This window comes from Nelumbo lutea, chromosome 1 (assembly GCF_056320005.1).
Source record: "Nelumbo lutea isolate HS-2025 chromosome 1, American lotus-T2T, whole genome shotgun sequence".
NCBI classification, from domain to species: domain Eukaryota; kingdom Viridiplantae; phylum Streptophyta; class Magnoliopsida; order Proteales; family Nelumbonaceae; genus Nelumbo; species Nelumbo lutea.
This window is the reverse complement of record NC_142684.1, coordinates 219,738,172-219,882,350: the sequence shown is the minus strand read 5'-3', so window position 1 is coordinate 219,882,350 and position 144,179 is coordinate 219,738,172. Positions and strand designations below refer to the sequence as shown.

Here is a 144,179-nt window from a genome sequence, read left to right as displayed (position 1 = left end):
CGTATTCCAGCTTCACCTTGCTTGGGCCATACAAAATTATTCCTGCACATCTTCCTTGTTGGTTGGACAAGCCGTCAACATGGAGAATCCAGGGCTCCTCATCCCAGGTTGGACCTGCTCTAACCGGCACTGGCGCAGCACTGGTTGATGCTTCCATCGCCTATTCGAGCTTGATCAGCTCGGGAGTTGCGGTACTTAGTGTACATTCTGCAACAAAGTCGGCCAAGGCTTGGGCTTTGATAGCCATCCGAGGTTCGTACCAGACGTCGTACTCACTTAGTTCGATAGCCCACTTCGGCAGTCTGCCAAACACCTCGGGCTTGAGCAAGATCTGTCTCAGAGGCTTGTTGGTGAGGACAACGATGGTGTGGGCATGGAAGTACGGATGAAGCTTGCTCATTGCTATGACTAGCATGTACACTAGTTTCTCGATCTCCGGGTACCTCATTTCAGCATCCTGCAAAACTTTGCTAACATAGTAGATGGGTCATTGGACCCGATCTACCTCTTTGATCAGTATCGAGCTGACCACCTCATCACTCGCAGAGAGGTACAGTTTTAAAATATCCCCTTCCTTAGGTCAGGTCAAAACTGGGGTACTATCTAAGTATCTTTTTAGCTTGTCGAAGGCGAGCTGACACTATGCAGTCCACTCGAAGTCTTTACTCTTTTTTATGGCTTTAAAAAAGGGTAGGCAGCAATCTGCCAACTTGAACATAAAACGGCTCAAGGCGGCTATCCGACCATTCAGCCTCTAAACCTCTTTTAATTTGTGGGGTGGTCTCATATCTAAGATGGCCTTTATTTTTTTCGGGTTGGCTTTGATGCCACATCGGTTGACTATGTAGCCCAAAAACTTAACCGAGGTGGCCCCGAAGACACACTTGTTGGGATTTAATTTCATATTATATTTTCGCAAAATTTGGAAAATACTTTGCAAATCATTTAACAAAAATTTTGAATATTGGGTCTTTACGACCATGTCATCAACATACTACTCGACTTTATTGCCGATTAACGGCTCAAACATTTTGTTTACAAGTCTTTGAAAGGTCGCCCCAGCATTTTTTAATCCGAAGGGCATGACCCTGTAGCAATACAACTTGAGCCCAGTTATAAAGGCCATCTTTTCTTCATCAGCGGGGTCCATCCTGATCTGGTTGTAACCAGAGTAGGCATCCAGGAAGCTCAGCAACTCATGCCCTGAGGTTGCGTCCACTAGGTGGTCGATCTTGGGCAGTAGGAAGCAGTCTTTTGGGCAGGTTCTACTCAGGTCGGTATAATCGATGCACATGCTCCACTTGTCATTAGCCTTTTTTATCAGAACAGGGTTAGCTACCCAGCTCGTGTAATGGACTTCCATGATGAAGTCTATCGCTAAGAGCTTCCCGACCTCTTCATCAACTATCCTCCAGTGTTCCGGGGCAAGGTGGTGCTTTTTCTGTCTAACTGGCCTGACTAAGGAATCGATATTTAGCTTATGAGTTAAAATCTTAGAGTCTATTCCGGGCATTTCTACCGCGGACCAAGCAAATACATCTAAATTTCTTAATAAAAAGCTTACCAGCTAAGATCGAAGTGGCTCCTCGATCGAAACGCTGATCTGGAGAGTCTTAGCTGGGTCATCAGTTGAGACTGGGATGTGGACCGTCTCTACTGTCGGTGTAGCTCACTCGTCAGCCTACTTTGTTGGTCGCTCGAGCTCGATGTCATCCGCTAGTTTGGTTTTCCCCTTGAGGGCGGCTACGTAGCATTTGTGAGATTCGAGCTAGTCACCTCGCACAACCCCCACTCCATAATCCGTTGGGAACTTCATTGTCAGATAGTAGGTGGATACTACCGCACGTAGGGTGTGCGTAATGGGTCGACCTACTATGGCATTGTAATGAGAGGGAGTTGCAACTACCAGAAACGTGTGCTCGAACCTTACGATATTCAACCACGTGCTGACCTCTACAGGTACTGAGACTCGCCTGAGAGGTCTGACCTCCTCGCCACTGAAGCCTACCAGGGGAGTATTTGTCAGCTTTAGGTCACTCTTCTAGAGTTGCAGCTTGTTGAAGGTGTCCTTGAATAACATGTCTACCGAGCAACCCGAGTCCACTAGGATGCGCTTGACTTCGAAGTCGTTAAGCCTCAGCTTTATCACTAGGGCATCACCGTGAGGATACTGGATCCCGCGTGCATTGTCCTCCGTGAAGTAGATGGGTCTTCAAGTCGGGGTCGCTGAAGCGAGTTCTCCTCTTCGTTCCCTAATTTGGGAACTGAGGTTTGCCTGGCTGCTGAAGTACACCCTGCGATGATGGACCCACTAGTAATCATATTGATTACCCCGCGGATTGGTCTCTCCTTGAGCAACTGCCATGGCGGCTGCTCGTTTTGCCTATTGCTGGACTCAAGAGCATTCCTTCTATGGTCCCCCTGCCGATCTGCCTAGTTTCTTTCTTCTCGCTATACAAAGTTTTTCAGGTACCCCCAGTGGATGAGCTCCTCTATCTCGTCACGGAGGTTTCTGCAGTTCTCTGTATTGTGCCCATGGTCTCTCTAGAAGTGATAGTAGACGTTCTTGTTTCTTGTTGCAGGATCTCCCCTCAACCTAGGAGGTCACTTGACAAAGAAGGAGTCCTTGATGGCCATTAGGATTTCTCCTCGCTTAACGTTGAGAGGTGTGTAGTTCGTCCTTTCAACAGGTGGGGTCCTGGAGCGTCGACCTGACTTGCGAGATCGCAAAGGAGATCAGCTCCCCGACTTGTTTCCCCCCTGCTCAGGGACTTGCTCTTTCTTCTTTTGTGCCCGTCATTACCTGTGTTGTTACTGTCTCTTTTTCTTTTTTCCGTCGGGTTGTCAGTCTTCTGGTTCATCTCTTCTTCGGTTCCGATGAACTGGTCAGCTAGCTTGAGGAATTTTGTGTCTTTAGGTTTATTGGCCACAACATGCCATTTGAACTCTCTATGAGTTATGCCTTTCTTGGCTGCTATGAGTCTTACTGCCAAGTCTAAGTCAGGGATTTGCAGACATGCATCATTGAAGCGTTTGATGTAGCTTCTAATTGACTCCCCTTCTCTCTGAACTACGTTGAGGAGACTCTCTTGTGACCTCAAGCACTTTTTTGCTGGTGATGAAGTGCGAGGTAAATAACTTTCTGAACTGTGCCCAGTAGACCTGTTCATGGGCCGGGTGGCATGACGGGCCGGCCTGGCCCGGCCCAACCCCCGGACAGGCTTGAACATGCAAATGGGCCCGTGGGCTTAACCTTGGGCCAAAAAGCCCGACCCGCAATAAATTCGAGCAGGGCTTGGGATTTGCCGAAATAGCCCAGCCCGAGCCCAGCTCGACCTGACTTATAATTAAAGCTAAAAACCCTACCCTTCTTTATTTTACCTCTTTGGGTCTTTCACTCTTTTTTCCAACCGAACCTTTCTTCTCCACATCCTCCACAATTCTCAGTCCTCACACTCTCAAGCAGCCACACAACCGGCGAAGCAGCGAACGTTCACCGATGCAACAACTTCGACGGTGAGTCCTCTCCTTCTCTCTCTCTCTCTCTTTCTTTCTCTCTCTCGTTCCTCTTCTCAAATCTCAGACACCGCGATGGTGAGGCGGTGAATATAGGCACTGGCGGCAGCAAGTTCTCTCTCTCTCTCTCTCTCTCTCTCTCTCTCTTGCTCATACGCGAACTGATCACTATTAAAATCGCAAGTCGTAGCTCACAGTCACCATGAACTCAGCTCCAGCAAACACAATCACCGGCGATGAATCTCGGGCTTCGGGCTTCGGGATTTTTATCATGGCCTGGGTCAGGCCCAAGTTGTAGGCCCATTGGTCGAGCCGAGCTCGGGCTCGGGCCTAACAAATTTCCATCAATGAAGAGTAAAAGCCCGACCTGAGCCTGGCCCGACCCGGCCCATGAATAAGTCTAGCGCCCAGCTCTTGATCAATCCCGGTGCGAGGTTCCGGTACCACGTCCGAACTACCCCCTTGAAAGTGGTGGAGAAAGCCATGTACATGCAAGACTCATCAACCCTAGCTAGGTGCATCTACGACTGGAAGGAGTCCACATAATCATTAGGATCAAAAGATCCGTCATATTTGTCCGAGGGAGGCATTTTGAAATCTTTGGGCATCGGGGCCGCCAAGAGCTCGGGAGACAGGGAGACGACCCGGAAAGTAGGGGAGGAGCAGCCTTTGTAGCTACCGAGCTCACCTCCTCCTTACCTTTAGCCTGTTCTTGTTGGTTTTGTCTCGCAAGCTGGTTGTTATGGGCTGAAGTTCGACGTTCCTTGCGACGCCTCCGTTGCTGCTTTTTTATCGGCTCGGCATTGGTGCTGCTAACCTCGATGTGCTCTGGAACTGTTCTGCCGTGAGGTAACTCCTGGTTCCTCGGGGGATTCTAGGGCTGGCTATCATGGACAGAGAGGTCTTGCTTTGAGTTCACACCCAGAACCCCGAACCGGTTACCTACAAACGACCCATCTTGCTGCGAATGCCGAGGAATATTAGCCCTATTAGGCTAGGTGTCCCCGGACCTGTTTCCGAGGTTCCCTTGTGAAGCAGGTGGAGTGATCTGACCGTCTCTCCTCACGCGAGGTGAGACTTGACTTCTAGGAGGAACTGGACCTTGGGAAGTCTCTTCGCTTCAATGGGGAGATCAAATGATGTCCTGGTTCACGCGAGGTCGGTTCTGGTTCTGTTGGACCCCTAGGTGCCGAGGTGGAACCGACTGCTAGCTATGCGGCAGTGGGGGGAACTACTATTGGTACTGTTGGTAGAATACATACTGCTGGTACTACTAAAATTACTAGACCTGCTACATTTGGACCTGAAGGGCCCGCACACACTACACCAGGTCATCGAACTAGGACTGTCCATCTCTGGGGGGAACCACAAACGGCTCAGAAAAGACTACGCCTACCACTAGGGGAAGTGGGGCGTTCACCTGTGTGGTGTTTTGTGGCATGGTCAGTGTTAGGACTCTAGCCGTAGTAAGCGGGATGGTGAACTGGCCAATGCACACTGAAGGAAGTTGAGGTTGCCCCCCAGAGATGTTCATCTCACTACTCTGTCTGGCATGACTAGAAGATGCCATTGATTCAGAGTGATGATTGTGAGAGACTTTTTGATCGAATTCCCATAGACGACGCCAATTGATGTTGCGCGATCTGACTACTCCTTGCTGGAGGATGAATTGGCTTACACTTGGGTGGCGAGCTAGGTGAATCTGCAAGAAAGGATCAGAGAACCCAGGTGGCTAGCCCAATGAGGTCGCTCCGATGCTTAAGTCAGTAAACTGATGCGAGCTGAAAAGCTTAGAGAGCTTAGAGAGCTAGAGAGCTAGAGAGTAGAAAATTCACGCATACCTTGCACCATCAGGGTTGGTGCCTTTATATACTGATGTAGTCGTGGAGACCACGAAAGAGCTCCGGGATATCCGGGGTGTGGAGATAGAGTTTGTTCCGCTTTCGAATGAGCAATATACAAGTAAGGCTTATCGTTCCACTTCCGACTCTGATAAAGTCGGGATAAGTCCTCATCGTGATCTCGGAAAAGTCGGGATCTATTATCTCATCGTGATCTCGAGAGATTTGGGATTTGTTGGAGAGACCTCTAGAGTTGGTTACGCGGGAATCAGTTACATGGCGATTCGAGTTGTTGGTCCCGAGCTAATACTTCGGTCTTTTAGTTCCGAATTGGATTGAATACCGAGGTGAGCTTTGTGCCGAGGTGGCCCTACATCGAGGTGAGCCTTATGTCGAGGCGGCCCTTATGCCGAGGTGACTGAATACCCGAGCTCAATTGTTGCGAATTAAACTTGCCAGGCTGAGTTGTCATCTCTTGGTCAAGTCGTGTCCACGTGTCCCCTTTTTGCTAAGTCGGGGCCAAATCACCCTTCATCAGTATCTAATTTTTTTATTTATTTTTTGTTGTATCAATGTTTTGAATTCGGCAAGGCTTGTATATTTTGCTAATGACATTTCTTGGGCTGATGAAGTAACAATTTTTTGTTGTTTGAATTTCTTAATTGCTTCTTCATTTTGATCAAACTTACAATTACAATAATAATTTTATTTTTATTTTTATTTTTTTGTAGAAATATATTCTAAATTTTGTATAAATGTAAATATGCACTTAGATATATATGAACATTGACAGGTAAAAGTTTTAGACCGTATGAATTTTTGTCTTCAAATTCTTCATTTCATGGAGCAAGGATTGCCCTCCTAATTATATTTATTTTATTTTATTATATTTTTATATTTTTGTATTATTGTTTTTGTTATTTTCCTATAGAACCCCCATTTGTTTATTTTATTTTATTTTTCTTATTTTTGATTTTTAAATTTTTTTTATCTTTTATATTTCCTTATGTTTTTATTGATTTTATTTTTTCTTGATGATTTTTAATTAATTATTTTTACTTCATATTTTTATTATTCTCTCCCTTTTCTATGTATTTCCCTTGCTCATAAATCTAACTATATATATATATATATTAAAATGGGAAAGGTTGGGGAATTTGGGCGACTTGGTCCTTTTTTTATGTGCCGGAAATGGTATCCGCACATAAATTTGATTCAACCGTGCCAATTTTGCTCAAATGAAGGCCCATATAGTTACATGTGCTTTTTTGTCGTCTTGTGAATACTGCGGGTATTTTAAGGGACAGGTGTCAAAAAAGTTCCTAAGTGCTCATTTAGGGTGCTTACAATGTTATGCATACCTGATCCCAACTGTTGAGATAAGTGGAAAGGGGAGAGGAGACTTTGAGGTGGCTTCTTGAGAGAGCAAAGAAGGCTAAAGAAAAGAGGGGTGGAGAGCTCTCGGTTGGGATAAAGGAGAAGGGAGAAACCATCTAACATGACTTTAATTACTTTAGTATATATATAGATTAGTAGGGTCCCATGCGATGCATGTAAAATTTTGATGTCCAATACGATGATAAAAGATATTAAGGTGAGGTTTAGCATCAATGATGATTTCTTGAAAATCAATGCCATGTTGGAGCCATATTAGTGTTAGAGGAATCAACGTTGAAATTTTTGTTTGGTCAGCCGATTTCGGTGCTTTTTAAGAAATTGGCCAAATCGATCTTGAAATCATCCTTTTTTTTAGGGATCAACTTTTTGGTGATTTCTTGATCTCTAGCTGATTCCAATTTTTTGAGTATGACATGCATCAAACATCGCATTGAATAATAACTTTAATACAAAAATAGTTGGTCCTTATCAGTACCAAACAAACTCAAAGCCCATTTTCAAAAAATCAACTTTACATGGCAAAAATGATACCAAACAACAATCTTTGGTAATTTTTAAACAATCGTCGATTCCTAGATAATCGGCAATGAAGAATCATCATTGATATCAAACATCACCTAAAAGAAATGTAATCATTGTTTCAAGAAGAAAAGAAATTATTAAAAGTTCACTAAATCGATAAATTCATGCTTACATTTCATTAAATTATCAGAAATTATGGTCAACTTAGTGAAATTATAGATTTATGGTTTAATTTACTTTGAATTAAGTTTATTGTTAATTAATAAAATTTTAGTTCATGGTCAATTAAAATGTATTGTTGAAAAGCTTAATGTTAATTACCAATGAATTAAAATTTTGATAAATTTTGAAGTTCTTGGAGCAAGTGGGACTAAGCCCTATATAGGGTATTAATCTACAGATATTTTTTACTTGAACAATGCTATATCTTTAATCGATCTTAAATGGAAATGTCAACACATTTTAAACATAGTATGTTTTTGTACAAATAGTCTTTATACCAAAGTCTTGGGGTCAAAAACGACCTTTCAGAATCTTTATGGTTGAAATTGACCTTTTCACAAAGTTCAAAAATTGTTGGTGCTAAAAATGTGACAACCCCTGAGCTTTGCAAAAAAAATAATAAAAAAAAAAAAACCCTAAAGAATAAAAATGGTCATTATCGACCTAGACTTTTTAGAAGGCCATTAAACAGATGACGTTTGAACCAAAGTTTTTAAAATAGACTCGGAACTGATTAGGGGTCTGGTTCTCAGGTTGAATTGTCTAACGGTAACCGAATGGTTGGCCTGTTTTGATAAAAAAAATTAAAAAATAAAAATAAAAAACAGTCAAAACCGTTTAAACGGTTAACCGCCTGAATCGAATTAAATGACCCTAAAATATAATTAAGTTTTAATTTACTTAATTAATAAAGTTAATTAATTAAATAAAATAAATTACACTGATTAAAACCGCTAAGTAAATTAAGCAATTAAATTAATTAAGAAAACAAAATTAATTAATTAAATAAATAAAGTTAATCAATCTAAACAATTAAATTAAGCCAATTAAGCAATAATTTGAAAACTGACCCAAAATGAAACCACTTTGGCCACTAGTTTCTAGGTCAACAGTTCTATCGTCTGGCCGGAATGGATCAGCCCATGATATTTAAAAAATAAAAAATATATAATTAAAATAAAAATTACTCAAAAACTATTTATTGGATTGAGCAATTTTGTAGTTCAACTGTCCAGGACAACACTTTGGTAACCAAAATGTTTTTTTTTTTTATTTTAATTCCAAGCCTGGTATAAAATAGAACTAGACAATTGGCCAATTCTTAGGTAAAACAAATTGACCACCCAAAATTTTTAGCTTGATCAACAAGCTACTGACCTAAATGATTGAAGCGCTAGACCATTTGATCCTATAAATGGTTTTGGGTCATTATTTATTTTAATTATACTTAATTTTTATTTTTCAAAATGTCATGGATTGATCAATTTGGACCAAAGAATCAAACCGTTGAACTAAAAACCAGTGACCAAAGTGGTTATGTTTTGGGTTGGTTTTTGAAACTTTAATTGCCTTAATTTAATTATTTAGATCGATTAGTTTTGTTTTATTAAATTTAATTAATTAACTTCATCTCCTTAATTAATTTAATTTACTTAATTATTTTAATTAGTGCAATTTATTTAATTAAGTAAATTAAATACTTTTTTGGTAAAAAAATTTAAATAATTTAATATCGTTTAATTAAACCCTAAAATAATTTTACTTAATTTATTAAAGTGGATCGTATTTAAACTTTAGATCGAAAGTAGCATTTTTCAAACTTTAGCGGTGCTGTGTAATGGATCTGCTAACGCCGTATGCTTTTGCCTATATATAACTGACCATTTTACAAAATGTAAGGTCAAAAAATTGCCATTTTTATTTTTTAAGGTCGAAATTGATCATTTGGTAAAATTCAGGAGTTGTGAGAAGCAAAAGCTTTCGGTGGGTTCACCGTATATACCTGATCCCGACTGGGGGGCATGGGGAGGATGGCATGGCCACATCCACATGGGTGAAATTACGTTTCCTGCGACTACTCTCAACTTTCTGTTTTCCCTCTTCTTATCTATCAAAGCAGTGACAGCTTATAGGGAAACTACGAAGAAGATATGAATAGAAATTTGAAAAATCAAAAAAAAAAAAAAAAAGGATCGTGTGAGGGGATATGGAGAACAAATTAAGAGAAACGAAGCAATCAATGAATAAATAGAATTAAAGATCAGGATGATCTGTTGTACAACTTCCAAGTTAGGAGGTTTAGAAAGAAGCATAGACGAATAATAAAAGGGGATGCCGCTGATCAGCCACACAACGCGAGCAAGATCATAAATTGGAGTATTACAAATTTACAATACATTGCAACGAAAAGGTTAGTAAGGAATGATGGTTTCGAAACCGTTCAACCCATCCAACTCCAGAGCGAACCGCGGCTGTTTGTGCTGCTTCCGCTGCTCGCCAGCTTTACCGTGCATAGGGGGTAAGGAATTTGCCTCTTTATTCTTCTTCTCTGTCTCCTTAATCGACACTGACCTTAAATCTCCATTTAGTTTCATCTCAGCCATGAACGGAGCCGAAGAAAAACCAACAGTCTGGCCCAAGAATTCTGCACACAGGGCTTCAAAGGAACTGAAAATCGACATCATGGTTGAATCTACTAGGTCACTTGAAGGTGAACACCCCCACCCCGGTGGTTCGTGCGATACAGGAATAAAAGAAAGAGAAACCAGTAGATCTGGTGGGAAAGGTCCCTGAGATTGCTCTCCATTGAAGAGTGGTTAGATTTATAGGCGGAGGGCTGGTTGAGTTAATTAAACAAAAAAAAAAAAAAAAAAAAAACAGAATAGGGGAAGTTGGGAGGAAAATTCCTGATCAGTGTGGGGCTTTGGTCGGAAGTAGGAACTAGGTGAGCTCGATTCAACGCAACTTCCGAGTCATACACAACGATAGACCATTTGGCTTGTTGTCTTTTGACTATATGTTAATTATGTGGATAGACATGACTACCACTGTTGGGCTGGGGTTGCTTCTAGTTCTTGGTTCGTTCCTAGCTAGATCTCTATCAGAAATGAAGGCCCCAGTTTCCCACCCACCAGCTTCCACCAGTCAGTTCAGTTGAACATTATAAATTAAAATGTCAAGGGATGACCAAATTTCATGAGTTGTTTTTGTTGACCGAGGAAAGCCAATGCTAATTCGTACGTCGTCTCTTCTGTGGCCGATTACTATAGCTAATTTGTTATTCTTCGGTTCGGAGGAAAATAAACAAAAATTAAAAGTGATGGATATGACTTAAGTTGGAGTGTGCGACGCTCGATCAGTGTATTCTAAAACATGCTTTTGTCACACTCCTACCATGCATGCAAGTAATAGGATCCTTGGCTATATATCAACTCGTTTTGGAACATTAAATTGAAGAACAACTGCTCATGTGTTTGATATATTACATGATCCTTGGCTATCAACTCCAGTTCCATATGTACACAACACCAACTCTCTTCCATCACCTCAGTAATCAGGCCGACATATCTTATAGGGAGGATCCATATGCTTTTCACCCTAGAAAATGTTGGGTTTCCCTCTTATGTGGAGGATGGCCCAAGAAGTTCATGTGGTATTTTTGAGTCTATGGATGAGGATATTCTTGCTCAAATGAAAATAGGAAAAGGAAATAACCTTTTAGTGGTGTTAGTTGCTAAAAAGAATGGGAGAAGAAGAGAAAAAAAAAGGAAGAGAATCCCATGGAAAAACGGAGAGAGAAAAGGAGCAGATTATTGAAATTCCAGTCTATGCAATTTTTCATCTTGTGCTCCAATCGAAGGTCGTTTGTGGTCCAATTGAGTTGAAACTTTGCAGACTTAAGGTTCTTCAATCTGAACGGTGGAGATCTGATTTGGCTCACTGGTTTGTGAGATCTGAGTCCGCGAACAGTACCTCCATTTTGGGTGAGATTTATCCATTATCTTGAGATATTTGTTAGTTTCCAAAAAACATATTTTCTTTATGATTTGCTGATTGTATGACTCTAGTTTTATCTAGACCCTTGTACAACCACTTTCTTGATAGTGAAAATTTTTGGGTGACCGTGGTTTTTTCTTTTCCACACCGGAAAGGTTTTTCCACGTAAAGTTGGTTGTGTTCATGTGTGCTTGTTCTTTGGTTTAAGCTCTACTAAATTGTTTTCTAACAGATTCACACAAAGAGGGAGAAAAACATTTTTTCACTGTTTTTGAAACTTGGTTATAATTTGCTTGATTTTGTTCTTCTCCCTACAGAAACAAATGAGACAATCGTAAGGATAGCTACCGCTCCCTACATCTTAAAAAATAGATCATTTGATGTGGATTCCTACTCATGTTACTAGAGGAAACATCTTTGGGCACTCTTCCTTTAGCGCTACGTACTTCAAAACGGTTCAAGTCCTTGGAACACATTCTCTTAATACTGTCCAGTGATCCAACCTGTATGGTTTGGCTCCAATTTGAACCTTAAACATGGAGGGGTTTCGGAATCGAAGTATCAGTATGGTGGGACTTCTTGTGTGGCTCATCAGTGTTGTGGGTGACATGGACATACATAAATGAGCATGTTTTTGAACAAATGGTTTTTAACCCTTGATGAGTGTGGATTTGGCCCTCTAGTCACATCATGACACATGACATCTTAGAACAATTGGATGACACGTGGACACCACCTAAGCGATGATTTGGAGTCCCAGATCGTGGTTCGTCTTCGCTCCAACCTAGCGACTTCGACCACAACTTAGGTCAATTAGGAGAAGCTTGTCTAGGGCTGACCTGTAGCACGTCGTCACTGGCCGATGTGACATCGACACGAGAAGCAACCTCCTTCGAGGGCTTGTTGACTTGACTGAGGTCTAAGAGGCAACTTGCGACTTGTGCTCGAGCTAGGAAGTTGGCCCACGTACCGAGTGTTCTGAAGGATGGTCAATGTGCGTAGTGGTTACTTCCGGGGATCTTGGATCGGTTAGGCGACCTCTCAGAAATCTCGAATGCAGTGCGTGAAGCCCACGCCAAACAAATCCTATATAAAGGCACCAACTTAAATAACACAAAAAGGTATGCGCGATTATTTGCTCATTAGCACTCTGGCACTTAAGTATTTAGCTTGCATCCGTAATATAGTATTGACTTAAGCATTGGAGCGACCTCGTTGGGTTAACCACCCCGGGCTCTCTGATCCTTTATTTTACAGCTTAGTCCAACTCACCACGCGACTAAGGTCTAGGTCATCTTCCAATTAGGAGTATCCAGATTGCGCACTACCAACCCTATTGCTATAATTAATCTTGCAAGATGTGCTAGTGACTTTTTCATGTCTACATCAACTACAAGAAGTGAAGCCATCAACTTACCACAAACTTTGTGGTCAAAACTCGATGACTAAGGCTGCATTTTACATTGTATGTGTTTGAAAAGAGGGTATAATTACTATCGATATAAAATTATACTTCGGTTCAATATTGCGTACGTTTGGATGGAATATAATTTTACATTAATAATAGATGTAAAACTTCATCACCTCTAAAGTTTTATATTGACAATCGATATAAAAAATACATCGATTTTATTGATATAAAACTTTACACTATAAACAGTGTGACGTTTTACACTAATTCCAACTTTTAATATGACAAACTAAAAGTAAACATTGATGATGGAGCAGTAGGAATTACTTTACTAAAGCTGATGTCAATACCTTATTAGAGGCCATCATGAAAATCACGTTTACTCTAGAGCAGTTCCACTCCATATTGGATCGCCAATTCTGGTGGAAGCGTAGGCTTTTCTCCACTATGGATTTGCAGTTCAATCAAATGCTTTCAAAGGCGACGTGAAACAAATAGTCAACCTCCTGTTGGTGGACTCTCTCACCACTATAAAAACCGTAATTGCAAGCTACAGTGGTCTTCTTTAACATGTGTCCTGTTTCTCATGAGTTTGTCATATTAAGTGGAATGCTAACAGAGCTGTACATAAAATTGGCAAGGATTTCCATCAATTTACTACTTTGATTTCCATTGTATGCTCTGAAATTCAAAATTGAAATGAATGAAATCCTTTATTTGTCTAAAAAATTGTAGTAATTAATAGTAATAAATTTAGGTGATGTCCGTAGCTGTATTGGTTGCTTGACGTGACTCGTAAGGTAATAGCGATGAATTGCTAGTCAAGTGAAAAGTCTGGATCTCTTGTCAATAAAATCCATTCCAACGAAATGTGCAGAGTCGGATCATAGAATATGTTTTGTGGGTAAGAGATCTCAACTGTCAAGCAAGAGGGACTTGTTCACATTTATTACCCATCAATTAAATCCCAGGTGGAGACCTTTGACCTATCTGACTGTTCGTATTTGAGCACACTACACATCAATTTTACAAGCATTTGGAGATGTACTCCATCTGCAGCATTCATGCCAAATATATATTAATTATTTTAATTTCTGGGAAATTAGAAAAATCGAGCCTCAGCCTGTGCAAGAGACCACCACATTCAGTGACTTTTAGGTGATTCCAATTTTTTGTTTGGCAGGGGTGAGAAGGTGTTCCAATGCTTTAATGAAAAATAACCTCTCAAAAATCAATACCATACAATCTCAAAAGTGATTTCCCAAAAAAAATCTATTGACTTGGAGGAAATGAAAGCAAATAACATAAAAATTTGATTTTTTGGAAAATTACTGATTTCAGTATTCACTAATTTTCAAAAAATCAGGTGTGAATCATCATGATGCAGAACATCATCTAAAAAAGCTTAAGGGGATTTCTACCTGTTGCTTAGACCTCTCTAAAGTTTGATAATTACAATCACTTTTTTTCAACTTTCTAACTTTCAAATAAGTTTTCCTTATTAGATTTTTCGAAAAAATACGGATAAATCCAATGCAAATTTTTTATTTCTACTGTATAGAGTTATAGACATTCAAAAACCCTCATTCTATACATCAATACGGGCCCATGAATTGGCATCAATTCTGAACCTGTACCTTTGCCAACTGTACTTTTTGGCCCAAAAATGCTGACATGGGCTGAACCATCATTCTCCCTCGATTTTTTAAATATATATATAAAATGTCCAAAATATCCATACGCTTTTAGCGCCAGGCCGCCAGCCGGGCTGTTCAGGCCGAGAATTTTTAGGGCCCAGGCATGGCTCGCATCATGTATGGTATCGGCTTGGAAGGAAACCGAAAACCGGCAGCCCCCCGGGCAGAACCGCAGAAACGATCAACCCTTGCTTCGGAACTCAAAATAAAGTTAAATTTCATTAAATATCCAGAGTATAAAGGACGGACGAATGTTTCCATCACGACAGATCGGATACAGAAAAAAATAATCGCAGAGCAGCGGCGATAATCGTAATCCGGCACCGTTGGTGGCGTCGGATTTCGGTGTCATTATCGTCCGTTTTTCTGCTATTCTTACGATTAGGTAACCAGGAGGGTTGAGATGAAGATATACTTCTCTCTCGTCACGTCGGTTCTCGCCGCATCTGCCGTGGCTTTCACCTCCCCCGTGGATCCCAACATCGCTCTCCGTCCTTCTTCGAAGCAGGTATCGTTTTAAATCTTTGATGATTGGCATCATAGTTTTTCTTGTTTCTGGGACCTGAAATGCGTTTTACTTTAATTTCTTTTTTTTTTCCATATACTCTGATGTTTTGGTCCCCAAACGACTACGATCTAGGTCATTTCAATAATTTCCTCCCCATTAGATGGATTCACAGAGATTGCTCTACGGGTCGAGTGTTTTCGTCGTTACGATTTTTGAATTCGATTTCTAATTCCGGATCTAGCGTTTTCCGTCTATGTTTCTCTTAAGAATATGTTTGATTGAATTTTTAGCCTTTTTTATTTCATTTATCTTTTGTCGTTCTCATAATTTTTTTTCTCAAATATGTTATTTGATTTCTTGTGTATGAGCTGCTTAGCGTGAAACTGTGAAATGTGCATCGTCGTCCTTTTTTTATCCACATGTTTTTCCCTAATTTCATTTTGTTTTTTCTGGTGTTTAGGGTTCTTTCTCCTCGTCCGTTAAAGACAGGGTTCCTTGCGCCCGCATAACTTCGGATATGGATAGACTAACGCCAAGATTCGACGGTTTGAGATTCATAGAAACCTTGGTGACGGCACACAGATAAATAAAGATGTCTCGCCTGTTTTCTTTCTTCTTTCATCGTTTCCTATAGCATTCGTTGTAAAAGTTGCGTGAGAGAAGATTCTTTTCTTGAAAGTTTAGTCCTGTACTACAGGATTTGAAGCCTGTCATCTTTGTTAAAGTAAAAGTGGCGCACTTTCTACATTATAAATAATAATAATAACAATATTATTATTATTATTATTATTATTATTATTATTATTATTATTATTTCTCGTTGATCTATAATGCAGAAAATTCTCAATGTGTTTTGAAGGTGTAGTGAAGGTTTAAAATTTCGAAAAGGGGATATTTATATACGTGTTATCTTTTTTTTTTTATGCATATTGGATCGGTATCGAGGCCTATCAGGTGTGTATCATATCAGTAGCTATCGATAAAAAAGATATAGCTAAAAACTGAAAAAAGAAAAAAAAAATCAAGCTTAATTTTTTTTTAAATAAGCCATCGTTCTTAGAGTGCCACATTTGTAAAAATTTTCAAGAAATAAGTGTGAATTATTAATCTTTTTTAAAAATTTGTAAAGATTAGTGCGAACCATTAGTGCCCGGTGTAGGGTTTGATTTTTGTCATATTTTTTCAAAATATGATAAAAATAGGTAAGTTTTTGACTTTTTTATAATATCTTGTATTTTTTTTTTGAATGTTTAAATTTATGTTGATCTACATTTCTTATATTTAAAATCATTTTTTTTGTGTTATTAATAAATTGATGGAAATTTTATGAAGATATTTGGGGAAAATATATATTAATAAAAATTTAAAAAATGTAATTTTTCTTGGCCTATAAAGACTAAATATGTTTTAGATCTATGAATTTATCTATCATATCCATACAGCAATTGAAGTTTCTTCTTTAGTATTTTTTTAATTTTTTATATTTTTAGAATTTAAAAAATAAATAATATATATATATATATTAAAATTGGTCTATCCATGTCATCATACCTCTTGCTTCAAATCCCTTCTTAATTTTTTGGTTTTTTTTTTGAATTTTTTATTTTTTAATTCCACATAACTACCTATTAAACCAATAAAGAAATCATGTCTGCTTAATTATTTCTAGCAATCGTAAAGAAAGAAGGATTTGCTTTTCTAATGTTTAGCCAAGTGGTGTTAGTGTGTTCGGAAGCGTGTCGTTAACCAATTTGGGACACTAATTTATTATTTATAATTTTTTTCGATTCTTAAACAAATACAAGTGTAGTAAACCGGTGAGAATGGGTCATATCTACAGAGAAGTAAGAGAAAAACCATTATTTACTTATATCTGGGAAAGATAATACAATTAGGAATTGCAGAAAATAATAAAATAAAACTTATTAATGTTGAAATTAAATATTCGGAATTAAACAAGACAATAACTAAAATTCAGAAATTAATAAAGTATTGAAATTAACAAAAGAAATAAATAAAAGTGATACAGAATTTGGATCCAATGGCGGTAGTTGCAGATCGGCCAGACAGCTTGCAGAAACCCCTCTTGACGAGAATCGAGTGTCTATCCTTTCTACAATCCAAGAACCCCTCGAGACATCTTAGCCTTGAACCGAACAAATTCAGATCTGCAAAACAGTGAGGCGAACAAGAATTAAATCTAAAAGATTACATAAATAAAAGTAATAGAAAATAAAATAAAGAAAAAAAAAATGGTTGATTAGATCTAGTGGCGGTAGTTGTAAAATGGTTGAACAGCTTGTAGGAACCCCTCCTGACAAGATCTAGGCATTCTATCCTTTTACAATCCTTGAACTCTTCAAGAAACCTTAGCCTTATTAACTAGGTGAATTGACCAATACCTTCTATAGGGCCCTTGGGATCCTTTTTATAGAGAATGGTGGACACAAATGAAAATAGGGAGAAAGATTGGGGGGGGGGGGGGGGCACCAGCTGGGATTTAGCAAAGTTAGGGATGCCTTTGGGTTTCTAAAGGATGGCTAAGATAGTTTTGGGGTGATCCTCTGGTTGAAAATGAAAAGAAAAGGCACCCAATGTTTTGTATGACTAAGATTTGAGCGCCTAGAAATGGAGGGTGTAGATTTGAATATTTAGGATTGAATGATTAAGATTAAAAGAATAGGTGGTGCCCTAGATTGAATGGTTGGGATATAAAATGGAAGGAGTGGCTGAGATTTGGAGATAAGGGGCAGAATGGGTGATGATTAGCTTAATAGGTGGCGTCCTAGGGTTTAAAAGCTATAAAGGAGAGCCCTAAAATGAGTGGTTGAGATTAAAAGAGGTGGAGGGTGGAGATTAAACACCTCGGGAGGCTAGGGTTTGCTAAGAGTGAAAAGATTATGTTAAAAAGACTCCATAGAGTTTGCTAAAGAGAGGGGAGCATGGTAATACAGTAGCATAGGCGCCAACTGGGTTTAGCAAGTAGGAGGCGCCCTCCTGTTCTCAATTCTTTATAAAAACACCCCCTCTCTGAGCTGGTCTTCACACCAGCTTCCCAAAAACTGTAATTCAACCTAAAAAACTTCATTGTTTTCTACATAATTTGCACAAAAACCCTCAGAAATCACATAATTGATTTTAATTGAGAAAATGATACACTTTGACTATTTTAAGGCCGAAAATACCCCTGAATTAATGCCCTTAAAGCATCAAAATGAAGGGTTATAAGGCACCACTTTCCCCCACTTCCTCCTAAATTATCTCCAATTTCTATTTATCTCCTAAATTATCTCTAACTCTTATTTATCTCCTAAATTATCTCTAACTCCTATTTATCTCTTAAATTATCTCCAATTTAGTAGAGATGTTCTCTCCTAAACTATCTCTAATTCTTATTTATCCTTCCCCCACTTTTTATCTATATCTATCAAAAGAATTTTTCAATTAAAAAAATTTAGAACTACTTAAATGTTATAACGAAATTATATATTAAATTTAAAATATTTATTCAAAACACAAAAAATTAATATATTTAATAATATTCATATTATTAATAATTCAATATTTTCACAAAATTCATCGTAAAATTATATACTAACAATATAAATTATAATTTACAAATTATTCAATTTAAATATTATTCAAATAATAAAAATTTAAGGATAAATCTCTTAAATTAATATTATTCACGAAATTTATACCCTTACTATTTCTGACATTTGCGTTAAATACTAACAGAAAAAACAAAATTTCAAATTTATCCTCCACTATTCCTCAAATTTGATCCCCTATTTCAACGTCCGCCACTACTCCTTCAATGAAATAATTGTGGGGATCCTTTTGGATCGAGTTGCAATGAATAATCCCCAAATGTCAGAGTGTCTGGGTCAGGGTCTTGGATTCGAGACGACGTCGTTGCTGGGAGTTGCAGCGGCGGTGACCAAGAAAACGAAAAGACGAAGAAGAGGGCTTGATTGCAAAGAATACGATGAGTAACCGGGTTCGCTTCATTGGTTCCCCATAGGGGTTCGCTTCAACACAGGCACTTGATTGCAAAGAAGACGAAGAAGAGGGTTCGCTTTAGGACAAGGGACAATGGTTCGATTGCATAGAAGACGAAGAAGAGGGGAGAGAGCCATGTTCGATTTGTTCGATTGTATAGAAGACGAATGTTGCAGGGAGGTGAGGTGGGGGAGGGAGGGTTCGCCGGCGACAACTGCTGTGTTGTAGCACCTCATCATCGGCGACAACTGTAAGCACCTCACCGACTGAACCAAAGATGCAGCGGCGAGGTGAGGTGGGTAGGAAGGGTTTGGCAACGACAACTGCTGTGTTGTAGTACCTCATCACCGACGACAATTGTAAGCACCTCGTCGACTGAACCAGAGATGCAGCGGCAAGGTGAGGTGGGGAGTTTGCAATCGAGCAGGGACAAAGGGGACAAAGGGGAGAGAGAGAGAGAGAGAGAGAGAGAGAGAGAGAGAGAGAGAGAGAGAGAGAGAGAGAGAACGAAGGGGAGGAAGAGAGGAAGAGAGAAAGAGAGGGAGGGAGCCTTTCGTCGGTGGCTGTTGTCGCTTGCGACAGCCGTGCCAAGAGGGAGAGAGAACGAAGGGCTCGTCGCAGGCACAATCGTCGTTCTCTCTCCCTCTCGGCACAGCCGTCGCAGGCGACACCAACCACCAGCGAGGCTCAGCCTGTGCCACCCACTCCTTGAGTTCTTTTTCCTCCATGAAAATAACTGATTTAGTTCGCCAGCCACCGGCGAGGTTCAACGTGCTTTGAACAAGTAATGCACGTTAGCATTTTCGGTCTCACCGATTGTCATCAATCAGATCTTTGCCGTAAACAGGAACCAACACAAATATCTTTGGAAGGGTGATTGCAAGCTTCCTATGGTAGCGGTGGAAGCACAGTTCGATGTAGGTGGCAGTGCTCTGTTTACAAGCTAATTAAAGAAGATAGAGGGATAAGTGGAGAGAGAGAAGATGATCCGAGGTGAAGGATGGTCGAAGCAAGTTGTAACAATGAGGGGGAGGACAAGGGTCCTTGAGCAAAAATCTAAGGAGAAAAAAAGACAGGCACGGAAGTCCGAAGATTCTGGTTTCTGGAAGGCGTTGAAAATCCAGACTGGCGTTCAGATCTGCTACGGTGAATGGATGAGTATTGATCAATGTTGTGTGATCACCAAACTTTTGCCGTTCGAAAGTTAATAGTGGCCATCGTCGCTTACACAATGATACTAAATCACCGACACACAGTTGCACCTTCCAACCGCCGCGGCGGTGAACAACAAGTGTATTTTAGGAATTTTAAAATAATTATCACTCACATGTATCACATGTGAAGGGAGTGTGACAGTAAATTAATGGCAAGGGATATTTTATACAATTGTTATAAAATTTAAGGATACTGTACGATAATATCTAAACAGTAAAGGTATAGTTTATCAATTTTATGAATAGTATGGGTAGTTTAAGAGATTTATTCAAAATTTAATATTAAAATATCACATTATTTAAATATTTAAATAACTAAAAATCTTAAATAAAAAACATTAAAAATAGCTAAATAATATAACAAAATATTTAATATTATGTAATAACGTTAAAATAAATAAAATTCAAATAATGAATTTTTTAATATTTTATATATTATTTAAATATTTAAATATTTAAAAGTATAAAATTAATTATAATAGAATTCATAATATTCATATTAATAATAATTTAATATTTTACAAAACTAATTATGTAATAATAGTACAATTATAATTTTATGGATTATTAAATTCAATAAATAATTAATATTTTAAGAATTTAAATAATGATATTATTTCAATAACTAAATAATATTGTAAAAAACTAATTTCACTTATATCAATTAATAACTATAGAAAATAACTAGCAATAAAATTATATTTATTAGTAATAATTTTACAACAATAGTGTATATTCATTATATATTTATATATATTATAGTTAATATTTAGTTTACTTTCAGTAATTATTGGAGATTAAATAACTATTGTTTTAATTTTGAAATTTAATTTATCATATTTATTGTATTTTTGTTATAAATTTATTTTTATTAATTATATATTTTTTTATAATTTATAGATTAATACCTATTAGAGACTAAACTATTATTTGAGATTACACTATTTATTGACTAATTCAGTATATTTTTAGTATTTATTATATTTTTGTAATTATTGTATTTTTATTTTATATCTACTATATAAAATAGTAGATTTGCTATAAATTTTCAACAATTATTGGATATTAAACTATTGTTATTTATTAGAGATTATACTATAAATTTAGTTAAAATTAGGAGTATTCAATGATTGGTTTAGTTCAGTTGCTGCCTGTTTCGCCAACCAAATCGATGTGGTCAAGTTTGTAGTTTGTCACTCGAAACCGATTGATCATTAGTGAAAATCCACTAACTCAGGTTGTATCGATTTGGGTCTATTTTCGGTTTAGTCTGTTTGTTGAAAATATTTAAACTTAAAAATAAACTTTAAACTTTATAAATTACAATGATATTATTAAAAAATAAATTACAAGAATTAAATCTAAGCGTATCTATGCATAAACCACAATTACTGTCAACCTTGTATATTTGTACTATGCACTCTTTCATGGAACCCAGGCCTAGTTTGCTTGGAATGCAATTTCATTTGCACTGTTGCACAAATATGAGAATTCAAATTCGGCTATATGCATTCTTCTAATTAAAAAATTATTTTATTGGTTAATGAAAAATTAGGGATATCTGAACTTATGAAGAAAAATTTAGTCTGAGGGCTGAGTTTTTCTGCAACTTGGAGTATTATGTTGCCAATCATGGTCCCTTTTAAAAAAAAAAATCGCCATTCATGGTTTGTCCACCAATTAGAGGATACTCTAGAGTACTTAGGATTGACGACGTGTTCGCTAGTCCATTTCCACGGTAGCCATTTTGCTTTCCATGTTATTGATACTGATCAAATTGTTGCGTGTAGGTTTCTTGATGAAGGTATAAGCTAATAGAATCCTTACACCCATTTGTGAATTGTGACTTAAAAAGTTAAAATTGTTGTTTTTGGATTTCATGGATCCCAATAGCTCATCAAGCTGACAATTTGGTTCTTATTTGTTGAATGTGACATTCGTTTATTCATTATATATCAAGCTAGTGTACTGAATCCTATTAACTAATTCCTCTATAATAAAAATACTAGTGGGGATAGGATAATGATCTCCTGATGTTTTAATGCTTTATATTCAAAATAAATACTTAGAATTGGTTTTGTCAAGAGCTAGAAAATAAATGCTTTATATTCAAATAAGACAAGAAATAAAAAATCAGAATCACATTGTGTTGGTGTTTGTCCCATATAATAATTGAACGAAGAAATGCTATATTCCCTTCCATTACAATCACCTTTGTAATTTTGTATAATTGAAGTCTTCCACCCTTAATTTTGCAAAAAATAATGGCTTGTAGAATTGAACCCATTTTTGTTACCATGCCACCTGCAGCCATCACAAAATTAGCTGAATTAGTAAAAGCACAAATTCCAAGGAAAGCAAAACTCTCTATTAGTATAAACTTAGGACCTAGTTATTAAACTTATTATCTCTTCGAACAAAAGTTTAGCAAGTAAATTCTCCTATTATTTTATCCCCACATACTCAAATCCAGTGTAGTTTTCTTTTTTATCACTATTAATTTTCCGACAAAGAAAATAACCCCTAGCGAATTCAGTTTTTCAGGGAATGATTTCTTGAACATGCTAACTCCTTTTTAAGTTTTTAAGACGGAAATTATGGTGGACCAATAATTTAGAAATATGCATTCCAGAGAACAAAGCAAAGCAAAATAGGATGCCAAAAAAACTACAATTGTTTTGGCTTTTTAACATGTAACCAACAAGATAGCATGAAAAAAGTAAAAAAAAAAAAAAAAGAAAAGAAAAATAATGTCTTCCCACCGAAGTAGATTATTCAATAGTTTTCAGATATCATTAACTTATAAGAAATTCAAGATAATGGAAACCCAATTTTGTGCAGAAAGAATTGAACTACAACTTTTGATTATTTACCCAAAACAAAGAATTTGAAGATGGAAAACTCAAATTCTGAAAAGACATCAGCTCCTTCTAGAGCCTAATAAGAGAAATCACATACATGAGAGACATCAGCTCCTTCTGAAGTCTGAAAAGGAAAGGGGAGAAAAGAGGAAGAAGACAGGGATTACATGGCACCGATGGAGATGCCAAAATGACAAAAAAAAACAAAAAAACAAAAAAACACATCATCTAGGAATAAGAATGACAATTAAACAAAGAAACATAAAGAAGAAGTCTAGGAATAAGAACTTGGACAGAGGAACAGACCTCTGGGAGATGAAACTACTGAATTTGGGGAAGGCTTTAAGTGAGGGCTGCTGAGGTGCTGTCATTGAAGAGATGTCCATCGCAATGAGATAACCAACGGTAGTGAATCCGGATTGCTCGAGTTCTTCCGGCGAGAAGAAAGAAAGGACAAGAGAAACAACTAGTTATCAGTTCAACTGCAGAACAGGGGACAAACCGACTCTTGAAAACTCTCACCTACTCCACTACAAAAAAGACCTCGAGAAGAGAAGAGTGACAAGAGTCCTCTCCCCACAAATCTGAAAGACCACGGAGTGACAAAAGTCCTCTTCCCACAGATATCAAAGACCACATTTCACTCGAATTGCATTTTCTCTATTCATCAGAAATCAAAAGCAAGAAAACTTCACACGACTGCATTGTTTTCACGTGGGACTCTCAATCTATCCGCACGAATAGATTCCATTTAGCGCACGGAGAGAACCCATTTCGTATTAATATATAGATATAAGATCCTTGTTTTATTTCTTCCTTATTTTTCTTTTTCTAATATTGCAAGATAGGATGCAGTGTCACGGATTTGATCTCGCCACACCTATTTGGAAGGGCATCAAAGTATTCATATTGGGTATTGTATCAGATAACTTAGATATAGATATTGATACGTTTGGGAAATATATGAATATGGATAAAAAATATGAAAACACTTGAATATATTAGGGAAATGCATAGAAACTTCATAAATATATTAGTAATATTAAGTTTAATGTTAAAATAGTTATAAATAATATATAAATACTTAGGAGCTTTATATTTTAATGGTATATGTAAAGAAATATATAACAACTAATATGGCCAGATGCATAGCTATTATGCAATTATATTGATAATGTATCAATCAAGAATTTAAGACATATTATATAGATATATAGAAATTAATACATGCACAAAGCCATTATTATTTTATTTTCTATTAAAGTCCAATCACAAAACATGTGCAACTATTCTATTTGAATTACTATATTAATATTTCTATTTTACTATTTTTATTTTTTAACATTCACAAAAAAAATCAATTCTCAAATGTTTGGTAAACAATATTTTCATTTTTTAAAAAAAAATAAAAATACTATTATAAAATGTAAAGTAAAGTATTAATTAATAATTTATAAAAAATATATATATAATCTAAACTTAAAACATATCATATCTATTAAAATTTTGAAGATATATATCATATGAAAATTTATAAATTTTAATTACTAAAATAATTATTCCATTATTAATATTTTATTTTATAAAATTTCTAAATTATAAATTTATTTTATTTTTATATAAATGTAGATTAGTGGAATTAACCAATTCGATTTATGTTATATTCTCAAATATTTTGTAAATAGTAAATAAATTATTATTTAATGAAAATTAAAATATTACTTAGTAATTTATAAAAATTTGAATATACATATAATGTGCAAATTTATAGATTTTAAGTACTAAAATAATTATTCTATTAATAATGATTTTATTTGTATAAATTTCTTGAAATTAAAAATCATTTTTTTAAGGCAATGGCTAATTTCATTAAGAATGCTCAAAATCTCAAATACAACCCATGAGAATACAATCAGCAATAGTAAACAAAAAAAATGAAAAGATAAACCCAAAACAAATTGTTGATAAAGAAACAAATTCTGAGCACCGGGAGAAATTCTTGTAAGCACTCTTCAAACGGCACAAAAAGATGGAAACTCCAATTAAGGAAGACCAACCTCCAACAAAGTCAAAACTCATCAAGAAACTCCCAAAAACGGGGGATACATAGAAAAAGAATGCCAAAGTCACCCATTTAGAGGCAATCGCAATTAAAAACTTCAGACTTAAAAGGTGAAAAGGAGAAAGCCAACCATTGTCTCATCCAAGCTTGGACGTAACAGTCATCTTGCAAATATAAACTCCTTCCATGGAAAACTGTCCCTGGGCATGAGGCAAGAAAAATGCCACGTCCCCACTAAATGATGATGGTCCGAAAAGAAGTGCCAAAAGGACTCCAATAACTGAAAGGCTGGATTTTGCCGGAGATTAAACGGAAATGATTGGGCTGCATCGGAAAAATTATGCCAGAACAAAGAATATTCCTCCTCACTGAGGAACAATTCACCGGAATACACCACATCAGAATGCACCCCAAGGAAGAAGATACTTCCAAAAATAATGTCATTAGTAAAAGCATCACATATATCTTCCTAGAACAGACGTCACCGCTCAGATTGATGTTAGTAACAACAACATCTTCAACCTTCTTGAAATCAAAGCCATTGAAGAAGAAATCGTAGAGGAAGAACCACTTCTCAGAACAAAGACGGAGCCATCATATTCAATTCCTGCATGGAAAAACCAAAGGAAAAAGACAACAATCGACCAACAAAAGAACACACCAAACAGGAGGGGTTTTGAATCGATTTGATTACTCTATTTCTCTTACAATTTTCACTTTCACTCTGTCTCATGCAAACTCAAATCGTTTTTTGGTATATATATAGATTTGATAAATTATTTATTTCATTGTTCATAAAATACTAATTTTAAAAATCATTCATTTTAATTTATAGTTGGAGTTATTGAATATTAGTTAGGAGTGTCAATGGTATTCGAAAATCCGATTTCAAATTTGAAATGCGACATAATCGAATTGAATTCAGATAATTTAAATGTCTAATTGCTCGAATTCGGATAATCCGATTTCAAATTTGAATGCGACATAATCGAATTGAATTCAGATAATTTAAATATCTAATTACTCGAATTCGGATATCCTATTTGGTTTTCCCCAATGTTAGGTTAGGACCAAATTTGGTTTCCCCCAATGACAAGTGATTCCATGAAGGACCCACCGGCCTAAGATTCCCAAATGTATTTTCAACATGCTTTATTGTAACAATACCCTTCGGTTGCTAAGTTTAGTAAAATCAAGCACCTAACTATCCAATTGTGCTCACGTCAAAACAGCAGATAAGGCTTCCTTGAACTCCTTGCTTCAAGGACTTTGCAATGGACGATATCGATGAAGAGCTTGAACTCCATTATCCAATAATGGGTGTATAAAGTGTTGTTGGTCATGTCATGGACGATATCGGTGAAGAGCTTGGGTTATGCATCCAGCTTGAACTTGTATGTTAAAAAGCATTGCAATTTGGAAGCAGTTTGCATCCTTCGTTATCTATAAGAAAGTACTTTATCAAAAAAAAAAAAATTACGTAGCATTAAACCTGTTAAGTCGGTTTATTTGTCTTTTGAATTATTTGATTGAACATAACAGCTCAAATGTGTCACAGGGGAGGCATTAGTCTATTTTGAAAAGACTAGTAAGCATGCACATGTGTTGCATGTGGCAATTTTACATGATGGTAATGATAGGAATAGTGTATCCAAAATTTTTCTATAAAATTCATGTATTTTTTATATTTTATGTTTTCCCCATTAATCAGATGCATACTACAAAATCTAGATCTGAATACGTAAGCACCTCATAATGAGCTACAAAGTTTTGGGTATCATTGGTAGGTCTACCTATTTAGTTAGACTTCTTTTTGTAGTGATATTTTTTTTGTTTATTTATCAAAAAAATGTAAAATTTAAAGAGGAGGAATTGATTGAGGTGAAAATTATAATTCAAATTACATTTTAAATCTCGCAATTAAATAGGGATTAAATTCAAAAAATGGGAGTTTTAGTCAAAAGAAAGTTTCACAATTTTATTTATATTTTTAATATTAGTATAAATATGAAGTTATAGATGTGTTCAATTTTTTTCTATAATATTTTTATTTCCATGTATGTAAAAATAATACTATTATTTACACTTATTTTTTGTTTAATATGTTAAATATATGATATTATACATGTGCCCAAATGTTTTTTTGTAAAACTTATGTATTTCTTATTTTTGTTTGTTTTTCCTATTTTATTAATTTTTATTATTTAATTATGCCATTCAATGTTGAAAGATTTGACCCAAAATTTGAACTATTGATATCTACCAAATAGGAAAATAATTTCATTTTGTATTAGTTTTAGATTATGTATTTCATTTTCATCACCAATAAAAATAATTCTTGTTTATTACACTTATTTTTTTAATTTGATTAATAAAAATATCATAAATTTATTTATTTTTTTACATTTTTGTAATTTTCTATATTTATTTCTATTTAAAAATTTTATTAGGATAAATCTCTTAAACTACCCTACAGCTTAGCTATTGTCTTGCGGTACCTTAAGTTTTTTTGACAATTGTCATTGTCATTAAGTGATAACAGAAAGAAATGAAATGTCAAATTTACTCTTTATTATTTATCAAATTTTTAAAATAAAATTCAATTACTAAAATACCCTGGTTTCCAAGTTTTTTCAAAGCTTTACTTCATACCAACTGTCATCGGGGCTATTCAACGACGCCCCCGTTTTTGTTGGAAGTTGTAGCGATCCCAATATATGCCTGATCCAAACCAAATTTTTAATCAAATAGCAGCTTTCACATTCTCTCTCTCTCTCCGTGAAAAACTTCTACCCTTATATTATCAACATACCCAGCATCCTTGTTCTGCATCAGAAGTCAATATTAATAACGATTTTTACTGAAAGTTTGTTGCAAGATCAATAGTGAACGAGGTGCCTCTTATTTACATTACTGAAAGTTTGTAGAGACACTTAAGATGTATTGACGCTCAAATTCAAGTTGTTTTTCAAAAGAAGAACATTACCTATTATACAGGAATAGTTTTTCATTAAAAATAGAAGATAAATTTGAAAAAACAGAAAAACAAATTGATGAAATAAATAAAATATCATTCTGTTAGAATCAAATCAGCTAGTCCAAAAAAAAGCATTGGTGTCAATAACCCCAATCCTTGAAAAAGAAATGGTAACACACACCTCGCAGTGGCATGAATTGGGTTTTATGACGATGAAATGATACCTTCACATGAATCGATTGTTGAGAAGATGGCGAGGAGTTAGATTTCTTCTTTTTCTGTGTGTAAAAGTGTTGGGAGGACACTGAAGAGAAGAGATCCAACAAAGTAAGGAACATTATTCTCACCAGAACTAGTGTCTTAGAATAGCCATCTTCCCACAGAAGCAGGGGAAAGCTGAAAGTGATGCACCAAGAGGATTTTCAGAGGTGATGGAGTGGACTGGGCGGATTTTCTGAAGAGAGATGAATTACAGAAGTTCTTGATCGACCGAGCTGTTGTGCCTGAGAGTACCCACATGTACAAGAATGGCACGGAGGAGACGCCAATGACCGAAGAGAACGAATCTGAAGCGGTAACCTGAAGCAGAGACAACTCTTGTCTGAAGCAGTAACCTGAAGAGAATGAATCTGAAGCGGTAACCTGAAGCAGTAAACGTCAACTCTTGTCTTCTTGTAGAAAAAAGGACAAATTTGTTTTAATCTCCAAAACTCGGTCTCTTTGGCAGGCAACCATCTCGACCAAGAAAGCACCTTACAACACTTTGCGAACGGTTTCAAACTGCATCCTCAATCTCCACAGCAAGCTACAGTCGAGAGCATGATTGAAAGTATCGATACGATATGAGAAACGGCCGATATATACATTTTTTTTTAGTTTTTTGGGAAGCTTATAAAATTTTTTATTATAAAAAAAAATGGAATCTGAAACACCATCGGACATATCGTATCCATGCTTTGAACCATGATTGAGAGTAACTATATGGAATTCAATGCCAATGACGGCCCACAACTACATAAGAGGGGGATCTTTCTCGATGAAAATTCAAAAAATTCAACAGTGGTATGGAATTCAAAACTAGTGACGGCCCGCAATCGCCTTACCCCTGTTTATTGCAAGCATGGCTTGGCTGCAAGAAGAAATGATTTCGAGGAATTCAATGGCTACAATCATGACCGATCCTGACATGGCGGATAAGACCTACCTTGTCCCCTGACATGGTGGTGTTCCCCCATCCAGGAGGTGGTTTTCTGTAGTCACCGCAATTGTCATCGGCGATGGTGTTTTAACAGTGGGGTGAATTTTAAAATGAGAGTATTTTAGAAATTTTAAAATAATTAACACTTGTGATGTCACATGTGAAGAGAGTGTGGCGGAAAATTAATAGCAATAGCGGTGTTAGACAATTGTCAAAAAACTTAAGGGTACCGCAAGACAATAGCTAAACAGTAGGAGTACGGCATATCATTACGCTAAATAGTAGGAATAGTTTAAGAGATTTATCCATTTTATTATCTAACCATGACTTCATTGGTTGGTCAATTTGATTTAACCAATCAATGATCTAATTAGTAGCATTTGTTAGTAAAAAATAACTTAAATATAAGATTTAATAAGAGAAAATGAGAGTTAATACCATAAATACAAGAGTTAATAAGAAGATTAAATGAGATGAAAAACATTAATTTTAATTATATTTTCAACCTTCATAATTAGAGATTGACTAAATAATAAATGAAGACATTTTAGCCAAGAAAAGTTTCACACCCTCATTCATATTTTTCATAATAGTATATAGTTAAGGGAAGTAGTGTAAACTTGAGGGGAGGTTTAAGTCTTTTGCCCTATAGGGAATTGTAGAGGGATCCATGGTGATTGTGGACGGAGATGTGCAGGTTGTAATTCAAGCTCTGTAGGAGACCCATTGATCTCTTCTTTGAGGTTTGCTCCCCCGTCACCAAATGTAGTGTCGTCAAAAGTTTTCATGACGTTTAGTATAGTTTTTGTGACATTTTGCAAGGTGACATTTATTTGTTATTTTTGTGACGTTTAGGAAACCTTACGGAAAATCATTTTTAGTGACGTTTGGCAGACATCACTAAAAGATTCCAAGAGTCACCCAATTTTGATGACATTTATTTGTTTATTTTGGTGACATTTTTCAAACATCACAAAAAATATTTATTTTAATGACGTTTTCTGAATCGCCGTAAAACCTGTTTTGGTGACACATCCCCCTTTTTCTGAAACGTCACAAAATCCTGTTTAAACGTCACCAAAAATCTTGGTGGCTAAAACTAGCTCCACCTGTATATTTGTCATACCTAGTATAGAGCTTATGGTAACTTGCTTTTAAATCAATTATATACATTCATTTTCAACAAAAATCTTATATCCACCTGTATGTTTGTTCTATCCATTCAACAAAAATCTTATATCCACCTATATGTTTGTCCTATCCATTCAACAAAAATCTTATATCCATTCAAAATAAAAGATCATTAATATCATTAAAAATTGAAATCTAGTATTAAATAAAAGGTAATATATATTTACAATTGTTCACAATTTAGTCCAAATAAAATTAAAAGATCACAAAAAAAGGAAAATAGAACACTCATCAGAGGTGTTTTTCCCTTGCCAAAAATATTACAAAAAAAAAAAGTAAAACACTCATCAAAAGAGTGCCTTTCCCTTTCCTTTTCCCTTTCCCTTGCCTTTCCCCTTCTCCCCCTCTCTTGTAGACACTTGAGATGGCTTTTTTCTAAGCTCTTGCATCTGTTTCAAAACACAAAGAAATACAAAATTATTTTCACACTAAAAGATGTGAGAAAATGAAAAATAAATCAAACTTGTGATAGTTTACCGGATTTGGTGATGGTACTTCTGGAGTGGGATGAGAATTATCTCCACTTTGAATTGGAGGGGTTGCTAATTCATGTATCTGCACATAAAAGACAAAGTTAAGAAAATGTTTATTATTTTCATGCTAAAAGATGTAAGTAAATGAGAAATAAAACCCAACTTGTAATAACTTACCGGATTTGGCGGGGCTACTTCATGAGTGGGGTGGTAATTATTTCCACCCTGAATTGGAATATTTGCTGACCCATGGCTCTGCATCTAGAAGCAGTAAAAAATAGGAGTAAAATATTTTTCATAAACTTAAAAATGAATAAGAAAGTTGAAACTATCATGAAATTATTTGGTGACTGCCACTAGAAATATTGATCTTTAGCGGCAATCAATTAAAACTTCCGCTAAAGATCAAGCGACTACCACTACATAAGTGGCGCAGGCTGGGTAGGTTTTCCACTTTTCCTTTGTGCCTCTTCCTCTTCACGTTTCTTCTCTCTCTCTCTCTCTCTCTCTCTCTCTCTCTCTCTCTCTCTCTCTCTCTCTCTCTATTTGTATTCAATATGAGCCTACAGTGATGACTACTGCTAAATGGAAACTTAACTTGCTCTATAAGGCCAATGGAAGAAAAGGCAAGATCAAGACTTAAAATATTCTGTGGTTCCAAATAAACTTACCCTTCTTGTCATTCCATCAATGCAAACCTCCCAACCACCCAAGGTATTTCAGAACTGCATGTTCTAAAGTTGAAAACAGTCCCTAGGCCTTCTTGTCATAACTGCATGTCATTCCATCTAATGACATTACTCAAGTTTAAAGGGGGTTAGGGAATGATAGGTTAAGGCCCCTGTCAGAATAATCATGTCAAAGCAAACTCTAGGAGACTTGTAAAAAAGTATCTCAGCAGATACAAAACTAGAATTATTTAATATTGAATAAAGGAGCCAATGGACTTATTCGAACCAAACAAGAGAAAGAAATTGAATAATAGTTATCTCTGTGTTAGCTATTTCTGAAACAAAAACAAGGGAAACAGGCCAAGCTAAGCTAAGTCCTAGAATTATGCCTAAGGATGCTTTAGTCCAGGAGAGCCTTAAACAATGGGTCATTCCCAAGTAAATCCAGCCCAAGGTTAGCAACTCTGATTTCTCTAAACTTTGGATACTTGGCTAACTAGGTTCTCGTTTTCCCTCACTCCAAGCAAATCCCATGTCTCACTTTCCGTTCAACAGGTCTACTTTGCCTGTGTGGTTCTTTTCCTTATTTCTTTAATTCCTAATCCTTGATTAGAATAATAAAAATATAATATTTCAAATCAAATATGAAGCGGCATGGTTATTAGTGCAGTCAGAATACCCAAAGTTAGATTTAACTGGTGCATGCATCTTCATTTGAAAACAAGGCACAAAAATGAATTCTGTATTGGATTGATTGATAGTTACTAGACAGCAAAATGATCATAAAAAGAAGTGGTTAAAACAGTTAATAGTTTGGATATTCTGAAACACAAGTGTAATTCACAAAGCATAAAGACCATTGACCTGTTTGAGTTCTAAACAATACACTACTCTTGTTTTCGGTTTTGATTCATAATCCATACAGGTTGTCTTAGTTTTATTTGTGCATGTCCTTTTATGGGCAGATTACAGAACATTTAACATATAACATAAGAAAAAAAAAATAAAAAGCAGCTACTGCATGATAGATATCTTATAGAACATATAACAAAATTAGAGAAAAAAAATAATGATACAACTGATAATCTTTGAGGTTGAACAATCAACTATTTATAGAGTGACGAAGCAATAAGTCATTTGTATATTTTAGCATCCTCCATTTGTATATTTTAGCATTTTGAAGCTAAAATTGGGTGGAGGTAATAAGAAACAATTGGGCGGGGAAGAAAGCTGTAGAATCTAAAATGGAAGGGAAACAACTGAGAAAACTGGATTGGACAGAACTCCCCTAGGAAGAGAAAATTGTAAGAATAAAAATAGAAGCAATATCAATATCAACTACTAATTCTGCTACTATTTATCTGTTTGGTGAATAGGGCCAAGAGTCCATTACAATCCATGTGCAAAAAATAATGTGTTTTTTTTATCAGCAGTATAAGATTGTTAACCCCAAAACCTTATGCTCAAGAAAAAGGTTAGGTGGAAGCCACCAACAGAATTCTTAATAATGTAAGCATGGCACAACCTGCGGTATTAATGATAGGTGAACATAAGTCTACATATGATTAATGTCAGCCTGCTTCTGTGAAACCTCCTCGGAGAGAGTACACAACTCAACCTTATTGTTCTTCAAAATGTTGGTATTTTCATGGTGCCGTTCCAGGAACTCATTGGCAGACTGGATAATAGTATTTGTTTTCTCAAAGTTCTTACCCATTTGGCCAATTTCAGACAACCTCTGTAGAGCAACCACCTAGTTTGGCAACAAACCTTTGTTGTTTTTTAATTGCTCTAAATTTTGATTAGTTCCTGCATCTGACTAGAGTGTGTCACAGCAGTAAAGTCCATAGCAAGGAGACGACAAAGTGAAGTCTTGGCCCAATCAAATTCAATATTCTTATCTATAGGAACAGAAGATGGTTAAGTATCCAAACTGGTTGGTGCAAATTCAGATGCAATAAGATAATCAATAGTATCGAAAAGATCCGACATTGTAGCCATGTCAATAGTAGGCATAACCAATAGAACAGAATCCCTTGGAGGGGAATACTTAGGAGAAGCTTGGAGAGTGCTCTGTGCACAGGAGCTAGGGGAATCGTAACTGATTGATCAACCATTGTAGAAGGTCTAGAGAGTGAGTCCTGAGGATCCGGAGAAATATTCTCAGACCAGTTAGAATCAGCAATGCTTTGGGATGGTGGAGTTAACATGTGTTTAGGACAATGCATTGAAGGGGGTGATTCATCCAACTCAGAATCAATGATATCCACTGTCGCACCAGGTGATTTGGTCTTCATGAAAGTAGCAGAACGAGTGATTGGCCTATGCCAGTTTTCTGTAGGTTTAGGTTTTGAAGTTAGCTTTTTGATCCACTTACGATGAAGGGGGTGATTCAACCAAGAAATGATCTAATCTTAAGGTTCAATGCTAACTGGTCCAAAATAAATGCATGGTAGGTTTAACGAATAGCACAGAAACGCCATTAAAGGGATTAATAATCCAATGGATACAACAAAATAGCACAGAAACGCCATTAAATGCATGATAAGTTTAAGGAATAGCACAGAACACATACCTACACTTTGATTCAGCCGATATGATTTTAGGTTTTATATTTTTTTGACTTGAATATGCAACGGCACCTCCTCTGTTTGCATTCGCCCTTCTCTTTGTTCCATCTGTATCTTTATCTCTGATTTCTCCTTTTTGGACTTAGAATGCAGCAGCAGCAGCACCTCCTCTATCTCAGCAGCGACAACTCGTCTCTCTCTCTCTCTCTCTATACTCAGCGGTACCTCTTCTGTCTCGACAGCGGCAACTCCTCTCTCAGTAGCGGCACCTCCTCTGTCTCGACAACGGAACCTCCTCTCTCTCTCTATACTCAGTAGCCAACACCTTCTCTCTGTACTCAGCGGCCAGCACCTCCTCTCTATAGTCTCCTCTCTTCTCTTGGTTTTCTTTCTTATTCTCCTCTCCTTCGTTCTCTCGGCAGCCGCACGTCCTTTGTAAACCTCACTCTCTAAACTTCCCTTTCTTTTCCTTCATGGCGCGCGTGGGTGAATGCTATTTTAATTAATTTTTTTAAATAAATTAGGATACGGTCTTAGGTGTGGGCCGGGGCAAGGTCGGACATAGAGTGAGGTTGTGGGTGTGGCCTGCGGCAGGGTCGGGCATCCAAGCTTATTCATACTAGAAAGTAATAAATTAATTATTTTTGTCTCGAACTAATAGGACTGTAGGATTTATTTTTAAGTATGGGTTTAGGTAGGCTTGATGTCCGAAAATTCGAAGCCCGATTTAACATTTGATATGATTATTTCGGATTCACATGATGTATTTATGCGATTACAGTGGATTGGATTCAGATTTGAATATATAAATTTTATATAAATATATTTAGAAATGTAAAAGTATATTCTATATATTGTATAATATATGAATTTATATATATAATAAATTTATTATGTTATATTGATATTAATTTATTATATATAAATGTTGAAAATAAATAATTTTTTTTATTTTTTTGATATTTTAGAAAATTTATAGTAGAATTGGATTAAATTTGAATAAGATCCAAATCAATTAGGATTTAAATTTAAATTCGAGTCTTTAAATCCAATCAGATTCCGGAGCGAATTCAAATCTTGTCTCTTAATAATCGGATAGGATGCAAAAGATCCAAGCCTCTTTCTATTACAACTCTATACTTAGGTGAGGCAGGGCATCGAACCTTACCCTTATTAATTAATTATTTTTTAGACTTGAAATAATGGCAACTTAGGATCGAGTTCCAAATGTGAGCCTAGGTAGCATTTGACATTCGGATTTACCCATCTTAGAAATTTTAGGGTATTTGACCCGTCCTAACCCAAATATATAGGTAGGAATGGCAATGGGGTAGGGTAGGGTGGGTCAGGGCTGGGTTTTGATTATTATATCTCTGACCCCAAATTCAAATGCCCACCCCGTCCTTGCCCAAAACCTTAGTAGGCTAAGATATCCTAACCCCATCCTTGTCCTTTGTAAGGGATGAACCAAAATCTAAAGTGGATTTCGGGAGGGGGGAGAGAACAAATATGGATTGACCATTCAAAGGGGCCAACCATTAGTGTAGGAAGTGGAGGAGGGGGAAAATAGACTTTCAAAAGTATGGATTTCTGGGGCATAGGGGGGCCATGGGTCCCTCGGCTTCACCCTTGATAATTCACCAAATAAGAGACTTGATATTAGTAGAGCAACAAATACAAATGTCAATGGATTAGGTGTAGGTAGGGATGCAAATAGATTGGATCAAATTTGAATTAAGGTATACCTAAATCCAATCTAACACCATTAAGGGGAGATTCGATTGTACTAGATCTCATAAACGTATATTTGAATTCGAATTTGATGAGACCGTTGAATATCCAGATCTGATTTAAATAAATAAATTATTAATATACAAATAAAATATAACAATTTAAATAAAGAAACACAAAAATACAAGTATCTTTTCAACTAATTTGGTCATATATATACATTTTTTTTATAAAAAAAATAAATAATATATATATTTACAAAAATGAAACATAAATAAATAACATATATAAATGTATTTATATAAATAAATAATGTATTTAGCAATAATAATAAATTTGCAAAAATTTTTACAAAAAAAATGGTGACATCTCTACCTAATTAATTAATTGAAAACTATTCATAAAGTATAAATTGCGAATTGTTTCACAATTAGAGAACATTTTTGGTGACGTTTGGTAACGTCACCTAAAAGGTGGAACGGAAAGTACTTCGTGTGATGCTCTATTTTTGTGACGTTTATAGATAAACGTCATTGAACATGCTTCGCGCGATTTGGCGGTAAAACCCGTGATGGCGGGAGGTGTCAGTTACTGACATTTGTCGTAAATGTCACTATGCGTATAACGTCAGAAAAAAGTCAAATTTTAGCAACGGTTTAGAAAACTGTTGCGGAAAGTGAGTTTTTTCTTGACATTGCTACTTCACGTCGCAGATACATAACTTTAGGTGACGTTTTTTCTAAACGTCACAAATATCACGTCGTCAAAAGCCCTGTTTGGTAGTGACAGAGGTTACTTGTCAAGTTTCTCTCGTTGCACAATTTGTTGCACACACCTCCATGTGTATGGTTAAAAATGCTGAATTGGACGAGTCTGGATATGGTAGGCACATTAGTTAAGCACCATGAATGAACAAATAGTTATATAACACATATCCCAGTTAATGTGTCTACTACATCGGGAGCCGAATTCAACTCCAATTGACTGTTAGACGTGGCATTTGATTACTGTTAAAAGAGAAAGTGGAAATGGAATTCGAAAAAGGTTTTAAATTTATAAATCTCAGACCAATTTCCTTAAATAGGCATTATGATAATTATATCAATCCTAAAAGCAATGATACATCCATAATACCCTTGGGTTTCAGTCATTTTTTTTAGGTTCGAAATCCCTCTACCTAGTCTAGAAATACATTTCAACAGTTATCAAATGGACATAAAATTCTTCATCGAAAGATTTTATTGCATCGGATTATTTATACTGTTATGTTTGTCTTGCGACTGTCTCACGTAATTGCATATTTGCATTGTCCTTTTATCCGAACAAAAATAAATAAAGCCAAAACTTATAATAATAATAATAAAGAGTAGGGATATGTGTTGTATTTCCACATTCAAATACATTAATTTAGGGCCCGCTGTGTAAATCAGTTGGTGGTTGGTACTTGGTACAGAACATCAATTCAACATCAGCTGGAATATTTTGATCACCAACGACGTTTTTCGTTAAAATTCAATAATAATTTTGGAGGCAATAAGGCAAGGGAAACATCAATCTACCAACCCTTTCAGGAATCAGGATGCTCGTTCTTCTTCTGCACATTATTCTCTTGGATTTGGATGCAAGCGACCACGTGGTACGTGGAGGAGCTCCGCACCCCTTGGACATATAAAACATGGCAACGCATGCAAATACGACTTCCATAGCATGAAGCCTAGTGGCCCGGCACAGCACAGGCAGATGCTGGAGAGTGGAGAGTCTGGAGACCCCCAGGCCCCACCACTCACCAGCCCCACTCCATATTAATAAACTTCTTACAATTTTTTAACCCCCTCTTTTACTTTCAACCAAGGTGACTAAAAAAACAAAACTCGATCGTGCTGTCTTTTCTTGGCCATTGGATTAAAAAAAAAATCTTGTGCTGAAGTGTCAAATCTAACGGTGTCAGTAGTTGTAAGAGTCAGCTGGCCGTATCGATTATTCTCATGCATGTCCTGGAGTGGAGACATGGTTTGAAGCCTGAACTTGAGAGTTGAGGAGGGAAACGAAGCCGAGCGCAATGTTTTGCTGCCTCCACGTACCACGTAGAGATATCAGGTAGATGGCATGGCTACAACGCAACAATTACAATTGGCTGCTTCTCAAATCTCGATGTCCTTATTCACTGACTACCAACGCTGAGCGCTAGTATTTAAGTGTCCAACAACACTCACGGAGAAAGCGTTCTCCGTTCATCCCCGATCTCCGAGCCCCTTCACTTCACTGACCAACAGCGCTGAGCATTGCAGAGAAAGCGTTCCAAGTTCCAACCCCCATCTCCCAATTCCTCCTTCTTGTCTGTCGTAAGTTTCCTCTTCTTGTCTCAAACTTGTGGGCTTCGAGTTCTTGCGTTTCTGTTCTCAGGCCTTTTGTGCTAATTGCCTTTTAAACCTTTGAGTACATTTTCGAAATAATTAATGTGGAAACACTCCTTCTCTCGTTCTGGTTCTGATGGTTTCTTGATTTTCATTTTACCGGTTTTGAAAGTAATCACACCTGTTTTTGACGTTAAATGTTTTTGGAGTCTGAGTGAATGACTTTATATCTTGGTATGCTTGATGTGTTAAGGAGATTACATTACATATGATATGACCGGTCAGCTGGATTGGGCTTAGGGCCGAGCCCTTCCAAGTTCCAAGTCGAGCCTAGCCAGTAGCCCACTCCGAGTCTTCGGCCCGGACCTGCCCATTTATTTTATTCCCCGCGGTCCTTATGGTAATGTTTGGTTTGAAGGAAAAGGCAGAAAACCTATAAAAGTTTTGTTAAGGTTTCCCTGCTCCTCACTTTTTCCTTCAAACCAAGCACATCCTAATGTTAAGCTTATGTTTGATTCGAAGGAAAAAAGTAGGGGTTTGAAATCTAAAGTGAATGGGTGATGATTAAACCAAATAAAGCAGTATTGTGTAACTCCTCTTTTAATTCGTTGTGCTTTCTTAGAATATTGTTATCAAGTAAATATGATTTGACATCAACATCAATCATTCAATTCAACCCAGTCATTTATAGATGAAGTGTTTTAAGTGCAATTTGCATGCTTCAGTATCCATGATAATATCTTTAATTAATGCTTTTCCTCTGCTACTGGGTACTGGGTACTAGGTCCTGGTGCAGAACAACACAACACAATATTAGCAGCAATGGCAACCATAAGAGCTTCTCAATTTGTTTCAACAAGTGCACACATTAATTGTAGAGGGACGTCCACAATATTAGTGCCACTGCCACAAATTGGGTTCAGGAACCAATTCGCCGCGACTCACCATGGATTAAGATGCTTTAACAAAGTTGATATGTTAAAGATGAGGGGCAACCTTAGCGCAATCACAAGCAAGGCAACAAGGACAAAGGGATCCACGGTTGATGTTGCCAGCTGCAAGGAGAGCAGTGTCATCAGATGTACAGGTGGAATGATGAAGTTGGTGTTTGTTGGAGCAGAGGTAAGTCCATGGAGCAAAACAGGCGGACTTGGTGATGTTCTTGGAGGACTGCCACCAGCTATGGCGGTAATTAACCATACTTATTGCTTCATCATCGTCTTAATTTCCACTTGGAATGTAAGGGAGTGCCTTTACATCTCTGCATGTGTTTTTCTAATTTGACTCCAGGCCAACGGTCACCGTGTTATGACAGTGAGTCCACGCTATGACCAGTACAGTGACGCATGGGATACTAGTGTCTTAATTGATGTGAGTTAATTACTACTCAAGCTACTAGTAGACGACAGTGATGGTTTGTTCAAATTTCTACACAAATTATTAATCTAGATCTGGCAATCGATTTTTTAACATGCAGATAAAAGTTGGGGATAGAGTTGAAACTGTTCGCTTCTTCCACTGCTACAAACAAGGAGTTGATCGCGTTTTTGTGGATCATCCTCTGTTCCTTGAGAAGGTCGCTTTTGGTTTCCAACTTTCCCCGCCCCCCTAACATACATAGGTTTTCAGGGCAGTTGATATCGTATGGAGAAACTAATGATTTCATCTGATTTGTGAACCCTTTAGGTATGGGGGAAAACTGGATCCAAAATTTATGGTCCCAGGGCTGGAGAGGATTACAAGGATAACCAGATTCGGTTCAGCTTATTATGCCAGGTGGTGATGATCAATTTTGTTCATTTCTTTTCTTTTAAGTTTTTTATATATAATTCTATACATCACCGAAATAAATCATCCACATCGTTCTGTTTCTTACTTTCTCCCATACCCTAGTACACACACCATCTAATTTGATAATTTCTTTTCTTAGATCCACTTATTGGTAACAGATGCAATTTCATGGGAACATATAATTTGCTTTAATTTTTATGTTTGGCCTTATGGAGATATAACTTAATTGTGCAAATTTTATATATGGCATTCAGGCAGCTCTAGAAGCACCAAGAGTTCTGAATCTCAACAGCAGCAGCAATCATTTCTCTGGACCATATGGTATGGATTATACCCTCTGATGAGATACTTGAAGGTTACCTAACGCTTCAACTTTCTATATATCAATAAGAATGATACATCGATCGATCGATGGATTACCCCCTGCTTTCAGGTGATGAGGACGTTTTGTTCATTTGTAATGATTGGCACACTGCTCTTCTCCCATGCTACCTGAAAACTATGTGCAAATCTAAGGGAATATACACAAATGCTAAGGTACGCAACAGCTCCAATATAACTAATTAATGCACTTAATTTGAACTACATTTTGAGTCAGTACTACGTACTGGAGTAGTTAATTACAAGTTGCTTGGGCACAACTAATTTGAGCTTTGATTGTATAATGCCAGGTTGCTTTCTGCATACACAACATTTCCTACCAAGGAAGATTTCCCTTTTCAGAATTCTCACTTCTCAACCTCCCTGATGAGTTCAGGGGTTCTTTTGATTTTGTGGATGGGTACGTAGGAAATCTCTTTATATATATATATACTGTTGTAGCTAGTTTTAGATCTATCAGAAATCTCTTTAATTTGTATTATGATACCCGTACGTGGAATCTAGCTCTCTTAATTTCTATTATTCTATTTACTTGTGGCAGCAATCTTAAGCCTGTTAAAGGAAGGAAAATCAATTGGATGAAAGCCGGCATATTAGAATCAGATCAGGTGTTAACTGTCAGCCCATACTATGCACAAGAACTTGTTTCCGGCATGGCAAAAGGTGTGGAATTGGATAACATCATTCGCAAGACTGGCATTACTGGTATTGTGAATGGCATGGATGTTGAGGAGTGGAACCCAGCCGCAGACAAATATATCAGTATTAGATATAATGCTGCAACTGTAAGATCCCTCCCTCGATCTCCCAGCTCCTATCATTTAATTTAATTACCTTTTTCAGGTTATGAGATATCGTTAATTTTCAGGTTATGGATGCAAAACCACTTCTCAAGGAAGCATTGCAAGCAGAAGTCGGTCTGCCGGTAGACCGAAATATCCCTGTCATAGGCTTCATTGGTAGACTTGAAGAACAGAAAGGTTTGGATATTCTATCAACAGCAATTCCCAAATTCATCCAAGAGAATGTTCAGATAATAGTCCTCGTAAGCATCAGATCGATCGAATTATTTGAATTGATTAATGCTTATTTTCTCTCTACACGTGCTAGCTAGCTCCTGCTGCTGCTTCTACCAGAAATGTTAATTGTTGATTCCTGTTTTCTTTCAGGGAACTGGCAAAAAGTCCATGGAGAAGCAACTTGAGCAACTAGAGATTAAATATCCTGAGAAGGCCAGAGGAATTGCCAAATTCAATGTTCATCTGGCCCATATGATCATAGCTGGTGCTGATTATATGCTGATCCCAAGTAGATTCGAACCATGTGGTCTCATTCAGTTGCATGCTATGCGCTATGGAACCGTAAGGGACCTGATCGACCTGATTTCTGTATATATATATATATATATATATATATATGTTTTAATTTGCATACTCCCATTATATATTGCACCATGAACCCTTTGATTTGATGTCATCTTATCAATGCCCCATTTGTGGCACTGAATGAATTAATAACATTAGCAATTAAAAAATAAAACTGAAATTTTTGGTGCAGGTCCCCATCGTTGCCTCAACTGGTGGACTAGTTGACACAGTTAAAGAAGGTTCCACAGGTTTTCAGATGGGAGACTTCAATGTCGATGTATGCAATTAATAATTCCTTTATATATTTTCTTTTCCCAGTTGTTACTTGTCACTGAGTTACGTACAGAGTTAAAACTAATGCATGGTAAGTTTTCTTCTCTTTTTTCTTTCAGTGCGATGCTGTGGATCCTGCAGATGTAAATGCAGTGGCGACTTCAATCAAAAGAGCTCTTAAGACCCATGGCACCCCTGCTTTGACCCAGATGATCAAAAACTGCATGGCTCAAGATCTTTCCTGGAAGGTAAGCAAAAAAGAAAAAAAATTATTACAGCATTAATTAATTAATTCACCTCTTGATTTTAAGTATGTTGCCATGAATGATGGCTACTGTTGCAGGGACCTGCAAAGAAGTGGGAAGAAGTGCTATTGAGCATGAGGAGTGGTGGTGGCAGCAAGCCTGGACTTGGAGGAATCAGAGGCGGAGAGGAAACTGCTGCTCCGCTTCCTTTTCCTCTTGCCAAGGAGATGGTGGCCACTGCTTGATTAGTGTTTGTGTTTGCCTCCCTTGATTAGTAAAAAGTTACCGCCGTACGTTCTGTGACTTGTTGTAAGCTAAAGTAGAGGGTTTGTGCAACCGCGGCTGCTGCCTCACTCTCGTGTTGGAATTTGGAAACCCGAAACCCCATATATATATATATATATATATATATATATATATATATATATATATATATATATATATATATAACTTCGTCAAAACCATTTCCCTGAATCTGAATGTACTTTGACTGTAATGCAATGCTGCTAGGTAACGGAGCCTCTGAGGGTTGATATCGCATCGCACGGTGTTGGTACCAACGCCACCATCATCAACATCAACTAGTAATAGTAGTGTAAGAGTATGCTATTATATGCAAATAAATAAAGATGGTTTCTTCCAATTTGTCTCGATCGGATCGCATTCTTTGCTCACATTTAATTTTAAGCTTTTGAATGTCTGCGTCGGCCGGCTATGCCCAGCATTGAACCATTGCAGTGTATTTCGTCAATACAGGCCAGCATTGACGCAGAAGCAGGTTATAACTTAAAACATTCATCTATAATTACTCAGAGCTTTGGTTTCAAGTTCAACCAATCATCCACTTCAATTTAGCACTGTGGAGTCTCTGTTTGGATCTTACCAGACATATATATATACCTGAAAAATGAATTCTTTCGTTAGCCTCCGAAATCGGAATGCAGCCAAGCAATAAGATATTTATTTTTCCTCCTTTTGGTACAAATGAAAAACAAGGTCGGGGTAGGGACACCTCTGCTCGTTAGGGTGACTTCTTCTATCCCAAAATTGACCAGCTGATTTGTTGGTTTAAACTTTGTTATCTCTGTTTGGCTTTACCCTTCTACCTAGTCATGGACTCATGGTCTCTGCATCTTCGATGGAAGTTCCTTTTTCCCTTTTAAGCATTACTTTAGTTGCAACCCGTGCAATGCAGCCTTTGTAAGGGGAGCTTTAACTTGATAAACACGAATGGACTCCGTTAGAAATCGGGGAAATGAATGATGCCGAACAGACATGCATTTGGTTTGCGGCAGATGTGTCCGTTAAAAGCCCGTGTGTTGAAAAGACGCGAGAAGTTCAGGGCAATTTTTCAAAAGTTTTAAATAGAGTTGTTATGTTTTTTTTTTCCTATTCATCTTCATGAAAAAAGACACACGAAAAGACACCTCTTAACCAAACGGGTTTCATGCTGTTCAGATCTTAATACAAAAATCCAATGTATTTTGACTGTCAGATCTATAAAAGATCTTACCAAAAAGGCTTGCCAAACGGCCCCATCGTATATAACAAGTTTTGACCAATCAAAGTTCCTCTATGAATGATGATTGTGAATTTGATGAATACCACTTTAATGGTCACCTCATATCAGCTGATTGTTTATAATTTTTTTCCGGTGTCATGTCTATCTAAATTACTTTAATTTTTTTAGTTATTTGCATTAGCCTTATAAACTAAATTAAATTTGACCAAAGTAAAGTCACCCTTGGGAACTAGGAGTGTTCATTATATGGTCTACATTGTCAAATCGCACAGAACCAAATCAAATTTGACAGTTTGGTATGTGTTCTTTAAATTTTAGAAACCATATAAAATCGAATCATTAATAATATATTTAATAATTAATGTATATAATATATATGTTTAAACATATGTATGTATGTATATATATTCATTTAACATTTCAGACATTATTGTTTGTTTCATTTTTTTAATTGTAAATTGGGTTAAGAATGTGTGTTGCACATGAGATATTTTTCTTTATATTAATTACTTGAATTTTACAAATAGAAATTGAAAATTAATAAAAAGTACAATATGATTAAAAATAAATTTAAATACTTGTAGTAATGTGTGCATGCATTGCATGTGAAAATTTTAAATTACGATAACAATTATTATTATTATTATTATTATTATTATTATTATTATTATTAAATTTTGTATTCCATTTGCCATAAATAAAAATAATTTTTATTTTAACAATTATTTTATTTAATATGATGAATATATACATTAGAAATATTCTAAAATGTTTTTGACAAAATTTTGTACTTTTTCATTTTTTTGTGTTCTATCTTTTTTTTTTAAATATTTATTATTCAATTATGATATCATGGTTTTCCTTAAAAAGTTAGATCATTGACCCACCATCTAGATAAGAAAATAACTTTGCTTTCGGATCAGTTTTAAATTATATATTTCATCTACATTATGTAAATAAATTTTACTTATCACACTTAATTTGTGTTTGACATAATTAATATATAATTTCTTATATATTCTTTTGATTACTTATACTTTTTTATCTTTTTTAAAAATTTATTATTTAACTATCATATCATCGATTGATTATTTTGACCCAAACCACTAACCCACCACCCAAAAAAGAAAATGATTGATTTCTAGGATTACATTAAATTTTGTATTACATTTCCATCATTGATAAAATTATCTCTTATGCTTAATACTTATTTTCGTTATTTTACCAAAAACTACTTATTTTTGTTCAATATATTGAATGCATAATATTAGAGATGCACCCAATATTTTATTTTTTTATACAAATATAACATTAGATATGTGCCCAATTTTTTCTATATTTTTGTGATTCTTTGTATTTTCTATTTTAAAAAATTTTATTATTTGACTATGACATCATTTCATCTCTAGGTTAATTGTAAATTTGGCATTCCATTTTCATCACTAATATATCTTAAATATATTAAATATATGACATTATTTTCATTATTTTGAAAATATATCTTAAATATAGGATTTAATGAGAAAATATATAGGACAATAGTTTTATTTCCAATTTGTTTTAAATTTTACATTCCATTTTCATATTGATAAAAAAAATATTTATAATACTTATTATTGTTTAATATGTTAAATATATGATGTTAAAAATGTTTCTATTTTTTTTTTAATTTTATCTATTTTTGAATTTTATTATTAATTGTGGCAACATGAAATTTTATTTTGATAAATATTTTTATTTAATATGATGAATATAGAACATTAGAAATGTTTCCAAATGTTTTCAACAAAATTCGTTACTTTTTCATTCTTGGTGTTCTATCTTTTTTTTTTAAATATTTTTTATTTAACTATGATATCTTAAGTATCTTTGAAAAGTTGAATCATTGACCCACCATCTAGATAAGAAAAAGATTTTCTTTCGAATATACTTAATCTCTGTTTGACATAACTAAGATATAATTTTTTATCTATTCCTTTGATAACTTGCACTTTTTTATTTTTAAATATTTATTATTTAATATATAATTTCTTATATAATCTTTTGATTACTTATACTTTTTTATCTTTTAAAAAAATTATTATTTAACTCACATATCATCCATTAAACCATTTGATCCAAACCACTAACCTATCACCTAAAAAGAAAAATAGTTTGATTTCTTGGTCAACACTAAGTTATGTATTACATTTCCATCATTGAAAAAATTATTTCTTATGTATAATACTTATTTTTGTCAATATAATGAATGTATAATATTATAAGTGTACCCAATATTTTTATTTTTTATAAATATATAACAACAAAAAGGTGCTCCAATTTTTTTTCTATTTTTTTCTTTATTTTTATAATCCTTTGTATTTTTTAGTTCTAAATATTTTCTTATTTTATTATGCCATCATTTCATTTTTGGGTTGATTTTAGATTTGACATTCTATTTTCATCATTAATAAAATTACTTTTTATATATAATAATTATTTTTGTTTAGTATAATGAATATATAATATTAGAAATATACCCAATTCTTTTTTCTTTTTTGAATTTTGATATTTAATTTATTATTTAATTATGGCATTATTAGTTAACCCATTGACCAAAATGGTTAAATTGCTTATCCACCACCAAGAGGGAAGAAAATGGTTTTGTTTTCAAATTACTTTTCAAAATATTTATTTTTATACTATTAAAATTAATATTATAGATTTAATTAGTAGAATTTAATGATGAGATCTTAAATATATGATTTAATGAGAGAATATACATTAAATATGAAATTTAATAAGAGAGAATATGAAAAATAGTTTTATTTCCAATTGGCTTTAAAATTTTATATTCCATTTCCATCATTAATTAAAATATTTCTTATTTATCATACTTATTATTGTTTAATATGTTGAGTATATTGTGATAAAAGTTTCCCTAATTTTTTTAATTTCTATATTTTTGCATTTTATCTATTTTCAAATTTTATTATTTAATTGTGAAAACATGGATTGACCCATTTGACTCAAAATGGTTTAATTTCTTAAAACCACCTAGATGAAAACACTATTTTTTAGGTATATTTTAAAAGTATAAGTTTTTATGTTATTGAAATTATTAATTTATTATGTATGTATTTGATTAATAGAATTTAATAACGAGAAGAGACAAAAATGCCTTAAATATATGATTCAATGAAGATAAATGCAAGTCAATAACTTAAATGTTGAATTTAATGAGAGAAAATTCAATGCATTGAATATCTTAATATTACATTTTTCAACTCATTTAATATCTTAAAATGCCTTATATATATACATCATTTCGATTGGAGCTAAGGGCATACGCCGTCTAACATATAGACCAATTTGTAACATAATTTTAACTACACAATTAATTATGACTATAATTTTCCCGAATTTAAAACTAATTCAAAAACAAAACTGTTTTCTTATCTAGATGGTAGGTCAACGATCCAACTTTTCAAAGAAACCCATGATGTCATAATTGAATAATAAATATTTAAGTTTAGTTTTAATCATATTGTTAATTTTGTTGATTTTCAATTTCTATCTTAACTAAGACATATTTAAAATTCAAGTAATTAATATGAAGAAAAATTTATCACATGCAATACATGTGCTTAATTACTAGTGTAAAAAAAAAAGATGATGTGAGAAAGATATGGTATAGAAAAAGTTTTGACCAATCAAAACCCACCCATGAATTTTAATAAATAACACCTGGTTCACTACCATGTTTGTGATTCCAGTTGATTGGTAAGATGTTTTTTCGGATATCATATCTTTTCCGTATCATAGTCGAACTTGTAAAAAAACATAAATTATCAAATATCGTCTACATAATTTTCAAAATATTATTAAATTCAACACATATAAATTTGCATACTATACAACAGCAAAGTGAGATCAGATTCAAAATGGGGCATATTTGAATTAAATATGATAATGTAAATCCTATATCTTATCCACTCCGATGATCTGATGGATCTCACAATGATTGTTTCGAATTCGAAGTTACTAAGGATGTCCAATATTTAAATCTAATATGATCCCATTTAATTATTAACATGTAAAAAAGTCTTTACCACAAAAAAAAATACAAGCATTTTTTCAACCATTTTTGTCATGTATATTTAAACAAAATGGGAGTATATACATCTTTTTCACAAAACAACATAATAAAAAAATCAAATTACAATAATATGTTGGATCGTATTCTTTTTAATCTGAATTTGATCTGATTTTAAAGGAATCGTATTTCCAATCTGAACAAAAAAAAAAAAAAAATCAGAAATATCCAAACAACAAAATTGGATGGATTCAGATTCGAATAAGATCATGATATAGTGTGTTTGCACCCTATCAGCGCCCAGAATCTGTTTTTGAAACAAAAAATACCCATCCGGGTCATTCAGAATCTGCTACCCACTAGTTGTTGCCACTTACCTATCTAGAGCACCACTACTGTGTATTGAGAATATCTCCCCGTGAATACACAGCTGTAATGTCTGGTGGGTAGATGTGCAATAACCCTGGGCACGTGGGTGATTCGAGCCTGGTCAAGGTGGAAATTAAAAAATAAAAAAATATTTATCAAATATAAAAAGGGAAACTTTTCAAAATGTTTAAAATTCACCATATCACTAAGGCCGCGTTTGAAAGGAATGCAAATGCAAATTTAAAAAGTGCAAAACAAAAATGTCTGGGTCATGTAGTGCAAAGTGGTTCAAGATTTACACACCCACTTTGCACTCAATTCGTTTGTTATGAAAGATGCAAATAGCAATTCAATTTTTGTGGATGTTTAGCATTCTCATCGGTGCAAATACAACTGTGTCTTGCTGCCCAATGGTGTTCCAACCGCTCCCGCCGTTAAACAAATGATCGACCTGAGAACTTGGATGTCGGCCTGGAAATGATCGATAAAACAAGGGGGTCAAAGATTTCAGTCACTAAGAACTTGTCTTCAATGGGAAAAACCTGAATCGGATGTAGGCGGCTGTAGGCCTTAATGCAGATGTTGCAACAGAGGTTCTAGTAATCTCCCTCCCGGATTGTTTTCTATTCAATAGTGATGACTAGGGACTGCAACATTTACTTGATGATTCTGTTCAATCGACGAAGAAGACTCGGACAGGGGGGTCGGCCTCTAGCAGGGAATGTTGGGGGAGAGTATAACAGAGAAGAAAGAGGACGAGGAGAGGCGACATCGATGACGGCTAGAATTGAAAAAAGGAAAAAAGATGGGGATATGGGCGGAAGTTATTCAGTGAGTTGCAGCGGCGAAAAGGTGTCCGATGTGTTGTTAGGGGTGATAAAGAGAGGAAAACGGAGAGTGAGTGAAGATGGAGGGAGAAAGAAAGGAAGAAATCTGGTAAAGGGAAGAGGGGCTATTGTCGAGTTCAAACCCGCCGCTGGTTACGTTCGAAGCCGCCGCAGAACGAAAAGATGGGAAAGGAAGAGGGTGAGAGAATGAGTCGGCGATGCTCGATGGAGAATGAACAGTGAGTTTTGGGGGGACGATACTCCTCTGCCGCTGCTGTCAGGAGGACAGGGACAATGAACAGTGAAGTTTTGGGGTTTCGGGCGATTAGTAGAAAGAAGAAGAAGATGGTATTTCAAGAAACCTCACCGATGACTTGAAGCTCAGATCTTCGTTTCTTATACCTCAAATCTCCGACGACGGACACTCAGATCTCAGATGCTCGGATGCTCGAACACTTGAATAGATCTTCGTTGCATAGAAGTGGTCATCGACTTGATGCTCAGATATCAGATGAATGCTCACACTGATAATGGAAAAATAGTCGTTAGTTCTAGTGGATGATGAGGGTAAACCCTTCGCCTATATCCCTCGATCGACTTCGAGTGCCGTTTTTACTTCAAAAAAATGGAAGTGGTTTTTCACCCTAAAATCGATGTAAATACTGACATTTTTACAATTTTACTTCGATTTTAGGTGTTTTTTTTTAGCATGTATCCAAATGCTCACAAATCCAATCCGGAATACATATTTGTACTGAACCGAAATTTGCATTGCATCCAAACGCAGCCTAAATTTTTATTTTCTAAAATTCACCTTCCTTTAGTGCATCCTTAATGCTTCTTAATAAAGGTGTCCATATCAGCATAAATAACAATTTTCATGATCAAATTACCTTTGAATGGCGAGTTAGAAGAAAATGGTTTTTTCAGTTTTCAAATTTCTTACATTTTTAGCGTTTTGTTTTAATTTCTAATCTTTTTTATAATTTTAGTTTTTTTACATTTTCTATTTTCTACAATTTATAAATTTTCTTGTATTTTTTGTTTTTTATTTGTAATTTCTGTGTTTTTCTATAATTTTTGGTGTTTTTTCTACAATTTTTATTTTTCGATTTTGTTTTTCAATTTCTATAGTTTCTATAATTTAAAAATAAATTTTTATTTTATTTACATTTTTTTTTTGTAATTTCTATGTTTTTATGTATTTTAAATTTGAAATATTTTTTGAAAATTTTCCTTTTATTTCACGTCTAAATATTAAAATAATAATATATTAACACCCGTTAATTTATTTTGTATATATTTTATATTTTTCTATGAAGGTTAAAATGGTAATATATTAACACCCATTAGTCTATTTAATATCAAGTTAGTGACATGGGTTTTAAACATTTTGAAAAATTATGGTGAATTTAGAAGAAATGCTAAAAATTCATGGTGAATTTTAAACTAACTGGTATATTAGAAAATCTTTCATGTAGGGCGTTTGTGGGGAAATCAAATCTACGCCCCATAATATCCCACAATACATCGCCGCCGTATATTAAGAATATCTCCTGATGATGAGATCATCGATTCTCGATTCTGGTAGATGTTCCCAATATAAGGCGGGAATGTGCTGTGGCACGTTGTGGGGCGCCCCCACAAATGTGATATAAACAACGAGAGTAGGAAAAAGAAAAAAAGAAAGGAAAATATCGCTTCACCTATTCACCTATTTACTTGTTTGTTTGTCCGTTTGTGTTCGTATTTTCGAGCTTCACCCATTCAAGACTCCGCGTGACGGCGGGTGTGCGTGACCCGAGTGTAGAGAGGGAGAGTTGAAAAGACGGAGAGAAGAAGTAGGATTTCTCTCGTCTTTTCTGTTTTCTCTTTTCTTTGTCTTCTCGAATATCCGCGAGATCGAGACCTTCTGCACCTCCTCCTTCCACGATACCTACCATCCAAGTCCAAGAAACGGGGAAAGAGGAATAAGAGATACATCTGTTATTTGAATTCAATTTCGACTTTCTTAAAGCTGTTTTCTCCCAACCCACCCATTCATCGAATTCTTACATTAGGGGTTCGTCTAATCGTCCAATTAGGCAGGAGTAAGGATCGACTTTTGAAGTTCCTTTATCCACACTTCTTGTTTTTATTTATGGATTTATTTTTAAGGGTTTCTAAGTAGATTTGGCCCCAGATTGGGGATCGGAGATTTCAGTACACGGACAAATTTTAAATCTATTGTGTGCTTGTTGATTTTTTCTTTTCAAATTTTGATCGGGAAAAAGTAAACCGCTTTTAGATCGATCATGACGATTCCCGATTCATCTTTCCTGATGGACAATGAGGCTAGCTGCTTGCCGTGTACACCGGAGGAAGAAAGACGGATTATAAGGCAACTAACTGAAGCAGCAGAATCTAATTTGAAAGAAGGGAACTTATATTATATTCTTTCCAACAGGTACGATCTCAGCACAAGTCCTGGATTTTTATTTTTAATTTTAATTGTTATAAGGTCATATGCTTTGCTTGAGACATTTTTATTGCATTAGCATTGCCTTTGTTCGTTGCTACTGTATCGCTCAATTCTGAATTGATATGTGATGAAGCAATATATAGTTCGTTCAGATTACCTTAAGTTGGTGATAATATTTTTCTTATTCCCGGCATTTTTGCTTGTTTAACTCATTATTTAATCCATGTGACAATTAACATATTCCTACCTTAGGGGAAAAGCCCTACACCTTAGCCCAAATGTGGCGTGAGAAATGGGTGGGATATGCTACGGCTTTCCCGGAACTGACGCGTCATGGTGTTAAATGCAATGGATATGACACCAAACAGAACGGAATGGCGAAGCAGGATTCATGTTGCTGGCCCCATATAGTTGCGATAAAGCTTAGATGATGATAATGGAAATCTGCTGCTTAGACCATTTCAGAATGTTCTTATATGGCATTACCTGGGTGCCCCAACAATTATAGGGGATGAGAAATGAGAGTTTTTTTTTTTTTTTTGTTTTTAGATGGTTCCAGTATTTGTTGATCACTGGCCATTGCGTGGTGCAATAGTATAAGTGGCCACTAAATGCAAGAATGCTGAGTCAGGTTTGCATCCAGCCACTCTTAATTGCTAGGACTAACATTGTAAGGACCCTTATCAGTAATTTTCATCAAATAAGTATAAGCTTCATAGCAAAGCATAGCAATTAATATATCCATGACGAGAAAGAAGAAAAACGTCTAGAGAATATATGGCTGGAGCCCTTGTTTTTGTCCTAGACACTTAGGGAAAGAACAAGAAGATTGCCCTGGAAAAAGGAAATGAAAAACCTACAACATAAAACAGAGAGTGTTGTTATATCCCAGGAAAAGAAGAAGAATCTCCAGGTCCTTCCTTGCTCGTAGGTTCAAGTTTTGAAGCCTCCAACAGTTCAAGTCAGTATGCATTGACTTGTGTGTTGATCGAGCCCTAACAAATTGAAAAAATAATAATACAAAGAAACTAGTATATAAATTATGGTACTATCATATATCCACAATGTCGGGCTGCAACAGATTGAATCGAATTCAAAATTCAATTTAACAACATATTACCCCATAACCAAATTCAATTTGATATCTGGTGGTTCTAAAAAAATCAGTTTGAATGAAAATTCGACAAGGGAATCTGGTATCCATTTCGGTATGGTTCATTTCATTAGGCATGCATAGGAAGGATCAAAATAAAATATTTTCATATAATTATTAAAAAATAAATGACAAATATTGTATCACAAGATGACCTCTACCCAAACCAAAAAATGTGTGTTCTGTTTTGATATGCAAAACATTAAAGATAGGTAATAGATCATTTAATCTTCATATATAAAAAAATATAAAAGAGCCATCTCTTACCTGTGAAACATCTAATCCATTCCTTTTCTCTCTCCTCTCTCTCCGTAATTTTCCACTCTATGCTCTCTACTCGTCTTTTTTTGTTTTCCTCTATAACATTGTAAAGAAGTTCGTGTGATGGAGAGAGAGAGAGATAAGAAGAAACCTTGCAACCATAGGGAACAAAGACAAGAAAAGGTAAGAGAATGTGACTCACAATAATTCAATTAAAATTTCAAACTCTTATTTCATAATCAAGTTCTCTACTAGAAGTAGATAGAGTTCAAAGATTGGGTCAGCCGTACCTTACAAAATAAACCAAAATGGATTTATGGACAAGTTTTGATAATAAATAACCTAAGTGAGATGAGATGGTTCAAATAACCCAAGGTCCAAGACAGATTGTGGGCCCCCGCAAAACTTCTAGATATCCTAAACCAAATTCCCAAACTGGTTGTTGCCTATTAACTATGAACATTAAACATTTAGTAGGTGTTTGGCATCAGAGTGTTTCTCAAGCGTTCCATTTCACAAGTGGGCCCCAATTCATAAGTGATTTGTTTCACTTGTTCTTTTGAAAACGCAAAAAAAGGGATGCAGGCTGACTGGGTGTTTAAAATGATTTGGCTTAATATTATAATATATTATAGTGACAACTGTGTGACATCTCAAAAGTAAAAAAGTAGTCAGCTTTTTCAAATTTCAATGTGCCATGCCACCAGGGTGATTCAGGATCACCCAGGTGATTCAAGAATTGTCAATTTGATGTTTCAAGAAACCCCTCCTTTCCAGAATTCCAAATCTAATCATTACAGAAACGTTTGTTTTTTTTTTTTTTTTTTTGAAACACCCTTGCCAAATGTGATTTTCTTGCCGATTCCGTTTATTTGCTGATGTGGTGTGCATGACACATCAGCAGAAACGGAATGGTCGTAAAACGAACCGGTGCCAAACACCCACTTAGTGGGTAGGCAGGTGGAGGTGGGGTAGTCATTGGGGCTATTCTTCTTGGGTGGGGAGAGGGTGGTGAGGAAAGCAATTGAACAATTTGAAATGAAAGGAAGGGGTGGAGTCCTGAACTGGTGCCCCAAGGCGAACCTATGCAACAGGGGAGCACTTGGTCACCTAGGCACTTGCCTGGGTGTTGCTTAATGTCTCAGAAAAGGACAGTACAACAAGGGGCCGAGCCCCCTTTTCTGTCATAGAAATAGAAGTAAAAGAAGGGATGGAGCCCCTGTTCTTGTCTTAGAAAAAAGAAAGCACAAAAAGGACCTCCCCTCTTCTTTTTGTCTGAAGAAACATTGATAACAGTGTATTGTGAAAGAAATAAAAAAAAATATCTATCATGAATTCAGAACCCTAACAAAATTATAAACTAATAAAAAAACATATTATTTTACGAAAGAAATAAAAAGAATGATATGGTGTATTGTGTCTATCGAGATATAAACATATAAAAAACATTATAAACTTTGAAGAGGTTATATGTAAACCACATGGTTGGGCGAGGCAAGCCATGGGCCTTGACAACTATGCAACAATAGTGGCCTCCTGGGACTAGCTTCTCAGGGTGCCTGCAAAAGTACAAATTCATTTGATGATTATCCCTCCCTCGACCATCTCTAGCAAAGTTGTAGAGGTAATTGTCATCTAATAAAGGTAACTACATGGTCAGTACTGCTATTTATGTGATGCCTATTTAGTAATAACCCTGTAGACAGGCTCAACTTGCTGTTTTTTATTTTTTTGCCATCATATGCACAACTGACATGAAATTTTAAACAACTATGAAGTGATATATTTGAAACTACTATAAAATTCATCAGCTTCAACGCAAATCACCTACAAAGTAATATGATAACTACCTAAATTAGGCTCTTTTTTTACCAGTAACAATGAAAATTTTATTGATCATTTAAAGAGATAGTAAATGTATAATTGTATTCATTTTTCTTAGGTTCCTAGTTACCATGTCTACTTAGGAAGTTTCCAACACAGCTAACCTTATTGTAAATTTGTAATATTATTACTATGGCTACATATTATTATCATTTGTGTCAATACATCCTGTCAAATGTTTCACATTTTATTTGTGTTTTGTTTAAGAATTGTACCATTAAAACACAAGGATCCAACAACTTTAAGTAGGGAAGGAGGGCTCTGTTTCTCATTCTTTTCCCTTTTCGTTATTTGTAATATTTTTTTTTTCTTGACTCGCATTTGTTCTATAAAATGCTTTGCTATGGTGTTGTGCTAGAATTCTTAAAATTAATTGATTTGAAAATGGTAATTTCTTTTGGATACAATGAATTGCAATGTTTTGAGAGGACAACTAATGTCATTAGTAAAACACGATGCTATTAGTTCATTTTATGTGCATGCTTATTGGAATATAAAATAAAAGAGCTAACTTGGTACTTTTCCATTGTAAAATTCTACTGCCTATCTAGGCGACTAAGCAACTAGATGCTCCATTATTGTCACCTAGAATTGCCTAGAGGCCTTGACAGCCATATTAATATTGGTACTCCACTAATCAGAAGATGACATTTACAATTACATTTCTCTTTCATTTTAGACATTTATTTCTTAATTTATCCCTCATCATGTATAAAGTTAGAAGATAGATACAAATAAATACAACTTTAAAGTCATCTTGGTGGACTAGTTGTTTGTCAATCTAGTTGATTCTAAGTCATCCTATGCAGTTGTGTCATGGGTACACACCAACTAGTTAATGATGCAGTTATGTAGCCTTTAACTGAGTAGTTGACACTTGGCACTTTGATAAAACTGATCATCGCCTGGAATACTTTTATGAATATGGAGATTATTTAAGTGACTTAATGATATGGATTGGAAATGGAAGATTGATTACTTTTAGACATTTGAATATTGTTATAATGATTGAGCAAATCAAGCAGAAGTTTAGACACTTATGATAGCTTAAATTGCTGTCTTTTATTTCTACAAAAAACTATACACACTTTTCCTAAATGGTTCTATATCTTATCCTATTCATCTTTACTTGGTGTTCTTACAAATGTTATTGCTAAATTCATATACGTGCTTTGGTTTAGCTTTCTACTTGAACAAATTTTTATGTTTTCATGCTATTAGCTTTTATTGGACTCATGTTGGGTTCTGGACTCATTGCCTGTTTATAAATATGAACTAATGGGTTTTTTCCCTTTCTCTTAGGTGGTTTATGAGTTGGCAGAATTACATTGGAGAAGACAATTTTCCAATTGATGATCCTTCCACTAATTTTCGACATACAAATGGGCTTTTAAAGACAGCAGATAGACCAGGACAGATAGATAATTCTCATCTTGTTAAAAATGGAAGTGCTACAGAAAGTGATGATTTGGAGCTTTTTAGAGCGCTGGAAGAAGGACATGATTATGTTTTGGTTCCTCAAGAAGTTTGGAAGAAGCTTGTTGATTGGTAATTGTCTTTATCATTCTTCCTTCTTTATGGGATTACATGCTCGAGGACATCTTTTTACAATTGGAGTTTAACAAAAGGAAATAATAAAAAACTTCTGGAGGATTTGTTTTGTATTAAGTTGGATAGTACTGGGGGATGCAGGACAATTGCCTCCTAAAGACTCTGGAAGCCTCTGTATAATGTGTGCCCTGTCTTTCTTCTATTTGTTAGACTCCCACCTCCCCACCCAAAAGATAAAAAGTCTTCTGCATCTATTTTTGGTATTATCTGTTTAAGAACTTTTGTTTTTTTAGATAAAATAGATGTATTAAGAATATAAGGATGATATTACATAAACACGAACACATACAAATCCTTTTGAATTTGTCCATGTTTTTAAAAGGTTGAGGCATAAACTAAGGTGTGCTAAGATCCATAAATGCCAGAGTTGAACATGAACTTTATACATGTGCCACTAAGTCAGTTTTGGAGTTGGAAAGAATCAATGATGATCAAAGGAGTCCGATGATTTTGAAGAAGAAGCCTAATGTTGTACGAAGGTTCAACAATCAGAAAACGGAAAGAACAGTTCAGGTATCAGAAGTGTTTGCGAGGTTAATAGGGGGTTTGGTTGGAGTTGTGCTGATAGGGATCATACAGTAAACTTCATGACTTGTACAAGAAAAAGAAAAATGCCCAGCAATTCTAAGGCTTTGGTTATTATTTGGCACAATGATGGAGAAGATTCTAGTTGGGAGCTAGAATAAATTCTGTGTGTTTTGAGTTAGTGATCAAGTTTTAGAAATAGTAATGTTAGAAGAGTGTTGGGTGTTTTCAGTTCAAATTAGTATTCTTTAGCCAAGAGTAGGATTCCTAGTTAGGACAATCAGCTGCTATTTTATGTCATAAATATAGGTGAATTGGTTGTTTAGCAAGACATAATGAATAAAATACAGAAGTTTGTGTCTTTATGTGGATGTGTAATGCTTCTTAGTTCCTATGTTTGGGTGTGAGGCCTAAACTCTCTAGGAGTGGTACCTAGATCTCCTTCTCTTTAAAGTTTTTTTGCTGTGCTACATCACGGGCGTACTAAGAAGGTGAAGAATTTAAAGAAAAGTCTGTAGGAGAAGTAAAGAGGATCCTAAATAAGTATTCAGAGAGTTTGATTGGTTCTGCAATTCTTTGTAGGGTTTGTGTTTTGGGAATATAGTACTCAATGCCAACTTCTGCTTCAGCCTTTAAGGTGCTCACAACCTCCTTAAGTTACTCACTCAGATAAAACACCAGGTTGTTCAGCTCAGCCACTTCAGTTGTTATCAAATAGCCTATAATCTACTGATTAAAAAGTTTTATGAAGTGATTTATTAAGATCCACTGGACAAGGAGAACTGATTGTGTCAAACTGGCAATTTTTATAGTTTTGCATCAAATCCATGCTAATGGGAAAGAGTTCTATATAGGGAAGATCACTACCCAACAGTGATTTAAAAGGCGCACCTGGGCGCACAGGTGAGGCGCATTTTGGGGTATGCGCCTCGCCCGGGTCCTAGGCCACCTCTTTCAAAAGGCGCGCACCGGGTGCGCCTAGGCGTGCGCCTGATGCGCCTTGCGCCTTATCCCAGGTGTGTGCCTGATGCGCTTTGTGCCTCAGACCAGGTGTGCACCTTTTTAAAATTTTGCGCTTTTTGCTTTTTTTTGAGTCTAACGGCTGGGCCCCCGGACCCCTGACCAAACCCCTCGAGACCGGAGCTCCGAGAACCCCCTATTTGCTTATGTTGTTCATTCATTCATTACAATAAAATATCTTCTTAAAAGGCAATGAAAGTTGTAAAATCATTATTTTTTATGTGAGAAAATAATAATTTCAGACCCTAACATAGACTTGTTTGGGCTTGCCTTGAGGGGTGTGCTACAAAGGCGACTCATAGAATCAAGAATGCAATATGTTTTACATCACATTAACTACTTGAAGCAATGCAATTAAGGAAAAAAAGAGATTGTGGGTTTTACATGCTTGAAAATGCTTTATATGTTTGCGTTTATTTTTAAAATTTCATTTGAATACACTTTACATGTTATGTTTATGTATTTAATTTTAGATAACAGGTTTTTAAAATAATTTATTTTAAAATTTAAGTTTATACATTACGTTTAATATTTTTGCATTTAAAAAAAATAAAATTTGGCATTTTTTTTTGTGGAATTTTCTAACCTTTTTTTTTAGCTTTTCTTTTGTAATTTTGTGCCTTTCCTAAAAAGGCACACGCCTTGCCTTGCGCCTCTGGTGCAAATTGGCCCTTGCGCTTTTAAACACTGCTACCCAAAAGAAATGAGCAAATCGTTTGTTAGATATGAATTACCAGGGAAGAAAATGTCCTCACTCAATGAAATTTAGACTACTCACCTCATAAATAAATAGTCCATTTGGTTTCTATTTCATTTGTGAGTCGTTATGCTCATCACTGTTTTATGAAAATTGTGCGATGCTTTTTTATTAAAATTGATCTTACTGAACAGCTCAATTGTTTCTATCCCATTATGTTTTAAGATTTAGTAGTTTTGTTGAAACGAGTTAATTAGCCGACCAAGTTATAGAAGCCTTTGTTGTCCTTGGTGTGGGATTGGTGATTATCAAGTATTAGAATACAACCAGGAGATTTATAACTATTTCCCCCTATCTGTACAAGGCTTTCAGATCCATTGTCTGTTCATGTGTTGTTGTTCAACACATGGTAATTTGTTGTTTAAAGTCTAAAGTTGGTAGTTTGTTCATGCATCATGCAGTGAAGTCTAAATGTACAATCAGTTGTTACTTATTCCATTCTGCAAAGTAGTGACTGGCATGATGCTATTATGTAGTTAGTCCGAAAGGAAGGATGAAAAGGGAGACTTATCTCCCAATTATTGTCTTTATCCTAGTTTGATAGAAAGCAGATGGGTGGACACCATCTGTCCCCCTCTTGTTTGTTTGCTTTTCTTAAGCTTCAGTCATGCTTCTAATTCCAATGTTTCACAGCTTCTAGGTCACGCTTATTGTTTTCTCACACATTCTATTTTTCTCCTCTATATTTTCTTTGAAGGTACAAAGGAGGACCAGCTATACCCAGAAGGTTGATTTCCCAAGGTGTTGTCCACAACAAGAATTTTATTGTTGAGGTTTACCCACTCTGTCTTAACTTAATTGATTCTAGAGATAACAAGCAATCAGTTATCCAGATAAGTAAAAAGGTAATTTCAAATTTCTTCATTTTTTAAACTGATCTCGTTATAAATTCTTACAATTTTTTATCACTATTATAAATTGTAACAATTTGATAATGACTTATTTACTTTCTTTTTGGGCCCTTTTTGTTTTATTGTTTTTTAATGCAAGATTTTTATGACAAAATATAGATAATCAGTGTTCTAAAAGCCCAAGCTGCAAGGTGAGGCATGTGCCTCTTTGAAGCGAGGCATAAAAATTTTTAAAAATGTAAAAGATATTCATAAATTTTGCAAAAATTCAAAAAAATTAAAATAATAATATGGCATCTTTCTTTATTTCTCTTTTTTTGATTTTTTATTTTATAAATTCTACATAATTCCACATAGCTTCTTTTGAGCACTTTTAAACACCTTTTAGACTCCAAGGCAGGCACCAACTCTAGTGCATGTTAATACCTTTAATATTTGGCATTTGGGAAACCAAACATCTTAAAGAAGCATAACCTTTTGTGGAAAGATGTGAAAAGTTTCTTGGAACTGGGGTTGATGGGCTATGCATGCGATGCCTATTCTAATGTTTTCTTTATCTCTGAAGAGTGAAGACTAATCAAAGATAGAAGTCCAAGAGAGTTATACAGCCTGGTAATCACCAAATACGAAGAGGAGATGGAAATTATGAGGTCCTTTGGCAAGGTGGTCATGATAGAGGGGTAGCAGGCTTGTTCAGTAGATGGAGGTAAGGGGGTGAAAGGTGATAGGGGAGGTGTAAGGAGGCATGGAACAGGCATGACTTTGAAGTTTTGCATATGTCGTTGGGGGAGATCAGAGACATATTATGGTGGTTGATTTGTAATTGGATGGGCTTACTTGGGAAGTACAAAAATCGTCCTCGCAACAAGCATGACTTGGAGAGTGGAAAGTTCCATAGGAGTGGAGGTGTTGGATTTGTTATGGTTATTCAGGTTGTAAGAAAACCATTTTAACAGTTTAACTATGTGGGTAAAGATGATTTATATAGGTCATTGATGACCTGTTTTTGCACAACCCAAATAGCATGCGGGTCCATATATGGAACCTGTGTTAACTGTTAAGTATGGGTACCATAATAAAGTATATATTAGTAATAAATAAATATATAATGTTAGCTAAATATTTAGTTAATAATATTATTATTAAACTAAGAACGATAGTTCATTCAAATATTTGTAGATTAATAACCAATTTAGGATATTAAATACCAATAATCTAATTAATAAAACCAACAAAATTTAATAATTTTTAACTTAGTTTTGTTACTAAAAAGTTGAATTAGAAAATAATAAAACTTTATCTTACAATATATTACCCAAAAATAATGTTTTGATTGGACTTAGACCAGTTTGGCACAATTGGGAATGCTACGAACTTTAATTTTTCTTAACAAAGCTCCTTTTATTTTATTTTGAAAATAATAAGAAGCAAATAAATATTTATAAGAATAATTTTTAATTTAAATATTAAAGCTAATATAATTTTATCTAAAAATAATTGGTAAGCATTATTAATTAAATTATAATTTATAACAAATGAATTTCATTTAAGTTCTATTTAAATTACTTAAAATTTATTAAATAAAATTCCATTTAATAGAGTTTATATAAAGATTTGTAATCTAAGAAGAATGCTTGGTTTGGATTTGAACCAGCTTGGCCCAATTGGAAATGTCATCAGGTTCCTTTGGCTTCAATTTTGTTAAACAAAACTCATGCATCACATGAGTCCCAACTAGTATTAATTAAAAATACATACTTAAAATTTTAAAATAAGTTTTAAAAAGCCTATTAGCTCACATTAAAATACATAAGCATAGCAACATCTAAAATATATTTAAGCAATCACCAATTCAAGCACATGAGACTTTCAATCTCTATTTCTTTCCGAATCACATTACTCTAATTTTATGAGTTGCTTTGAACTGAGTCCCTTGAAAAGGAATGACCATGGTTTGCAATTTTGATATCGACAGATTTCTCGCCATGTAAAGAAGAAATTTTGGCGATACTTCATTAATTTTGCCAAGATATTTGGAAAATCTAAAAAATTAGGAAATATTTCTAGAAACATGGAATTAATTATTAGACCTTGAAGGAATCATTAGAATAAATATAGTCGTGCTTTTAATGCTAAAAAAATCATAGCTAATAACTATATGAGTCAAATAGGAGTAAGTTGAGACTTTACTAGTATCTTTCTTTTTTTCTCTGTTTTAGGTGGTGTTAACACTTTTAGACTTCTTAAGTCTGAAAATGTTGCTTTTCAGATTCCACCCATGTTTGGGTTTGAGTCTGAAAAAAGGATCTGAAATGCATTTTCGGATCTGAATCCATAAAACCCAGGCTAGGCACTTAATGCAATCAGATGCATTTCAGACCTGGCCGAAAGCCTAAAATATCCTTGATATTTTTAATAATGACATTATTTTTTTTATCAATAATAATGACATATTATACTCCCATTCAAACCCGATAGAATCCCATTCGATCTGTTTCCATTGAATGAGAAGGGAGACGACGATGGAGAACTTGAAGAAACCCCTGCGATGGAGAACTCGTCAGAAAGAAAATCATCTCTCAAATCTCTTATGGGCCCGGGCGTAGGATCTTCTTGTCACGGGTTGGTCCATGGGGAGAACCTCAAGCTTCCCCTTGCCCCTCTCTTTGCGTGCAGACACTATTGTGGCGATCTAAGGGTGATTTGTTCAAGAGATCACCCTAACTCTCCTAAACTCTTTCTTGACTGAAAACTGAATGCTTTTTTCTCAATTTGTAGCTCCTTAAATAGGAGATTACAAGAGGTGTGGGAAGACTCCCAGTAGAATTCGACTACTTACAGATAAGGATAAATCACACTTTTAAGATTAATCAAACTCCTACTTCTAATAGATAAATCAAACTCTAGAAGATAAGGAAAACTACTAAGGATAAGATAAGATGAGAGCTGACAAGATAACTTGCCGCCTTGTGGGCCCCTCCTCACTGTTGCCATCGGCGGCTGTACGTCCTCTCCACGAACGCAACCACAACATTACACCCCTCCAGGGCGACGAGCTTGTCCCCAAGCTCGAGATCTGGGTAGGCATCTTGCAGAATAGTCCAGGGGATCCAGGTGGCCTCAGTTGATGGTAGGTCGTCCCATTCCACTAGGACTTCGAGAGTACCCCGATTGACGCGGGATCGAACCAAAGCCTGAGGTTGTAGAACGGGTCTGCCGTCCCCTAAGGGTTTAAGGGAAGGGACCTCCTTAGGAGGAGATCCGGTGAATGGCTTGAGCAAGGACACATGAAAGGTATCATGGAGTTTGCTGTGCTCTGGTAGCTCAAGTTGATATGCAACTTTCCCGATTCGCCGTAATACCTTGAAGGGCCCATAAAACTTGGGGGCTAGTTTAGGGGGAGATCTGCTTTTGAGAGAGTGCTACCAATAGGGTTGGAGCTTCAACCACACGAACTGTCCAGGCTCGAAAGTTAATTCTCTGTGGTGCTGATCGTAGACATTTTTCATGCGTGTCTGTGCCTGCTGATGGTAGGTCGTCCCATTCCACTAGGACTTCGAGAGTACCCCGATTGACGCGGGATTGAACCAGAGCCCAAGGTTGTAGAATGGGTCTGCCGTCCCTTAAGGGTTTAAGGAAAGGTACTTCCTTAGGAGGAGTTCCGGTGAATGGCTTGAGCAAGGACACATGGAAGGTATCATGGAGTTTGCTGTGCTCTGGTAGCTCAAGCTGATATGCAACTTTCTCGATTCGCCGTAATACCTTGAAAGGCTCGTAAAACTTGGGGGCTAGTTTAGGGGGAAATCTGCTTTTGAGAGAGTGTTGCCGATAGGGTTGGAGCTTCAACCACACTAACTATCCGGGCTCGAAAGTTAATTCTCTGTGGCGCTGATCGTAGACATTCTTCATGCATGTCTGTGCCTACTGATGGTAGGTCGTCCCATTCCACTAGGACTTCGAGAGTACCCCGATTGACGCGTGATCGAACTAGAGCCCGAGGTTGTAGAATGGGTCTGTCGTCTCTTAAGGGTTTAAGGGAAGGTACCTCCTTAGGAGGAGTTCCGGTGAATGGCTTGAGCAAGGAAACATGGAAGGTATCATGGAGTTTGTTGTGCTCTGGTAGCTCAAGTTGATATGCAACTTTCCCGATTCGCCGTAATACCTTGAAGGGTCCGTAAAACTTGGGGGCTAGTTTAGGGGGAGATCTACTTTTGAGAGAGTGTTTCCGATAGGGTTGGAGCTTCAACCACACGAACTGTTCGAGCTCGAAAGTTAATTCTCTATGGCATTGATCGTAGACATTCTTCATGCGTGTCTGTGCCTGCTGTAAGCAGACAATAGGCGGGGGGGTTCCCGACCATAGACAGCCCGAAATGGAGTCATGCCAAGAGAGGAGTGATAGGCCGTGTTGTAGCAATATTCGGCCCATGGAAGGCAATCCACCCAATGCCGTGGTTGGTCTCCCACAAAGCAACGAAGGTACATCTCTATGGTACGGTTTACAACCTCCGTTTGCCCGTCCGTCTGTGAATGGTAGGCGGATGAAAAGGCTAGGGTTGTACCCTGCAATCAAAATAGCTCTTTCCAGAAGGTGCTAGTAAAAACTGGGTCTTTGTCATGGACGATGGATTCGGGTAGCCCATGCAAGCGGAAAATGTTTGAAGAAGACGTGGGCAATCGAAACCACGCTATACGGGTGGGATAAGGGAATGAAATGAGCATACTTAGAGAAGCGATCCACCACCACGAATAAGACTGATTTCTCGCCGACCTTAGGCAGGCCCTTAATGAAGTCCATGGAGATATCAACTCAGATCTGTGTTGGAAGTGAAAGAGGCTAGAGAAGGCCCGCCAGGTGCAAGTTTTCCCAATTTTGTTGTTGACACATGGAGCAATTCTGGATGAAATCCTGAATTGAAGTCCGCATACCCTACCAATGGAAATCGGTGCGGACGCGGTGTAATGTCTTCTGAACCCCTTCATGTGTGGCATTATGAGTGCTGGAGATGACGGAGGGAATTAATGGACAATCGGTCGGGAGATATACCCGTCCCTTGTATAGTACTAGCCCGTCGTGAATGGACTAGTTTGGGTCGGTCGCTCCGGACTGTATCTTTTGAACAAGGTCCCTCCATTCTGGTGATTGGGGCAGCATGCTCCTAATGCTTTCCAATAGGGTGACGTGTGGCCGGGAGATTGCACAAAGGTGTATAGCATCTTCGTCTTGTCTGGACAATGCATCTGTGGCCCGATTTAAGGTCTCTGCCTTGTAGTCTACCCGGAAGTCAAACCCGAGCAGTTTACTAGCCCAATGCTGTTGAGGTGGAGTGGCAAGCCGTCGCTCCAGTAGATACTTGAGACCATAGTGGTCCGTCTTGACGACGAAGGGTCTTGCGGTAATATTCGATAAGTCTTAAGAACCCGCAGAGAGCCTTGGTGGACTGAGGTTTGGGCCACTCTTGAATTGCTTGGATCTTGGAGCCATCTACCGAGACACCTTGCCCGCTGATTACATGTCCTAGATAAAGGACCTGGCGCTCCCCGAAGGATCATTTGGGCCGCTTCAGGAAGAGTTTGTGTTGGCGCAGTAGTTCCAGAATAGTTCGTAGGTGACGAACGTTCTCCACCCATGATGTACTGTAAACCAAGATGTCGTCAATAAATACTCGGATGAATCTGCGGAGGTGGGGTTAGAATACCTCGTTCATCAAAGATTGAAATGTGGATGGAGCGTTGGTGAGGCCAAATGGCATGACCAGAAATTCGAAGTGGCCATGATGCGTCCAGAAGGCTGTTTTTTCTACATGATTCCTTGTTTCAACATTTCTGCACACTGATTCTCTATCTCGTCTTTTTGCAAATGCGGGTAGCGGTATGGCCGAACGACGACGGGTTCTGAACGTGGTATAAAAGGAACCCGATGGTCACCCGATCGGACAGGTGGGAGTCCCTTGGGTTCTTAAAACACGTCCGGGAAGTCGGTGAGAAGTCTCTCCATCTTTGCGGTGAGAAGTCTCTCCATCTTTTTTCCATTCAGGTTGAATGACATGGTTAGGGCACTAAAGTCCCATAGGATAGGGCCTAGAGTGATGAGCCACTTAATTCCGAGCACTATGTCAAACTCGTCCAGGGGCAGTACAATTAAATCAGCGGAGAAGGGTTCAAATTCGACCTGTATTTGAATGTTTCGGCAGATTCCAGGGTTGTGAACTCTCTCCCCATTTGCGATGGCCACTTGAAGAGTTGGTCTGCCTTCCACCGGTAGTTTCAGTTGAAGTGCCGCTTGCTTGCTGACAAAATTGTGCATGCTTCCCGAGTCCACCAGAATACGTACTGGTTCCTCTGCCACCTGTGCCCGTAGCTGCATGGTTTGGGAGTTCTGTATTCTGGTGATGGCGTGTAGGGAGATCTCAGGTTCTAGTGCTGTATGCTCCTCCTCGTCTTCCTCCTGTTCGTCTACCAGGAGGCAGAATAACCGCTTGCATCGGTGCCCGACTGAGTACAGCTCGTCGCAGTTGAAGCATTGCCCTCTTGCTCGGCGCTCCACCATCTCAACTCTAAATAAGCGTTTGATGGGAGATGTCGTCATGCTGCTTCCTATGTTAGGTGCCGATCTGGAAGTGTTACCTGTGTGAAGCCATTGTTCCCTGTTGGCTGTCAACGAAGATCCTCCTCCGGTTGATTTCATGTTTGTCCATGAAGTCGCTGAATGCCCCATGCTGAAAGACCCTCGGCTAATCTGTAGCTTCCGTTCGAAAGCGTGAGCTATGTTCATCGCGGTGACTAGGTTGGGAGGGCTCTGCATCTCTACGTCGACTCTCAGAGGTTCAGCTAGACCAGCGGTGAACATATCCACCTGCTGATCTGGGCGCAGTAAAGAGGCTTTGGCGAGAAGGGTTTGGAATTGCCGCTGGTACTCTGCTACGGTTCCAGTCTGCTTGAGGTTAATTAACTCTTCCAATGGGTTGCTTGGCAGAGGGGGCCCGAACCGAAGGAGGCAGTAGGACTTGAATTGGTCCCAACTGAGTCTTGGTTCCTCCTGCTTCACCCGGTAGAACCAGAGCCGTGCTTCTTTTGTTAGATGAAACACGGTCAGATTGACTTTATCCCTCTCCTCTGTGCGCTGATTGCGAAAGAATTGCTCGCAGCGGTACAACCATCTCAGTGGGTCGCCGCTGCCGCTGTATGAGGGGAACTCCAGCCGACTGTACTTGGGTATGACCACAGCTGTTGGGGTGGCGATCTATCGTTCGCTAATTCTGGTCGGCGGCTGTTGGTGGTGGTTGCCCCTTCAGGGCTCCTCTCCCTTTTGGAGAAGTACAACTTGAGTAGGCGTCGAAGCTCTCGGACATCTTCCTTGACTTCTCTCACTTCTGCGTGGTTCTCTACGAGTCGGTGTTCCAATTCGTGGACCCTGGATGATAGCTGCTCCATATCGCCCATGACGTTTGGCTCTAATACCAAAATGTTATGGGCCCGAGCGTAGGATCTTATCACGGGTTGGTCCACGGGGAGAACCTCTAGCTTCCCCTTGCCCCTCCCTTTGCGTGCATACCCTATCGTGGCGATCTAAGGGTGATTTGTTCAAGAGATCACCCTAACTCTCCTAAACTCTTTCTTGACTGAAAACTGAATGCTTTATTCTCAATTTGCAGCTCCTTAAATAGGAGATTACAAGAGGTGTGGGAAGACTCTCAGTAGAATTCGGCCAAGAGGTGTGGGAATACTCCTAGTAGAATTCGACTACTTACAGATAAGGATAAATCACACTTTTAAGATTAACTAGACTCCTACTTCTAATAGATAGATCAAACTCTAGAAGATAAGGAAAACTACTAAGGATAAGATAAGAATAAGATAAGCTGAGAGCTGATAAGATAAGCTGCCGCCTTGTGGGCCCCTCCTCACTACTGCTGTCGGCGGCTGTACGTCCTCCTCACGAATGCATCCACAACAAAATCCCATTCTCCCCCCCTCTCTCTAAGATCGACTGCCAGAATGCTTTGGAGTTGGGGTTGGATGTAAGGTTTTGCCGTTTGGGGACTAGGGTTCATCAACTCATTGTTCTGTAATTCTATCTAGATTCGAAACCAAGGAAAACTACTGGTAGGGTTTCTTCGTGATGGCGAAGGCACCATAGACTAGTGACAACACTATCCCTTCTTCAATGGTAGCTTCGACTATGACCTCTACAAAGCTATGGATCAAATTAAGCGTAATCTTAGCTATTTCCACATTAATTATGCCATCATCGTGTTACTAATATTGTTCCTAAGCATCACGCTAATTATTTCAAGCGTAATCTCAACCTCTGTGAAGCCATGGTCTCTCTCCCTTGTCTTCTTGCCACCGTTGCTGCAACTCTCAGCAGCGGCGGTTAACATCCTCTCATTCTCTCTCTCCATCTCTTCTCCACTTTCGACCACTGTCGTCTTTGCCCCATTCTTTGCCTTTGCAACTAATGCAAAACAAAACTTCGCTGCAGCTGATGTAAAATTAATTATTAATTATTTTATTTTTTATTAATTATTAAATATTTTAATAGTTTTTAATATATTAATTTGTTAATTATTAAATATTTTTTCATTTGCTTCGTAGACTTTATTACTTTTCTTGTCAAATAGTTTGTTTTAGGGATAAAATAGTAAAATCAGGGAATTCCAGATGCCGAATGTTTGATCCAACACAAACAACCTTATCTATTCAGAGCCTCTACAAAGTAGAAAAGCATCTTGTGCCTGTTTTCAGATTTGAGACACTTTTAATATCTTTTTAACTTTTTAGATTTCAGATTTATCAAACGCCACCTTATTCTTTTGCCCATATTCTCTACATTAAATATGTTAATTACTTCCCATTTTGACTTTTTGGTTACTTTATGTTTTGATTAATTTGAGAATGTCTTTTTATAGTTATATGCATTTTAGTGGCTCGGGATTCTTTATTTTGGGCAAAGTTTTAATTTCTTCTTTTTGCTTTTATGGGGGCTCCTGCCCAACCCGAGGAGTTAAGAAAGTTTATCTCCCCTCCCTTGTAATTAATTGTGTTCATTATTAATGGAAAGTTACTATTATTGATAAAAAGAATTTCAAAATAGTAAGCCAATTATTCAGTCACCATTTCCCATAGTTATTTCAAGAAAATAGTTTAAAAAATGATAATGGTTTTAATGAAATATCAAAATGCTCTTAACAATATTATAGAATTTTGATCAATAATACTGTTTTAAATTTTTAAACCTTAAATATTTATTCTAGCAATGAACTTTGAAATATCGTTGACACATCGGCAAAATATCAGAGATATTTGGAAAAAGGATTCCCAAAAAGGTTCATATGGCCATTCATAAAAAAAATCATATGGCCACCTAACAAAATGTGGATATTTTTGGGGATATATTGCGAATATTTTTTATATTGTGAGCCATTGGAATGACAACTGGGTGGAGCGGTGCCAAGTGACATCATGTGTTGACTTACTTCACTAGAAAGAAAAAAAGTGACCTTAGTTTTGGATAGCTTTGAATTTTCAATTCCATTTCTATAATTAATTCTAAAAATAATTCATGTTATCATACTTATCTTCATTTAATATGATAAATTTATAATATTTTATATATGTCAAAATTTTATATATTTAGTATTTTTCTGTTATTTTTAATTTTTATTATTTAATTATGACATTATTGGTTGAGCCATTTAACCAAGTTGGGCCGAGTTTAGGCTTAATCTAGGCCCAACCCTTATGCATTGGGCCTAAGTTTGTGGCCAAAGTCAAGCTTGATCTGTTCAACCTAGGTCGCATTGAAATTTGATACACTTGGGTTTATCAATCAACCCCATGACAAAATTTGATATAAATGTATGTATATAATTGTATATGCATCCATGTATGCAAATGTGTCTATATATGTATGTATGTATATAGTCAGGCCTAACTTGGGCTACCTAAGGGTTAGGCTTAGGACGAACCTAAAAAACATAGAAAATCCCAGAATGCAAGCCAGCCTATCTATAATTATGAGCTGGGCCTATTTGGGCTTGAGTTAAGCCCACCTGGTTTACATCCCTATGAACCATTGACCCCAATTAGATGCAAAAATAGTTTCATTACAAGTTAGTTTACTTTTTTATTCTATTAATAAAAATAATTCATATTTATCACACTCATTTTGTTTAATATAATGAATACATAATATTAGAGATGCATCTAATTGGCTTTTTTTTATGAAATTTCTATATTTTTAATAATTTTTGTGTCTATCTTATTTAAAATTTGTATTATGTATTTTATATATATACTTATAATTTATATTGTAAATATAAAAAAAACCAAAAACCAATGAGCCGAACCGGTCAAACAGTTAACCGTTTGGCTTCAATTTGGTTTCTTTTACTGGTTTTCCAGAAACCGGTAATACCGGTTTGGTTTAAAAAATAGGCCCACAGTTCGGTTAACCGAACCGTGAGTTAAACCTTTATTCTTTAACTATGAGACCACTGGTTGACCCATTTTACGTGGATGATTGAATTACTTACACACCGCCCAGACAAAATGGTGGTTTGTTTTTCATGTTGGATTTGAAGTTAGGTTTTGTATTATTTAAAATATTGGATATAGATTTAATTTGTAGCATTAATTAGTGAGAAACAAAAATACTTTAATAAACTATCTATGGAGAGAGAATAGTATTTAACACTTTAGTGAGAGGGAATTGAATGAATTGGAAAGTAATAGTAATTGAAATTACATTTTCTCCCCACACAGTTAGAGAGGGACTAAATTCATAAGTAGGGGTATTTAGTTAAGAAAAGTCCACAAAGATCATATATTTAATGTATTTCAAATATGGGATTTAATGAGAGTGAGTGGAGTTAATGCCTTAAATATTAGATTTGAATGAGAGAGAACAGAATGAATTTAATAAAAGTAGTACAAATTACATCAACGGCCTCTCATGGCACTCTGATTATGTCATGCTTATTGAAAACTGCATTTGTTACCCAGACTTGTAAACATCAACAGCTTCTCATGGCCTTTTAATGAAATCTAACTTCATTTATAAAAAAAAATATTAAATATAAAAGCCTTGTGCTAAACTCAGACTTGATGTTTCACTTGGATCATTTCTAATGATTAGAACTTTGCTTGAGTGAAGCAATTCTGTCTGGTACTAATGTTGGTTTAGATGAAGTTGGGAAGATTATGTGTCATTGGTAGAAATCACTTGTTCATTTCTGAGTTCAAAATTAACCTTAAACTTTCAAGTACTTTTTAGTGGATGGTTATTACATTACTATTTGTTGGACAGAAGCTTGTGCCATATCTGTGATTTGTCATGAGCTTCAGCTTTTCAACTTTTTTGTATAATGTCAGATGCATATTTACCTCACTTCATTAATTTATCTTCAGGCGTCTCTATGCGAGCTTTACAACAGGGTGTGCACAATTCACAAGCTTGATCAGGAGAAGGCATGTAGAAGGTTTATTTTGCTTGAGGTCTTTTGTTTCAAACTATTATAACTCTGAATGAAAATCTTCACGTCTTTTTATATCTACAGGTTTGCATATGGGATTACTTCAATAGGCAAAAATGTTCAAAATTGACTGCTTCCACCCAAACCCTGGAGGAGTCCAATTTGCAAATGGACCAGGATGTGAGTATCTTGTACATTATATGATTTTTATGTTTTTGCTCTTGTTCCTTGAGAAGCAAGTATTTTGTTGCCACCATCTTTGAGCAATTCACATTGCTAACTTGCAGCAAGTACAGTGTATTTTTGCATATAATTTTATTTTCAACTGCATGCTTGACTAATCTAGGCATATAGTTAGGACAAGGCTTAGATGATGATGATGATTGCTTGATCTATGCATCCTCATAATAGAATTGGTGTTACTAGTGCCTATTCCTTTTATTTGAACTTTGCCCGCATATCAGTTGTTAGTTTTGGGAACCATGATCTCTTGCAAGATTTTCTTTCTAAAGTTTATTGTATATACATAAAAAAATTTGGTTAATTAGTATTTTTCTTTCTTTCACCAGTCCGTTGATTCAGTCTTTTCTGCAGATTTTTTTAGAAGTGCAATTTGATGGGTCTCTGTCCCATGGATTTCGTATGGACTCAACGGGAAATGAATTAGCTTTGATTGCATTAGAACCTTCAAGGTCAACTGTTACAATTGCAGGTGGCCCTGCTCTATCAAATGGGTATTCAACAGGATATGGCTCAAACTTGATTCAAGGGAATGGTTTAAACCCAGTTTTAACAGATGTGGATGATGGTTATGATCTTTCAAGCACCATGATGAAAGGAGAAAAGAGAGGGTTGGCAGGATTGCAAAACCTGGGAAATACTTGCTTTATGAACAGTGCTATTCAATGTTTAGTGCATACACCTCCACTTCTTGAGTACTTCTTGCAGGATTACAATGAGGAGATCAACAAGCAAAATCCTTTAGGACTGCATGTATGTGGTTTTTGTATCTTATTTTGACTTTCTGCTTTGTGGGGATTTATTTTTGTATACTTAAATGTTCTGGTTCATATTTCTTCCCCTTGATGAATCTTGTAATGTTTCCATTTTTGTTGTTGTGATGCAGGGTGAGCTTGCAGTTGCATTTGGTGAATTGCTGAGAAAATTATGGTCCTCTGGACGGACACCAATTGCACCACGTGCTTTTAAGGGGAAACTCGCTCGTTTTGCTCCCCAGTTCAGTGGATATAACCAGCATGATTCTCAAGTTAGTGTTGTCACAATAGTTTCCAATCCTTTTTTTTTATCATTAATGTCGCAGGGAAATTATATAAATCTGTGTAGTCTCATATCCATGAGTAGGGTCATTTTTCAAAGGTTATGTTCTTTTGTTTGATTTCTTGCCTTTGATGAACTGCATAAAAAACCTTACGTTCTATTGAAGAAAATGAAATGTGGCATCATATATACTGAACTAAATTAAACTCAACCTTTATCCCAACCATTCGGGGCTGGCTACATGAATTGTATCCTACCATTTTACTCTTTCAAGCATGGTTTATGTTGGAAATGTCATCTGACTTATGTTGGTGTCGAGATCCACTGACACACTTTCAAGTGATAATCAAAAAACAATGCATGAGCCTCATTTAATTGTTAGACTTGATTTGGCTTGAGTTACTTATCCTTTTATAGATGAAGGGAAGACCTTCATTCCTATTCTTGAGCAATGTTGGATTTGGAACAACACTAAATAGTTAGTGCAATTGATAAAGTTCAGACTTGCACTAGAATTTTGTTAAAAATAGTATTAGAGGAAGATTAGAGGAGATAGAAGAGAGAAGAAAGGAGAAGGAGAAAACTGGTTTGAACAAGAGAGAAAAGTTACTCTCTCTAGTCGGCCACGTTATATTTATCTGCTAATATTAAATAAAACAAAAGACTATTATGTCCCTACTCAAGTATGGGACGCATCACTTAACATAAACATTACACATCAACTTAAACGTAAATAGAAAGACTAAACTATCCTTATACAATCAACACTAACACTTCCCTCAAGCTGGAGAATATATATCATATAGTCCCAACTTGTTACATATGTTGTCCACGCTTCCCTAACTCAACCCTTTGGTGAACAAGTTTGTCTATTGACTTCTTGTGTTAGCACATGCAGTATCTATCACTCCATTAAGCACTTTGTTCTCTCATGAAACACTGGATTAGGAGAGATGTGGACTGGAACTTGGTTGTCACAATAAAGCTTCATTGGAGTGAATTGAATATCCCATCTCTTGTAGATGATTTTTCAACCACACTAGTGCACAAGTGGTATGTGCTATGGCTTTGTATTTAGCTTATGCACTGCTTCTTGCCATAACTGTTTGTTTCTTATTTTTCCATGTCACCAAATTACCCCCAAGAAAAGTACAATAACCTGTAGTGGGCCTTCTTATCAAATACAGAACCAACCCAATCAGCACTGGTGTATCCCTCTATTTCAAGATTTCCTCCACTCTCGTATATCAAGCCACGACCAGGAGCTCCCTTCAAATGTCTTACTATCCTTAGAACTGCATCCCAATGTGGAACCTGTGGTTTTTGTATACACTGATTCACCACACTAACATCAAATGAAATATCTGGCCGAGTAATGGTTAGGTAGTTTAGCTTACCCACCAACCACCTGTACATTCCAGGATCTTCAAACTCCTCACCCATATCACTGCTCAACTTGGTATTTGGTTCCATAGGTGTTTTAGCCGGTTTGGCACCTAATAATCCTGTCTCCTCCAACAAATCAAGAACATGCCTCCTCTGGCACAAATTAATACTGTGCTTAGACCTTGCTACTTCTATCCCCAAGAAATATTTTAATTTACCAAGATCCTACGTTTGAAAGTGCTCCTGTAGAAAGGTCTTTAGTCTATCACTGTCGGTATTGACAATATCCTCTACATATACCACCAATAAGATCTTCTCAGGATGCGAATCATGGTTGAATACTGAGTGATCAACTTGACACTATTTCATACCAAAATTCTTTATCACTTCACTGAATCCACCAAACCACACACAGGGGGATTGTTTAAGTCCATGAATCTCCTTTAATTTGCACACCTTATCATCCTCCACTTGAGCAACAAACCCCGATGGTTGTTCCATATAGGCATCCCGAAGGAGATCACCATGTAAAAAGGCATTCTTGATGTCAAGTTGAAAAAGAGGTCAATCATATATAGCAGCTAGAGATATCAAAACACAAACGGAACCAGTGATTTAAAAGATGCACTTTGCGCACAGGCGAGGCGCATTTTGGGGTATGCGTCTCACCCAAGTCCTAGGCGCACCCCTTTCAAAAGGCACACGCCTAGTGCACCTAGGTATGCGCTTGGTTTGCTCGCTTCACTCGCTCATTGAAGCTTCAAGAACCCCTTATTTGCTAATGTTGTTCATTCGTTCATTGCAATAAAATATCTTCTTAAAAGGCAATGGATTTTATAAAATCATTATTTTTTTATGTGAGAAATAAGAATTTCAAACCCTAACACAGACTTGTTCGGGCTTGCCTCGAGGGGCGTGGTACAAAGGTTATTAATAGAATCAAGAATGCAATATGTTGTACATCACATTAGATACATGAAGCAATGCAATTAAGAAAAAAAGAGATTGTGGATTTTACATACTTGAAAATGCTTTATATGTTTGCTTTTATTTTTAAATTTTCATTTGAATACACTTTACATGTTATGTTTATGTATTTTAATTTTGGATAATAGTTTTTTAAAACACTTATTTTAAAATTTAAGTTTATTTTTTTTATTAACTTTATGTTTAAATTTTCATCACCGTCTTGAGATCCTGAAAAACACAAGAAGAGGGGTAAAAGGTGATAGAGCAATTAAAAGACTTGGTTAGCTTACTAGAAAATATAAAATTAAAAGGGAATTTGGGAATATACAAAACCGAGGATAGGATAAAGGGTCTATGTCAACATTATCAACACAACAAATGGAGGATTAACCGTTTGCAAGGGTAACAAAATGTGATGTGGAGCACTGTGAAAGGGAGGAAAACACACCTGGAGTCCCAATCATATTATCAGAAGCTCCAGAGTCAATAATCCTAGAGGTGGGTTTGGATGCCAGACAAGTCATACATGAATGTGCAAGAGTAGCTGTATTCTGTTGAGAGGTGTCCTGGATAAATCACTCACACTCATCATGTGTAGAGGGCATCTGATTAGCTATTGGATATCTTGTCTTGAACTACTATCACTGGCCATTGCATGATTAGCCCAAGTTGAAGGTGGGCCATGCAAATCATAACAAAAGTTAATGGTGTGCCCTTCCATACCACAATGTGTACACTTCCTCGGACCATTACTACATCCTTTGCCACGATCTCCCCCTGAATCTCAACCTTCAACAACACCACCACCACTACTATACATGGGTCCACCACCATCACTATGACCATACATGGATCCATTGCTACCACTACGACCGGGTTGAACTCCCCGAGCTCCACCTCTAACACCATGGCCTCCCCCTCTCGTCACTACAAAGGCAGACCTGTCAAAGATATTAGAATTCTCAGTGGGCCCAATAGAAATCCTCTAAAGACGGGTAAATACCTCTTTTAGAGACGAAAGAGCTGACCCTCCTAGTATCTGTGCTCTCATTGGTTCATATTCAGATTTCAGCCCTACTAAAAATCTAGTCTCATCTAGTAGTTCTCTCTGTTGTTGCTGAATCTTAACATCAGAAATGAGGGGATGGTACACATTCAACTCCTTATGAAGGTTCCTCATGGTAGCATAGTACTCCTCAAGACTCTAATTACCTTGTTGCAGATTAAAGTACTCCTGATAAAGCTGATACACTCTAGTAGTATTGTGTTGTCCCGAGTACAATTTCTTGGCATTGTCCCAAATTTCCTTGGCGTATCTAGGAACATAAAATTCACACTGATTTTGGGTTCCATACTATTCCATAACCATGTCATAATTTGTGCATCTTCTTATTCCCAATCACTATACTCCTGAGAGTTAGTGGGAGGTTTTTCTTCTCTTACATGCTTCACTTTCTTCTTAGCTCTAAGAAAGACCTCTACAGATTTCGCCCAAGGCACATATATCTCCCCATTCAACTTGATAGAAGTCATATAAACATTCAGGTAGTTGGTGGGAAGTGGGAACCATAACACTTGATTTGTGTTCACTACTGTCTCTCATATCTGAAATCCATTTTTTTTCGTGTATCAAACTTTTAAATCACTTTTCACCACACTGCACACTAGTGAAACCACCTATAGTCACAATTTTCAGCAATACCCGTCACTGATTTCTTCATTTTCAGCACCACAAAACTATCACACAGCTACTTGAATACACACAATAGCACTAGCAACTCACCAACCACTCGATTCACACTGAAACACACATATAGCCCACTTATTTGACCACCAAAAACCAACCCGACACTCAACTGTTCATTGCACCACCTGAAACAGCCCCCTTCATACCATCAGTTAGAGGGCTTCCTTCAAACCACCACAAAGACCCACTAAACCACTGATAGGAGGCATGAAAACCTCCAAAGGGAAACGACGACCACTCCTTTTTAGCCCTTTTCCCTATCTCCAATGGATGATGAAGAAAACTGTAAAAGCCTAGGCTGAATGTGGCAATAGAACAGAATTCTGGGCAGATCTGATTTTGTCACAATGGCTCTGATACCATGATAAAGTTCAGGCGATAGACCTGCACTATATTTATATGTTTCTATTAAATAAATCAAAAGAGACAAACATTAGACATCAGCTTAAATATAAATAGAAAGACTAAACTACCCCTATACAGTCGACACTACTGTAACCATTGAGTGTTCTTCCAAGTCCCACAATTCTTATACTTGAATTGACTCAAGTGTTGACACGTGTTTACACGTTCTAATTCATAAATATTTATTTTTAACAAAACTTAAAGCTTTTATATATATATATATATTTATTGCGGGCTGGGCCAGGCCTAGGTTAGGCTTGAAGTATGAAGCCCAAGCTCAATCCTGAATTTTCTGGGCTTGATGCAGGCCCGGGCCCTGACCGGGTTGTTATGAACTTGTTTCTAATCCTTTCCATTTTAATCTTTCTGTTCACCCATTTCAGCATCCCTATCTCAGATTTGCTTATTCTTTTGGACATTGTTTCTTGATTGTTGAGCACTCTTTTGGACATTGTTTTGATGTTTTTTTTCTTGTATTCTGATAAATTTTGTTTGAAAACCATTTTTTATGTTGTAAATTTAGGTTGTTATTTTATTTGATAATTTTTTGGCATATAAATTTGTTATTTTATCTACGAGATCAAATTAAATTTATTTTCTAAATGATAAATTAATAACCCACTTCACGGATCCTACGTTATTTGATTTGAGTTTTTTCTTTTTTCTTTTTAGTGAAGGTAAAACTGGGAGGAACCGCTTTTAAGATGCTCTTTAAGAAAATAAGATGCCACTATTAAGATGCAATGTTGTACTTCAATAGTCTTTGTTTTGATACAATGCAACCTTAACTATTTGATTTGGCCCCCTTGTTTACCGCAAAACCATGCCAGTAAACCACTGCTTAGAAGAAGACCTAAAAGAACTCCTTTGTTCTTTTATTTTCATGTTTTTTTCTATTTAAAGATGCAACTTGGGCTCATGTTGGTAATTTGTTGTAATTTGAAAGGGCCTAGATGGAATTCCAAGAGAGTTGATTGAGATGGTTTTATTAATATAAGACTCTCCTTTTAGCTAGTGTTTGCATCTTCATTCTTCCTGACATTAGACATCTTCTTTCATAAAGAAACAAGATGAGATCCTCCTTCCTCTACTTCCTCCTTCTCTCTCTCCTTCCTCCTCATCCCCTACACCTCCTTGTGTTCGGGAAGCTGAATAGCTGATACCTCTTATGTTTTTAACTACGCCTCACACCTCCAGGTAGTGTAATGACTTGTGCCACACGTCCGTGTTTAAAACATTGTTCTAAGGTAATATTTAGCTAGTTAAACATCAACAAGCTGATCATAGAGGGAAATTCGAAAGTGGTAGTAACCAGGGGTATGTAAATTCCAGGTTCAATGGCTTCAGAGATCAGCCAATAATATGGCTGTTGCATTAGCAAAGCAAGGGGCACTTGGGGATCAATTTTTCTGGGCTGTTATGTAATGTGAACAAAGGGGGAATTGTATTTGTATATGCTCTCCACTGCTTGTATAATCCGTTGTATATTCTATTTACAATTAATGAATGACTAGTTTCTTGTTTGCCTTTCTTTAAAAAACTGGAAGTTTTCTTAAATGGCAATAATGTTTTATTAGCAATAAGTTTTCTTAAAAACAATGAAGTTTTTATTATCTCCAAAAAACCCCTATTTTCTAATGTTGCTCGTTCATTCATCCTAATAAAAAATATTTTTAAAAGACAATCGAAATTATGAAATCTTTTTTTATAGGGATTAACAATTTGAGACACTAAAATGGACTTGTTTGGGCTTGCCTTGGGGGGCTGGTTCAAAGAGATTGAGATTTTTACATGCTTGAATATTTAGCCATTTTTGGCATTTTTGTGATTTTGAAAGGCACACACCTCGAGCCTTGGGCGTAAAATGCCCCTTGCACTTTTAAAAATACTGGTAGAGGCTTGATTACAGTGGATTAAAAAGAAATATATATGATGTGACAAAGCTTATTTTGTGGTTCTTTATGTTGAAGTTTAGGCTTTTTTTATGCCCTTTATGTTTTAGCTGCATTACACCCCAAATTATAAACCTTGTATATGGAAACACCAAGGCAAGGCACAAGATGATCCCAAAAACTGTGCTATGTGTTTGCCTTGACAACCATGAAAATAAGTTTAAGGTAGTGCTTTAAAAGTGCAAGGTGCAAAAAAAGCACATTGGGAATTTTGTGCCTGAGGTGCAAGGCGCAAGGTGAGGGACATGCCTTTTTGAAGCAAGGCATAATTTTTTAAAAATTTACGAAGTACAAAAAATTGCAAAAAATGTATAAGTTAAATATTGCAAATTTTAATTTTAAACTATATTTATGTTGTATAAAGCCTATTAGCTCAAATTAAAATACATAAACATAACATAAAAACATATTCAAAGTGAAAATGCAAAAATAGAATCAAACTTAACATATAAAGCACAGAAGCACTCAACAACCCAAGCATGGCATACTTTCAGCCTCTCTTTCTTTCCAAATCGCATGATTCCAAATAGCTAATGTGATATTGAATATCTTTCATTCCTAATTCTATGAGCCACCTCTATTCCAAGCCCTTTGAGGCATGCCCAAACAAATCCATGTTAGTCTTAAATTCTTAACTATTTTATAACTTTAATTATAATTGCTTATCTTGTAAAAAATGTCTTGTTTAAGAAGAATGAATGAATGGCATTAGAAAAAGAAATGTCTTGTATTAAAAGTTCTCTCTCTTCAGGAACTTTTGGCTTTTCTATTGGATGGGCTGCATGAAGATTTAAATCGTGTCAAACAGAAGCCCTACATTGAAGTAAAGGATGCAGATGGCCGTCCAGATGAAGAATTTGCAAAGGAGTGTTGGCAAAATCACAAAGCTCGAAATGATTCCATAATTGTAGATGTTTGCCAAGTAAGTGGTTGATTTAATAATCTATTACCATTGTTGTCTTCCTCCATGGTATCAGCAACTTTTTGATGAATAGATTTAAATACCTGAAACTCAGTATGCTATGAGGCAGCCATTCATGAACCAACCTGTACTGCAAACTTGCCTTTTTCTCTTCTCCCGAATCAGGTTGAGTAGTTCACATGGGGAATGCCTTTTTTTTCAATGAAAAATAGGTCTTCTTAGTTGCAGCCCTATGAATAATGAAGTTGCTATGTGTTGCTAGAGGTGGTCTTTCTTGAGGAAGTTCCATTTTTGGTGCAATAATGGCTGAAATTGCAGCTTAAGCAGAAAACTTTTAACAAATATTTTCCTGTTTGGAATATTTGCCATCGGTTATGACACCTTTTGAAATGATATTTGATAATTGTAATGCGCAGCAAGCTTGTTATATTGGTTATAGAAAGTTAAAATATTTATATAGTTATAAAAATGCTAAAATATTTATATAGTCAAGTCTATTGGATATTTAGGGTCAATGATTTATGCATGTCAGTTAGCTACAGACAAGCAGCTCAGTAGGCACGACAGGGGGTTAACCCTCAATTGACACAAATGTTAGAGCCTGATCTGCCAGGTTACAAATGTTCAGGATTCATTTCTTTGAAGAGACAAGCCTGGTGATGGGTCTAATCTTTGCAATTTATATCACCAGAAATACTTATCCTGTTGCATCAAGTAAAGGATCTGCTTCATTTAGCTGATTCTTTTGAGTAATTTTGGGGTTTTCTTTCTCTCAAAAACTCGATAGGATATTCCATCATTTGGTTGCTGAAATTATGAAAATGGTCCCAATTTTCCAGGGTCAATACAAGTCCACATTAGTATGTCCAGTTTGCAGAAAAGTTTCAGTGACATTTGATCCCTTCATGTACTTATCTTTGCCATTGCCTTCAACTGTCACAAGGACAATGTCAGTAACTGTGTTCTATGGTGATGGGCGTGCTCTTCCCATACCCTACACTGTGACAGTGCCAAAACATGGCTGCTACAAAGATCTTAGTCAGGCCTTGAGTACTGCATGCTGCTTAAAGGTTGATGAAAGCTTATTGCTTGCTGAGGTAACATTACATTATTTCTTTGATTGTTTTAGAAACTCGTTTCAGCTGGGGAGTGGGGGTTCCACAGTTTCTTAAGTAGTATGTTTTTCCAGGTTTACGAGCATCAAATATACCGGTACTTGGAGAAGCCTTTCGAACCATTATCTATGATAAAGGATGATGAGCATATTGTAGCTTATCGATTTCCTAAAAAACATGATGGATTGACAAGGCTGGAGATAATTCACAGGAGCAAAGTAAAGTAAGTCCCTTTGCATAGCAAGGATTTTTTTTCTTTCATATAAAAAAATGAGCTTCCATGTGTGGGTGCAAATGTGTTTGACTTTGTTAATAATAAAGGTTCCTAGCTAGTGAAATATTTCCTTTTCATTTTTTGAAGTATCTGAAGACATTTTGGTTCCACAAAGCATGAGCTTAATTATATCAAGTAATTATTCATTGGAGGCAATTTTTTTGCACCAGTTGTTTTCTTTTTGCAACCCCTCTCCCAAAATGTTTTGTGTGTGTGCTTCTGTGCTTATTAGTGATGGAAGGATCTATTGCTCCAGAGGTTCATCAGAGATGCTCAACAGTTGGGACAGGAAGCTTTTTGGAGCACCATTGGTTACTTGTTTGCCTGAGGGTGCACAAACAGAAGCTGATATTCAAATTGCTATTCGTAAAATGCTTGAACCATTGTTGCGAAGAAAAGCATATTTTCCTATTAATTCTGTCAGTTCGAGCAGGGAAAATGGCTGTGCTACAGGAGTTGATGTTGATAGACCAGTGAACAGTTACAGTCCTCAATCTGAACTTAAGAATCACACAGATGACATGGAACTAGAACATACATCTTATGGGGAATCATTCTTTCAGCTCTTTGAGACTGATGAAAAGGGTTTGAAATGCAGTCCCATTGGAGATGGTTATCTTATTAAACCTGGCCAATCTATAAAGGTACTTTTGGATTGGTTTGAGAAGGAAAACGAATTATATGATTCTAGCTACCTTGAGGATCTTCCTGAGGTATACAAGGCTGGGTTCACCATGAAGAAGACACGGCAGGAAGCTATTTCTTTATTTTCATGCCTGGAGGCGTTCTTGAAAGAGGAACCTTTAGGCCCTGATGACATGTGGTAAGTTCTCTCACATCTGAAGTTGCATTGTCATTTTAATGTCAGCTAAATCTGTCTTTATCATCTCTTGCTTCTCAATGCAGGTACTGTCCTAGCTGTAAGGAACATAGGCAAGCTACCAAGAAACTTGACTTGTGGAGGCTGCCAGACATTCTAGTTGTTCACCTGAAACGATTCTCATACAGCCGATATCTGAAAAACAAGCTTGATACCTTTGTACATTTCCCTGTTCATAGTCTTGATTTAAGCAAATATGTAAAGAGCAAGGATGCTGGTCCTCAATCTCATGTGTATGAGCTCTATGCCATTAGTAATCACTATGGTGGTCTAGGGGGAGGGCACTACTCTGCCTATGCTAAGGTAAGATGCTTGCTATTTGCTTTATACTCTTTTTCAAAGGCAGGGTAGTTTGATTCAAATATAGTCTGCAAGCATATTTTACTCGTCTCTTATCTTGAGACGGCCTTTCTTCTTCTCGTATGTGATGACATCATTAGAGATATCTTATTTACAACTTGGACTACAGAACCAATTGCTTAATTACCTGAATGAGTAGGTGTTTTGTTGGCAAGTAATTGCAACTGTGCATCAAAGCCAATTTTGACTAGTCAAAGACACCGGCTTGACATAATTTTGACCATTCAGTAGACATTGTGATTCCATGTCTAATGATATGCTTTATCTGAGTCTGCAGTTAATTGAAGATAACAGATGGTATCATTTTGATGATAGTCACGTTTCTCCAGTCAGTGAGGAAGAGATCAAAACCTCAGCAGCTTATGTTTTGTTCTATCAAAAAGTTAAAAGTTGAAAGTTGAAACTAAAACCAGATATGACGGGCCATTACATGCTCATTCACCAAGCTGCTGAAGTCCATGATGAAATACGCGGCATCTTTTTTCTTTTATTTTGTTAGCTCTTCTCCTGGCAAATACTGCACTGCCCTGAACATTAATACTTGTTAGATGGAATACTCGTGTAGTTTGGGGGGGGGGGTGCAAGTGCAACCTGTCCAGATTCTGATTGATGAGAAATGTAAGTTGAAATAGATGTAGAGGGATGCAGGGGCAACGTGGTAAGGAAATTGGGATATTTCTATTACGATTTTTGGGGCTTAGGGAATTTTGATGTGGTATTATGGAAGTACACAAATTGTATCAGTTATAATCTGTATTTATAGTTTACATTTTAGCATGTTGTCTATGGAATTTTCTTTTAACTAACCTTTTCTAGTTTTCTTCGTCTTTGGTTGGTTATTTGTCCTTGTATTAAGCTATACTTGTATTGAGGAGATACGATTGAAATTGGATTTAGATAAATTCTTGCTCGCAATTGGTTTGACTTGGGCCATGTTTGGGAGTGTTTATGTTAAAAATAAGTGTTTAGAAACAAGCGCTTATCAAGTGCTTATCTTATTTGAATAAGAACTTGTTTCATCTTGGGCTTTTGGTGGTCTTTTTCTCCAATAAGCATTTAAATAAGTCTTTTTTTTTTTTTCAAAGCATCCAATCCGAAGTGAATGAATAAAAGTACTTTGATAGAAGTGCTTTTACAAAAGTGCTATCATAAAAGTGCTTTGATAAAAGTACTTCCATAAAAATATTTTTATGAAAGTGCTTTTTATAGTGTTTTTGTAAAAGTGCTTTTATAAAAATGCTTTTTTAAAAGTGCTTTTGTAAGTGTTTTTAGAAAAATATTTTTTGAAAAGTACTTTACTAAAAGTGCTTTTATAAGTGAAAGTGCTCTTATAAAGTATTTTCACAAAAGTACTTTTATAAAGGTGTTTTTGTAAAAGTACTTTTATAAAAGTAAATTTTTTAAAATGTTTTCATAAAAGTATTTTCGTAAAACTACTTTCATGTAAAAGTACTTTTATAAATGTGAGTTTGTAAAAGTATTTTGCCAAAAATACTTTACTTGCGTAAAAGTGCTTATCATAAAATTAATTTTGAAAATTCCCTTTGTAAAATGATATAATTGGTATTTTAATAATTTATTATGGATACTTTTGAGAGTAAAATTTTAATAAGGACTTATTGTATAAGCACTTATAGAAAGATGAAAAATTGGGCTTAAATAATAAGTACTTATTTTGGACTTATTTCTCAAACACCAATTAGTGCTTAATGGTGTATTTTCTGCCCAATAAGCACTTATTTTCTTTAAATGAAAATAAGCACTTAGAAAAATTAACACATTTGTATCTTTCCTAAACCAAGAAGTATTGTATTTAAGGCCATGTTTGGGTGTCCTTAAAGAACGATCCAGAACCGTTATGGGCACCGGTGTCTGGGTCGATGGTTTGATTATTCGATCCGAACTGATGGCCTGTTTTAACAATAAATAAAAAATAATTAAAATTTAGAAGCGGTTAAAAACCGCTGAACAAGTCGAACGGGTTGATGATTTGCCCGCCCAGTCATTAAGCATGAGAGAAGGACAAAGCTTTTATTAAAACATGGCATTCTTCTTCTTTCTTCTTTATTCCTCTCTTCTTCACCACTGCATACACCATCAAACGAGAGCAGGGGTTCCGCTTTCTTTCTTATTTCTCTCTTTTTCTCTTTTTGTGTCCCTTTCTCCCCTTCTCCTCTTCCTTCTTCCCTTTTTTATTTCTTTTATTTTACTCCCTTCCTCCTGCTTTGCTGATGGTAAAGGTCCTCAAGTATCACCGAACAGAGTTTTGTTTCAGCATCAATGCTGAGTTTCCTTTGGTTTATATAAAAGCAAAATAGGTGTGCCTCTATTCTTTTTTAAAAAATCACTTATAATTTCCTCTTAGCTTAGTGTACTCTTGTAAAAATTAATCAAGAATGATTGCCTTACATTTTTCTTCATCTTCTCTTTTGCTCTAGAGAACATAAGAAGAAAAAGGAAGATAAAGAAAAAAAATAAAGAGGTAAGAGAGAAGGATTTGCAGCGGGAGCGGGATAGGGTAAAATAGCCATTTAACGATATGATAAATTTGTTAATTATTAAATATTTTAATAGTTTTTAATATATTAATTTGTTAATTATTAAATATTTTTTCATTTGCTTCGTAGACTTTATTACTTTTCTTGTCAAATAGTTTGTTTTAGGGGTAAAATAGTAAAATCATGGAATTCCAGATGCCGAATGTTTGATCCAACACAAACAACCTTATCTATTCAGAGCCTCTACAAAGTAGAAAAGCATCTTGTGCCTGTTTTCACATTTGAGACACTTTTAATATCTTTTTAACTTTTTAGATTTCAGATTTATCAAACCCCACCTTATTCTTTTGCCCATATTCTCTACATTAAATATGCTAATTAATTCCCATTTTGACTTTTTGGTTACTTTATGTTTTGATTAATTAGAGAATGCTTTTTTATAGTTATATTCATTTTAGTGGCTCGGGATTCTTTATTTTGGGCAAAGTTACAATTTCTTCTTTTTGCTTTTATGGGGGCTCCTGCCCAACCCGAGGAGTTAAGAAAGTTTATCTCCCCTCCCTTGTAATTAATTGTGTTCATTATTAATGGAAAGTTACTATTATTGATAAAAAGAATTTCAAAATAGTAAACCAATTATTCAGTCACCATTTCCCATAGTTATTTCAAGAAAATAGTTTAAAAAATGATAATGGTTTTAATGAAATATCAAAATGTTCTTAACAATATTATAGAACTCTTTGATCAATAATACTGTTTTAAATTTTTAAACCTTAAATATTTATTCTAGCAATGAAATTTGAAATATCGTTGACACATCGGCAAAATATCAGAGATATTTGGAAAAAGGATTCCCAAAAAGGTTCATATGGCCATTCATAAAAAAAAAATCATATGGCCACCTAACAAAATGTGGATATTTTGGGGATATATTGCCAATATTTTTGATATTGTGAGCCATTGGAATGACAACTGGGTGGAGCGGTGCCAAGTGGCATCATGTGTTGACTTATTTCACTGGAAAGAAAAAAAGTGACCTTATTTTTGGGTAGCTTTGAATTTTCAATTCCATTTCTATAAGTAATTCTAAAAATAATTCATGTTATCATACTTATCTTCATTTAATATGATAAATTTATAATATTTTATATATGTCATAATTTTATATATTTAGTATTTTTCTGTTATTTTTAATTTTTATTATTTAATTATGACATTATTGGTTGAGCCATTTAACCAAATTGGGCCGAGTTTAGGCTTAATCTAGGCCCAACCCTTATGCATTGGGCCTAAGTTTGTGGCCAAAGTCAAGCTTGATCTGTCCAACCTAGGTCGCATTGAAATTTGATGCACTTGGGTTTATCAATCAACCCCATGACAAAATTTGATATAAATGTATGTATATAATTGTATATGCATCCATGTATGCAAATGTGTCTATATATGTATCTATGTATATAGTCAGGCCTAACTTGGGCTACCTAAGGGTTAGGCTTAGGACGAAAATAAAAAACATAGAAAATCCCAGAATGCAAGACAGCCTATCTATAATTATGAGCTGGGCCTATTTGGGCTTGAGTTAAGCCCATTGGCTTTTTTTTTTATCACACTCATTTTTTTTAATATAATGAATACATAATATTAGAGATGCATCCAATTGGCTTTTTTTTTATGAAATTTCTATATTTTTAATAATTTTTGTGTCTATCTTATTTAAAATTTTTATTATGTATTTTATGATATCATGGCTTAACCCATTTGACCTAAAAGGTCAAACTATGGAGCTACTACTTGAATAGGAAAATTGTTTTATTTTTGGGTTAGTTTTAAATGATGTATTCCACAAAAGGTTGAACCATGCATTTGTTTTCGCAAAATTTTGTATTTTTTGTATTATTTATATTTTTAAGGAGTGAGCAAGAAAAACCAAAAACCCGAATCGAACCAAAAAGTCGACCAAAACCAAACCGGTCGGTTTGGTTTTAGGTCGGTATTTGAAAACCGAAGGTACTAGTTCGGTTTCGGTTAACCAATATGGAAAACTGGCAGTTAGGCGAACTGATCGGTATGCATATATTTTCTATATATTTTATATATATGCATGTATATTATATATATTTACACATATTTTATATTTTCCATATATTATAAATTAATAAATATGCATTATATATTTAAATATATATTTATAATATATAATATATTATTTATCATTTAAAATATGATATTTTATATATATTTCTAGTTTTTTATTATATATATACTTATAATTTATATTGTAAATATAAAAAAAAACCAAAAAACCAACGAGCCGAACCGATCAAACAGTTAACCGTTTGGCTTCAATTTGGTTTCTTTTACTAGTTTTCCAGAAACCGGTAATACCGGTTTGGTTTAAAAAATAGGCCCACAGTTCGGTTAACCGAACCGTGAGTTAAACCTTTATTCTTTAACTATGAGATCACTGGTTGACCCATTTTACGTGGATTATTGAATTACTTATCCACCGCCCAGACAAAATGGTGGTTTGTTTTTCATGTTGGATTTGAAGTTAGGTTTTGTATTATTTAAAATATTGGATATAGATTTAATTTGTAGCATTAATTAGTGAAACAAAAATACTTTAATAAACTATCTATAGAGAGAGAATAGTAGTTAACACTTTAATGAGAGGGAATTGAATGAATTGGAAAGTAATAGTAATTTAAATTACATTTTCTCCCCACACAGTTAGAGAGGGACTAAATTCATAAGTAGGGGTATTTAGTTAAGAAAAGTCCACAAAGATCATATATTTAATGTATCTCAAATATGGGATTTAATGAGAGTGAGTGGAGTTAATACCTTAAATATTAGATTTGAATGAGAGGGAACAGAATGAATTTAATAAAAGTAGTACAAATTACATCAACGGCCTCTCATGGCACTCTGATTATGTCATGCTTATTGAAAACTGCATTTGTTACCCAGACTTGTAAACATCAACAGCTTCTCATGGCCTTTTAATGAAATCTAACTTCATTTATAAAAAGAAATATTAAATATAAAAGCCTTGTGCTAAACTCAGACCTTGATGTTTCACTTGGATCATTTCTAATGATTAGAACTTTGCTTGAGTGAAGCAATTCTGTCTGGTACTAATGTTGGTTTAGATGAAGTTGGGAAGATTATGTGTCATTGGTATAAATCACTTGTTCATTTCTGAGTTCAAAATTAACCTTAAACTTTCAAGTACTTTTTAGTGGATGGTTATTACATTACTATTTGTTGGACAGAAGCTTGTGCCATATCTGTGATTTGTCATGAGCTTCAGCTTTTCAACTTTTTTGTATAATGTCAGATGCATATTTACCTCACTTCATTAATTTATCTTCAGGCGTCTCTATGCGAGCTTTACAACAGGGTGTGCACAATTCACAAGCTTGATCAGGAGAAGGCATGTAGAAGGTTTATTTTGCTTGAGGTCTTTTGTTTCAAACTATTATAACTCTGAATGAAAATCTTCATGTCTTTTTATATCTACAGGTTTGTATATGGGATTACTTCAATAGGCAAAAATGTTCAAAATTAACTGCTTCCACCCAAACCCTGGAGGAGTCCAATTTGCAAATGGACCAGGATGTGAGTATCTTGTACATTATATGATTTTTATGTTTTTGCTCTTGTTCCTTGAGAAGCAAGTATTTTGTTGCCACCATCTTTGAGCAATTCACATTGCTAACTTGCAGCAAGTACAGTGTATTTTTGCATATAATTTTATTTTCAACTGCATGCTTGACTAATCTAGGCATATAGTTAGGACAAGGCTTAGATGATGATGATGATTGCTTGATCTATGCATCCTCATAATAGAATTGGTGTTACTAGTGCCTATTCCTTTTATTTGAACTTTGCCCGCATATCAGTTGTTAGTTTTGGGAACCATGATAATTAATGAAGGGCCTATACATAAAGTAATTCACCCTTTTTTAATCAAACTCAAACTCTAACCTGCTCTGGTAGGCTGGTTCATTGAACCCGTTTAAACCACCCTATTGCTATTCGCTTATTATTATATCTTCCGGTCTGGAATCGAGATAAGCATATCGGGTAGTTGCCGTTTTCCACTTGATGTAACCATTTTCGGCCACGTACCAATGTTTTGTGATGTAAAATTTTTTGGCTAAGTACCTCGTTATTTGACCCGATGGTGGCATGTCTTAGTGACGAGCTACTTGGTGGCGAACTCCCTGGGGGAGAACTGCTTGGTGACGAACTGTATGGTGGTGAACTGCCCGGTGGCGAGCCCCCTAGTGGAGAGCTACTTGGTGACAAACTGCCGGGTAGCGAACTGCCTGGTGGTGCTCCCTGGTGGCGAACTGTCTGGTGGCGAACTCCCTAGTGGCGAACTGCCTGGGGGTGAACTGCCTTGGTGGCGAACTACCTGGGGGCGAACTACCTGGTGGCGAACTCCCTGGTGGCGAATTGCCTAGGGGCAAACTACCTTGGTGGCGAACTGCCTGGGGGCGAACTGCTTGGTGGCGAACTGCCTGGTGGCGAACTCCCTACTAGGCGGCCGATGCCTTAGAGAATGCTGGAGCTCTCTGGTGCAGCGCAATCCGACTGCCCTCAGCATGAGGTGGTCTTCTTTCCTTTGTAGGCTGCGAGAGATGAGAGACCTATGAGAACTTCATCTTTTCCTCCTCTTTGTAGGTGGCGGGAGCTGAGGTACCTTCGAGAACTCCATCTTTTCCTCCTCCTTGTAGGTGGCGGGAGCTGAGGGACCTCCGAGAACTCCATATTTTCCTCCTCTTCGTAGGCAGCGGGAGCTGAAGGACCTCCGAGAACTCCATCTTTTCCTCCTCTTCGTAGGCGGTGGGAGCTGAAGGACCTGCGAGAACTGAATCAGAGGTCCCGGGGGTATTTTCCTGGTGGGGGCTCTCCGATGCTTAAGTTAGCACTCTTATTGTAGAGAGCTTTGAAGATAATATGAGAGAGCTAGAGAGCAGGGTTACTTCCCTTTTTTTTCTCATCCTCTCTCCCCTTTGGGGGGTGAGGTCTTTATATACCGGAGTCCTCGCGAGTTAGGTGGGTGAAAAGCCTCCAAACGGTAAGACTCGTCGCATCCTGTCAGAACCGGGGTACGGTGGTGAACTCCTCGAGGTCGTTAGGCTGGCGCTTGTGTCAGGCGGCCAGGTCGGCGCCTGGGTCGGGTTGTCAGAGGGGTGCCTGCGTCAGTCGGCGGGTCAGTGTCTAGGCCAGGTCGTCTGGTCGGCGCCTGTGTTACTCGGCGGGTCAGTGTCTAGGCCAGGTTCGTTGGTGGGCGCCTTGGCCGGATCATGCGCTAGGCTAGTCCAGGTCGGCCAGGTCGCGCAGGCCGCACAGGTCGCGTAGGCGCGCGTCAGGCCGCCTGCAGGTCACGCCAGGCCGGCCAGACTGGTGCCCGAGTGGGTCACCAACTTCGTAAGTTTGTTGGCTGGGTGTTTTCCTAGTTGTCACGAGGTGCCACGTGTCACAATTTCACTGGAGGGCCAAATCTGCCCTCATCACCACTGTTCAAGCCTTCTTCTGAGGTTGATGCCCTTGTATTATCCGGAAAATAAACCCTACTATCCTCACTGTTGGAAAACCTGTTTTCGTGGATCACTATCGGTGAACGAAAAGAAAAGCAGGGCATTATATTGGTACGGTATTTCTTGGATTATCTTTCTTCCAGGTACTTTTTAGTTATTTTTTTTATTTTATATATTTGTTCGTTTTTAGTTGCTATTCGGTCCATAGGACGTCATCTTTTTTTCCCAATTTACGTGCTCCTCCTCCTCTCCCACTTCATGCGCGGATGGTACAGTGGTTACATTGTAGATATCTGGACTGCTTTCTTGTATGACTACTCATTTCAGATTTTTAAAAACCATTACGGTATAGAGTAGTCCATAGACGATCTTCATGTAGCTTAATTATGAGGGATTCGGTTTTCATCGCACCACATTTTACCTGGGTTCAGTGTGTTAGACAGTTTTGTATACCCTTAGCTTCAATCAAAATAATGTTTTTTATGAGTTTATTGTAAATGAATAAAATGCATATTTGATTCATGTTCCCTTGGTATGTTTCTATATAATACCCTTAAACTGGACACTTAATGAGACTCGTGTTAGTTTAGAATGTTCACAGCCAGTGGGTCGGTCTGGGGAGATCTATCCTGACAAGGCTGACACTATGGTGCCACCAAGTTGGTTGGGGTGGCTTGTCTCAGCTTCCGGGGTGAGACCCTAGGCACATACAGTGTAGGATTAATTGAATCTTTGAACTGGACCAGATTTCCAGTATTGCCCTGGACCTTGGAGATTGATGGGCAAAACTGAAAAGTTACACCCAACCCCTAGACTCGATTATGATACTGCACTAGGTGTCGGATTAGGTTGTATTTGATGTACCAATTAGTGAGATCTTTAGCGGGGGTCAAAACTTGGGTATGTTGGGACAGTCTGAGAATTCATCTGAGTGGGTGATCATAGTGACAGGATTAGCCCCTTTGTCGGACAAAGATAATGATCGGGGATGCACTCTCACTAATGGAAACCAAGACTACCGGCAGCCGATTTCAATCTTTGAGATTTGTTTTGCAAAATATATTTTATATGAGATATAAAAGTATATAAATTATGGTTTCGAAATGATTTGCAAAAGGTTTTAATTCCCGGGATCCATACAAGAGAGAATGCAACACTGTTCCTTGCAGCCGAGGGAGAGGTCCTCTCTTGTCGGGCAGTGTATGATATTATGGGCTGAGAGGTTAAGTGTAAGACCAGTGAGGATAATACCTGATGAGCTAATCTTGCATCTGCCCACAGTCCCTGGGTGTTATAAGGTGGCTTGGCCCAGGGACCACTTAGGGTAAGTGTTGGGCCCATAGAGCCCATCTGATGGGTTTTAGGGGGTGCACTATCCATAACAGTGTATTCGGCCAGGCCTTATAACAAAGGCTGGGCTGAACCCATGTGGCTGATGTGTATATCAATGTTTGGATCCCACGCCATACAAGGAAACCCAACTAGGCAGCAGTTTGGAAGGCTTAATGAATACATAACCTTAAATGGGCCTTAAGCCCATTTCGAACTGGGCTAATTTGATTAGTCACTTAAGGGGTGAATTCTGACATAGATCAGCTGATAGGAATGGGCCCACACCCTATCCACTTAGAGAGTTCAAGATCTAAATAAGATTTAGATCTGGAAACTTCCTAATTAGATTAGGAGATGGCTGATCTAATTTGCAGATAAGATAAGGGTTATTCCTTATCTTAAAGGGACTTCTAATCTAGATATGATTTGGGTTAGCAACTCCTAATGGGATTAGGAGCTGATTCCTTTAAGTCTATAAAAGGAAGAGGGGGCGGCAGCCTTTATAAATGACAATCACAATCAAACAATAGATAGTCTTGTCTTCAGAGCTAACATCACAGAAGAGAGAATTCTGCACCCTACAATTACTCTTTTGCCACCTCCTTCTTACAGTCACCGCCTACAACAGTTCGATCTCCAGTTCTTGGGAGAAATCAAGATTGGATCTTGATTCCAATCTTTTGGAGAAAAGATTGATGGGAGTTGTATTCACAAGCCAATCAGGTGATTTTTGAGAAAGATCAAGTTCTTTTGGTAGAACATTGCTGATTCTGCTCCACCCTGCACTGCGCCATCTTCAATGGGAGCAGATTTTGGATTCTTCCTTAGGTGTGAATACCTCCATTGGGAGATACTACTTCTCTGTATTAGGTATTATCTCTCCCTACTCCTTTTGGTTCAGATCTGGTTCAGTTTATGGTTTAAGAATGATCATTGAAAATATGATTTTTTAAATAGGGAATTCGATTCCCAATTGAAGGGAGAGAAAATTTTTTGAAATTCGCCCCCTTATTCCGCAATCTTTGGGCGTCCATGTGATGGATTTCCTATCCCTTCAGTGGGATCAGAGCCATGGTTCAAATCTTGAACCATTCTGTTTCAGATCTGAACCTGCGCAAATAGGGAGAAGGCGTTCTACCCAATTTGTGCAGACATGGGTTTTGGGAATTTTGTTCCTAAAATTGATGGGCAAATAATCTGAAATTAATTTTATATAAATCTGATTATTATTTAGAATAGTTCTATATGATTTTCTTGATTTATTGGCTATTCGTACAAGAGGAGATCGAATTCTTGGTTTGCGTAGGGAGAACTGCAAGATTTGCAGATTCTTGAATTTATTTATTACATTTGGTCTGTAAATAATTTTTTTTTAGACTCAATGTATAGGCATTCGATCTGATGTATTTTTTAATAGAAATAGGATTTCTATTTAATTTTATTTGGATCGAAGATGGCGGCGCAGTGAAGGAGTTTTTGCAAATGGGAGACTTAGAATCTGCGATTTGTAGTTTGTGAAACTGCAATCTATGATTTAACCTCTGTTTTGCAGGATGGAGTGTGCGAACAGCCCTAATTAACCTGATTCTTGTTTTTCTTTTATCAGTTATTTAATTTTAGATTATTTTCTTGAATTAAGGATTTAATTAAAGATCAAACCCTTGACCCTTTCGAACCAAGATTGGTTCAAAACTGTTTGGACCAAATCTAGGGTTTAATCAAGGCTGAAAGTCAGCCCTAATTTTTCCCACTAATGGGCCTGAGGATTGATATTTAATTAAATGGTTAATTCGGCTCAACCTGTAAAGGCGCAGTTTTAAATAGTTAAAACTGCTAAAAGCCCACTTCAAAGGATAAAGCTATATGGGTCGAACTGGGTAACCCTAATTCAGTCCATATACCTAGGTAATATTAATGGTTAATATTATGGATTTTCAACTGGTTTCCAATGGGCCTTACAGATAATTAATTGATTGGATCAATTTATCCCTGCATGAGATGTTTGGATGTGTGATGTGCTACGTGCATGGGCCATAAGTGCTTGGCCCATGCTCATTCGACAGTGGCTCTTGCGCACATCATGCCTGAATGCACATCATTGCCATGGTGTCCCTTTTGGTCATTGGATGACCTCCCTCAGTGGTGGGCCCCACACCTCATCAAGAGGTTACGTGCGGAACCCTATCCGATTTAAGGCCCACCAAAATCTAACTTTATGAAAGTTAGTGGGAGCCACTTTGGTTTGACCTAAATCAAACTAGGGCATAATTAACTGTTCCCTCCAGCTAATATGAGTGCACGTGATAGGGAGATTCATATGATGAACTCTCTAAAGGCCTTCCATCATTAGCATGAGGATGGGTCCTTCAGTAATGAGGAAACACACCAGAAAATGGGCTAGAAAGGTTTACCTAAAAATGGCTCTGAACCTTGTCTGACAGAGGCCAAAGGGAAAACTCATATGATGAGTGGATGTGATCATTCACAGAAAAGTGGTGGGGTTATGCAGTTGAAACAGTTGGCTCCATGCACCCTATGTGATTTCCCACATTTCCAGAGACAACCCGTAGTCTTCGTCACTGAGAAAGGAGGGAAACCTCAAAGATGAATAAATGGAAATGGATTGTAGATTAAAATCCATATCTATGAAATGAACATGAATCAAATCAGGTTGTGGACTGATGTTTGCTCTTTTATCAGAAAATGGCAAACAGATCATTTGCAAAGCTTCTTGACAACAACAAGCTTAACGGCCCAAACTATGCTGATTGGTACAGGAACCTTATGCTGGTCCTAGCTTTTGAAAAGCTGGACAAAGTGGCAAAGAATCCCGCCCTGGAGCGTTCGGGTGATAGGGCTTCTGAGGCCCGAAGGAGAGACTATTAGGAATGGGAGGAGAAAAACTCCCTTGCCCGGTGTTACATCATTGCCTCCTTGGATAACCCAATACAGAGGCAGTTCGATTAGATCGAACTTGCTAAGGACATATTGGACAGCCTGAGGATGATGTATGAATAGCATAATTGTTCTACTCGACAAAAGGTCTTGAAACAGTTTATGACCACACAAAGGTCCAAGGGCCAACGAGTTCACGACCATTGTCTTCGGATGATGGGTTACATCAACGAACTGGAGGCTCTTGGATCCAGGCTGGACCTTGCGACCCAGATAGATGCTATCATTAATTCTTTGCCTCCTTCATTTAATCCGTTCATCATGAACAAGCTGAATGTTAGCTTGCAAGAGCTCAACAATATGTTGCAAAGAGCCGAAGAACTGATTAGAAAGGATGAGCCTGTAGCTATGCTTGTTGAAGCTAGCAAGACGGGCAAGAGAAAGAGGAAGGCAAAGAAGCCTCAGAAGAAAGCCACTAAGGGTAAGAAGCAGAAGAAAGACAAAGCATTGGATGCCTGTCACTTCTGCAAGAAGACCGGCCACTAGAAAAGGAGCTGTCCTGCCTACCTGGAATCCAAGAAAGGTAATTTCGAAACTTGTGTTATAGGAACCAATTTATTGGTAGCTTCTGCGTCCTGGTGTATTGACTCCAGGGCTTCAACTCATGCGTGTAACTCACTGCAGGGGTTCAAGGTAAGCAGAAGGCTGAGTGAAGGAGAAGTCACTCTCTACTTGGGGACTACTGCAACTGTTGCAGCTGCAGCAATAGGAAGTCTACATCTGTATACAGATCCAAGTGTATACATATGCCGATTTCTAGTCAGATCCAGATGATAGAAAGTCTATATCTGGATAAGTTTTCATGATAGGATCGTGTGTTGTTTCCTGAATGTCAGCAAACAGGGGTCCTGAGTAGCAAATTAATAGTCCACAACCCAAGCCGAGCGCATTGCCGTAAGTGAGGCTGCCTTTTGAATGAAGGTGTTCATTCCTGAATTTGGAATTCAGCACATCACCCATTCCACTGTTGTATGACAACACTAGACCTGCGAGTGGATGATGTTAAGAGGTAGCATCAGCGGAGAATGTGGTAGACCCATTGACTAATCCACTAACATAGAAAGTGTTTATGAAACACGTGGAAAGCATGGGGCTCTGGCTAGTACCTGATTGGACCTAAGTGCAAGTGGGAGCTGTTAGACAGTTTTGTATGCCCTTAGCTTCAATCAAAATGATGTACTTTATGAGTTTATTGTAAATGAATAAAAGTGCATATTTGATTCATGTTCCCTTGGTATGTTTCTATATAATACCCTTAAACTAGACACTTAATGAGACTCGTGTTAGTTTAGAATGTTCACAGCCAGTGGGTCGGTCTGTGGAGACCTATCCTGACAAGGCTGACACTGTGGTGCCAACAAGCCGGTTGGGGTGGCTTGTCTCAGCTACCGGACTGAGACCCTAGGCACATACAGTGTAGGATTAATTGAATCTTTGAACTGGACTAGATTTCCAGTATTGCCCTGGACCTTGGAGATTGATGGGCAAAACTGAAAAGTTACACCCGACCCCTAGACTCGATTATGATACTGCACTAGGTGTCGGATTAGGCTGTCTTTGATGTACCAATCAGTGAGATCCTTAGCGGGGGTCAAAACCTGGGTATGTTGTGACAGTCTGAGAATTCATCTGAGTGGGTGATCATAGTGACAGGATCAGCCCCTTTGTCGGACAAAGGTAATGATCGGGGATGCACTCTCATTGATAGAAACCAAGACTGCCGGCAACCGATTTCAATCGTTGAGATTTATTTTGCAAAATATATTTTATATGAGATATAAAAGTATATAAATAATGGTTTCGAAATGATTTGCACAAGGTTTTAATTCTCGGGATCCATACAAGAGAGAATGCAACACTGTTCCTTGCAACCGAGGGAGAGGTCCTCTCTTGTCGGGCAGTGTATGATCATTATGGGCTGAGAGGTTAAATGTAAGACCATTGAGGATAATACCTGATGGGCTAATCATGCATCTTTCCACAGTCCCTGGGTGTTATAAGGTGGCTTGGCCCAGGGACCACTTAGGGTAAGTGTTGGGCCCATAGAGCCCATCTGATGGGTTTCAGGGGGTGCACTGTCCATAATAGTGTATTCGGCGAGGCCTTGTAACAAAAGCTGGGTTGAACCCTTGTGGCTGATGTGTAGATCAATGTTTGGGTCCCACGCCATACAAGGAAACCCAACTGGGCAGCAGTTTGGAAGGTTAAATGAATACATAACCTTAAATGGGCCTTAAGCCCATTTCGAACTAGGTTAATTTGATTAGTCACTTAAGGGGCAAATTCTGAGATAGATCAGCTGATAGGATTGGGCCCACACCCTATCCACTTAGAGAGTCCAAGATCTAAATAAGATTTAGATATGGAAACTTCCTAATTAGATTAGGAGATGGTTGATCTAACCTGCAGAATAGATAAGGGTTATTCCTTATCTTAAAGGGACTTCTAATCCAGATATGATTTGGGTTAGCAACTCCTAATGGGATTAGGAGCTGCTTTTAAGTCTATAAAAGGAAGAGGGGGCGGTAGCCTTTAGAAATGACAATCACAAGCAAGCAATAGATAGTCTTGTCTTCAGAACTGAAATCACAGAAAAGAAAATTCTGCACCCTGCAAATATTCTCTTGCTGCCACTTCCTACAGCTGCCGCCTACAGCAGTTCGATCTCCAGTTCTTGGGAGAAATTAAGATTGGATATTGATTCCAATCTTTTGGAGAAAAGATTGGAGGGAGTTGTATTCACAAGCCATCCAGGTGATTATTGAGAAAAATCAAGTTCTTTTGGAAGAACACTGTTGATTCTGCTCCACCCTGCACTGCGCCATCTTCAGTGGGAGCAAATTTTGGGTCATTCCTTGGGCGTGAACACCTCCATTGGGAGATACTACTTCTCTGTATCAGGTATTATCTCTCCCTACTCCTTTTGGTTCAGATCTGGTTTAGTTTATGGTTCAAGAATGATCATTAAAAATATGATTTTCTAAATAGGGAATTCGATTCCCAGTTGAAGGGAGAGAAAAATTTTTGAAATTCGCCCCCTTATCTGCAATCTTTGGGCGTCCATGTGATGGATTTCTTATCCCTTCACAGTGTTCTCCTTTGGCTTTTGTCAAGGAGCTAGCACTTTGTGCAAACCATTGTTTTTGGAGTTCATTTTGAAGGATCAACCCATAAATCTCCATAATTCCCACCCCCAACAGTCACCACATAAAATTACAGGGGAAAGATAAGCTTCAGAAATAAAAGCATAAGTTCCTGGGCGCCAAGTTCTTGGAATTTTTAGTTTCCTCCATTTTTTGTTAGAAAAAATTTCATTGAAAATGTAGAGTTTATTATTATGTTTGTATGGATCATTCTTTATGTCTAAATTTAGAACATGTTCTCACTTTATGAGGCAAATAGGCAAGGTAGAAATTTTGTGGCGACCACTCTTTCCCATCTACTAATCTCCTATAAAGCTGGCTTATTAAAAAATGGTTTCGTTTATTGCATAGAGAAAAAGCAGGACACGGAGAGTATATATTGCATATTTCCCAGGTCTGCTTTCTTCAATGCAGTTTGAAGAAAACTATTTAGGTAAATACATAGATCTTTTTTCTGCCTTTATGGTGTGTAATAACACAGACACTTTATTTATGGTAGATGAAAGACGCTGAGACAAATAGAAGCTTTGCAACCATACATAGGGGTGTAGAGAGGGAGTGGGAGAAACCAGGGTGGAGTTTTATGTATTTTGATCTCATGCTCAGGAGATCTTCTACGCCTCTGCATAAAATCAAAGAGTGGATGAGGATATCAATATTTTATTTCAAATTTATTATAGCTGTGGAGCATCTTGGAGCATATGAGCAATGGAGCTTGCGGAGCACCACTCACATCGAGGATTGCTCTCTTGGTTTGCTTCATAGTTTTGGTTTTGCTTTAATTGCAGTCTTGTGGAACATTTTCATAGTGCTCAGGAATTGTTAGCACTGGAATTCTTTGATTTTGAACAGAGGAACACATTTTGATTACGATGCACCTTTTTGCATGTGCGGGAAAGTGTGTTTGTTGAGGTTGAGTTCTACATTATTAGAAATGAGTGGTTGTTCTGCTTGCACAATCTATGTTGGCAACCTACCTTCAGATATTCAAGAGTGGGAAATTGAAGATCTCTTCTACAAGGTTTGGTTAGTTACTTCTTCAATATTGATGATGGATCATTAAATATATGTTTCCTTATTTTCACTCACAGTGATTAAGATCTTGACAGCCTCCCTGTTCGGCGTGTCTTTTCACGTGGACTTTCGGTTTTTTAGAAGCCCACAGCCCCGAAAAGACATGGGAAGTCCGTTATTGGTTATTTCTGGGAAACTCCAAATGGAGCTTTTCACATTTTTTTCAACTTGTCTTCACACGGAAAAACACCTTAACCAAACAGTCTTCAAGCTGCTAAGATCTTGATGCAAAAACTCGCATCGTTTTTTGACTATTAAATCTTCCATAAGATCTTTCAAAAAAGACTTGCCAAACGACCCCTAGATTTTCATGCATTATTCATGATGCTTGTCATATTTCTCGTTTTCTGCTTAGCTATGCCTTTTTGTTGTTTTGCACTTGATGAATGCTGATCTGTGAAAATAGTTCTTAAGGATCACCTTGACAAATTCTTCCCCACCCGAAAAGAAAAGACCCATAATTTTACTAGCTCAAGCATCTTCCCCCACCACTTCTTCCATATCAATTTTCTTCTCAACCGGCCTTGTTTGATTAAGGATCTCATCATTATACAGTCTCTTGAAGTTATGACAAGGCCCTACTCCCGAGACCCCATATTTCAATTGAGAGAAACCTTAGTCACATGTACCAGATGCCCTGAATTTCTTCCTTCTGATATTTTTGGGTTCAAAGGTAATTTACTTTTTACTCTATCCTCTTTCACCATTCCATCCTCGCTTCAGACCTCTTCTCTGCCCAATCTCCATTCTACAATTTCAACAAAACTTCCCGAGTCAAAAAAATCCTCACCCTCAACGAGATTCTTATTTTTTTCTAGAATCCTTCTCATTCTATTGTTGACAATTCAATTTCTTAAATAGCACTATCTTCCCCTGCCTCAAGATCAGCAGCACTTAACAGCACTTAACTCCATTGTTGTTGTTGTTAATACTTTCATAGTTAACAACTGCATAACAAGGAACAAAGGCAAAATTTTGCAAGAAAACCAGTGTGTTCACAAGAGGAATCTTTTATAATTCTTCCTCATTTGAATAAACAATGTGATTTCCAGTTGAATCTCATGATGAAGCATGACCAGTCCAAAAAAACTGATAGTGAAGTATGCCACTTTTTTGCTGAAGGCAAAAGTTTCTGTTCCATTAATAGATCATGTTCAATGATAAAAAAAAAAGGTGGCACTGCCCCCTGCATGAATTATTGATTTCTGTAAAATGCATTTACAGCTATTGCAGTCTACTAATGTTTATTGATTCCTTCTTTACTCCCAAATGAACCAGCTAAATCTAGTAGCCTTCCTGATTGCATATTATTATTATGTTTTGATAATTGAGATTCTTGATTGCGTAATATATTTTAATTGAACTTTCCAACCAGATGATATCTTAGCACAAGAACATGGGTTTGAAACTAAGAGTGGGCACTTTGTGTTCAAAAAAGCCAATTGATGAAGGAAGATTTGGCCCGACCTCATAGTTACGCAACACGTGGCAAAGGCAACAGCTCAGCACAAAAGCGCGCCTAAGGCATGAGCACCAAGGGAGGAACCAGTGGACCGAACTCCCCTACCAGCAGTCTGAACTCCCTACTAGGAGCTCGAACTCTCCCTTAGGCCCCAAGCCACTCAATGGACAGTAACCCGAATTGGCCTGCCTTATAGCAGCTCGAGACACACCTCACCAAACTGGCCTGCCTTATAGCAGTTCAGGATACACCTCACCGAACTAGCCTACCTTATAGCAGTTCGGGACACACCTCACCGAACTGGCCTACCTCCGAACTCAAGACTTCACCTCGCTCACCACTCCAACACTTCACCTCCAGGACGCCAAACTGAACAAACCGTACCATGCCTGACACCGAGGAAGTTCATACCCAGGGGCGGTGCACTTGACTGACTTGGGATCTGACGCTTGACGGCCACACTTCAAATGGCCACCTGCCACCGCCACCTGACACTGCCATCTCCAGTTACAGAGATGGCTCCAACAAGGAACAGTGGTGGTTCTGTCCTAGCAGAAAGGATGACACCCGAACCGGTAGAAACAAAGGTAATCATACCCGACCTAACAGAGGCCTCGGGGTGAGTGCACGAAGTGGTTATAAAAGGCCCCCTATCGCCAACAACAAGGTATGTGAACTTTGCGTCATCTGGTTTTTACTTTTCCTTTGAGAGAATACTAACTTGAGCTTCGGAGTTATCTCACCGGGTTTCCCCCGGAGTTCCCTCATCTTCTCTATTTCAGGCTCCCCGTTGTTCTAGTTAGAGGCAAAATCGTTGATAGCTAAGACCAGCCGGATTGCGCTCCATTAATTGGCACCGTATGTGGGAAATGCTTCTAAAAGCCTCCCTCTAAATCTCTCTTACCTCTCTTACCTACCCTTCTTCCAAAAACTCCAACACCCATGGCTTCCTCCAACAATGCCGGACGTGGCATAGAAACGACCACCACCGAAGAGCAACTCCAAGTTCCCGTGGTGTGCATTGGGCAGTTTCCCATCCCTCTTTCAGTGGATGGGATCCCCATTTTGGATGTGCCACAAGCAGTGGCGCCCCTATACCTTCCTTCATCAATTCCTTCGTTGAACACCCCTCTTCCACTCCCTATTGAAACAAACTTCGCTGAACCAATTACTGTACCATTGGCGACCCACCAGAACCAGTTGGATGACCTAATGCAATGCATGCGGGCAATGCAAGCCCAAATGTAACAATTCCAGCAGCACCAACTCCAGCAACACCAGGTACTACACCACCTCTCCCAACACCATTATCAGCAGCAGTTCCCTCAGCTACCCCTAAACCAGTCACTGCCTCCCCTCAAGGTGGACGACCTCACCGAGGAGAAGCTTCCCAACTTCAGAACCCCCCTAATAGCCAAGCCTCATCCCCAAGCCGAAAGCAAAGAAAAATTACCCCCACCTCGCAGCTCGCAAGCGGGTCAGGAACCTCGCCCACAAAGTCACCTCGACGCTCCAAACCCGAGTTCCCACTCACGGAGAATCGGTTCAGTGCCCTAGCAGCAGACCAACATTCTAGGCCCATCGAGCTCGGCAACATGGAGGCCAGCAGCGCCAGCACCAGGCCCACTGATGAACTTACAATTTATCTATAATTTTTGAGGACTTTAGCATGGATTTTTATGCCGGTTTTATTAATTTTTGCCTTAATTTAGCTTAATGCTAAGAATAAGTTCAGGGATAATCAATCCAAGAAAAGGAAGGAAAAAGGCAAGAAAAGAAGGTTCAAAAAGACCAATTTCAGTCCAGCCCGGTCGTGGAAGCAAGAGAGAGCACTTCGGCCCAAAAAGAGCAAGTGAATTCCTTGAGAAAACCCAAGAAAATAAAGCCTAGCTATGAGGAGAATTCGGCCCAGCAAGGAAGGCCCATTTTTAGCCCAAATAACAGCCTAGAGTGTAGCCCACATGAGCTCAAAAGCAAACTAAGTTGTAGCCCAAATAGCAGCCCAAAGGGAGCTAGGGGCGGCAACTCCTAGATGTTTCTTGAAGAGAAGGAGGGAGCACTCTAGAAGGTTCATAAGGGGTGTAATACACCCCATTCTAGAGGCTTCAAGAAGGGGCAAGAGCCCCCTTGAAAAACTATATAAGGAGGCCTCTAGGAGGGGAGAAAGTGGTTCAATTGCTTGAGAGGAAGGCTCTCCCACTCTTAGAGGTTTGGCCACCTTGAGAGAAGAGAAGAGAAGAAGGCTAGGCGCAAGGAAGAAGAAGAAGAAGGGCTGAAGGAAGTTCAAGACAAGCAAGCTAGAAGAGAAGGTGAGTTCGAATTGAGGGTTTGTGATTCAAAGATCTTTTGTAATAAATCATTTGTAGTTTCATTCTCTTTTGATTTGAATTCAGTTTCTTTGTTATATTTTCTTTCTTCTTTCTCCTTGTTTCCATTCTTCCTTGATGTATTTCAGCTTGTAAAATTTCAGTTCAGCAATCTAATTCTTTTTGATTCATTCAAATGGTCATGAATTATACTTGAAGTTTCTTGAATAAGGGTGTGATTGTAGAGTAATTCGGCCAACTAACCTTCAAAACTCAGATCTGAATTCTCAGATCTAAGATTGCAAGATCTGAATTGCTTGAAAGAGAATTCAGATCTGAAATTTTCAGATTGGCTGAATTAATCTACAGCTTGGAATTCCTAGAGTGCTTGAGAGAGACTCTAGGAATTCAGATCTACTATTCAAGAACTGAATTGAGTGCAAGGTTAGAGATAACTTGCACAATTCAGTTGGTGATCAATTCAGATTTGAATTGATGCCTTAGAAGTGTTTGAAGAAATGTATGCATGGGGATTAGATTCTTGCTAGAGATAGAAGAACCATCACTCATGCATAGGATGAACATGCGCTTGAGAGAGGCTATTCATGACCTTGGGGTTTCACCAAACCAAGGCTCAATCATGATTCATTCGAATGATCCAAATTGATACATTGCTGAATTCTGAGATTGACATTTACTGCTTACTCTTCTAACCTGATTTGAAGGCAATTGGGCCAATGATTTAGATAGATTTTAATTTAGGATTTCTTAGCTTTCATTAGAGTTTTGATTTATTTCTTGGTCAGATAAGAAGTGCTCAATTTAGTATTAGTAATTGTTTCCTAAATCCTCGTGGGAACGATACTTCACTCTCTACCCATTAGAGATCTTGATGACGCATTAGAGACTGCTATCTACGTGCTGAATCGGGTTCCAACCAAATCAGTTCCTAAAACTCCATATGAACTTTGGACCGGAAGGAAGCCAAGTGTAAGACACTTGAAGATTTGGGGTTGTCCTGCACATGTTAAAAGAACAAGTGCGGACAAGTTGGAATCTAAAACCAGTCGTTGCCTGTTTATAGGCTACCCAAAGGATTCGGTGGGTTATCTATTCTATGACCCGAGTGAGCAGAAAGTGTTCTGCAGTTGAAATGCCCAGTTCTTAGAATCCGATTACATCCTGGACACCCATCGTCAGGAAATAGTTCTTGATGAGGAGATCTCAGGAGCAGTGGGAGATGTCCCACAAATTCCAGGTAATGACCAACCTAGAAGAACCACCCGGGTATCCAGACCACCAGTCCGATATGGTTATGACCAGGATAGTTACCTGGTGGAAACCTTGACTAGTGAAGAGAATCCCGTGACTTACGCGGAAGCTATGTTAGACATAGACTCCCAAAAGTGGGTGGAGGCCATGAGAGCTGAAATGGACTCAATGGAGACCAATGGAGTCTGGACTCTAGTGGATCTGCCCCCCGGGGTAAAAGCAATTGGTTGCAAATGGATCTACAAGAGGAAGAAGGGCCTCGATGGCAGGATTGAGACCTTTAAAGCTCGCTTGGTGGCGAAAGGGTATACTCAGAAAGAAGGCATCGACTATGAGGAAACCTTTTCGCCCGTGGCCATGCTTAAATCCATTAGGATCCTGCTAGCTGTAGCAGCGTACCATGACTATGAGATTTGGCAAATGGATGTCAAAACCGCATTCCTGAATGGAGATCTTAGTGAAGATATCTACATGCAGCAGCCGCAAGGCTTCATTGCTGGTGGTCAGGAACACATGGTATGTAAACTTAATAGATCCATATATGGACTTAAGCAGGCTTCTAGGAGTTGGAACATCCGTTTTGATTTTGCAGTCAAAACGTTTGACTTTGAGCAGAATCCGGATGAGCCCTGTGTTTACAGGAAGTCCAGTGGGGATAAGATCACCTTTTTGGTGTTGTACGTGGACGATATCCTACTCATTGGGAATGATGTAGGAATGTTGACTTCGGTCAAGGTATGGCTATCACAGCAGTTCTCCATGAAAGATTTTGGAGAAGCTTCATACATACTGGGTCTTCGACTCTATAGAGATAGATCGAAGCGGATAATTGGATTATCCCAGGCTGCTTACATTGACAAAATTGTCAAGAGGTACAGCATGGAGAACTCCAAGAAAGGAAATGTTCCTTTCAGGCACGGAGTCACTCTCTCCAAGAAGATGTCTCCCAAGACTTCTGAGGAGATTGAGAGCATGAGAGACGTTCCCTATGCCTCAGCCGTAGGGAGCATCATGTATGCCATGCTGTGCACTCGCCCTGACATTGCTCAGGAGGTGAGTGTAGTAAGCAGATTCCAGGCAAACCCAGGGCAGGAGCATTGGACTGCTGTGAAGAACATACTCAAATACCTTCGAACGACAAAAGAGTTTTGTCTGGTATTCGATGGTAGTTCACTGCAAGTTCTAGGGTATACCGATGCCGATTTCCAGTCGGATCCAGATGATAGAAAGTCTACATCTGGGTATGTTTTCACGATAGGATCGTGTGCTGTTTGCTGGAAAAGCAGCAAATAGGGGTCCACCGCAGACTCCACCACCGAGGCCAAGTACATTGCCGCAAGTGAAGCTGCCAAGGAAGCCGTGTGGATGAAGAAGTTCATACACGAATTGGGAGCGATTCCATCCAGCACATCTCCCATCCCGTTGTTGTGTGACAACAATAGAGCGATCGCCCAGGCTAAAGAGCCTCGGGCTCACTCGAAGTCGAAGCACATCGAGAGAAAGTACCATGTACTGCGGGAGATCGTTGGTAGAGGGGATGTCCTGATTCAGAAGGTAGCATTAGCGGATAATGTGCCAGACCCATTGACTAAGCCACTGACATAGAAGGTGTTTGAGAAACACGTGGAAAGTATGGGACTCCGGCTTGTACCAGATTGGACCTAAGTGCAAGTGGGAGCTGTTAGACAGTTTTGTATGCCCTTAGCTTCAATCTGATTTGATGTACTTTTGTTATTTAGTGGAAATAAATAAAGCGCATGTTTGATTCATGTTGTTTGGTTTAATTCTGTGTAAAACCCTAAAACTGGACATTTATAGAGACTCACGTTAGTTTTAAATGTTCACTGCCGTTGGATAAGTCTGGGGAGATTTATCCTGCCAAGGCTGATACTGGTGTGCCACCAAGTGTTGGGATGGCCTGTCTCAGCCATCAGGGTAAGACCCGAGGCACATGCAGTATGGGATTACATGAATCCTTGAACCGGACCAGATTTCCAGTATTGCCCTGGACCTTGGAGATAGATGGGCAAAACTGGAAAGTTACACCTAACCCCTAGACTCGATTATGACATTTCACTAGGTGTTGGATCAGGTTGCCTTTGATATGCCATTCAGTGAGATCCTTAGCGGGGATCAAAACCTGGCTATGTTGGGGCAGTTTGAGAATTCATCTGAGTGGGTGATCATAGTGACAGAATCAGCCACTTTGTCGGACAAAGGGTAATGATCGGGAATGCACTCTCTCTGATGGAAACCAAACTGCCGGCAGTTGATTTCAATCGTTGGAATTTTGTTTTTGCAAAATTAATATATTTATATATATATGTTCGGTTTCGAATTGTTTGCAAATGGTTTTAATTCCCGGGATCCATGTGAGAGGAGAGTGCGGCACTGTTCCTTGCAGCCGAGGGAGAGGTCCTCTCTTGTCGGGCAGTGCTTGATCATTAAGGGCTGAGAGGTTAAGTGTAAGACCATTGAGGATAATACCTGATGGGCTAATCTTGCACCTGCCCACAGTTCCTGGGTTTTTATGAGATGGCTTGGCCCAGGGACCACTTAATGTAAGTGTTGGGCCCATAGGGTCCATATGATGGACTCAAGGGGTTCATTGAGTTTTTCAGTGAATTCGGCTGGGCCTTGTATTAAAGGCTGGGCCGAACCCATGTGGCTGGTGTGTAGATCAATGCTTGGGTCCCACGCCATAGAAAGAAGCCCAACTGGGCAGCAGATTGGAAAGTAATTAGACACTGAACACTTAATGGGCCAAAAGCCCATTTCGAGGTGGGCTGATATGATCACCCATCCATGGGGCGAATTTGAGATCAAAGTTAGTAAAAGGATTGGGCCTCTTAGCCTTATCCACTCTTAGAGACCAAATTCAAATTAGATTTGAATCTGGTAACCTCCTGATAAGATCAGGAGTAAGCTAACTCTATCTGCAGAAAGGATTAAGATTATCCCCTATCCAAATACTGATTTGGATTGGGATAACTCCTAAAAAGGAGGTTTCTTAATCAAGAAGAAAGGTGGAGATTTCGAACCACCTTGAAGAGGTATAGGATACCTCCTGCGAATTCAGCTCTGATCTGATTCATACTCTCCAGAAAAACAGAAAAAAACAGTTCAGTCCTTTTGTTTTGGAAATCTCCTCCTGCCGCCGCCATCTGCCTTTGGAAGATTAGATCTTTGCAGAGAAGAAAGTCAAGAAATCTGTTCTTGACATCAGTCTTGCAAGAAAGACTGAAAAGGATTCAGTGTTTAGTACTTCCAGAGGATTCTTGTGAAGGATCCAGTGTGTAGGACGCACCCTGCTGGTTCTGTTCCATTCACAGCTGTGTCATCTTCAGCAGGAACGGATCTTGGAGCATTCTTTGGGCGTGAACACCAACTTTGGGAGATACTGCTTCTCCGGATCAGGTATATTCCTCCCATTTATCTTTTGGTACAGATCTGGTTTGATTATGGTTCAAGTAGGATCCTTGAATATTGTATTCTAAATTTAGGGAATATGATTCCCAGTTGAGAGAAGGTAGGAAATTTTTTTTGAAATTCGCCCACCCATTCCGCAACCTTTATGGCGTCCATTAGATGGATCCTACCATTCTTTCAGTGGTATCAGAGCCACAGGTTCGAATCTTGAACCAAAAGAAAATCAGATCTGACCCTGCGCAGATGGATAGAAGGTGTTCTTTCAGGATTTGCGCAGATTGTTTTCTTTTTCAAGAAACTGTTTCTTGTTAAGGGCGATTGATCTGAAATTAATTTTATTAAATCCAAAATTTATTTAGAATTGTTCTTTATTTATTTTTGATTTAATGGACTGTTCGAACCTGGAGATCACAGTGTAGACTTGGCGCAGATAGTCTGCGCACCCTTTTACTTTCCTTTTATTTATATTCGGTTTGTAAATATTTTTTTTTTATTTTAGACTGAATGTATAGGATTTGATCAAGAATGTAATTAATAGAAATAGGATTTCTGTTATTTTTCTTGATTAAAGAAGAAGGAAGAAGAAGGCGGCGCTGGAGATTTGCAGTTGGAGAAATCGCTTTCTGCGATTTGCAGTTTGTGAAACTGCAACCCTTGTGATTAACCTCTGTTTTGCAGGTGGTGCGAACAGTCCATAGTTTGATTTGTGATTGTTTGAAATCAAAATTATTAATTTCAGATCTTTCATGAATTAATTCTTGAATTGAAAATCAGTTTTGGATCCTCTTGGACTAGATTGGACCAAAACTGTTTGGACCGAATCTGGGGTTCGATAGGGACTGTTTTTCAGTCTGTATTTCTCACACTTGCTATTCCAAATCTGATGTTCAATTACAGGGATTAATTCGGCCCAACTGTAAAGCCCAGTTTTAAAGGGTTAAAACTGCAAAAGGCCCATTACTGTGAGATAAGCTGTATGGGCCGAACTGCTATCTGCGATTCAGCCCATACACCTAGTAGTCATTAATTGTTAATGACTTAGATTTTAAATGGGCTGTTCAATGGGCTTTACAGCAGTTAATTGATTGGATCAATTCCTCCTTTACATGTGTGTTTGGATGTTTGATGTGCTGCGACCATGGGCCATAAGTACTTGGCCCATGAAGACTCGTTAGTGGCTCTTGCGCACACCATGGCTGAATGCACATCATTGCCATGGTGTCCTTCAAGGTCATTGGATGACCCCTCTTTGCTTGGTGGGCCCCCACAACCCTGAAAAGGGATGCGTATGGAACCCCTAGCCGATTAAGGCCCACCAGAAATCTGACTTTATGAAAGTCAGTGGGAGCCACTCTGGTTTGACCTAAATTAAAACTAGGGCGTTTTTGTTCCCTCCAGCAAATATGAATGCATGTGATAGGGAGACCCATATGATGGACTCTCTAAAGGCCTTCCGTCATTAGCACAATGATGGGTCCTTCAGTAATGAGGAAACGCACCATGAAATTGGGCTATCCATTTGCTGTTGGATCTATTAGAGTGTTTCATAAGATGATAGGGGCGTCATAGACCGATGTGGGAGGGGCTTCACCAGAAAAAGGGAACTCTCTCACGGTACCTTGGCGTAACCTGAATATGATGGGTAAGCACTCACTGGACAGAAAGGTTTACCTGAAAACGGCCCATGGCTCTTTGCACAATGGGGCATCAACCTCCTGGGGCCATTCCCGCTAGCAATAGGTGAGAGAAAGTTCCTAGTGGTGGCAGTAGATTACTTCACAAAGTGGATAGAAGCCAAACCTCTAGCAACAGTTACAGCCCGAAACATACAGAACTTCTTTTGGAAGAACATAGTATGTTGCTTTGGGTTACCTACCTCGGGTACTGATCTCCGACAATGGCAAGCAGTTCGAGGATATCAAGTTCCAAGAATGGTGTCAGAGTATGGGAATTCGGCAGAACTTCACATCGGTCGCGCACCCGCAGGTAAACGGTCAGACAGACGTAATGAACAAAGCCATCCTGAGCGGACTGAAAGCATGTTTAGTCCGAGCTAAAGGGTTGTGGGCGGAAGAGCTACCAAGTGTTTTATGGGCTCACCGAACTACAGAAAAAACCGCCATGGGAGAGACCCCCTTCAACCTCACCTACGGCACTGAAGCGGTAATCCCAACGGAAATTGAAGTACCTACACTGCCACTAGAAACATATGACGATCAAACGAATGGAGACGAGTTACGTACCGATCTAGACCTACTGGAGGAGGTAAGAGACCTCCCGCACATCCGGATAGCGGCCTATCAGCAGCAGGTAGCTCGGTACTACAAAGCCAGAGTAAAGAAACGAAGCTTTCAAGTCAGCGACTTGGTTCTCTGTAAGATTATGGTGCCTGAACCCGGCGTGGGCAAACTTGGACCAAATTGTGAAGGGCCCTATAGAGTAAAGAGAGCGCTTGGGGGGGGCATACGAGCTCGAAACCTTAGAAGGCAAACAAGTACCCCGAGCATGGAACATCGTTAACTTAAGGCGATACTACCTATAGATCGCCAAGCAAAGTGGACGAAATCGCTACAAGAGCCCAAGGGCCAGGATGCCGAGCTAACAAGAGGAACCTCGGCATAGGCAAGCAAAGAAAAGTCGAGCATACTATCAGTTCGGAAAAATATCAGACAAAAGACTAAAGCAAAGCAGAGACTAAGTATTAAACACTAAAACAGGTCGCACGAGTGCAATAACCCAGGCAAGAAACAGATCGGGCATATTATCAGTTCAAAAAAAAGAACAACACAACCGAAAAGATTGTCTATTTCATTGCAAGAAAAGGAAGAGTACATTAAAAAAAAATTTACAAGCCCGGAGCTACTTCTTCCCCTTCAGAAGGTACTTCAACGACACCCGAAGGCCCTGCATCGCCTTCGGAATCCGGCTCGCCATCAGCAGCGTTGGCCATCTCCTGAGTTATACGCGAAGTGGATATGACACTAATGTCGAGGCAGGGTACATGTTCCGGATCATCCACCGGCTCAGTTTGAATTCCCTTTTGTAAGAATCCACCATCAGGTCGTCAAAACGCGGCGAGGCGATGTAGTCCTCAACGGCCTTCTTCTTGGCATCTTCAATACCTTGGGAAAAGATCAGCGTTTTCTCCCTGATGTCCTCCTGAAGATATTCGACTTGATGCTGCAGGTCCAACCTTAGGTCCGCCATATGCTTCACGACTACCCCCATGGCCTCGGCATCCCGCTGAGACATTGCCTGCCTGGCCATAGCAATGCAAGCAGCCTCTTCGGCAGCATGAGCGGCCGCCTCAGCAGCTTGGATATTCGCCTCGGCGGCATGAGAAGCCTCTTGGGTAGCTCACGCCTGCCTCGAGCTCCTCTCCACCTGGGCCGCTAAGGTGTGAATAGAAGAGTTCACCTACCAAAAGAAACAAGTGATTAATGACAGTAAGAGGGATAGAAAACAAAGAGGATAGATGAAATTTGACTCACCACCATAACATGAGTTACGGCACGACAGGCGACCTGGTTCAAGGGAAGATCGGTCCATGCCGCGATCTCCTTGGGGAAAGTAGTCTCCCTACTCTTTTGAAGAGCGTAGTTCAGTGACAACACGCTCCTGAACTCCCCTTGAGCTCCCGAGCCTGAGGGCCCAGCTCATGTATGAGCGGACCCAGAGTAAGCAGGAGCACTAGAGTAGGCGGGAGCACCCGTGTGAGTGGTCTCGACGTAAGGGGCCCCTACCGCTTCTTGCATTGAAGGAGCCACCTCGGGCTCCCTGGGCAGATCCTCCAACGTGTGGTCTAGAACTTGAGGCTCCTCATCCTGGGGCAGCTCGGTACGAGTTCGCTTGGCGACCCGCTTCCTCCTCTTCATGCCTTGGAACAGGCGCCCCCCTCAAGTCCTCTTTGAGTTCATCACACCTGCAGAAAAGAGTTCAGCATCAGAAAAAATGAAAGAACAAAGCGAACAAGAAACATCTAAGCAAGGAACCTACCCGAGCTCAGGCCGGCCGCAATAAGCTTGGCCTCTGTTAGGTACTGATGGCATTTTAACCCTTGCCGTGCCCATTGCCAGAGGCCCTTCACCATCTCTTTATCGAGAGTTACACCAGAATCAGGAGCGGCCTCCCCCCACCCAGTTTGAAAAGGCCACCCTTGTGCACTTCGCACCCCGAAGTAGTCCCGCTTCCACGCCGGGACCTTGTTGGGAAGTACGTGCATAAGCTTAAAACCCGGGCAAGGAGACAGGTAATACACCCACCTTCCCCCAAGAAGAGAACTCAGTTGTTTCTTGAGCATTAAAATGGAGGAGAATATCTCCAAGTCTAAAGGGAAGCCCTGTTCGCAAAAAAGGGAGGTTGTCCCCACCAAATTCCAAATAGAGTTTGGATGAAGCTGGCCAACAGTAACGCCGAAGTGGTTTATGACCTCGACGAGAAGGGGTTGGAAAGGCAATCGCAGCCCCGCAGCGAGCTGCTCCCAAAATATCACGATCTCATCAGGACCGTGTTCCCAAGGAAAGCTACCTGAAGGAATGAAATAGGCGTACCCGCCAGGAAAATTGTAAGAAATAATAAGAGATTCGAGCTCCTCGGGCGTCATGGTCGAAGGACCAAACCTATCTAGCATCCGACCCCGATGAGAGGTAGATGCCAAATTGCCCGAAGCGGCTCGGCCTACGGGTTCGAAGTTGTCCTCAAGTTCCACCTCAGGATCACTAAGGCCATCAGGGGATGAGACTCGGTTCGTAGAACCTACATCAGACCTACTTGAAGAATCGTCTGAGCTATCCAAGATAGACATCGAGGAGAAAAGGTGGATTCAAGAAAGTACTCACCCGAAAAAAGTTTTGAAGGCTCCGAAACTGAAACAAGCAAGAAAACCTTAGAGGTGAAATAACAAGCCTAGACACGAACTGGAAGGCCTGGACGAGAGCTGAAAAGTTGGACACGAGCTCAAGAAGCAAATCGTAGAAGTGACAAATCGACTGGGGTCTCCTGTTATTTATAGCCACAGTAACCAAGAACCAACAGTGCAGATCAAAGCCAATCCAATGGCCCGCATTCACGCTGACCGCACGTCCCCTGAGACCGAGACGTGATTGGCGCACGTCTCTCTGAAATTGATGAAACGTCAGCGCACGTCTTTCTGAAACTGACGATGTGCCAGTGCACATCTTTCTGAAACTGACAACTGCCAGCGCATGTCTCCTCAAAATGGTAGTGGCGCGCTTTTTTCAAAATCAAAAGACCCGCTGTCATGTCTCCCAGTGGCGTGATTTTTTGAAATTTAAAATAAACGTGCGCCGCCACGTCTGTCAACATTTGTAAGCAGGTAGGCATGTTTCTCGCCTTTTTGGACACTCTAGAAAACCGAAGAACCCTGACAAAGCACCTCGCGCTATCAAGATTCGAAGAATGGGACAAATCCACCTACCACCTCGCAAACTCCCCGCTCTAGGGCAAGACCCTTGGCGCGAGGAGTGGGGGGCAATTGATGAAGGAAGATTTGGCCCGACCTCATAGTTACGCAACACGTGGCAAAGGCAACAGCTCAACACAAAAGCGCGCTTAAGGCGCGAGCACCAAGGGGAGGAACCAATGGACCGAACTCCCTTACCAGCAGTCCGAACTCCCTACTAGGAGCTCAAACTCTCCCTTAGGCCCCAAGCCACTCAAAGGACAGTAACCCGAACTACCCTGCCTTATAGCAGTTCAGGACACACCTCACCGAACTAGCCTGCCTTATAGCAGTTTGGGACATACCTCACCGAATCGGCCTGCCATATAGCAGTTCGGGACACACCTCACCGAACTAGCCTACCTTCGAACTCAAGACTTCACCTCGCTCACCACTCCAACACTTCACCTCCAGGACGCCAAACTGAACAAACCGTACCATGCCTGATATCGAGGAAGTTCGTACCCAGGGGCGGCACACCTAACTGACTTGGGATCTGACGCTTGACGGCCGCACTTCAAATGGCCACCTGCCACCGCCATCTCCAGTTATAGAGACGGCTCTGACAAGAAGCAGTAGCGGTTCTGTCCTAGCAGAAAGGATGACACCCGAACCAGCAGAAATAGAGGTAATCATACTCGACCTGACAGAGGCTTCGGAGTGAGTGCACGAAGTGGTTATAAAAGGCCCCCTACCCCCAACAACAAGGTATTTGAACTTTGCGCCATCTGGTCTTTACTTTGCCTTTGAGAGAATACTAACTTGAGCTTCGAAGTTATCTCACCAGGTTCCCCTCGTAGTTCCCTCAACTTCTCCTTTTCAGGCTCCCCGTTGCTCCAGTCAAAGGCGAAATCGTTGACAGCTAAGACCGACCGGATTGCGCTCCATCACCAATAGTTAAGTCCATATCCGGTCCACCCCTCACAAGACCTCATATAGCTAGGAACAACATTGTGTAGTGAACTATTTTAAGTACTCAAAATATATTATTCATTTAGTCATTCAGTTTATTTAGAATAAGGTACCTTATTGCTCAACTCCTTCTAATGAACATATAGAATAATTTCATGGATCATGTTATCTCTGGCATAGGCTGTGATTTTGTGAATTGGTGCTTTTAATATTGCTGTCTGATATATACATTTTTTAATTTCTATCTACAGTATGGTCGTATTGTGGATATTGAGCTGAAAATCCCACCTCGTCCTCCTGGATATTGTTTTGTAGAGGTATTTTTTTTCTCTTTAACCTGATGGTATTTATGCTTGATTACACTATTGACAATTTAAATCTTTTTTAGACTACATATATTCAGTAATGTTTTGTCTATTTATTCCACAGTTTGAGGATGCACGAGATGCTGAAGATGCAATCAGGGGTCGTGATGGCTATAATTTTCATGGTTGTCGTTTGAGGGTAACTGGACTTTCGTTACTGATGCTTTGTCACTAACCAACCCCACCCCCCCTCCCCCCAAAAAAAAACTCCCTAATCCCATATAGGGGTGTCAATGGACCGGTTCTGGATTGGATCCAATCTGATCCAAACCTTATTAAATCGGATTTGGATGGTCCGTTATCATTTATTGGATTGGGCTAATCCAAAATAAATTGGTCCATATTCTTATCGGTCTAAATCGGACCTAAATCAAATTCCCAAGAATCCGATCATGAGGCCAAACCCTTGTCCAATTTGAAACCGATCAAAATTGAAGTCAACATAAAATTACTATTTGAAAGTAATTTTATGAAGGCACTTTACGAAAACACTTTTATGAATGCACTTTTACACAAGCACTTTTATAAAAATAATTTTATGAAAAGTACTTTTACGAAAGAACTTTTACAAAAGTACTTTCATGAAAGCACTTTTAAAAAAGTACTTTTACACGAAGGCACTTTTATAAAAGTAATTTTATGAAAAATACTTTTACACAAGTAAAGTACTTTTATGAAATCACTTCGACAAACGTACTTTTACACAAAAGTACTTTTCTAAAAGTGATTTTACAAAAACACTTTTATGAAAGTACCTTTACAAAAGCACTTTTATGGAAGTACTTTTACAAAAGCACTTTTGTTCATTCACTTTGGACTGGATTGGATTACAGCAGGTGTTGCTTTTTATATATTTTCTGAATTTCTAATGTTATTTTGGTGTTTGATTCAATTTGGATTGGATTGGACCCAATCCGGTCCATTTGCATTTTATTTGGACAGGGTTGGACTTGATTTGTATGGATTTGGACTGAATTTGGTCCAGTTCATTAGTAAATGGACCAATATTGGATTGGACCAAATCCAGTCCAATTGACAGCCCTAGTTCCATATGTGTTGTGCCATTCTTTATGTGATTTCTTATTTGAAATGGCTTTGGAGTTAAATTCCCCAATTGTAGGGCTATAAATGCATCTCTTTTTCTGCACTAGAATCTGTATCCGATCCCATTAAGGTGGTCCAAATTTGATCTATTTATAATTGGATGTTTATACTCAAACCAGTTCTATATGATCCAATAATATTTTTCATACATGTTTGTGCTTTTATCTACACATTAATGCATCTATTAGCAAAGCTGGTTTGAAAGTTGTATCTTAACTGAGGGTTCAAATTCAAGTGTCATATAAGTTATTTTCAAGTCATTTTATCCTTGATTTACATTATCAAATTCCTTTTTAGTTCAATTTCTTAATAACATATGATATTCATATTATTTTTAGTTTAATTGATTAATTGTATTCAATATCTGAATCTGTTCTGTGATATAATCTGATTCTACTTTCAGTCAACCCTAATCCCATACAACTAATGGCTTTAAATAATCAATGGACCCAACTATTATCAGAAATACACATATGCCCCTCTTCCTTCCATGAATACATGCAAGTCCCTGGCTTTAAATAATCAATGGACCCAACTATTATCAGAAATACACATATGCCCCTCTTCCTTCCATGAATACATGCAAGTCCCCAAAAGTTTATCAACATTACAAGTATTCCCCTACAGTATAACCTTATCAACATTACAAGTATTCCCCTATAACAGTATAACCTCCAACACTCTTCCTGAAAGAAAACCCAAATACAACCAACCACAATATCTATCTATACCCTCCCTCAAACTCAAGGTGGGAAAACCAACTTGAGTTTGCAAGTAAAGATGCTGAAGCAACCTCATGAAAATCGGCTAGTCGTTGAAGCAGCGGCCATACTCGAGATGTTGAAGTAGCCTCTTAGAAACCAGAGTTGGCTTTTAGAAAGTTGAATGAGGTAAAAACATGATATGAATTATGAGCTTGTGTTGGAAAGCCAGAGTACAGCCATGCCATGGTCTAGTAACCACCAAACAGAAGCTGAACAAAGAACTGAAGCTAGCTATTGAGAGCCCAATCGTAATAATCGAACTAAATAGCCAACTATGTAAACCAACTAGATAACCAGTTAGCTATTGGAGTTGACTAGCAGAAAGGCAACTATTAACTCCATAACCATAACCAGATCAAAGAACTAGAGTTGGAACATAATAAATATTCAAAAGGCAACTGATCATGATTCAAAATGGAGCATAATAAAGAATCATTGATGAAGCATTTCATCAAACATCTTTCATGTAGAACAGACATGAGCTGAAGAAATCAGATATTGACTGATGATGATAACCCAAAATTCACTAAAATATTCGAAACATAGTTTTCAAGGTGTCTAGGCAATTCTGGGCGACACTGAGGCACCTAGGCGAAAAGAATTTCATAATATAAAGAATTAACTTTTGGTTAGTTCCCTAGTTTTATATGCCATTCAGTATGTATATTAATTGAAAAAATAGCAATTTTCTTTATAAAGAACATTAAATTTCCTCTGAAAAGAATCACAACTAAAAGATAAAAATCTTTTACATATCCTAATTTCATTATTTTCAAAAATAATACTATAATAAGTATTTAATAGAGAAATTTCATATCAATTAGCAGCTAAAGAAGGTCTTAACTTCATATGATAAATATTCAAAATGGAGAGTAAAATAAAAAAACAAGGATGGTATTTCTGTTTTATTTAATTAGAGAGAGAGAATATAAAAAAAGGGAACCTCTTGATACTTCTTTTCTTTCTTTCCTCTTGCTTTTTTTCTTTCTTTCTATATTTCTTTTTTTCTTCTCAAAACCCTTTGATCTTTTAAATTTCAATAGTAAAACATTAAAACAAAGTATAAATGATATATATATATATATATATATATATATAGCATATAATAAAATGTATAAACACACATATTAAGAAGATACAACAATATAAATGATATTATATAAGGCACCCGCCTTGTCATTTTTGTCACCAAGACGGGTGCCTAGGTGTTTGGGTGAGGCCTAGGATAAGATCAGAACTGATCATGAATTCATAATAAAGAATGACCATTACAAAAATCGTGCACCATTGGGACATTTTCTCAAACATCTAAAACACCAAATAGTCACCTTGAGCAAGGTTTTAAATTTCACAACGTATCGGCCAATATGGGCCAATACGTATCGTTTCGAAAGAGTTCCAATACACGAAACATGTATAATTTGGTTTCATATTTTTTTTGTCTGATAACTTGTTAAAAATCACAAACCAAAGGTAACAAGTTTCGAACCCAAGTCATTTGGTTATAACAATAATCAATTATCCGTTATGCCACCCTTAATTACTTGTTAGAATGACATGTTTTTTTATACTTAAAGTAATCTTTCTTGCCTTAGTGGATGTTTCCCAACAAATGCTATAAAGTTGATTATTAATATTTATATAATAATAAGATGAAAACAAGTTATATTTATTTATTAAAAATTAAGGTATATATTAACTTGTATACATAATAATATTATCTAAATCTATATATAATAAATATTAACTGATAAATGATTTCAAAAAAATATTAACTAATGAATATTAGTATATATACACACATTTTAGTTCTCTAATTTTTCAATGGTTACTAATTATATCCCATTACTTTATATAAATCATTAAAGAATGGTTTTTATGTTTAAATAAATTAGTTATACTCACATAAAACTCATTTTTATTACTGTTCATATTTTTAATGATGTTTTTTGAATTTTCTAGTGTATCCATGTGTATCTTGATTTTTCGTCTCTTAAAATTATCTTTCCGATACACCTTGCATTTCTGATACTTTGAACCTTGACCTTGAGATCAAAACTACTTAGTAAACTTAGTCTGATGCTATAGAGCATAAATCCTAAGTCAAAGAAGGAAAATATAAATTCTGCTTGAGGAGTCGTCATTTCCAGAGCCAACAATATAGAAAATCCAAAAAAAAGGCTACAATGACATTAAAGTAAAAACTGGAAAATGCCCTAGTTTATCAACCGGATCAGACTTCTTTGCACAAACGACCATTTGGTCTTCTTTCTTATGTAAAAAACAACCTGAACTCTAGAAGCTCAAGTCCTGATTTCACCAGGTGTATCAAAAGAAAAATCAAATCTGATATTACTTTTTCATGGGTTCTGACAAAACCATTGAGAAGCAATATCACCCCTTTAGGGGTCCAGAAAAAATGATAATAGTACCCAAGAAGAAAATAGGGAGCTTACATCCACGAGGAGAGGGGAAAATGTTCACTATGAGAATAATAAATACATAGCTGATCTCTTATTGTCTTGCAACAAAATGTCTACTCTCACTCAACCCAAAAGTTTATCAGCATTACAAGTATATACTTGTAACCTCCAAAGGTTATGCCAAGTCAGCATGGGCAGTTACGGGAAAGGCATGATGGAAACTGCACCGAACCAAACATCTTTTCTAGGTCTTTGTACACCTACCCAACATCAATCCAGTCATATGCCATCATCTAAAGCTCTGTTTCACAGATCAGGGCGTCAATGTGGTGATGTTTTATAGGGTTTAGTGGCTAGGATGGCTGTTTTGCACACCTATTTATGCTTGCTGATAGTGTTGTGTATGTTCATGCCCTTAATTTCTTTTAAAATTAATGTTTTGCACACCTATTTAAGCTTATGTATTTTTATTTCACCTAATAGATTTTTAAAACATTTAATTTCTATAAAAAATAATGTTTTCTTATATCTTATATATTAAATGTTTTTCTTTTCTTTTCAAAAAATTGCCCCTTGCTTTGTCTGAGCGCGCCCTCAGTTTGTGTCTCAGGCGTTAGAAGGCCCTTAATCTTTTATTGTGCATTTTGCTTTTAAAACACTGCTTTAGTTGTAGGCATAATGCCCAATTGAAAAGAGGATACTGTAAAGGATTTTTCACTCCCTACGAGTGACCTACCTTCATTTGGAAGGTGGGGTACTTGTGGTGCATTAAGCACTTCCTACTTCCTACTTTTATTGGAAGACAAGAGTGCCCCTCTCTCTTTCTTCTATGTTAACTAGTTTTTCTTCTAAACAATAATTCCTTTATTCATTGAACTTGATTCACATGCTCACCTTGGCTTGTCAGGGCTGTATAACTGCGTAAGTGCAGTGTCTGCTCAACTTTACTCATGGAAAATATGGTGCAGTCTATGGGCCCATTTTGGAGTGCTGAGCTGAAGATTCAGCTAAGCTGGTTCAGCTTCTTTGTAGCACTCCAGATAAGCAACTATAGGAAGCTGAAGCGACAGCCCTTAAAATAACTGACTAACAGCCAATTTGGGCTCTCCGGATTTTTCACCTAACATTAGCTTATAGGCTGTCTGTGAGAGCCCACCTCTGAAAGTCCGAAGCCACTGCACTTCAGCCCTTCTAAACAGGCACTATGTCAGGTATATCATCCATTCATACTAACTATGAAAACCTGGCACTGTTAGTAAACACTTTTTCCCCTGCCACCACCCTTACCATCACTATTTCTAATGCTGGTTTTTTTTTTTTTTTTTTTCTAGCTGGTTATGCTTGATTTCTAATCAAACAAGAGGTATGGGTGCAGGAACATAATGTATAAAAGGTAGATTAATGAGGTGGATATCTAGACATGGGGCCATTAGGAATGATAGAAATAAATGGGAGTAGGATAACACTTTATTATAATTTGATTTCTGTTCCTTTTAGGAGAGTTCCAAGGTGAGCATCCTTCCATTTCTAAGTTATAGTTTTAAGCTGAGATCATTAATGTACAGAATCGTGACACATTTTTCTTTATATGATTTCTTGTTTGACACTCATTGCAGGTTGAGCTTGCTCATGGTGGTAGAGGATCATCTTCAACTGATCGTCGTGGTGGTTATGGTGGAGGTGGTGGGTGATCTAGTGGTGTTTCACACCATTCTGAATATCGAAGTTCATTTAGTTTGCTTTACTTATTTTTGGTAGGCCTTGGTTGTGGTTTTGCTATAGATTGTTAGATTTTCTTGGATGAAGCTGAATTTTGTTTCGTGCATTTTCCCATGTAGTTGTTGTTCGTCGACTGCCTTCCTCTGTTTCATGGCAAGATTTAAAGGTAAGTTTTACTACATCACTGAATATTCAAGTTCTGAGTCCCCAACTGTACTAATTCATTTAGTGGTATTTTTGTTTTTCAGGATCATATGCGAAAGGCTGGGGATGTATGTGATGAGGGCAGATTTGGCCCTCTAGTAAAATTGTGACACGTGGCACCTCGTGACAATTAGGAAAACACCCAGCCAACAAACTTACGAAGTTGGTGACCCACCCGGGCACCAGTCTGGCCGGCCTGGCGCGACCTGTGCGCGGCCTGACGCGCGCTTGCGCGACCTGCGCGGCGCGCACGCGGCACACGCGACCTGCGCGGCGCGCGCGTGGCCTGCGTGAACTGCGCATGGCGCGCACGAACTGCGCGCGACCTAGCGCGCGGCCTGCGCGACCTGGCCGACCTCGACCAGCCTAGCGCATGATCCGGCCAAGGCGCCAGCTTGACGACCTAGACACTGACCCGCCGACTGACACAGGCGCCAGCTTGACGACCTGATCTAGACACTGACCCGCCGACTGACACAAGTGCCGACTTGATGACCTGGCCTAGACACCGACCCGCCGACTGACGCAGACACCCCTCTTGACAACCCGGCCCAAGCGCCGACCTGGCCACCTGACACAAGCACCTGCCTAACGACCTCGAGGAGTTCACCACCGTACCCCGATTCTAACAGGATGCGACGAGTCTTACCGTTTGGAGGCTTTTCACCCACCTAACCCACGAGGACTCCGGTATATAAAGACCTCACCCCCCAAAGGGGAAGGGGATGGAAAAAGAAAGGGAAGTAACCCTGCTCTCTAGCTCTCTCATATTATCTTCAAAGCTCTCTACAATAAGAGTGCTAACTTAAGCATCGGAGAGCCCCCATCGGGAAAGTACCCCCAGGACCTCTGATTCAGTTCTCGCAGGTCCTTCAGCTCCCCCCGCCTACGAAGAGGAGGAAGAGATGGAGTTCTCGGAAGTCCCTCAGCTCCCCCCAACTACAAGGAGGAGGAAGAGATGGAGTTCTCGGAGGTCCCTCAGCTCCCGCCACCTACAAAGAGGAGGAAAAGATGGAGTTCTCGCAGGTCTCTCAGCTCCCGCCACCTACAAAGAGGAGGAAAAGATGAAGTTCTCGCAGGTCTCTCAGCTCCCGCCACCTACAAAGGGGAGGAAAAGATGAAGTTCTCGTAGGTCTCTCAGCCCCCGCCACCTACAAAGAGGAGGAAAAGATGAAGTTCTCGCAGATCCCTCATCTCCCGCAGCCTACAAAGGAAAGAAGACCACCTCATGCTGAGGGCAGTCGGATTGCGCCGCACCAGGGAGCTCCAACATTCTCTAAGGCATCGGTCGCCCAGTAGGGAGTTCGCCAGGCAGTTCGCCCCCAGGCAGTTCGTCCCCAGGCAGTTCGTCACCAGGCAGTTCGCCCCAAGGCAATTCGCCCCCAGGCAGTTCGCCACCAAGGTAGTTCGCCCCCAGGCAGTTCGCCACCAAGGCAGTTCGCCCCCAGGTAGTTCGCCACCAAGGCAGTTCGCCCCTAGGCAGTTCACCACCAGGGAGTTCGCCACCAGGCAGTTCGCCCCCAGGCAGTTCGTCCCCAGGCAGTTTGCCACCAGGCAGTTCGCCACCAAGGCAGTTCGCCCCCAGGCAGTTCGCCACCAAGGCAGTTCGCCCTTAGGCAGTTTGCCACCAAGGCAGTTCGCCCCCAGGCAGTTCGCCACCAAGGCAGTTCGCCCCCAAGCAGTTCGCCACCAAGGCAGTTCGCCCCTAGGCAGTTCACCACCAGGGAGTTCGCCACCAGGCAGTTCGCCCCCAGGCAGTTCGCCCCTAGGCAGTTCTCCACCAAGGCAGTTCACCCCCAGGCAGTTCGCCACCAAGGCAGTTCGCCCCCAGGCAGGTTGCCCCTAGGCAGTTCGCCACCAGGCAGTTCGCCCCCAGGCAGTTGGCCCCAAGGCAGTTCGCCCCCATGCAGTTCGCCACCAAGGCAGTTCGCCCCCAGGCAGTTCGCCACCAAGGCAGTTCGCCCCCAGGTAGTTCGCCACCAAGGCAGTTCGCCCCTAGGCAGTTCGCCACCAGGGAGTTCGCCACCAGGCAGTTCGCCCCCAGGCAGTTCGTCCCCAGGCAGTTTGCCACCAGGCAGTTCGCCACCAAGGCAGTTCGCCCCCAGGCAGTTCGCCACCAAGGCAGTTCGCCCTTAGGCAGTTTGCCACCAAGGCAGTTCGCCCCCAGGCAGTTCGCCACCAAGGCAGTTCGCCCCCAAGCAGTTCGCCACCAAGGCAGTTCGCCCCTAGGCAGTTCACCACCAGGGAGTTCGCCACCAGGCAGTTCGCCCCCAGGCAGTTCGCCCCTAGGCAGTTCTCCACCAAGGCAGTTCACCCCCAGGCAGTTCGCCACCAAGGCAGTTCGCCCCCAGGCAGGTTGCCCCTAGGCAGTTCGCCACCAGGCAGTTCGCCCCCAGGCAGTTGGCCCCAAGGCAGTTCGCCCCCATGCAGTTCGCCACCAAGGCAGTTCGCCCCAGGCAGTTCGCCACTAGGCAGTTCGCCCCCAGGCAGTTCACCACCAAGGCAGTTCGCCCCCAGGCAGTTCGCCACCAGGCAATTCGCCACCAAGGCAGTTCGCCCTTGGGCAGTTCGCCCCCATGCAGTTCGCCACCAAGCAGTTAGTCACCAAGCAGTTCTCCCCCAGGGAGTTCGCCACCAAGTAGCTCGTCACTAAGACACGCCACCACCGGGTTGAATAACGAGGTACTTTGCTAAAAAATTTTACATCACAAAACATTGGTACGTGGCCAAAAACGGTTACATCAGTATGTTTTGCACAAGTTTTCCGTGATGGTGATGGTATGTTTATTTTGGTAAATATTATTGTTTCATCTGTGCTAACTTGCTAACCAGGGATGATATATGCAGCAGGAGTATAAAATTTCTTTAATACTTTTTTTTATTTTATTTATTTATTGCTCTTTGTATCCACTTCCTTCTCACCCCCTCTCTCATTTATTCAGTATATATTTTGTTTACCTATAAAGAAGTCCATTTGCTACATCAAATGTGCTTTTAATGCATTGATAATATCCTAGTGAAGTAGGTATTGCCTCTGCTGATTGTAAAGAGTAAATATGATTCTTGGTCTACAGTTACAAGTACCAGAAAAATATCGAGGGCGTTATCATGATGGTAGCTAATAAAACACATTTAATCTAGTTCATTTGAGGCAATATAACCTTGCAGAAGGATTTCACACTTTGATTGTTTGAACTTTGAACACTTGTGAAGTTTTTTTAATCAATATGTACATATTACCTTACTAATTCATTTCTCTGCGTAAAACAGCAAATTGATGGTGTATTATTACTTTTGTGTTCAATGTATAATGAGTTATTGTTAAAGTCTGAGCCTTGTAGCAGTGCCACAAATTTTGCTGTTGATTTGCTACTATTTTTATGGGCAAACTTTTGCACTAAAGTGCTGAGTGTTGTTTCAGGAACCATGGGTCTGGTTGACTACACTAATTATGAGGACATGAAATATGCTGTAATTACCAGCATATCATTATTATTTTTGCATCTTCTTGTGGTTTACTGCACATGGATTTTTCTTCCAAGTTGACAACATATCTATTGTTCTTGATGACTCTGAATTTAGAAATCCTTTTTCAAGGGCTTATATCCGGGTAATTCTTTTATATCATACATTTCCCCTTGTAATTGAAGAATTAGTGTGTTTTTTCGGTTGGCAAATTTGGGTGTTCCCTGCAAGGGCATTCACTTTTTGTAATTAATTTATCAAAAACTTGTTTTGCACCTTCCATTGCACGATTTTACAAGCCCACCATTTTGCATTAACTAAGTTTGAAGAAATGCATACTTTTTTTTTGGAAATTTTTCTTACACTAAAATGCTTGAGGCATGAATTATTTTTTATTTTTATCAGCAGGCATGAGATTATCCATACACTATATATAAGAATGGAAATGCTTGAATAAAAGGAATCTCCTGCGGTTCAGTAATGGGCTATGCTTCTGTTTCTTTTGTTGAGCGTTAATTGTTGCAGGTGAGGAGCTATGAAGGCAGTCCAACTAGAAGCCATAACCGGAGTAGAAGCAGGAGCATAAAGAGGAGTCAGAGGTATCATTCTGTACATTGCAATTTTGTAAGATTTATATATTTATTTTATTTTCACGCCTGTCCCACAGTTCATGATAGTCATACTTCTTTCTGCAGCAAGTCATTAGATCGTTCTGCCTCCAGATCTCCATCACGATCTAGATCTGCATCTCCTGCCAGGTAATTGATGGTTACATTATATTTACTGTGGCAATCCTTTTATGCTATTTTAAATGCAGTTTTGTGTGTTGCAGTTTGTTTTACTTGGTCAATACATCTTATCCTATTTAAAAATGCAGATAAAAGTTGAGGTCAAGATCCAGGTCAGGTTGTCCACTCAAGGTAAGTTCTTTCCCCTCATTTCAAAGATAGAAGGCATTCCTTCTCACCATTTTTCTTAATGGGGAACACTTTTACTGTGTATTGTTATTATTTGTTTTTGTAAAGCTGTTATTTTTTGTTTTTGTTTTTTTGTAAAGCTCGTAGGCTACTGTGCATTGTTGGATAGTAAAAAGGTAGGATACAGAAATTTGGTGTTATGTTCATATTTTAATATATGTGCTTAGAACTGCATCGTCATTAATACAAATGGACCAAATCGTGACAATTTCTGACCCAACCCACTTGATCCATCCTCGTGCAACCTTCCCGAGTCCATTCATTTAAGATGTGGTGGAATATGGATTGAGCAATCAATTGTCTATTAAAAAGGGCTGGGTTAGGTTGGGCTATGATTAACCATTTTGGTCAAGACCTGAATGTTTTTTTGGCAGGCAACCATATAAAAGAAGCTGATTTACATATATCTACAGTCCTTTTATTCTTAATAAGGATGTATCTACATGGATTTAAATATTCAACTGGGTCAACATTGGCTGGATTAGGTTGGGTTGCAACCCATGTACATATTAGAATTAAGGGTATGGTTGATGGATGGGTTGGCTTTCAACCCTTATCCAACCCAATCCATCCATTTGTCACCTTAAACTTAACTGTGAATCGCTGCACAATGTTATTCAAAATCCTAATGGACAACAAATTACCCCCCTCCGGTCTGCCCCAACATATGGGAGCATGCAAGCTAGTCGTTTAGGGGAGATGAGAGAAGGCTCAAATTGGTTTGGGGCCCAAAACTGCAGTATGTGTCACCTGGTGTTATAGAAGCTATAATATTAAAATATTTAAAATTTCAATGACCAATATTACTTGTAGAAAACTAATAAAATATGGGGCACAGGGTGATATTAATATTGCACAAGTGGCTAATCCAGAGGGTCCCCCGTTTGGTGGATGGCGTTGGCTACATGATCCCTCCATGTGGCAGAAATATGACAGGTTGTAGGGAAAATATTCCATTTTAGTTTTCATGGCATTTCAGTACAATTTTTCACGAACGTAGTGTAAGAATGAATTCATTTCTTAAAGGAAAATGGAACTGTGTGCAAAAATTGGCATTCTTCCGACTTTATGACTTCAGCTCCCTTGCCATTATATTTTCACACACTAGTAGAACCCTTTCTTAAATACCTAGAAGTATTTTATTCTTGTTGCTGGAATTAAATAGAACATCTTTATTAAGGAAATGTCTTTAATAAAACCAATTTCTATTTTAGTGAGTTTATTTCATTGCATAATGAATCTATGGACTGTTTTCATATAATGTGACGTCCATTTCCAGCAGTTTTTTCCATCTGTGGTTGAGCCAGCTGATTGGACTGGTTGACCTATTTGTGGGCAATATTTCTAGGTCTGTTTCATCCCCAAGCCATTTGCCTGCAAAAAACTGTTGACTCCGTCAACGACCTAGTGACCCAGCCAGTTGAAGCACTCAATGACCTTGGTCTGTGGGTCACACACTAGACATTTATTCCCTTTTCTCTTTTTTTTGTATGTATTTTTAGTCATTTTCATCGTTAATAACAATAGTTCTTACTTATCACTTGTTTTTATCCAATATAATGAATGTATTATACTAGGAATATGTCCAAAATTTTCTGTAGTTTTATTTATTTTTTATATTTTTATTATTTAATTCATGATATCACGAATTGACCATTTAATCCAGATGATTTAACTGCTGACCTGCCGCCCTGATAGAAAATAGGTTCCATTTCTGTATTGGTTTCATAAACACTGATTTCCCAAACCCCAGGTGCTTTCCTTGCCTCATTCCCCAGTTGGAATGAGGAGGAGAAAAAGAAGAAAAGAAACTTCTGTTGTGCAGGTAGGGTAAACCCCTAGGCCCTGGAACCGGCCTAGGTGAGGGGTTGGTTCCAAGAATTTGGAACCAAACCCTACCCGGTAACAGATTGGGTAGGGTTGGTTCCGGGTAAAATCTATCCATTTGCTCATCCCTATTCTTTCAGGTCTGGTTTCCATTAAAGTGCTAAAATCTGATTGAACTTCTAATCATTTCCAATGCCAAGGCTTATGCATCCTTTCGTACTTCTGCTTTTCTGATCTTATTACTGAAACCTGTCCTTTCAGGCGAGATCTGGTAGTGATTGAACAGCTTGCCAGAGTGAAACCTTCATAAATCAATGCATCCTTTCGTACTCCTGCTTTTCTGATCTTATTACTGAAACTTGTCCTTTCAGGCGAGATCTGGTAGTGATTGAACCCCTTGCCAGAGTGAAACCTTCATAAATCATAAACGAAGATGAGTTTGAAAAATGTTGTAATATTGGTGGATCCAATGGAAGTGTATCTCATCTCCTGTATTTCTGCTGTTATTTGCTTGCAATTTCAAGTCATGATCTTGGTCGTAGAGAAGTAGAGACAGGTAGCCTCGCCCTTGTAGGTTACTTGGGACGTCAAAGTTCAAGCAACCTCCTTAAAGTTAATGTTTCACGTCACTGTATTTACCTTCGACTGCTTTAAAAACTCATTTTTGAACACGACGTTACTTTCTGAGTTCTGTTTATGCTTTGCTTTGCTTTTCATTTCTTTTTTTTTCATGTGATACTTCTGATGGCAGTTCATAATTGTTAGGGGTTTTTATGGTCCAGTCCAAAAATCCCTTATGCCGTTATTATTAGTCCAGTTTTCTGGCATCGCATTCTCACATTCAGATGGAAGCTATGAAAAATATCGGGTTGCCTTCCGTCACGGTGATGAAAGCTATTACGATGCAATGACTTCATCATACATAATGATGCCTAATAACCCCTGGAGTGAGACAGAGATAAACAGAAATGCAATGCTTGCGTGCATCATGGACCTTGTCCATTACGGAGGTGTCAAATCACTAGAGATGGAAAATCTATGGTACTGGAAAAATTTTCGCTGATCAAACCACTCCCGTGAATTTTGATTAATAGGTCCGACTTATTGGTGGTCACCTCTTTCCAGTCTTCTCGAATGCAGGGTTTAGGGGCTGTCACTTGTTTTTATGAAGCCCATGATTGCCAGGCAGGACAAGGTCCAGAATGTTTTGTTTCTCAGCGAAAAAATATGGCCACGTTTGGCATCACTCCGAAGAATCATTTCTGGTGATTCTTTTGATTTTAAGAATGAGAATTCTGTTTGGTTCGCCCAGAGTATTCATTTTTCATTTGAAACGGAATGAGAAAACTTATCGTGGAATTAAAGGTGTAAATCAGACCGTGTCACCTGTGGCCCGGCATGTCGGCATGGCTTGGCACGAACTTGAACCAGCTTGACATTATAGTCTGCGGGTCATGTTAGGCCCGGCACGATCATGCAGGCCATGTTGGGCCTAGGGTTTTAGGTCCATGAGCTGGCACGACGCAACACGATTGAGCGGGCTATGTCGCTCACGGCCTGCGGGCCGGAATATAATATATTAATAAAATAAATAATTTTTTTAATTTTATTATACTAATTTATTTAATTATTGTATATATAAGTAATTATATACACAAAATTCATATAAAATTAAAATTTTAAATTTTTTTGTCAATTTTTTTAAATAAATAACTTTGGCCCGATGCATGGCCCAACCAGGTCCAAGGCTCGACCCATGGACCGGCCTGGCCCACGGCCGTGCACACGGGCCTGGGTCGTGGGCTGTATTCGCTCAGCATAGCCCACTTTACACCTCTACCTGGAGTGCGATTCCTGAGTGACAAAATTTGGATTCTAAAAATGAGATTCTTTGGAATGCTAATTTTCACTACGTCCTCCCTTTAAAAACTGAACACATGTGCCATACTTATAAGAGTAGGGGTGAAATAGTAAATTTCCACAAAATCAAAACCTCTATTCATCAAAACTCCAAACACCCACCCATCGTTTTTTCCACTCTTCCTTCCCCCACCCACTACGACAGTTTAACTCTGCTTTTGAACCACACTTGGACGGTTTAACTTTGGCTGGGCTCAACCGCGTGCTCTAATTCTTAGGATCCAGAAAATCCAGAATCCATTCTGTTTTTCTATGAAGATAAGAATCTAAAGAATTGATGCCAAATGGGAGATGTATCTTCTGCTTGTTAGATTTTATTTTGTGATTTTTTTCATTCCAATAAGTTCATGATATTCCAGTCTTTCACCTGTGCTCCTTTTCGTTTTTTTTTTTTTTTTTGTTAGACGTGCTCCTGTCAATTCCTTGAAGGTCGCATCTTATTGATTTTTAACCTTTGCTGGTTCAAAATGTGCAAATGTATTGGTGCGTTATGAGTTTCAATGTTAGAAACCCTCCCAACAGTTTTGAAACATCAAGGTGAGAAACATATAAAAAAGGGGTTATATCACATAACGGCAACTTTTGGGTCATAATATTAATAAAAATTAATATATTTAATAAAATTTTAAAAGTAAATTAACTTTTTAAAAATAATATCAAAAAGGGGGGCCAAGTTATTATTCATGTTCTTCTTGTAGAGCCACTCGCCGCCCGCCTCGGCATGCCTCCGGCTGTCGTTTCTGACGATCAAGAAAGTATCGTTGATAGTCGGACACCGGCAAATAAAAACAGATCGGATTACTCTAAACCCTTCACATAAGTAACTCATTACCCTAAACTCCAGTTGTCTTTGTCAAGACAACATGAGTTGGGTCCATGGATACGTGACTCCTCCTTCATTGGAATAGGGATGGAAAAGGCTTCTCCGACACCCCTTCCAATACCCGACGCGATACCCCCACAGGTGTAGAAGATGGAAATGAGTGATGATGATTCCTTTCCACTACATCTATTAATGGCTCTTGTGATCTTTGGACACAGAGAAACACCATTACCAAAGCCAAAACAAAGATCCTACTCAACAAATATAGATGATATCATTTTTATCGGTCTCCGGCCAGGTACTGGAGTTCCTCTTGTTAAACTTCATTGTGCAGAGGGTTGTAAGGGTATGACACGGCACATTCGAGGTCGGGACAGATCCGGAAGGGATCGGTGTACATGGTGATGCTGGACGTCGTGACGGTGACGGCGATGCTGATGCTAGTGGTGATATTCCTACCAGAACCTACCTATTGTGCATATATTTATATATGTTAGAAAGAGAGAGAAGGTCGATGAATTAGAGAATGTGTCAGATAAGGAGGTGGTCTGCAGATCCTCATTCGTCGTTTGATGCATCCACCTTTTCTTGGGACTGGGTCTATGGGCAAGGTGTTTTGTGGTTGGTTAATTTTCATGCTTGATTGGAACTGAGATAGACACAAAGTGTGTGTGTTCCGATGCTCAAGGCACGTTTGAGTTATCGGGTTTTTTCGGAGGTGGCTATCAGAGACGACAACCAGAGGTGGAAACGACAGTGGGAGACGTGTCGGAGGCGGCGGCGGGCGGTTCTACTATTTTTTGATATTATTTTTAAAAAGTTAATTTATTTTTGAAATTTTATTAAATATATTACTTTTATTGATATTAGGGCCAAAAGTTGCCCTTATCTGATATAATCCCTATAAAAAATTAGAGTATTGTAGGTATAATTGAATTTGAAACACTTGATATTGAAAATTTGGATACATTAATATTTTAACTGTTGATGCTCGAATTGGCCGAGGACAACATAGTAAATCCGTTTTGCTTCCTGAGCATGTTGGCTAGCTAAATAACCCGAGGGATGCTGAGGCCGAGGGTTAGAGAGTCCCGAAGTGCATTGCGGTCGAGGGCTGGTGAAGTCAACTGAGGTCGGTACCTGCGGAAGAAGGGGACGTCAGAGGCCCTGGGTGATAACCCGAGGTGGGGATTATGATGGTCAATTTAGTGAGGACGTAGCAAAAAGGGTGGACGAGGTCCAAGGAGCTCGGATGAGTTCACTAGAAAGCTAGAGGGCAAGAGGGTTTGGAGAGATGAAAGTTTTGCCCCTTACCTAGGGGGAGTCATGTTGTATTTATACTTGAAGTCACCTAACAGCAGACACCGCGAACAGTCAGGTCCATCAGAATGCGGTCCAGCCCTAGGCAAGTGGCAATCCTAAGTCACTGCATGTGGTGAACAGGTCTAGTGGTCACGCCATTAGAGACGTGCTGATTTGCTCCGCCCTTGGCTGCATATTGACATGTCAGTGGCCTGCCTAAAGCGCCTACATCATTTGCCCCCTCTCTCGAGGCCATGGTGGAGGTCTTAGCTAAGGACCTTGGCTTCGGCCAAAAGGAATGTCGTTATTGTTGGGAGGCGCTGAGTGGCCTTCTATGGCGAGGACCTTGGCTATAGCTAGGCTGGAGAGAGTGGTCTTCGGGCGCAAGGGTGTTGGCCCCGATTTTGGAGTTGCTAAGGATAGTCTGGCTCGGGAGCGTGGAGACGCCGGTTGCAGCAGAGGCTTTATTAGAGGTAGTCTGGCCTATGAGCATGTAGGTGTCATCCTCGGCTTCGAGGAGCTTTCATTAGCTGTTGCGTTGATTCTATTCCTTGAGGAGGTTGTGGAGGGCCGAAGAGCACGGAGGCATTGGCTTCGGCTTCAGAGAGCTCGGTACAATGTTTTCTACAAGTACAAGGTGCGCGTGCCCCCCAGTCATGTGCTTCAGATGAGCCAATGAGTCCGTTGCGGGCCAGGCATCGGCTTCTTGGCCGGTCACCACCGTGTGAGGTGCAGACAATGAGTGGGTGTGTCGTGGCCGCACATGAGATGAATTCTGGCATCGGGTATTGTCTGCGTGTGTGACGGGTCTCGGTGCTGAAGCTCTGGGCCATAACCGAGGTGGGCACAGGTTGTGACCGTACGCGAGATGGTGGTGATGTTCCCTTGCATCTGGTGCAAAGGGCTGGTCGTTCAGGTTAATTTGGTAGGGAGTCGAGCTGAGCCCCTAGCGGCAGAGGAAGCTTTGACACGGATTGGCCTCAGCTTCGCTTGCCTAGGTAGGAGGATTCTGATTGTCAACCCGATATGTCGGCTCACTTTCCCATTGATAAGCCTTATTTAGCTCATGCTTGTGTAAGGATGTCGCTGAATGCCAAAGACTTGCTACTGGAGAGGGTGTTGGGCGAGGTGAGAACTTGTTATGCCGTCAGCTTGGGGCTTCTGTGCGAGGAAGGTGGTAGACGTAAAGTTGCAGGCGTTCGAGGTGATGTTGCCCCAAGCTGAGGGGTGCACGTCCATCAAGAAGCAGGGTATGACCGACGAGGAGGGCCCATCGAGATGCAGGCGGCATCCGAGGGCCTATTTGTTGGGGAAGGGCCAAGGACAACACAGTAAATCCATTTTGCTTCCTAGATGAATTGGCTAGCTGAATGACTCGAGGGATGCTGAGGCCGAGGGTTAAAGGGTCCTGAAGTGCATTGCAGCCAAGGGTTGGTGAAGTCTACCCAAGGTCGGCCAAGGTTGGCTAAAGTCAACACCTGCGGAAGAAGGGGACGTCAGAGGCCCTGGGTGATAACCCAAGGCGGGGACTCCGACGATCAAGTTAGTGAGGGCATAGAAAAGAGGGTGGATGAAGTCCAAGGAACTCGGACAAGGTCGCTAGAAAGCTAGAGGGAAAGAGGGTTTGAAGAGATGAAAGTCTGGCCCCTTACCTTGGGGGAGTCATGCCCTATTTATACTTGAGGTCGCCTAACAACGAACACCGCAGACGGTCAGGATACGGTCTGACCCTTGGTGAGCGGCCATCCTAGCTCGCCGCGTGTGATTGCGCCATTGGTTCCGCGCTGAGCGCTGACCTCCACCATGCCAGACACGTTGATTGACTCCTCCCTTGGCCGCGTGTCAACATGCCAGTGGCCTACCTAAAGCATTTACATTATGCCTTGAATAAAAAAAACATTTGCAACCAATATTCTTTTAACAATAAGGCAAGCAAACCAAGGGACTGAGTAGGATAACATGTCCATGAAGCAAGGTTTAAAAAAATATGGCAATGTATTGGTACATGTTATACCATACATGTATTCATTTTCGGGTTCATTGAACTATGCAAGGATTTAGGTTGTGTGGTTATATTCTGATGTTCAATGATTAAATACTCTTTTGAGAGATGAACTTCTTCAAAGTTTGAAAGCTGAAACAATTTTCCTGAGTACCGCTCCTATGAATGTCAATTAGCAAAATATTTGACACTTTGAATCATGTCGGGGAACTTCCTTACATGTTTGAAAAAAAACCATATAGGCCAATCAGATCTACTGACCTATTTCTTGCTCCGTTAGTATTCACTTACCCAAAGGTCTGACCATTTGAAATGTTGAAGTACTTCACACCTTCACTAGTGAACTATAAAAGAAGTGTGCATAATGGTACTGTTATTCCTTCCATTTTGTCATGTACCCACTTGACCACCTCTAATCAGATAATTTTTACATTTAAAATTCATCACCTCTCTCTCTCTCTCTCTCTCTCTCTCTCTTCAAAGCAAAAAATAGTGCAGAGAAGTACATTGACAGTCCCCAATAGTCTACTAGTAGCCCCCTTATAAACCGCATCCTGCCCGTGGATTTGGCATCAATCCACCATCAGGATTCATTCCACCTGTATAGTGGGGCTTAGAATTCTGAGGTGGACTAAACAATCATTATCCCAAAATAGTGTGCATACCCTGAGAGCATGGCATGGGCTCATACATTGGAAATATCATTGTATTTATATATACAATAAAAAGAGGAAAGAGGGGAGGTGAGGAGTCCTCTCACCACAGAGCTCACATGTGCCTTCTACTACTCTCCTTTCTAGTACATGTGTATATTTATCTTTAAATAAAATCATTAAAAATATAACAAGGCAAAATTAAAACCCTCATGAGTCTTTATTGCCTCTCATAAAATCCATTTAAATCCTTCCTTTCCTCTTGGATTTCTTTTAATCCTGTTTGGCTCTATCTAAAATAGGAGTGTTGATTAGATTGATTAGGTTAGGTTAAGGGCCAACCTAAATGTGAACCCTAGCTTTGACACAAACTAATGCTAAAACCTAAATTTGCCCACCAATACATGGGGTGAGACAATTTTCTTCTTCTTTAAAAGTATAAAGAAACCATTTCTACTTTCTAGGGCTTATTAGGTTTTTCTTTATTTTTTTATTCATTTAATGTAATTTTATTTCATGGATGCTTCTGGTTCAACAATAAATTGTAGTAAAAAAGCTCTTAACATGAGCCTTTGGTTATCTTCATCAGTTCATTTTTGAAATTGTTTTTTAACTTGGTTATTGATCTCATGCTAAGCACATTTTCTGGATTTTTAGAACTACAACAAGGGGTAATCCATCCCCCAAACCCTTAACCCCCCAACCATGATAGCAACAAGATTTTATCCATGTTTCTGAATATTTCAACTAAACTAAAGCTAGCATGAGTTGGTTCTCATGCTAAGTAGTTGATTTATGCACTTCTTTTATATACTAAAAAAGAAAAACAAAATATTTCATATGTAAAGAACTAGAAATATACAAAAACTTCGGTTAATCAGTGTTACTTCATTTTTGCCCTTAAAAATACATTTTTAAAAAAGTAACCCGTGCATTAAACCGGTCATTGTTAGTTTATATATCCGCTTTCAATCCATCCAATAAGCAATAATAAATAAATGCACTTATAGAACAATCTAGTTCAATCTAATAACCTTTAATTGAATCCATATCCACAATTATTAGATTGGTTAGATTGGGATCATATTTAAATTCAACCTACATACAAAATGGCATCTCCTAAGATTAGAAATCGTATACACATCCTAAAAGCATGACATCCACACATAAATATAGATATCTCCCCATAAATTTTATATATAAATGCAAGGGATATTTCCAATGTATGGGCATATAATCCAACCCGATAAAAATTGTTAAATATGTTTTATCAGAATCTTACATGATCTAACATCAATTGAATTGAATGATATGCTCTCTTTTGTTAGAATCTTTTATAATCTGCATATGATGAACACCACATGATTGGTCGAAGGTGTCCTCATAAAATTTGAAAGGGAAAATCTATGGTACTAGAAGAGCTTTGATCAATCAAAGCACCCTGTGAATTTTGATAAACACCAGTTGTGAGTGGTGTGGTAAGGCTACATGTGGTGGTCTCCTTGAAGGACGAAAGAAGGTTGAGGGCAAAGGATAGGCTAAGGGCTCTGATTAACAGAATTTTGTATTTGTTCTGATTTATGTCTCCCTTTATGGGGAGAGGTCCCGAGGTCCCGAAACAATTCTTACCATGTTCCCCGATAGAAAATGCTCTACCGAAAGATAGGGGGCTAAAAATCAAACCATAGCTAAAACTGTCTATGGCAAAGCACTTCCTATCAAGAAACATGGGGGGCTAAAAATCAAATTACAGCCACAATCTCCCCTAACAAAGAATCTCCCATTGAGAATAGGGGGTTTGAAAACAAATCATCAGATAGGAATTGTCTTTTGACAAACTACTTTCTATCAAGAAGCAGGGGGGCTGAGAACTTCTCCAAATGGTTAAAATACCGAAATGCTTCTCGATAGAAAGCACTGCGTCAAAAGATAAGGGGGCTGAATACACCAAAACAATCAACCCCGGTGACTAAATAAGCAATGCCAAATCCCAAAGATAAAAATCAACTAAGCTGATGGCGGATTTAAAACAACTTCCCCTTCACGTTGCTCAAGTAGCACTAAGATACATCGAAGACAGAAAATGCTTATTGATAAGCTCACACTTACTAATAAGCAGGGGGACTAATAATCCACCCAAGTTAAATAATATATATACATACATACATACATACATGCAAGCCGTCCTACACCTTAGCCAGGAATAGGAATAATTACTCGGCCCAACCAAGCGAGCATACACTCCAAACCAAGAAACCCCCTTACTAGAAACCACGAAAGGTCACAAAAACAAGAAACCACAATACACATGGTTCTCCACACTATTCTACTGGCCTTCAAACAATGAGCCCAATAAGCGTAACAATTCCCTAACTCAAAACAAATCCCTCACCTTGTTATAGACCTCTAAAGCGAACTTACGACAGAAATGCTTATTGATAAGCTCACACTTACCAATAAGCAAAGGGGCTAATTGTAGTTACATGCTGATCACCACAACCACAATAGTGCAGAACGTGCTAAACCAATGCTACAAAGACACTTGTGAACAAGTTCACAACTCGGCACAAATCTACAATGAGCTTCAATCCTATACAGACTTGCAATGAGCTCAAATCCTATACGAGCTTGCGATGAGCTCAAGGTCACCACATACCTACAATAGACTCAAAACTACGATAATGAAGACAAACCTGAAGTCACCAAGGATCTGTGATAAGCTTAGAACCATCGCAAATCAGTGACAAACAAAGAAACACGATGGTTGGTCGATGTTATTCGTAACAGAATGCCCAGTAGGATTAAGAGAGACACATAAGACTAGCATTAACATCATCCATGCCACATCAATTTAGGAGACTCACAAAAGGAAGTAGCATACGTGTATTATGAGAATCCTTAGATGAAAGGAAACCTCATCTTGAAAAGACCTCATAAGACACATGGCGAAACCTTAGTAGTGTTCCCCTGACAACTGACACCGAATCAAAGATTCTATTTCTAGGTGAAAATCAAACTCTTTTGGCTCCTTCCTTTTGAGACCTTGGGATCTCTCCCAATAAAGGGAGATGTAAATCATAATGAACACAACATTCTGTCGATCAGAGCCCTTAGCCTACCCTTTGCCCTCAGCCTTCCTTTGTCTTTTAGTGAGACCATCACACGTACCTTACCACACCACCTAATTAGTCACCTTCTATATGATAAGGATTGAATGGCTGCAAATTTTTCTAGTATCATAATGGAACCCAATTTGAAAATATTGCTATTCAATTTTAATAATTGAAATATAAACAATTTATACAATGCACATAGTTCTATAATTCTAGTATGCCATAAGAACTCTTTTATAAAACCAACAACAGAGGCAACAAAATTTGAAAATACAACTTATATACTTCTCTATCAATATTATTTTTCATTAATTTGCACCTCTTCTTAGCATCTCATTGTATTGTATTATGTATATATCAAATCTGTCACTACAACCTAATTTGTTCATAGAAGTTGGCTATGACTAAGCTTTTTGACCCTAAGATCAATCCTCTCTTCTTGTATTGTATTATGTATATATGAAATGCATCACTACAACCTAATTTGTTCATAGAAGTTGGCTATGAGCCTATAACTATGAGCTTATGTATATATGATGGTGGCACGTGGGGTTGTATAGGTGGGGATCGGTTGCAAGACCACAGCCACGTCGTAGGGACATGTCCCCTTGATGTTTTGATGTGACTCGAAGATGGTCCAATCATCGTAATATACATGATAGAGATAAACAAAGTTTCTGTAAAAGAACCTTCATTCTAAACCATCAGGCAAGGTCGTGCAAGGAATGGATAATTGCAAGGGGTCAAGATGTCTAGTAGGTGAATATTGTTACGCCCCTAATAGGCATTGCGCACCTACGCACCAATGATGGGACCACACCACATTTTCAACATTTGTTTACAATATTCGTGGTTTATTATCTAAGTGGTACATTTTTGTAGAGTTGTATATCCAATTTCATTCAAAAGAAAATTCCTCATATTTATATAACTAGCAAAGGGCCCTGCTTTGCAGGGGTTGGAATAGAATCATCAACCCGTTGACTCGGACCCTGGCCAAAAACTATTGAATCGGTCAATGACCCATTGACCCGAGCGATACTTCGAACCATTGACCCGTCGACCTGTTCAATGGTTTTTGGTTGTTTTATATTTTTTTAATTGGGAACCATCTAGGCAAACGGTTCCGTTTTATCCAATTCTCAGTCCTTGGCCAAAAATCGTTGAATCGGTCAATGACCCATTGATCCGAGAGATCGAACCATTGACTCGTTCAATGGTTTTTGGTTGTTTTTTTTATTTTGTTATCAAAATGGGCCATCCATTCGAACCAAGCGGTCAAACTATCGACCCGAAAACCGGTGGCTAGAACGGTTCTATTTTCAGGTTGTATGAGTCACACGCTCAAATGACATAACACATATGGTACTGCTTAATGGACCTCATGCACTCAATTTTTTTGCTTATAATTTTTGTTGCCAGAACGGGATACATTATCTCTAAAGACACTCCTTACAACAATTTGCCTTTGAATTAACTGGAAAGAATGTTGAATCCCATCTATCACTGCTTATCTAAATCATGCAATCAAGGGCTTAAGGCCCACCTATAAAACTCCAATAGAGAACTTCAATACATGCCATAGAACTAACAAAGGGTGTGCATTTCTCATCCCAATATGCAAATGACACTATTTTAATCAAAATTGTTACTTTCTAGTTAAATTTCACTACAAAAGATATTCAGTATGCATGATCTAAAAAAGGAACAAAATTAGCAATCTCTTAATTTGATATTGATTATTAACAAACGAGCATTAAAACTTAGTTCGGTTAATGGCCTAATAACTCTGAAAAAAAATACCAAAGTTTAGTTCCATCTCTGGTCCACCCTTCCCAAGACCCTAACTCGGGCTCACCTCTAAATGTTGGAAACAATGTCAAATGTCAGACAACCGATATGTATAATGAAAGAAATCCACGTATGCAATGACTTGGCTTAGCCAAAATGATGGAGTCCCAATGGGCAACCTACTGGAAACCTATTGGAGACCTGACGACCTACCTCTGGAGACCTACTAGTGGACCTGTTCATGGGCCAGGCCAGGCTTTTGCTCTTCATTAATAGAAATTTTCAGGCCTGAGCCCGGCCTTCATAAAAAGCTCAAAGTCCTACCTGGGAGTATGAGCGTTGGTGCCTGAGTTTGCCTCTGAGATTGAAAGAATGGTGCCTGATTTCACTGGTTCCTGGGAGTCTGAGAGTGAGAATGAAAACTAAGAAAGTGAGAAGATAGAAGATGAAAACGATGTTGACTGGAGAGAGAGAGAGAGAGAGAGAGAGAGAGAGCTCACCATCAGAGAGAGAGATGGCCTAGTTCTGGTGGCATCAGTCACGGTGCCTAACTTCGTAGAGTTAAAATGGTGTTCCTCGGTTCGTTGGTTTTGAGAGTTTGAGAGTGGGAAAGTAAGAATGAGAAGATAAAAGATGAAAATGGTGCTGGAGAGAGAGAGAGAGAGAGAGAGAGAGAGAGAGACGACCTAGTTCTTGTGGCACTAGCCATCGGTGCCTGAGTTCGTAGAGTGAAAACGATGCGCCTGGGTTTGCCAATTCTGAGAGTCTGAGAGTGAGAAATTGAGAATGAGAAGAATTTTGGGTTAGGTTAGGTAGTTTAGGAACTTAGGGTTTAAACTATATAAAAGTCGGGTTGGGTCGGGCTCGGGCCAGGCTTTTTTGACAAATCTCGAGTCCGAACCAAAAAAAATCGAGCTAGGCTATTAGGCTCGAGGTGAAGCCCGCGGGCTAAAACTCATGTTCAAGCCCATTCAGGGCCAAGTCAGGTCAGACCGGCCCATCAGGGCTACCCGACCCATGAACAGGTCTACCTACTAGAAACCCGATGACCTACCTCCAAAGACCTACTAGAGACCTAGCGACCGACCTCTGGAGACCTACACTTAGCTTGGCAAGTCACCTTCCAGCAAGGAATTCTCTAGCTCGGCTTTTGAGTCATCAGCTAGTAGGGAGTTGCCAGATTGCACATCAATTATTATTATTATTATTATTATTATTATTATTATTATTATTGTTGTTGTTGTTGTTGTTGTTGTTGTTGTTATTATTATTACAACAATTTTTTATAATTACTACAACCATATTTTTGCTTTAAAAAAAATCCATTTTTTACACCTCTTTAAAAAAAGAGGAGGTTTTAATAGTGTACCTGAGATGGTTTTGATGAAACATTTGTTAACAATTGAATCATTTCCAAGCTAGAGGAGCTGTTGAAACCTCTGCTAAGGAAAGAAAAACATCATTGTGCCTAAAATTAGCGTCTATGTACTTGAGATAGTTTTGCTATAAGAGTGGCTGAGAAGCTTGAGAAGAAAAGTGAGAGGGTTGTGACAGGTTCTATGAGAGGAATAACCAAAAGTACTGTAGAGAAGATTGAGAAGAATAATCAAAAGTTGTTTGAGGATATGTAAGAGGAATAATCAGAAGTTGAGATATTTGTTATTGAGAGGCTTTGAGACGTTTGGTCTCCCAAGGGGCATTTAATTTTTTGAAAAAAAAAAGAAAAATCCCAAAGATTGAGAACGCAAAAATGTTCTCTAAAGCAACTTGAGTGCAACAATGTGCCAGGTCAATACATTGCCTTTGTGTATATATATGGAAAATTTTTTAAACTACCCTAAGGTTTAAGAAATTGACTAATTATACCCCTATTGTTTCTGACAATTGTCATTATTAAATCGTAATAAAAAAAATCGAATTTTCCCTTTATTATTTATCAAATTTTCACAATAAAACCCAACTGTTAAGAAGGAAAAAGGAATTGGGTTTTTTTTGGATGCCATGGAGCAAGCCAATATAGGACAATGCATTTCTACCCTCCTGGTTGGAAGTTTGTGAGGGAGAGACCACCGTCCAAGCCACCGAATCCTAAATCCCCAACTTGGGGCCCCCCGCACTCGCGGCTATTGGCTACTACACATCTCTGTCCAAGGTAGACATTTTTATGGGACTGTGCTATTCATATTTACCGGCAGTATCTGGTCACCATGTAAGAAGCTCTGAAAAAATATTCCATCCCACTCACTTTCCATGCACGTCCACCCTTATCTTCCATCACCCTTCACCTCCTCCATAAATTCATCGCCAACACCACTGCTGCCCCCACGCTCCGCTCCTCCTCCTCCTCCTCCTTCCTTCGATTCTTCTCTTCACTACTCTCCCATAGATTCATAGTTTCATCGTTCTAGTTATGTACTTATGTTAGCTGTTGCCAAGGCCGGGGAACCTCCGATCCTAAGCTCTTCCCCTACTCTCAGCTTTCCTTGCCTGAGGTTCTTCCGTTACCGGAGATTGAGGTAGCTTTTTTACTTGATTTCTCCCTTCCTCTGCCTCTTCTGAAGATTTGTTTACTAATTGAGAGGCTGCATAATAGGATTTCAATGCTCCAAGTGGTGTTTAAATTGAAAACGTCTCAGGAGAATGAGACATTTGGAGTACCAAAATAGATTGTGGTCTATGATTTTGAAACGTGATTTTCAATGGTCTAGGTGGTGTTTGAATTGAAAACGTCTCTAGTGAATGAGAGATTTGGAATACTAAAACGGATTGTGAAGCCGTTGGTGGCCGATGGGAGTGTGAAGTCGAACAAGATGTCACTTGCGTTCAATCGTGATGGGTTCAGCTTGCTAAAGCCGTCGATTATCTTTAGGTGTACTTCGTTGGGGACTATGTGAAGTAAAAATGCATGAAAAAAATAGTCCTTAAAAGAATGTATTTTCTCCCTTGGATTTCACCCTTCCTCTGCCTCTTTTGAAGATTTGTTTACAAAAGGATGCCGACTTCTTCTTCCAAAAACCACCAACAGAAGTCCTCTCGGGAGAAATACAGAAACACAATGCAGAAAAGAACCTAGAAAGGCCGTCATCAAAACACTCATCATCATTTCATGGACAGGGTAACCTAATCCCCCTAACACTTCTCCCCAACACCGACCTAGACCTCCTTTCCGGCAGGAAGCTCACCATTACCATGTTGGAGACTACGCCAGCGAAACTAATGAACTTGTTGTTGAATGTCATGATACAAAGGAGCCTGGGTGCCATACAAGTGGTGATTTCGCTGATGGGCGTGTGGAATGATGCTTCAGGCACATTTTCTTGTTGGTGGTAGGAGCGCAAATCGGGCAGGTTGGGTTGGGTTTATGGTCAACCCAGGCCCGATCCTAAAATTTGGGCTTAGGGCCCGAGCACAAGGTTAAGCCCAATTTTCCAAAACCGAGTCCAGCCTGCCTTGTAATTTGATGTATTCGGGTTGGGCTCGGACCCGGGCTAAGTTCAGGTTGATCAATAAACTCACTCTAAAATTATACATATATAAATGTATGTATATATGTAAATATGTATACAAAATATCTATACAAATGTTATATATAAAATAATACAAATATGTACGTGTATATAATATATATATGTAAATATGTATACAACATTTACATATATACACATTATGTATAAATGTATATAATTGATATGGGCTTGGGCCGGGTTTGGGCTACCTAAGGGCTAGGCCTGAGCTCGGCCCCAAAAATAAAAAATCTTGACTTCTTAGGCGTGAACCCAGCTCGAGGATTGAAGATCCAAACCCAACCCATGTAAAATTCGAGTTGGGTTGGTTTGGGCTCGGGTTGGGCTGCCCAAGTTGCGCCCCTAGCTGGTGGTGTTATTTGTCAAAGAAGAAAATATTGGAGAGAATGAACAAGAGAAGCGAAGAGAAGATGGATGGAGGGTAATATTGAATTTTAAAAATATTTATACGTCACGTGGTAGTATTATGTGAGTATGGATTTTGATAATGGATGTTAATAATAAGGATAGAGTCAGTCAAACTTAAAAGCAATACGGATACTTTAAGACTATTAAAATAATAGGATATAATTAGTCAATTTTTCGTGGTAGTTTAAAAAATTTGCCCATATATCGCATCTACTGAGCAGAAGCTTCCGTACAGTTTGTTAAACTTTGGCAAGAAGAAATAGAGCATGCTAGAGTACCATGGATCAGGGACATAAGGGAAAATTTATTCCTAGAATTGATTACGTGTGTAAGTAGGTGGAGTTAAAAAAAAAGAAAAAAAGAAATCTTTTACCCGTACAACACTAACAGCATTTCGAATCCTCCCGTGGAGCTGGCAATTAAAACACCTAAATTTTATACCAGAATAGATGATAGGCAAAAGGGTCAAATTGGCATTTTGAAGAAATAAATGAAGTACATAAGCGTTTCCATATGGGATAAGGTAGGTAACTGTAATTTTTCTAAACTACAAGGTATTTATTAAAATCAAAATATTTGATGGTTTTAATGGTTAGAAAACTTAGGGAGGTTTTTCTATTTTATCTTTATTTACCATTGATATAAGAATACCTGTTGTGTTTATTGTTAGGGAATGGTGACATGTTTTAAAGTAAAGGTGTAAATTGGGTTATCTCGCCCGCGATCCAATATAGCACGGTAGATGGTTTGGGCTGTGTTGGACCTAGGGTTTTAGGTCCATGGGCCAGCACAGCATGGCCTACGAGCCCGTAGTGAGTTAGCCTCAACCCGTCCGATGAACTAGAATGATATTGTGATACATGGCACCTCGGAATAACTAGGTGACACCCGGAACCACTTTGGCAACAATTTGCCTTAGCTAAGTTGATGGTGCCCCACCTAGCGGCCCAGGCGCGGCTTGGCGGCATGGCCCTGGCGCAGCCTGGCGGCCTGGCCCTGGCGCGACCTGGTGGCCTGGCCCTAGCGCGACTTGGTAGCCTAGCCCAGGCGCGACCTGGCCTTATCGAGAGCTGGCAGCCTAACACAAGCACAACCTGGTGGCCTGACATAGGCACCGACCTGGCGGCCTGGCCCAGGTACGACTTGGCAGCCTGGCACAGGCGTGACCTGGCGGCCTGACACAGGCGTGACCTGGTGGCCTAGCCCGGGCGCGACCTGGTGGCCTAGCCCGGGCACGACCTGGCGGCCTGGAATAGGAGCCGACTTGGCGACCTGCGATACATGCTCATCGACAAATTCGGCATGCATATCCTAACATTCCCACGATAATTCGAAATTGGCCCACGTGCCGAACGATCTGGAGGGTGGTCAACGTTCATGGCGGTTACCTCCAAGAATCTCGAACCACTTAGACGACCTCGCAGAAATCTTGAATATGGTGCGTGAAGCCCACGCCAAACAATGCCTATATAAAGGCACCAACCCCAATGGAGTTGTACCGAAGATCCTACACGCTCCCCTATCTGTGTTGCTTGCGACCCTCTGAGGCCGAGCTTGTCCTCCACGATACTCATGTAGGCCTATGCGGCGGTTGGGGGGCAAGGCCCTCGCCCAGAAAGCACTGCGACAGGGGTATTACTGGCAACGATGAAGACAGACATGACCGAGCTCATCAAAAAATGCTACAAGTGTCAGAAGCACGCCAACATCCACCACCAGTCTGCCACCAACCTAAAATATTTTACTAGCCCGTGGCCATTCGCACAGTGGGGGATCGACATACACGGGTCATTCCCACCAGCAACAAGGCAAAGAAGGTTCCTAGTGGTGGCAGTCAATTATTTTACTAAGTGGGTTGAGGCTAAACCCCGCACAACAATCACAACTCGGAATATGCAGAACTTCATCTAGAAGAGCATAGTGTGTCGTTTCGGATTACCTTGGGTACTGAACTTGCGCCATCTGCACTCTTAGCTCTCTCTTTGCATTCTCTACAATTCTCTCTGAGTTCTAACCTATGCATCGGAGTGTTTCCGCCGGCGAGCTCCCCGAGAATTCTTCACTT

General features: G+C 38.5%; 2 protein-coding genes, 3 long non-coding RNA genes and 1 pseudogene across 6 annotated transcripts; 4 read left to right on the top strand and 2 right to left on the bottom strand.

The window, feature by feature from the left end:
- Nucleotides 1-14,679: 14,679 nt before the first annotated feature.
- On the top strand, nt 14,680-15,600 carry LOC148881132 (uncharacterized). Its single transcript, XR_016104756.1, has 2 exons — nt 14,680-14,892; nt 15,353-15,600. It is a non-coding gene; the product is annotated as an uncharacterized LOC148881132 (long non-coding RNA).
- Nucleotides 15,601-22,181: 6,581 nt separating this feature from the next.
- Nucleotides 22,182-23,599, bottom strand: LOC148881131 (uncharacterized). The gene is made up of 2 exons (XR_016107214.1): nt 23,276-23,599; nt 22,182-22,412 (listed from the first exon to the last, which is right to left on the bottom strand). It is a non-coding gene; the product is annotated as an uncharacterized LOC148881131 (long non-coding RNA).
- Nucleotides 23,600-30,469: 6,870 nt separating this feature from the next.
- LOC148881130 (uncharacterized) lies at nt 30,470-34,691 on the bottom strand. Its single transcript, XR_016104755.1, has 4 exons — nt 34,117-34,691; nt 31,048-31,131; nt 30,875-30,952; nt 30,470-30,786 (listed from the first exon to the last, which is right to left on the bottom strand). It is a non-coding gene; the product is annotated as an uncharacterized LOC148881130 (long non-coding RNA).
- Nucleotides 34,692-37,827: 3,136 nt separating this feature from the next.
- LOC148881129 (granule-bound starch synthase 1, chloroplastic/amyloplastic-like) lies at nt 37,828-42,896 on the top strand. Its single transcript, XM_088963418.1, has 14 exons — nt 37,828-38,184; nt 38,981-39,384; nt 39,487-39,567; nt 39,674-39,772; nt 39,883-39,972; nt 40,242-40,308; nt 40,421-40,524; nt 40,659-40,768; nt 40,910-41,153; nt 41,237-41,413; nt 41,538-41,729; nt 41,926-42,012; nt 42,128-42,256; nt 42,352-42,896. The coding sequence occupies exons 2-14, from the start codon at nt 39,019-39,021 to the stop codon at nt 42,496-42,498; spliced, it is 1,893 nt and encodes a 630-aa protein (XP_088819544.1). The 5' UTR covers nt 37,828-38,184; nt 38,981-39,018; the 3' UTR covers nt 42,499-42,896.
- Nucleotides 42,897-50,728: 7,832 nt separating this feature from the next.
- LOC148881128 (ubiquitin carboxyl-terminal hydrolase 9-like) lies at nt 50,729-83,140 on the top strand. 2 transcript variants are annotated; one of them, XM_088963417.1, is made up of 14 exons: nt 50,729-51,136; nt 51,320-51,492; nt 56,108-56,353; nt 59,416-59,563; nt 70,982-71,041; nt 71,131-71,226; nt 71,641-72,039; nt 72,173-72,313; nt 79,535-79,705; nt 80,545-80,802; nt 80,895-81,043; nt 81,351-81,917; nt 82,001-82,277; nt 82,612-83,140. In XM_088963417.1, the coding sequence occupies exons 2-14, from the start codon at nt 51,341-51,343 to the stop codon at nt 82,726-82,728; spliced, it is 2,781 nt and encodes a 926-aa protein (XP_088819543.1). In that variant the 5' UTR covers nt 50,729-51,136; nt 51,320-51,340; the 3' UTR covers nt 82,729-83,140. The 2 variants fall into 2 exon arrangements, with proteins under 2 accessions (XP_088819543.1, XP_088819542.1); XM_088963416.1 differs by having other exon boundaries at nt 81,327-81,917.
- A 15,344-nt stretch (nt 83,141-98,484) lies between these two features.
- Nucleotides 98,485-127,641, top strand: LOC148881127 (serine/arginine-rich splicing factor SR34A-like; annotated as a pseudogene).
- Nucleotides 127,642-144,179: the final 16,538 nt, after the last annotated feature.

Coding starts and splice junctions, on each gene's coding strand:
- LOC148881128 (XM_088963416.1), top strand. CDS start 51,341: ATGACGATTCCCGATTCATCTTTCCTGATGGACAATGAGGCTAGCTGC. Junction 59,564..70,981: donor TTATCCAGATAAGTAAAAAG/GTAATTTCAAAT, acceptor ATTTATCTTCAG/GCGTCTCTATGCGAGCTTTA. Junction 82,278..82,611: donor ACTACTCTGCCTATGCTAAG/GTAAGATGCTTG, acceptor CTGAGTCTGCAG/TTAATTGAAGATAACAGATG.
- LOC148881129 (XM_088963418.1), top strand. CDS start 39,019: ATGGCAACCATAAGAGCTTCTCAATTTGTTTCAACAAGTGCACACATT. Junction 39,568..39,673: donor ATACTAGTGTCTTAATTGAT/GTGAGTTAATTA, acceptor TTTAACATGCAG/ATAAAAGTTGGGGATAGAGT. Junction 39,773..39,882: donor ATCCTCTGTTCCTTGAGAAG/GTCGCTTTTGGT, acceptor TGAACCCTTTAG/GTATGGGGGAAAACTGGATC.